This window comes from Nelumbo lutea, chromosome 1 (assembly GCF_056320005.1).
Source record: "Nelumbo lutea isolate HS-2025 chromosome 1, American lotus-T2T, whole genome shotgun sequence".
Taxonomy (NCBI): Eukaryota; Viridiplantae; Streptophyta; class Magnoliopsida; order Proteales; family Nelumbonaceae; genus Nelumbo; species Nelumbo lutea.
In genome coordinates, this window is record NC_142684.1 from 127468052 (window position 1) to 127612230 (window position 144179).

A 144179-nucleotide genomic window follows, 5' to 3' on the forward strand; every position below is an offset into this window, starting at 1 on the left:
TTAAATCAAGTTGACAATTTTCAACTGTAGCTCTAAATAAATGTCTAACCTGAATATATATTTTTCTAGGTTGGGGCAGTTGATCATGAGTTAAGCCAACCCAAGTTACATCTTTGTACCTACATCAGCCAAGGGACAAACAAGTAATCCTTAGTACTATTCTTTGTAATGTTCATCCAGTTTGATAGGCCATGTCATCAAATTCAATATTTCATTTTTATCAATAGAAGTTGTATTTGAAAGCCAAGGAAAGATTCATATGATGATAATCATCATCATCATCTAAGCTTTGTTCCAACCATATGGGGTGGCTGCAAGTACATGAATCTTGTTTCCATTTTTTTCTTCATGATAATACAACTAGAAAGTTAAAATACTTTGAAATTGAAAATGAATAAAGCTACTTTTATAGGTAACATCATGATTAATTTTAAATAAATTATAATCTGTATATAGCTAATCAAATAGAAAAGTTTAATTTATAGGACAAATAAAGTAGCATTGTAATAGGGAAAAAAACTTTAAAGGAAGAACGTATTGGTTTAATTTCATTAAACCAATGAAACAAATAGCTTAGGAAATACTACATATCTTTGTTGACCCTTGGACTTACTAAAGGTAACAGAGTTTACAGATTCATACAGTACCCTAATGCCCACACTTTTTTAAATTTACTGCAATATCCTTATTATCTTCCATCCCCTAGGAAAACAAACAAACAAAGGTACAAACAAATTGTCATACAAGTTATTCAGTGAAGAACTTTCAGCCATGTCTTCAAAAAGTCTATGCTCAGTAACCATCTTAACTGATCAAAATTAAATTAGAGTTAATCATAGAATTAAATCGAATTAGAGTCTATGCTCACAAGTTTCACTCTCTTCTTACATAGAAACAATCATAATAATTGAGATCACTTTTTTTTGTTAAAAAAGAAAGAAATTAATTAGCAACAAACAAACCAAAACAAGGGTTCAAAAGGGCTAGTACAAACTGAAAAATAATTTCATTTAGAATCCCCCCTTGTTTTTAAAACTTACAACCCAGAAATTTAAAAGTTCCATTATTTTGATAGCTCCATTTATCTAGACCATTGGGAATATGTGATAAGTAGAATTCCATTATATTTTAAGCCAATGCAAACCAGATCTTTTTGGATGTTGGTTCCCTGTTAATTTAGTCTTACTTTTGGTTTGTACTGTAAAAAATTTGTTGAAGATACTAACTTAAAGAGTGAAAGGTATGCAAATCATATGTTAATAACTTACTAGTTACTTGCTTCTTGGTGTGGGTAATCTTCTTGGTGTCAGACTTCTTTTCAGTCCACACCTGGCATTTAATTCTCCTTACAGTCGGTTGTTCTACAAGGTAATACTGTGTTTAGTTCAAATTGAAGGAGCATATCAGAATTTTGATTTAATTCTCCTTGCAGTTTCTACTTTCTAGATAAAAATGCAGTAAAAATAGCAAATTCATCAATTTACAAGAGAGCTTTCCATGGAGTTTAGTTGATTTGATCATTTAACTCTGGTTACAATTCTGTTCAAAATGGAAGCAACTCAGTTAAATAAACATTAACATGCCACCAACCTACCACCAATATTTTGTTGATTGAATTGAGCACAAATAAATAAACATTAACAGGTTATCCTGGTGAGTCTGGTGTAGGAGGTGTGGTAGGGTACCAAGGTGGAGACATCATGTTGAGCTTCTCAGGTTGGATTAGTATATATAGCTCTTTGACAGCAGAGTTGATGGCCATGCTTCAAAACCTTAAGCTTCTTAAGTCAGACATGTGGCTCATTTACATACAGACACCTGTCATGCCAAAGATTTAAACAAAATGGACATGTGTCAAATTCTGATTAGTGGTAGTTCAAGAATACAGCCCACTAAACATGTGTCAAATTCTGATTAGTGGAAGTTCAAGAAAAAATCCCACTAACATGGAGAGTGGAGCTTACCACCATGCATAGTTGTGAGAAGTGGGAAGCTCCCACTTTCAATCCTTTCCTAAAAAAAAGGAAATTGTGTTATTAATTAATGTTAACTACTAAACTAATTAATAAATTCCAACTATTGATTACTCATAATAATTATTGTTAACTACTTCTAGTTAATTAATTACAACTATTAATTAAGGTCAGGGATGGGGATTGAGGTCCTTGCCTCACCCCGACCCTGATTATATATATTAAATGTTATTTATATTAAATATACTATTATATTATATATATCAAAACATATTTAAAATATTATTTATAATTTAAATTTTTATTTATTTTAAGTAAATTTATTTAAAAAAATATTGTTATTTGAAAACATTTTGGGGATTCAGGTCCCCACGGGGAACCCATCCCTATCGGGGATCGGGGATGGAGGACAAATTTTATCCCCAACAGGGATCAAGGATCGGTAGGAGTGTCCTTGAAAAACCAAAAACCAAATCGAACCAAGTATATCGAATTGCAAAATGCGGTTAATCGAACCGATTGGTTCGGTTTTGGTTCGGGATTTTTGAAAAATCGAAGGACCGGTTCAGTTTTCAGTTAACCTACAAAAAACTGACGATTAACCGAACCGACCGGTATATATATTTTTATGTATATTTTTAATATATGTCACATATTTTCTATGTATTATATATAAATATATATTCATTGTATATATAAATATATACTTATATGATCTATTTATAAATATATTATATATCATTTATTATTTATAATATAATATTATACATATTTGTATAATATATATTATAAATATAGAAAACTAAAAAACTGAAGAACCAAACCAGTCAAAAACCGAAACCGGTGGACTGGTTAACCGGTAGTACCGATTCGATTTCGGTTTGGAGAATTAAAAAAACTGGTACCACCGGTTCAGTTTACAAAAAATGCCATGGTTCAGTTAACCGAGCCGTGGACACCTGTAGGGATCGGGGATGGGGTTAATTTCAAAATCGAGGTCGGGGATGGGGATGGGGAATATGATCCCCGCCCCATTGCCATTCCTAGAATTGGAAGGGTATAGAAGAGCTAGTATGGCAATTTTTAGTTTCAATCAAACTTAGAAGGCTGACCAATGGCAAGGATTGGGCTTTGACAAATGTTTACGGTCCAAACTCCTATAAAGGTAGGGTCCATTTTTGGGAAGAGTTGAGTGCCATTAGAGGTTTGTGGGAGGGTGTTTGGTGCTTGGGTGGTGACTTCAACATAATCTTATTTACATTGGAAACAAATAATCCCAGCCAAAGAATCATAACAAGTATGAGGAAGTTTAATGTGTGCAAACTTATTTGAGCTGAAAGAGCTACCTTTGATACAAGCTGACTATACCTAGTCAAAGTTTCAAAATTCATCGATTTGCTCTAAACTAGACAGATTCCTATTTTAGTGGATTGGGAAGTTTTGTGGGAGAATCTAACTTTTCAAGCTTTAGTGAGATTGACTTTAGACCATTGCCCTATTTGTCTAGCTCATGAAAATTTGATAGGGGACCCTTCACCTTTTAGGTTTGAAAATATGTGGTTGGAAGATCCTAGCATTGCAGAAAGGGTCAAAGGTTGGTGACAAGAGGTAGGTAGTAGAGGTTTAAAGAAAGGGGTGAATTTTTTTAGGAAATTCAAGGGTTTAAAAGAGAAAAATAAAGGTGTGGAACAAGGACACTTATGGTAAAATGGAGGAGATCAAAGAAAGACTTGTTTCAAGGATTGAGGAGTTAGATAAGAAAGAAGCTTTCAAATCTATGAGTGGTGAGGAAAGAGAAAAAATATGGAATTTAAAATGTGACTTAGAATAAGTCATCAAGAAGGAAGAGATTTCATGGAGGCAAAAGTCTACATGCAGGTGGCTATTGGAGGGGGATGGAAACACTCAATTTTTTTACTCAGCAAATGGAGGAAGGAAAAGTTAAATCGTCAGGCTAGAAGTGTATGGACAAGAGATAATTAGGGAGGAGGAGATTATAAAGGTGTTTATGGATCACTTTAATAGGATTTTCCAAAGTTAATGTGAGAGAATTTCTTTTTCCCCAGATGCTTAATGGTTTCAAGTGCCTGGATATAGGGTTGCAACTTTAGAAATTGAGTTTTCTTTAGAAGAAATAAGAGTGGCATTATTCTCAATGGAGAAGTCTAAAACTCCTAGTCTGGATGGCTTCACTTTAGCGTTTTATCAAGAGTGTTGGGACCTTATTAAAAGATATTTGATGGAAGTCTTCAACGAGTTTTACACAGAAGGGGAAATCTCTAAAGGTATAAATTCAACTTTCATCGCCCTCATCCCCAAAAAGAATGAAGTAAAAGCTCTAAAGGACTTAAGGCCAATAAGCTTGGTGGGGAGCCTCTATAAGATAATTGTAAAGGTTCTTGTTGGGAGACTTAAAAAGGTACTACTTTTGGTGATCTCACAACAACAGCATGCCTTTGTTGAAGGGAGACAGATTATTAACCAAGTGTTAGTATCAAATGAATGTGTAATAGATAAGAGGAGGAGGAATAGGTGGGGTATGATTTGCAAGTGGGATTTAGAGAAGGCTTATTCAATCATAATCAATGGTGTGCCTAAAGACTACTTTCCAACAAAAAAAAGGATTGAGACAAGGGGATCTCCTTTTACTCTTTATGTTTATTTTAATTGTTGATGTTCTAAGTAGGATGATTATGGAGGTTGATCAGATAAATCTTTTTAAATGATGGAGAATAGGAAGAATTGAGGTGGCAACCACACATTTATAGTTTGCATATGGCATTCTATTTTGTGAGGGAGTAAATCATAATGGCATAAGAAATCTACGTAAGCTTATCACTTCATTTGAATCGCTCTCCAAATTAAAGGTAAATTTGGGAAGAAGTTGTATAACATGGATTAACTTGGAATATGAAAGTTTGAGAGGAATAGTGAAGATTTTTGGGTGTGAAGTCAAAATGGCCATTGGAGTACTTTGGGTTACATTGGGAGGGAATCCAAGATGAGAAGATTTTTTAAAGCCAATGGTAGAGAGGTTTACAAAGAAGTTAGCACTTGGAAGAAGAATTATTTATCCACAGGTGGGAGAATAACCTTGATTAGAGCAACCCTAGCAAACTTACTAGTTTATTTCCTTTAGACCTTTAGAATCCCTTCTAGAGTGGCAGGACATTTAGAAAACTCATGACAGATTTTCTTTGGGAGCTTGGGGAGGAAAAGATAGATCATATAATAAAGTGGGAGCAAGTTTGCAAAACAAAAGAAAATAGAGGATTAGGACTAGGGAACCTAGTGCGGAGGAATACTTTCGTGCTAGGAAAATGGCTTTGGAGGTTCCCATTGGAAAGAGACAGGTTGTGGTATAAGGTGATAGAAAGCATTCATTGGTTGATGACCAATGGCTGGGATGAAAAGTTAGACCCCATATCTTCCTTGAGCTCTTTGTGGAAAGCAATACAAGAGGTATATTCTATCTTTCTTAATTTCATTTGATTTGATGTGGGTTGTGGCTCTAGGGTGCTTTTTTGGGAACTTTGGCTAGGGGATACTCCATTTTCTCTAATCTATATTCAGTCTCTAACTACAAGTTAAAACACATCTCAAATTTTGTCACTTTTCTCACTATGGATTGAGTTGGGGTTTTGGTTTCAAAAGAGGTTTGAGGGACAATGAGTGTGAGTCTCTTATACGCTTGGTTAATGATCTCAAGTCAGTTTTCTTTGTTCAATCCTTGGTGGACACTATAGTATGGTCTACTTCTTTTGATGACACATTTATCTGTGCTTCTTTCTTTAATACCCTTGTCCAAACCATTGTTGAGGGTGATAATTTCTTAGTGAAAGAGATTTAGAACAAACCCATTCCACCAAAAATTCAAGCTCTGCATTGGGAAGTGTTTTTAGGGAAGGTAAATACTCGCGACATGCTTTAGAAAAGGAGGCCAAATAAATGCCTCTCCCCTTATATGTGTTATCTTTGCTTTGCATATGGTGAATCCCTACCCCATTTATTGATCCATTGTTCATTTGTACTATTTGTTTGGGAATCTCTTTGCTCTCTCTTTGGTTGCAATTGGAGTGCTCCCTAGAATGTAATAAGCCTCTTTGATCCAAATTTTCTAAGGCAACCAATAAAAAGAGGGAGGGTGATATGGAAATCAGCAAGGGCAGTAGTGGTGTAGACAATATAGGAGGAAAGAAATGCAAGAAATTTCAATAAAAAATATAGGCCAAAAGAGGCCATTGTGGAGGCCATAAAGATAAGAGTTGCACATTGGGTAAAATCACTCAAGCTCTACCAAAATATATCAATTACGGATATTGTAAGAGCATAGAATGAAGTGGCTCACACTAGGGCTGTTCACAACGACAATAAACCGACCAAATCGGTCTGGTCCAACCCGATTTGATTGGTTTTTAAAAGGTATTGGTTGGTTTCGGTTCTTAAACTAGAACAACCAAAGATTCCAATTCAATTTGCAGTTTTTACATGTGAAAACTGAAAACAACCCGATCCAACCCGAGCACATGCTTATCTCTCAGGTTTAGTTAACTCGTTTTTCTATTTATGAAAGCTATCTATATTATTTATAAAAGTTTTCAAGTTAAGTCTAAAACCATGCCCTAGCCCTTAGCTCTTAGGCATGATAGGATGTGCAATATGCTGGCAGAGCAATAATAACTATCTATATTATTTTTTTTATTACTTTTTCTTCCATAAATGTATGCTTTTAACAGTAACTCGATTTTGAACATATCACCTTTTTTTTATTTATTTTGGAATGCATTTATTATGCCTAGTATGAGGTTTCAGCTTTTGAGATGTATTTATGACAAAGAATGGATAAAAGTTTCATAAGTTATGGGCCCAAATCAAACCAAAACAAGAAGGTTTCAGCTCGGTTGAAACTAAAAAACCAACCACCTAATAATCGTTAGTATAAGTCGGTTTTATGTATATTTCGGTTGGTTTTGATTATCATAATAATCAACCTAAACTATTTGGCTTGTTTGACGAAATTGCATGCAACCAAACTGAACCGATTTGTGTACAACCCTAGCTCACACTGTAGAGTTGAAGGAAATAAAAGTAAATGGAGTGGAAGTTGTCAGGCCCCAATAAAGTAAAGCTGAACTTTGATGGGAGCTATATAGGAAATCCGGGTATGCTAGGTGATGAAGGGTGATTTGGCATGACCTAATAGGGAGGGAACACGTAGGCGTGATCTGATTGAAGGATGACAACTCAGCCAGGCAAGCCCAATTCACAACATTCGCAGTTCGGGCGTCCAACCACCTCGACCCAAAACCTGCCTCGGCGTAGAGGCACCTTGGCATCCAATTCAGTTCGGGACTGAAGAATCAAAGTTCCAGATCAGAATTAACGAAGTCGAAGCGTCGTATAACCAACTCCAAAAGCCTCCCCAATAGATCCCGAATCGCTTGGGGTCACGATGAGCCAACAGATCCCGAATCTCCCGATATCACAATAAGAACTCATCCCGGTTCCGCCTAAATCAGAGGTGGGTGATAAGCCTCATCCATGTACTGCCCTCCTTCAAAAACGAAGCCAACCTTATCTCTATAGCCTGGAGAACCCGGAGCTCTTTCGTAAAGCCCACGACTACTCCAAAATATTAAGACTCGAAATCTCAAGGCAAAGGTACACGTGATTATTCTACTCACTAGCATTCAAGCTCTCAAGTATTCAGCTCGCATTTACAGCATAATTAATGACTTAAGCATCGAAGTGACCTCGCCGACTTAGCTACCCCAGGTTCTTTGATACACTGTTTTCCATTTGAAGTTCGGATCGCCCTCCAGCTAGGAGTAGTCAGATCGTGCTACATCAATAGGCATTGATGGTGTGATCAAAGACTCCTCAAACGAAGTGTCGACTATGTACTCAGGACCTTTAGGGGAAGGTGACTCTTTAAAAGCTGAAATGTTAGCTATACTTCAAGGGTTTAAGATATCCAAACAAGCGGATTTTAAGAACTTGGAAATAGAAGGGGACTCAAAAAGTAGTGATATCTTTGACCAATTCAAGTAGTAATGTTCCTTGGTACTACAAACATTAGTTAAGGGAGAAAATAACCATAGCAAGGGAACTTAATGCCTCGTTTACATGGGTTAGGAGTATTGCGAATGGAATGGCCGACTTTCTTCCAAGGCAACAACTTTTTTGGACTTTATTGTAAAAATTCTTTGTTGAAATGCCTATGTTTTATATGCCATATCTCTATATTAATTCTCTTAATTGAATAAAATTCTCGTTTTCGCTGATAAAAAATAGTATAGATATATGGATAGATAGATGGATTTATTATTGGGTATCAGGAGTGGGTACCCACGTTATTATAATCGGGTTTGGATAATGGGTACCGTAAGGGCAAAACCTAAACCCATCCCAACCCTGTAAGATTTTAATATAAAATAGGGTTGTTCATAAGAAGGCCCAACCCGACCAAACCGACCAACCCAGACCAATCCAACTCGAGTCGGCTGGGTTTTCATCAGCACGGGTTGGTTTCAGGTTGTGCAAAATCCTAAACTAATTATTTAGGCCGGTTTCGGTTTTCACACAAGAAAATCGAAACCGTTCCGAACCAAACCGACTTAGTTCCTAGTTCAAACATGAAGTTCCAAAGCCCATTAGGCCACCTAGTTTTTGAATGGTTGCAAGAAACTTTGGATTAGTGAATAGTGATTAATGAAGAGCTTTTGTAATTAACTTTTCATATAAATTTTATCATAGGAGATGGTTGAAATGATGTCCAATTTATGATTGTTTTTAAAATTAGCAAGATTTTATCACAGGGATGAACTTAGAACCGAAGTCGATCCAACCCGACTCAAACCGATCAGGTCGGTTTCGATTTCTATGTCAGGTAACCCGACTAGGTCGGGTCGGTTGGAAAAACCGCAGTAAACCGACCCAACTCGACCCGTGAATAACCCTAATATAAAATCTCAAACCTGTCACAAATTCTAGGGTTTTAATAAATGAGTCATATTAACGTTGGAACGAGTCAAATACGCTAATATTCCCACAAAATTGCCATCCTAGTAATTAGACCTGTTCATGGGCTGGGCTTTTACTCTTCATGAATGGAAATTTGTTAGGCCCGAGCACGAGCCCGGCCTTGATAAAAAACCCGAAGCCCGAGTTCGCAATGACTGTAAGTTGCGATTTCAACAGTGATCAGTTCGCGTCACAGAGAGAGAGAGAGAGAGAGAGAGAGAGAGAGAGAGAGAACTCACCGCCGCCGCCGGTGCCTATATTCGCCGCCTCGCTGGTGACTGTAAGATGAGTTTGTGGTGTTTGAGATTTGTAAGCTGCAATTTCAATAGTGATCAGTTCGCGTATGAGAGAGAGAGAGAGAGAGAGAGAGAGAGAGAGAACTCACCGCCGCCGCCGGTGCCTATATTCGCCGCCTCGCTGGTGACTGTAAGATGAGTTTGTGATGTTTGAGATTTGTAAGCTGCAATTTCAATAGTGATCAGTTCGCGTATGAGAGAGAGAGAGAGAGAGAGAGAGAGAGAGAGAGAGAGAGAGAGAGAGAGAGAGAGAGAGAGAAGATGAACGGTGAATGTTCGCCGCCTCGCCGGTTGTGTGGCTGCTTAAGAGTGTGAGGACTGAGGACTGAGGAGGGTGTGAAGACTGAAGAGAAGAGAGGTTCGACTGGAAATAGGTGAAAGAGAAGAGGGGTTCGACTAGGGTTTTTTAACTTTAATTTATAGGTCAGGCCGGGCTATTTTGGCAAATCCTGAGCCCGACTCAAATTTATTGTGAGATGGGATTTTTGGCCCGGGGTTAAACCCGCGAGCTCTTTTGTGTGTTCAAACCCATCCGGGGACCGGGCCAGCCTGCCGGGCCACCCGGCCCATGAACAGGTCTACTAGTAATAAATGATTCAGTTTGGATTCGATTCCAAGCCCATCCTAATTCTAACTCCAACCCGAGGATTTTAAACCCTCTAAATCGGGTATTATCCTTTCAACCCTAACTAACCCGGCCCAAGTGACACCCATAAAAGATATAACGGCCCAAAGCAAACATCCCGCTCTTTTTCCACTTTCATTTTTTCGCTCCCCAGTTCCCACACCCCCACGCTCCCGGTCACAGTCCATAGTCCATACCATACACAGAAAGAGACCAAAACCAAACATTCTTGCCGCCGGGACCTTCTCCCCAGATATCCACAAATTTCTTTACCCCTGCAATCTCTGATCTTCAAGGCAGCTTCTGTAAAATTATCCGGTGACAACTCACCAAAATGAGAGAGGAAGAGGTGGAGAAGCTCCGAGGCGTGGTGAGAGACTGCGTTAGCAAGCATCTCTACTCCTCGGCCATCTTCTTCGCTGATAAGGTTGCTGCCTTTACATCCGACCCCGCCGACATCTACATGCAGGCACAGGCTCTCTACTTAGGTCGTCATTATCGCCGGGCCTTCCATCTCCTCAACGCTTCCCAGATCGTCCTCCGTGATCTCCGGTTTCGGTACCTTGCCGCCAAATGTCTGGTAGATTCTTCCCTCCATCACGCCCCAGATGCTAGGAGATTCGATTGAGCATTAGTTTTTTTACGGGTGCCCTTGGTTGTTTCGTTAATTGAGATAGTAGGGTTTTAAAATCGTTTCGGGTTAACAATCAAGGTTATTTCTTTCTCTGATCGATAGTGTTTCTTTTCCGTGTTGAAATAGTTGCATATTAGCGAATGATTGGTGATTTAGAATTGAAGACAGAATTATTAACAGGATTATTGTTACTCCTTTTTTTTTTTTGATGAAAAAGAACATGTGAAAACTAAAACAGGAAGGGATGTTTTGAGAAGAGCAATGCCAGATTGCCAGTATCACACATTCAATTCCATAGGATGCTTGGAATGTTCTGAAGATGTTTGTGAGGAATAATCTGTTAGTCTTGTCTATTGAAAATATTTAAGACTACAGAAATAGGCAGATTATGGAGAATATATAAACCTTTCTGATAGTTTCCCACGTTGCCAGTGTCAGAAGATAAGAAAGACCAGTCTGGTTTAGTGGCTTTCAGAAAGTTTGATGAAATGAAATACTTGGGAAGAAGATATTCTGAATGCTTTGGTTTAGTTGAAATGAAATACCGATTTTTATTTTTTATTTTTCCAAATAAATGGAAAGATTACTATGTAAAGAACAGTAATGTGGTCCCCACTGTGCTCGATAGTTTACGGTCATGGTTAGTTTCAGTTAAGAGTTAATTCAGTTGGTAGTTTTATTAGTTCTTTTTATTTCTTTTGTTTATTTCTTTTTGCCATGTAAGCAGTTAATTCAGCCCTTTCACCTTTTATTTGAGTATTAATATAAATTGTAGAGTGGGGTGACATGATAGTCAACACTCTCTTTTCTGAATTCTTCTCTTCGAGTTCTCTCTCTTGTTCTCTTCATCTCTTCATCTTCTTCTTTCCTTCTCAATCTTTTCTTTGTTCATTTCACATTGTACCTAGGACTGATTGCAGTCCTATTCGACTATACTACTTCAGCAAGCATTATACGCTGACAGCATCATGGAGGTGCTGACCATTTTTCACACAGCTATTTTTTTCCCTCTTCAAGCTTACTCATTTGGTATGATTTTTCGGACATTACACATGTTATCTGATTATATATCCATTCATTCCCAGATCACATGACTTGGATGTAAATGAGTGAGTTATGGTAAAAGTAAAAACAACATGGGAGTTTTTCACGGGATTCACCATTTTTTAGTTTATTCTAATTCTTAGGGCAGGAGTTTTAATGGGTCAAAAGCCAATTGCCGAAGATTAGAAGTTCAGGGAGTGTTTGTTTCAAAGTTTACTGATCTATATGTAATTAAGTATGGTGTTGGTAGTCTTTAGATTAGGAAAATATATATACGTAAAGACATAAAGTTCATAATATAGCTATAAGATTTATTATGGATTTTGGAGTCATGGTTTTACTTTTGGTTTTGCCTTGTTTGGTTCTATCTCTAAACACTTTAACGTTTTTGAATCCTTCAGAATTTTCCCAGGAATTGATTCTCTTGACAGTGTAGCCGGCCAGAGATAGGTGAAAGAGGAGAGAAGAGAAGAGAAGAGAAGAGAGGAGAAAAGAGAGGGTTTGCAATGCAACAGTACTGGCGGCGCCAGTGTTTATTTAATATATATAGGGCGACATAAAAATAACAAGGGAAAAGATCCTTGTGCCCCTGGGTACAATAACAGACGTAACAGAAATAAAAAACGAAATAAATAACACTTTAATTTGGACAAACAGGCCCTAACAACTGCAACTAAGTTATTCTAACATTATTCCAACACTCCCCCTCAAGTTGGAGCATAGATGTCAATCATGCCCAACTTGTCACACAAATCTTTGTGCCGCACATGATGAAGACCTTTGGTGAAGATATCTGCAAGTTGCTCTTCCGAGTTGACATATGGTGTGCACACTTCTCCACTTTCAAGTTTCTCTCTGATAAAATGCTTGTCCACTTCAATGTGTTTCGTCCTATCATGCAGAACTGGATTAGCAGCAATATTGATGGCTGCTTTATTGTCACAGTAGAGTGAAGTAGGATTGTTTACTACAAAACCCAGTTCACCTAACAAATTTCTTATCCACATGATTTCTACAACCCCATGAGCCATCGCTCTATACTCTGCTTCAGCACTGGATCTAGCCACCACACTTTGTTTTTTGCTTCTCCACGTGGCAAGGTTTCTTCTTACAAAGGCACAATAACCACTGGTGGACTTTCGGTCATTGACTGCTCCTGCCCAATCTGCATCAGTATATACTTCCACTTTTAAGTGACTGTGTTTCTGGAACAACAAACCAGCTCCAGGAAACTTCTTGAGATATCTCAAGATCCTCTCTGCAGCCTCAAAGCGAGTTGTCATCGGGCTGTGCATGAATTGACTAAGGACACCCACTGCATAGGCAATATCAGGCCTGGTCATAGACAAATACAGAAGTCTCCCCACGAGTCTCTGGAACATCTTTACATCTTTCAAAAACTCTCCCTGACTGTCTCCCAGATGGTGATTAGGTTCAATAGGTGAATCAGATGGTTTTACCCCCAACTTGCCTGTATCTTCTAGTAGATCTAGTACATACTTTCGTTGGGAAATAAAGATGCCCTTGTGAGAGCGGGCAACTTCAATTCCAAGGAAGTATCGTAAGGGGCCTAAATCCTTCACCTCAAATTTAGTGGCTAATAATTTTTTTAGTCTTTGGATTTCAACCTCCCAATCTCCTGTGATCACTATGTCATCCACATACATAATAAGACCTGCAATTTTACCTTCACCTCTTTTTACAAACAAAGTATGATTTGATTGGCATTGTTTGAATCCCATTTGTTGGACTGCTACATGGAACTTACTAAACCAAGCCCGAGGTGATTGTTTCAATCCATATAGGGACTTTTTCAACCCGCACACCTTTTGTTCACTGCCTCTGGCACAGAACCCTGGGGGTTGGGTCATGTAAACCTCCTCTTCCAAGTCACCATTCAGGAAGGCATTCTTGATGTCCAATTGGTGAAGATCCCAGTCAAGATTTGTTGCCAAGGAAAGGAGAATCCGGATGGAGTTCATCTTCGCTATAGGGGCAAAAGTCTCTACATAGTCCACTCCATATACCTGTGTGAAGCCTCTTGCTACCAGTCTAGCCTTGTACTTTTCAACAGTTCCATCAGCTTTGTGTTTCACTGTGAACACCCACTTGCACCCCACTGGTTCCTTCCCTTCAGGAAGATCTACCAACTCCCACGTACCATTTTTATGTAAGGCATCAATTTCTTCCTTCATTGCATCTGTCCATTCAAGTTTTGACAAAGCTTCTGCCACGGTCTTAGGGATGGGAACACTATCCACAAAGGAGAGGAAGGCATGGTACGAGGGTGAAACATGCTCATAGGACACAAAGTTAGAGATAGGATGATTAGTGGTACAAGATCTAACACCCTTTCTCTTAGCAATAGGAATATTAAGATCATTGGGGACATGTGAATCAACATTTAAAGGAGCAATGGGAGCAAGTGTACCTGGCTGATGAGACGGATCTGCCTCGGGTGAATCCGATGATGTTGGTTGCATAGTGTCCGGCTCCACGGCTCTTGAACTCTACTGGCTCTTATGACGACGATGGAAAACCCGGAACGGAGGGGGATCGAGTAAAGGGGGTAGTTGAATCTGAGTCATCGCTGTTTCTCCTCAACCCTACTCTCCCCCTGAGGAGAAACCGAGAAGAACAGTTGACTCTCAAAGAATGAGACATCAATGGAAACATAGTACTTGCGGACAATGAGATCATAGCAACGATACCCCTTTTGAGATGAGGGGTAGCCAAGAAAAACACAAGGAATAGCCCGAGGGTCAAGTTTACCACGAGTAGGTGAGAGGTTGTGGACAAAACAACGACACCCAAAAACATGCATCGGAATGGTGGACAACGGGGCTGTAGGGAATAGGAGCTGATGTGAGGCCTTATACTCTAGTAGCCGAGAGGGCATGCGATTGATGATATATGCCGCACACAATACTGCATCCATCCAGAACTGTTTTGGCACATTCATATGAATCAGCAAGCCACGAGCAACTTCGAGTAGATGACGATTTTTTCGTTCAGCCACACCATTTTGTTGGGGTGTCCTGGCACAAGAGCTTTGCTGAAGTGACCCACTCGAATTAAAGAACTTCGTGAGATCACTATGGAAATATTCCTTTGCATTGTCCGACTGGAAAATATGAATTTCCGTTTGGAACTGAGTGAACACCATGCGTTGGAAGTCTTTCACAATTTGTGGCACTTCATCTTGAGATCGCATAGGATAAACCCAAGTGTATCGAGAATAATCATCAATCAGCGTAACAAAATACTTATAGCCAGCCGCAGTAGGTAGAGTAACAGGGCCCCAAACATCAGAATAAACAATATGAAAGGGAAATTCAGATCTTTTATTTCTTAAAGGTAAAGAGCTTCTACAATGCTTACTCAACTGACAAGTTTGACACTGTAACTGACTCACTGATAAGGATTCAAACAACTTTGGGAACATAACTTTTAACGACTCAAAAGAAAGATGACCTAAACGACTATGCCCTAAACAGGCCTGACTCTCACTCGACGAACTTGTGGACTCAGTCGCCACTAGACCAGCATTATTCTCCAACACGTCGAGACCATCCCCATGCTTCCTCTACCAATCGTCTTCCCCGAGGTCAAATCCTGAAACACACATGAAGACGGAAAAAAAGGTGACTGAGCAGTTCAAAGAGTGAGTAATACTACCAATGGACAACAAATTAATAGGTAATTTCGGAACATGTAGGACATTTGGAAGAGTAAGGCCAAGTGGGAGAGATATGGTGCCTCGACCAGCTATGGTAGAAAAAGAACCATTAGCCAGTCTTACCTTATCTCTCCCAGAGAGAAGGTTATATGTCTGGAACAAATTTGACTTACCGGTCATGTGATTTGAGGCTTCGGAGTCAATAATCCAAGGTGAATCAGTAGTATGAGATGACACATGGAAGGCTGTGGCATTACCTGATGTAGACGCAAATGAGGTAGAAGGAGTAGGCCCAGAATCCACCTGGCGGAGAGTCCTACCATACAATTCCAAATGTTCACGGAAGGAATTGATAATATCTTCCTTAGGGTCAGAACTGGGATGTCTCTCCTGAGTTACGAAAGGACTAGTCTCTGTCGATGCCAGATTAGCTGAGTTATACCTTCTTTGATTCTGCTGGCCTGGTTTCTTGCCCTGATCCGGTGCTGATTTCTTACCCAAATCTTGTGCCCATTTAGGTTTTCCATGGAGATCCTAGCATGTATCTTTAGTGTGTCGTGTCTTCTGGCAGTGAGTGCACCAAAGCTTGCTTTTATCTTCTGTTTTTTTCTGAGTGTCACCCCTTTTAAAACCACCTCCGACATTTGTATCTGAATTTCCCCGGACTGCTAGGGCAACTGACTCCCCTTCTACACCATTCATCACACTTCTTCTGCTTTCTTCTGACTGCACCAAGGCATACACCTCCTGAACTGATGGCAAGTCTTTACTACCCAAGATCTGTACCCTGATGGACTCATATGACTGATTCAGCCCTAGGAGAAAGGCAAACACGCGTTGCTGTGATACAAGTGACTTATAGGCTTTTGCATCTTCATCACACTTCCAATTCACGTTCTGATAGTGATCAAGTTCTTTCCATATTGATGTCAAATTAGAATAGTACATCGAGAGACTCCTCTCCCCCTGCTTGCAAGTAGAAGATTCAGCTTGTAGTTGATATATCTTGGCATAGTGTCTCTGTTTTGAATAAGTGGACTTCGCTTGTTCCCATATCTCACAAGCAGTTTCAGCCCACATAAAGGTCTTCCTTATTTGTGGCAGCATTGAAACCAAGAGCCAAGACATCACCATACTGTTCTCTTGGTCCCACCTATCATGCTCAGCACTTCCATACTTCGGTTCCTTTACTCTCCCATTGATGTATCCTATTCGCCCCCTAACAATGATGTAGAGTTTTATCCCCCTAGACCACTCAAGGTAATTCGGACCATCAAAGGGAATGGCAGCCATGGGAAAGCTCATATCCATTCCCCCACTCACTCCATTGTGGCTCCCTGAGATTTCTGAAGTAGCAGAATTCTCAGTCGACATGGTCAAGCAGTTACTCAGTCCCACACACTGGATTTAGGACCCCTCCTTACTCCACAAAGCAATGCTCCACTCAGTTCACACCCACACACTAGGGTTTACCAACCAGATTGTGCACAAACCGTACCAAATTCTGGACAAAACTGAGGTAATATTCGGCAGTTTCAGACCTGCCTATCAGAATTCTAGAATGGCTAACAGCCACTAATCAGCAGGAGAGATCCTTCTTGCTTATGGTCAACTCAAACCATTGAGAAGACAGGTCAGCATTGACCTACAGGTGTCTTAACACACCAACAGGATCACACGATCCAAGACAACTAGGGTTACACAGGTTCGATAGCATTCAGCCGCCCCAGATTCATAGGGTTTTCACTCGGCCCATGATCAAGGAGAGTAAAGAGGAGAAAATTAGAGGGAGAACTGTACCAGTCGTAGCTATTCTGTAGTCCAGAATCAGATTTCCTTTCTGCTAGTCTGTTCGACCTATTCTTTGGGTTGATCGATTTTCTCTTGACAGTAGGGTTGATCGGTTTGCTCTCTTTTAATCAGTATTCCTGCTCTGATACCATCTTGACAGTGTAGCTGGCTAGAGATAGGTGAAAGAGGAGAGAAGAGAAGAGAAGAGAAGAGAGGAGAAAAGAGAGGGTTTGCAATGCAACAGTACTGGCGGCACCAGTGTTTATTTAATATATATAGGGCGACAGAAAAATAACAAGGGAAAAGACCCTTGTGCCCCTGAGTACAATAACAGACATAACAGAAATAAAAAACGAAATAAAAAACACTTTAATTTGGATAAACAGGCCCTAACAACTGCAACTAAGTTAGTCTCACATTATTCCAACAGATTCCTTCTAGATCCTCTAAGTATGTAGGCTTAAATGAACAATATGAGTTACTTAATTCCTAGTTTTTCTTCATTCTTCATGTCTTTCCTGAATTTAGAGTTCTTTTGTTCTTGATTTTAGTAAGAAGTAATTTAAATCCTCATAATTTAACAATGGACATAGCTTTAAACAGAATTGAATGACGAAACAGGATTCATGTAGCCAACCCCATATAGTTGGGATAAGGCTTGGATGATGATGATGACTTGCTTCAATTTGTTCTCTACTTTTCACATCATAAGAGTGTCTGTGTATTCCCTTTTAAGTCATTTTTGATCTTCCTCATGGACATTATGGCAGTTCACTCTGTTTATGAGATAGCCCTAAATCAATTATATAAATAGAACACGTAGTTAAAAACTGTACAAGGGGCTGTAGTACAATAGGTGTCCGCCATATCTGAAAACTTTTATGTATGAAATATCCCTTCATGCCCTTAACTAGCAAGCTCATCAGTCAAGGAATTGGCCTTTACACATTGGAACAAGATATTCAATAGAAATGTCTGCTTTTAATTTCTTGTGCAATGTAAGTCAACTGCCAACATTCTCTAGTCTTCCACTTCCAGTGTGAAAGCATTTCTAGTATTTCCCCTTGCCATGTCAGAATGGATAGAAAGAATTTTTGGTGGATTTTAGACCAAGGAGAAAACCAAGAGGTTCTGCTATTTTAGAGTTTGCAATTCTGCATCACCTATGGGTCTTGAGGGAGAAAAAAGTCCCAAACAACGATAAGAAGTTCATCTACACATGATGGAACTAAGTTAGATTGCTAAGTTAGCTCTTCTACAAAAAAGGTCTTTGTTTTGCTTTTAGTGCTTCCTCTCTAAGGACTAAGGTTCCTTAATTGGTTAGATTTTGATCCAGGTAATTGGCTTTGCTTCCTTACCATGGTTAGAAAAATGTTAGATGGTGCGACTTTAGTTTTGGCATGAGGTATTCACACGATAGACTTACAATGTTAGTGTATAGCTCTAGCATTGCATCATAGACTTATGTTATTAGTTCGTAGATATAAGGTTGCCACACTTTGCTTCATTACTCTATGCTAGTGAATGTAGTGGTAAAGGATTTCTTTCCAGGCTACAGAGGGTTGAGATAGGATGATCCTCTTTCTTCTTTTCTTTCTACTTTGGTGGCGGATGTGTTCAGTAGGTTGATATCAAAAAACAGATAGGGAGGGAGTAATAGATGGTTGGAAAATAGGAAGGAATAATGTCTCTATAACTCATCTCCAGTTTGCAGATGACATTATCATTTTTTGTGAGGGAAATGAGCCGAGAAGAGTGAAAAATCTTAAGGATCTAATATTAGGCTTTGAGAGAGTTTCCAATCTAGAGATCAATTTTGAAAAGAGTTGTGTAGTAGGGGTCAATCTGGTTGACAATGAAGTTGAGTCTACTGCAAACTGTTTGGATTGCTCTATTTCTTCTTGGCCCTTGACTTATTTGGGTTTACCTTTGGGTGGGAATCCTTGGGAAAGCAGATTTTGGTACCTAGTTGTTGAGAAATTTAAAAGAAAATTGGCAGCTTGGTAAAGGAATTATATCACTATGGGGGGAAGGATAACCTTGATTAAGGCTATGCTTGCTAATTTACCAGTCTATTATCTCTTTGTGTTTAGGATCCCCCGTAGGGAGGGTAGGAAATTAGAGAAATTGATGAGAGGTTTTCTTTGGGAACCGGGGAAGGAGAAAAATGATCACTTAGTTAATTGGGAGACAGTTTGTCGGAGTAAAGCGGGTCTGGGATTAGGGAATTTGATCCTAAAAAATGAAGTTTTATTGGGGAAGTGGCTTTGGAAGGAGAAAGTTTGTGGCACATGGTTGTTCTTAGTATTCATGGCTGTTCCATCTCTGGTTGGGATGCTAGGGTATCTCATCGGGCTATCCAACAACACCTTTTGGGATAGACATCCTCCCCAATTTCCTTTAGTTTGTAAGGTATGACACTTGCTCTGGATATTTGGTTCTCTTTTGGGGAGACACTTGGGTGGGTAATCAACTTCTAAAAGACCTATTTCCTTTTTTGTATATGCTCTTTCCCTATAAAAAGGAGGTTATCTTTGTCTTTCTTCCCCCTCCGGTTTTACCTTTATCCTTGAATTAGGACTTTGGTTTTCGTGGGGGCTTAAGGGAGGATGAGCTTGCTTGTGTTACCGAACTTCTCTTGATAAAAGGGTGTGGACCCCTATCCCAAAAGGTTCCTTCACTTATGCATCATTCTTCAAATCCCTTTGTTTGAGTATTTCACTTGAGCCTTTCCTAGTGAATGAAGTGTGGACAAAGCCTATGCCCCCCAAAATTGTTGCATTTTGGTGGGAAGTGTACTTTGGAAGATTAATGCTTTGGAGAACTTACAAAAAAAAAAGCCTTTCATTTGTTTATCCCCAAACTGGTGTGGGTTGTGCAAATCTCATAGTGAGAACTGTTACTACTTACTGGGTTTTTGTTCCTTTGCTGCAACTCTCTGAGACTAGATGTTTGTTTTGTTTGGATGTAGGTGGAATCAACCGGTAGAGGTAAAATTATTATTGTAACCAACTACCTTTGCTTGCTCAACAAAAAGAGGGAGGAGTATGTGGAGATATTTCGGAGCAGCCACCTTATGGACAATTTAGGAAGAAAGAAATGCTAGAATCTTCCAAGATAAAGAGAGGTCTTTTATAGAAGTGAAGGAATGTATCTTAACTAGGGCTATCCATTGGCTGAAATCCTTGGCTACTTTCAATTCCTTTTCATTTGAAGACATTTGGAGGAATTGGGCCATGGTTGCACACACTTTGGTTAGGAAAACCAGAGCCACTACAGTTTGGGTAACTCCTCTAGAAGGGTTTTTTAAACTGAATTTTGATGGAAGCAGTCAGGGTAACCCAGGGCCGTCTGGCATTGGAGGAGTATTGAGGAATGAAAATGGCAACATCATATCCTTATTCTCAGGTCTGGTAGGTATGGGGGACTCTACAAGAGCTGAGATATTGGCTGCAGTACAAGGAATTCAGATTGCTAATCAACTAGGAGTGGAGAACCTATTAATTGAAGGGGATTCTAAGGTGATTGTGGGCTGGTTGTCAAATCCATACTCAGTTGTTTGGAGTTATAGGAATCTCATAAAAAAGTTAAATGTTTAACAAGGCACATAACATGTAGATAATGGTGGGTGGGTAGGGAGGCAAATGCCTTGGCTGATCATATTGCTAAACGTGGATCTACTAGGGATCGTTTATTTTAGGCAGCATTGTAATCTTTATTCTGATCTCTTGTAATGTTTAGGGGAGGCTGCATGTCATGCCTCTCCAAAGGATTCTTGTAAAGTTTTATATCTCTTGACTAATGAAATCTTTTTCAATTATCAAAAAAAAAAAATCAAACACAACACCATGTCATAATGAGTATTTAGTGGAGCAATTGCATGTTAAAAAAATTATTAGTAACTAAAGAAGGTTACAATTTCATACTAATAAAAGAATTTAAGAAAGAGTGATGAAAAGGGAAAAAGACCTAGGGACAAACCCTTAATTGATGATGTATTGGGTTAAAGATTGAAATTTTGGAATTTATGGCAATCACTGTTTGCAAATGTTGACATTATATGATGCCATTAAAATATCTTGTTTTAATTTTTATAGCTTGATGTGAAGCAAAGGCAAGTATGGGCATTATAAAGATACACATAATATATCATATGGTGTATTAACAATAGACATAGCAATGATTTAAAAGGCTTGCCTAAGCGCACAGGCGAGGCGCATTTTAGGGTATGCGCCTTGCCTAGGTACTAGGTGCAACCCTTTCAAAAATGATGTGCCTTGCTCCTCAGGCTAGGCGTGCGGCTTTTGAAATTTTCATGTTTTTTTGCTTTTTTTGAACCTAGCGGCTGGGTCGGGCCCCCAGACCCCCAACCATGCCCCTTGAGGCAAGCCCAAACAAGTCCATGTTAGGGTCAAACCCCTATTCAATAATGTTTTTCGTTCATTCATTCTAATAAAATATCTTCTTAAAAGGCAATTAAAGTTATAAAATCATTATTTTTATGTGAAAATTAAGAATTTGAGACCTTAACATGGACTTGTTTGGGCTTGCCTCGATGGGCGTGGTACAAAGGCGACTTGTAGAATCAGGAATGCAATATGTTTTACATCACATTAGCCACTTGAAGTAATGCAATTGAGGAAAAAAGAGATTGTGGGGTTTACATGCTTGAAAATGCTTTATATGTTTGATTTTATTTTTAAATTTTCATTTGAATATGCTTTACATGTTATGCTTATTGTTCTAATTTTAGATAATAGGTTTTTTAAAACATTTATTTTAAAATTTAAGTTCATATTTTTTATTAATATTATGCTTAATATTTTTTTTATTTTGTTTTGCATTTTTTAAAAATTTTCTGACTTTTTTTTTGATTTTTTAAAAAAATTTTTGCGCCTTGCTTCAAAAAGGCGCGCACCTCGCCTTGCGCTTTTAAAACACTAAGACATAGTATTAATATGTAGCCATGGCAATCGTGTTATTATAAGGAACTTGTCTTATGATTTTTGTCACCTATCTGGGCACCTAGTCACCTAGATGGGTGCCTTTTTTATTTAAACCATGGCACTCAGGCAAGGCGCCCTTGCCCCTAGTAACCAAGGCGATGCCTTGACAACCATGACTTGTTTGTCATGTCTGTTGTGTTGAGTTCTCTCAGTTAATATATTACCTAATTGGTGCTCATTTTCCATTGCCAAGTTATCCATATTCCACTAGTTGTATTTTCTTTTTCATGGGAGTTTGGGACCCACTTCTCTTTGAGCTGCAAGAGACAAACAGTTCTTGGTCTCCTTTGGCCTTTATCATTATAGAATTTTTGTGGTAACTTTTCTTGTCTGGGCTGTTCATTATCCTCCAATACCATGATGATGCCAGTTTTGGCTTTCTTATTTCACCCGTGTCTTTGTTGTATGTAGTAAATTGGATTATTCGATCATTCAATCATGACAGGAGTGAGTTCATGGGGACCACTTTTCTGGGATGACTTGTTTTTCTTGTCTGTCCTAGCTGGATGCCTCTTTTAGGTCTTCTGTTGGAATCACTATTCCTCTTTTGGGGATGCTGGTACTTGTATTCCACATTTTTTATATTTCCGGTCTGCTTTCCTTGTTATCAATCAGAAAAGGCAAAAAGAGGGAAAAGGAAAAAAACGAAAGTTAGCAAACAAGCTATTCTTCCATCAACAATCAATGTTTAAATGCGAAGTTGTAGCATAAATGCTAATTTTCCTACTCAAAATGGGCTATATATATATATAATCTTGTTTGTTTTTCTTTTTGAGAAAAAAAGCTAGAATCAAATGGAAACATTCTTTTTTCATTTCTCTATTACTCTTCTATTTCATATTTATATTTCCATTTGAATGCTTTGCTAAATTCCTGGCTATCTTTTGTTCTGGAATGCATCCAAATCCTTTTTTCTTGATCAGCAACAATTCATCTTTTTTGTATCATTGATTAAAGAATTGATAATATGTAGCATTGATTAAAGTTTATCCTTCAAAAAATTATTGATTAAAGAATGGTGAATGCGTAGAACAGTATGCAAAGCATGCCTTATATGGTCAAATATAAAGGTTGGGGTTAGGTAGTGAAGGCTAGCCTAACGAAGGAAGCCAAGTCCATTGTACATAACGTTCTTTTATCGTAACCAATAAAGTCCATTGTTAACAATCAGAAAATAAAAAGGCATCCCTTATACGACTAGCATCTGCTACCCATCCCTAAAATCTGTTGTTTTTTGTCTACAAGCTTCCCCCTTGGGAAGTCACCTCCTAATGGAAATGATTTCTGCTCTTGTCTTGCTGATGAATCATTTATGTTGTTGGATGATCTTTGTATCCACTCAAATGCCACTCCCAGTTTCCCTAATACATTCAAACCCATTTTAACAACAATTGTTTTCCTTCTAAACAATTGCCGTTAAAATTTTCGAAGAGTTGTTCTAGTACTTTGTTTTTTCTTGGATGGTAACTTGTTTGTGCTTTGGTAAATTATAATCTAATTATTGTTTTCTCTACTTGGTATCAGGAGGAGCTGAAAGAATGGGATCAGTGTTTGTCTATGCTTGGTGATGCTAAAATAGATGAACACGGAAATGTACATGACTTAAAAGATTGTAATGTCATGTACTTGGAGAAGGATGGGGAAGATCATGAAATAAATGTAAGCATTTAGTCTCTCTTTCTCTATATGTTGTTTGTGATCTGTACAATGTCTAAAAAGAAAAAAAGGGGTCATTACTCAATATTGGTCCTGTCTTCAGTGTTTTCTTACCTGAAGCGTTCAGTCCTAGATTCAAATCTGCATTCTCATGCTGTTAGCTTGAGATTTTCTTATGCTCTTTGGATTTATATTTTCTTCTTTCTGCCATTTACCATATTCTGTCATGAATGATGAAAACAAATGGATCCCAACCTATGGTCTTTGAGAGACCTTAAGATTTCTGTTTTTGGACTTGGTGACAAATCCTCAATAGCACAATACAAAGTTTTTTCAGAAGGGCCTTGCATCACTGTATACTTTGTTGTATTTGTAAGAGTGGATTACATGGTAATCAGACTGGGTATGTCTAGTCTGAGGGGTCACAGTAATGATCTGCAGATGTTCCCATATTATGGATGTTGCGCCTTTTCTATGTTTTCATTCTATGTGCCTTGCAGAAAATTAATGGATGTACTTGTTCCTAGATAAGATGAAATGATGCTCTAATAGGCATATCTCAAGAAAAAGCAATGGAGGTGGAGGTGAATGTTGACGTTAGGAGTGTTGGTAATATGTGGGAATGAATGAGGGTTTTGTACGCTAGCTTGGTTGGCAGAGTAGTTGGGAGAGAGATGGAGGTAGAGAAAGTTGAAGCTTAGGTGGGCTTAGAATGGGGAAGAGGGAGGGTTATGAGGATGGGGGTGAGGAAGTTGAACGGAGGTCTGATGCTTTTCATGTTCACAATAGGCGGGCAATGGAGTGGGTTTTGGAATTTTAGTGATAAAAATAGAGGAGTCTTGACCTACGGCTCGATTAGTGGTTCCTAGCGGCAGGAGAAGTGTCCAGAGGTAGATGGAGACGAGCAATGTGGATTGAGGTGATCGACATACCTTCACACGCGTGGAGTATTCTAACGTTTGAAGAGATAGGCAACAGGTGTGGAATATTCTTGAAGTACAACGACAGAAGTAGGTCTTGGAAGAAATTAGACATGGCTAGAATCTTGATTGAGGTTGAGAATGCCTTTGTTATGCTATATTGGATGGTTCTTATGTTTGCAGGTGAAAGCTATGGCCTTAGAGTAAAAGTTGAAGGGGAAGACTAAATGTTTTTAAGAGTGGAGGAGTGATTGATGGAAGAGCAGAAGAACATAGAAGAGGAAGGAAATGGGGGGGGGGGGGAGATAGAGGCATAGAGGCCTCAGGTAGCAGGGTAGAGGAGGATACAGAGGAAGATGTCCACGTGGAGAACTTGAGTTTAAGTGGACGGGCAGGAGATGTCCACGTGGAGGAGAATTTTAAGATGATAGAAGATCAAGGCTCGGGTGAAAGAAGGGGGGGGGGGGAGATAAAACACAGGCTGTAGGAAGTTTTAACACAAAGGAAATTAGGTGTAGGGACCACTGCTTCAAGAAAATTAGTATGGGGTTTAAAAAGCGAACCAACACAAATGGTAGCAGGAGTAAGGGTATTTTTGGGAAAGAAAGGTCAGGACAGATTGGTTGTTTGGAGAGAGGGAGCTCAATGGATGAATGGGTCTGGGTGGTTGCGAGATTTGAGGGAGGTAAGTCGGTGCTTGAAGAGGAGGTGTTTGCTCAAGATTGCAGTGTAAACCAAGAATAAGATGGCATCTCTTCCATCCAGATCATGTCGTTGACTGCAGTTAGTGTCTGGAACCTGTTATTGATAGTTGGAGAGGAGTTTCGAGGAACACAGAAACTGAAGATAGGGCGAGAGGTAGTGCACCAGTGCTAACCAGGTGGACTTTTCAGTGATGACATGAAGAAGGGAGAATGTTGTGACTGGGTCAAGATCTTTAGTGATTGTTGCCCGTGTGAATGCTGAGGTGAGTTCGTATTCCTTATTTATTTCAAAGACATTGGAAGAAGTCAATAAGATATAGAAAGAGGAGGGAATTGGAACTGAAGAGGAGGGTGAAAGGGGAAATAAAAGAAAGACAAAGGTTCCTAATTTGGAAAGAAGTTGTTGGCAGCCGAAAAGAGTACACAGCAGAAAAAAGAACAAATTATCAAGGAAATGATGAAGATGGGGGTGGAAGGGGGGAAGTGAGAGAACAGGAGGTCTTGGGAGAGGGGATAAAGGAGGGGGATGACTGGATGAGGTGCTTGAGGGTCTCGAGGGGTAGAAGGTTTCAAAAGAGGGAGGTTTAGGGGAGAAAAAGGTGGAAATTGAGAAGCTAGTGGATTGACATGTGGAAATGGGTAAATCTCTTGGTTTATTTTTTGTGGGAGGGGAGAGAGTGGTTAGAAGGGCAATTGACCAGTTTAGATGTGCAAAAGAGAAGAAAAATAAGAAAAGAGTCTTAGGGGAGGGGGGAGAGGTCTGAGAGGAGTGGGAAGAGGATTTGGTAGAAGAAGAGTGAAGGGGTTGTTTGAAGAAAAAGATAGGAAAGGTAGTGGAGGTTGAGATTGAAATTAAATTGTTGTCCTGGAATTTTAATGGTTGCTGGAATTTATGGAAGAAAAGGGATAGAAGATCTTTTGAAGACAAGGAATGGAAGTTAGACAAGTTGGTGGCTGCTGTCGGCAAATCTGTTGTAGATTGGGTTTTGATGTTGCCTGAATTTTCACAAGTCAAGAGAGAGGACTTAGGGGAAAGTTAATGGGAGGTGGTGGGTTACAAAATTGTAATATGGATAATTGAGGATGCTTAGTTTAAAGATGACTGGAAGACACCCGAAAGAAGAAACAAACAACCCAACAACTGCCCCAAACCTACTCCAAACCCTTCTATCAAAGTATTAAACAAAATGCAACCAATCAACCAAAACCTCAGCTTCAGCCCTTGATTCAATTGACAGACCACCTGACCAACTCAACAATAAATTGGTTAAGTCCCCTAACCAATGATAACAACTGAACACTAGACTCCAGGCCTCAGTATCAATCAGAACTTTGCTCCATTATAGTTTTGTTGAGTTGATTCCTGTTTTGCTGTCTCTATCTCTGCTGCTTCCCTAGCTTTATTGGTGGATGATAGTAGATTTGACAACTGAATTGATTTCACCTTTGCAATAGTCCATGGCGGAGACTCTGAGATCATCGTGAATTTGATGAAAGGAAAAACACTTGGTTCTTGGTGGTATAGACACAACATTAGGGAGGCAAACTTTCTGAACACAATATGAATATAAAAAGATTTTTTCTATAAATAAAATAAACTTTAAAAACACCTAGGGTTGATATTAAAAAGAATATACATACATAAATTTGCTACAAAATCAAATGTACTCCAACATACATAAAATTATAATAAATTATAAATACATGCGTTGTATATCATGTGTGTGTGTTGTTATGTTTATGGATAATACATATAACTCATACTTTGAGGCTTATATTGCCTTGAGTCTTACACATAGCTCCTCCAACACCCAACCATGTCGCTTCTTCCTTTGGTCTTTGAGGGCTAGTTTCAGTGGAAATGTCAATCAATTAAAAATAAAAAATGTTAGAAATGTTAGAAGTTTTGTATATGATTTATTGTAAAAATTCTTTATCATTGTAAATATTAATCTATAAAAATTTACTAAAATGTTTTATTTAATTTCTGAAATTATAAAAGGACATGCTATTTTAAATAATTGTATTTATATTAAGGGTCAAAATTGATGTTTTTAAAATGATAACTATTTCAAGATAACCTCTTTCTCCATTTAGACTAAATTTAAGGGTTTAAAAGATTATTATATAATACATGTAGTTGATATTTTAGTTGTAATGATTTTATTATATGCATTTAATCTTAAAGTAATGATTTAAGCCTTTTCCCAACTATACAGGATCGACTACATGAATCCTGCTTCTTTATTCCGTTCTGTTTAGTGCCATATCCGTTAAATTATGAGTGCTTAAATTCTTACTACTTGAACCATGCCCATTTCGGTTCGTTGGTCGTCCTCTTGAGGTTGCGGCTAAGATACAGACACGGGAAGGTTGGGCCTTGCTGTAGAGTTGGTTTCCGTCCTGCAATGAGTCTGTTGGAGGAAGAGGAGGCTATTTCATTCAATCTTTGGAAGTAGGAGGTTTTCTCCAAAGTTATAGATCTCTGTGGAGGGTCGCTCATTGCAGTGAACCTTTCTTCCCTTCAAGCCACTAAGATCAAGATTCAGGGTTCTCATTCGTAGAGAGTTCTGAGGTTCGTTGAGATTTCTTCAGGTGGACGATGGTGGAGAGTCTGGTTAGCATTGGAAGTTGAAACGATGCTATGGGAGAAAGGCAAGGAGGTAGGAGACGATGGTGACGTATCCATAGTGATGCCAGGAGGACAAGAGTTTATGGAAAATCAGCAATGTAATGTCGGTTCTGCTTTAGAAGGCGGACCGTTGGGCTTTAAGTCATTAAAGATGGGCTCTTTAAATGTTTTTGAATTTCATCGTTCAATTAGATCGATGGCTAAAGGAGGGGGTAAAAAGGATGGTCCACCCGCTGATCCTGGGTCAAACTGGCAAGCCAAACCACTTGTTATGACTAGGCAACATGATAACTTAAAGAGCACGTGCGAGGCTTTTAATAGGGTGATGGGGGACAATATTTATGATCTATCATCGTCCCCATCGATCGAATTGGTTCGAAGCTCTCGCAGTTGCAGTGGAAATGTTGCAATAGGCCTAATCCTTGATATGAAAGGTCGAAGGCGGATTGGAAGGATGAGGACGACGACATAGAGGATCTTTGGGTTCATTGTGAAAACTCAGATGATGGTCTCTCCTCTGAGGATGATTCTAGTAGCAGAAACTCGGTCGACGGAGATACTGTTCAGGTCAGTGTAGAGAGTGGGGATGATTTTCATATTGGTTCACTCTTTGATGAAAAGGAGGTAGCAATAAATAAGGGGAAATCACAAGTTGAAGACGTACTTCTCTCGACTATGAACATAGATGTTGTCTTACGGCCGTCACCGATTAGTGGTGTGAAGGATCGTCCAATCATTCAAGAAGGGATTAGAGGTGCCCAAGGGGGTAAGGAACTAATCCTAGATGAGAGACAGGAGCACAGTGATAAATTGGTGTTTCGACAGGAGAACCAGGAGATTACAGAAATTACTTTGGGAGGGGGTACAGGTTTTGGTTTGGCCAAGTCCAATAATCCTCCGAGGCCTTCCCAACTAGTTAGAACTGAAGTCGGGGGTTTGGAGAGGTTCCAAAAGGAAAAGGGCACCAGAACTCCTGTGTCTAAGACGCTTGTCATTCTTTCTTCTCAGCATTCTGGTAACTTCGATAACACTGTTGGTTTAATTTTTGATGCTAACTTATGTCATGTTGATCCTACAGTATATCCAGATCCCATCCAAGGCAGTGATTTGCTCATGAATCTACCTGAAGAAGGAGAGAATGCGATAGAGATAATAGGAGAGGAAGGAGGGGAGGGTGTGAGTGAGGCTTGGGGTGGAAGGGGGCAGAAGGACAAGGAAGGAGCAGGGACTGATAAAGGGATGGGTACAAAGGGGGACAAAGAAACCACCAAACTGATTCATTCACAAGAAGATGAGAATGACGGGGGGGGGGGGGGAGGGGGGTTGGAAGGGTCTTAACTAAAGGGAAGAAAGAAAAGGAGGCTGGAGAAAGTGAAAGCAATCAAGAAGATCAGTGTTATGGATCTTGTGGTGGTTATGGCTGAAAAAATGGGGTTGAGAGTGGAAAAAATCAAAGAAAAGGAATCTCAAATGGAGGCAAGCAAAGAAAAGGGGGGCAAGAGGAGAAGGAAGTTAAATGAAGTTGAAAAACTCATTAGTGATGTGGAAAGGGATAAAGAGTTCAGTGCTAGGGGAGGGAGGAGGAGAGGAGGTCTATAGGATTTAAGGGGGCTGGGTTTAGAATTGTTATGATCATGAAGATTGATAGTTGGAATGTAAGGGGGTTAGGCAGTGCCATAAAAATAGTAGTAGTCAACGAGGTATTGAGGAAGGAGAGACCTGATTTTGCTCTAATTCAAGAATCCAAAATTCGGGAAGTTGATAAGAAGTGTGTGGGGAGAGATTAATATTAATTGGAGCTTTGCTCCCTCTTGGGGTGGCTCGGGGGGTATCATAACAATGTGGAGGGAAGAAACAATTCAATGCTTGGAAGAGTCGGTAGGCAAATACTCAGTTTCTATTAAGTTGAAGGATGTGCAAGACGGATTTGAATGGGTTCTCACGAATGTCTATGGGCCAAACTCATATAAAGAAAGGAAGAATTTGTGGGAGGAGCTTGGAGATGTTAGGGGTCTCTGGGATGGACCTTGGTGTCTAGGGGGAGATTTTAATGTAGTTAGGTATGTGAGTGAGACAACAAGAGGTAGGCAAAGAACCACATTGAGTATGAGAAAGTTCAACTCCTTTATTGAAGCTTTTGAGTTAAGAGATATTACTTTTGGGTAATCCTGTTATACTTGGTCAAACCTTCAAACTTCCCCAATCCTATCCAAGCTTGATAGGTTTTTAGTCTCACCTGACTGGGAAGAGCATTGACCAAGTTTAGTCGAAAGAAATCTACTTAGGGTCACCTCAGACCTTTGGTCCATTTATTTGTTTGAGAGAACTGGTGATGGTGGCCCAATCCCTTTCAGATTTGAAAATATGTGGCTCACTCACTTGGATTTTAAAGAGAAAGTCAAGGCTTGGTGGAATAGTTTGGTAACACCTACAATGTGGGAAGGCCAGAAGTTCCTTAAGAAGCTTCAATTGTTGAAAAAGGAGATCAAGAAATGGAATAGGGTGAAGTTTGGGAGATTGGAGGAGAAGAAGGTGGAGTTGATTTCTCAGATAGAGGCAATATATAGCAAAGAGGTGGAAGGAATTTTAGATGTTGGTGATAAGGACTTGAGGTGGAATTTGAGGAAAGAACTAGGGGAGACCTTATTGAGAGGAAATTTGTTGGAAGCAAAAGTAAAGAGAAAGATGGATCAAAGAAGGTGACGGAAATACAAAATTTTTCCATACCATTGTAAACGGAAGGAGAAGGAAGTGCATGATTAACTCTTTAGTGGTGGGGGAAAATGAGATCATGAATCAAGATGAGATTGCTAAAACTTTTGCAGATCCGGGCTCTATTAATCATGATTTAGTATCAGATCCGGGCTCTATTAATCATGATTTTGATGAAAAATATCTGGATTTTGATTGTATGCAAGTCAAAACGTTGGAATCTTTGGGGTTGGCAGCAAAGGCAAGTCTATGTATGACTAGCCGACTAGGGGTGCATGGCACATTGTCCTTGTATCATACCATATTATTTAATCCTTGTAATAAAATCTGAAAATTATAAATAAAAAGAAAGAAAGGAAAGAAAGAATTGACAGAATGAATCTGTTTCTCCATGGGTTTCAAGATCATCCAATTAAATTGTTGCTGGTCTGGCTGGAGATGGTGTTGTGAGGGATTATCTCTTCCTGTCTCCTTGTTTATTTATGTAGGGGTGTCTTTTGTACAATTTTCTGTTTTCTATCATCTCCTACGAATTCCCATTGTACATTTGTACTATGCGTGCTGGATGTATCGTCTTTTGCAAACAACCCTTTTTTTGGTAGGTGAATTTTTGGTCATAGTACAATTTTGTCATATGATGAAGTTAATATTAATTCATAACTTTGTTGCCATGTCTAGGTTTTAAATATGAGACTTTCTTTCTTATATCCTGTGGCAGATTACTTCGGCAATATGCTTTCTACGAGGAAAGGCATATGAGGCTCTAGAAAACCGTGCTCAGGCTCGGCAATGGTGAGCTATTATTGTTTGTTCTAAATTTATATCGGCTTTTGAGGTCTGATGATCATTTAGTGGCACCATTTTGGTTTAAGACATGTGGTCATCCTTGTTTTTCAAATTTGTTTTTCTTTTCATTTTTTTTTCTAAATAATGCATTCATTTTTAATTGTTTCTTTTAAACTGAACTGTATATTGGTTGGAAGAGATCATACATTCACCTCCTTTGTGGTGCTTCAAGGTACAAGGCTGCAATCAAAGCTGATCCATTATGCTATGAGGTACAAACTTTTAGTAAAAAATAGTAGGAACATAATCTTTTTTCTTTATTTATATCTTTTAAAAAATGTTTGTAAACTGAAGCCAATGAATTTACTGTAACTAGACTTCCTAAAACCCATTACATATACCTGAATTTTATTAAATGTGCTCTTCCATTTTATAAGAAAAGAAAATTATTATATATTATATGGCAGGAAAGGAGGTTTTGCATGGGGGATAGAGAAGAAAAAGAATTTGGGTAGATAACGGTCACCATACAAAGAAACCCTCCCAACTCTCCCATACATTTCACACCCTTATTTTTCCATTTTTAGGTTATTCTTGTCATGTAACCAATAATATGGCATTTTACATTCTTTCTTTTTTTCAAATTATTCATTTTTTTGTAATTTGTGTAATGGTTATGTCTCTCAACATTTTGTAGGCTTTGGAATGTCTTATTGACAATCACATGCTAACTTGTGAAGAAGGTAAGAGGCTTTTAGAATTCACTTTTTTTTTTTTTTTTTTTTTTTAAGTTTCCTTCATATTCATTTATGCATGTGAGCATGTCCATGTAAAAATTAGGAATTTCTAAGTCTTCTTTCCCATGGGTACTTGCTTCCAAGTTGTAACTTAGATATTTTCTCTCATATCCTTGGGAATGTCTTTTAAATTGTTGAGCACGCATTCTGTCTATTCTACAGAACCTACTTGCTCTCTTTTAGTATGTAGTCCTTCAAATTTTTTTGGTTGTCTGGAAGATTGAATATTTAACATATTTTAGTTTTATGTTAATATATTTTAGAAACCAGTCTCCTGTCATCGTTGCAATTTGGTCCTGAAGATGGATGGCTCTCGTCATTTTATTCATGTCTAATAAAGAAGGTAAAAACTCAGACAACTTAAAAATGTATCCATTTTCAAGCAAAAAATGTGAATGACCATCGACATTTGTGCCCCTTTAATCAGTTCATAGTTTACACTAGACTCTTCCGTATTTTCAGTTTGTTGTCATTATGATGACCTATTAATCAACACTTTGTTTACTTTTCAACTATCTATCATCTAGTACGACAAAGAAAATGTTGTTGAAGCAAAATTCACAGAACTGGAGAAAGGAAATTGTGGCATTAATTCTTCAGATCCCTCCTTTACAAACACATTGAAAAACAACACTGATCTGCTGGCATGCAAAGCGGAATATTATCATCAGTGTGGAGAATATCAGAAATGCTTTGACTTAACTTCTGTGTAAGTTGGCAAGGAATTGGGAACAGAGCGCAACTAGATTTTGTACTTGATGTACTATGTATGATTCTAACTAATGTATATATATTTTTTTCTCTCCATGTTTATTTTAGACTACTTGAGAGAGACCCATTCCATTTGAAATGCACTTTGGTGCATTTAGCAGCAGCGATGGAGCTTGGCCATTCAAATGAGCTTTATCTCATGGCATGCAATTTAGTGAAGGACTATCCTCAGAAGTGAGTATAAGTTTGGTTTCATTTGCATAGTCTGTTTAACATACTTGTGGGTTGTAGATTCATTTGTTTCTGAATGTTTGGTGGCTGCAGCTGATTTTTCTGATTTATTATTTATTTTTGTGTGCTTTTTTATGTTTAGGGTTATTGTTGTCATTTTACTATGTAAGATCTGGCTGTGAGTGGTTAGTGTTTGTAGTTTATATATATATATATATATTTTGCATCTTGAGCCATTTGAGTTGATGGCTCAGTTTTTAACTGGTTCCTGTCTCTTTTATCATTGCAATTCAGGCCAATCATGTTTGCATCTTAAAATGTTGTATAAAAGCAAATTGGAATGTTCTAATGGGCCTAAAATTGTAAGTTAGTCAAACTAGATTTAAACTTCCATCTCCTCATTTTTGGTAATCCTTATCTTCTTTGTTCCCCTTGATCTTTCTTTTTTGATGACTGAATGGTGGTTTTATTAATTAAAGTAAGAAAGAGTACAATCTCTGTAAAAAGAGGCACAAGATGTTACCTCCTCTTGGGAAAGAGATCAAACCAAATTCTTATCAGAATCCAATTATAAGGTAGTCCAATACAAAGAAACCCAAGAAGCCCCTTGTTTAGCCAAAGAATCTGTCAAGGCATTTGCCGATCTGCTAACCCACTGAAACCTGACTGACATATTCCTTGTAAGCCATAGCCATTTATTTATTTTTTTAAGAAGATCCATGTAGCCCTGAATAACTGTATCTGAATCAAACAACCTATTCACTACCACCTTAGAATGCCCCTCAACTTTCAAATTCTCCACTCCAAGTTGGTTGGCAATTTGTAATCCTTGTACAGCAGCTAGTATCTCAGCCCTTGTAGAGTTTCCAATTCCCACTGGATCTTTAAGAAAATACTTTTTTGTTTGTCTATACATGAAAATAGAAAATTAACTTCCATGCTCATGCTGGTGCACTGTATTGCTTGCCTTTAAGTTGCTTGGTACATGTAAATGATGTCCCTCTTATTGTAGTTGTTAAGTTTCATGATCAGAGTGAAAAACTTAAAGAAGTGTGTCTTTCCGATTGATGCAATATTAACTCAATTGAGGAATTATTAAAGGGGTGAGATTGGAAGGTTTGAGCAAAAGAGGAAGAATTTGATGGAACACATAGAAACCACTGATGTGGTCCCCACCTCTTTCTATTGTACTCGTATACAACTACTAGTTATTTAAGTGTCAGTCCACAATTAGTTAGTCTTTTGTGAGGATTTTAATTTTGCCATGTAAGCAGTCTTATCCTTACTTCAGAATTAATATAAATAGAAAGAGGGGGGCGGCAGATTAAGCATTCTCTTCTTTTCTGAAATCCTTCCTTCGAAATCTTCTTCTCTTCTTTTCTCTTTCTCCTCTCATTCTCTCCTCTCATCGTCTTAATTTCTTGTTGATTATACACCACAGCTTGGGCTGTTAGTAGTCTCATATGACTACATGGTATTAGAGCCAACCTAGGAAATCTTATGATAGTCTGACATGGCCGGCTGCATAAGAATTGTAGAGAACACTGATGTGGGCCCCACTGCAGTGGTCCCCACTGTGTTCGTAGGACAGCATGTGTAGTTATTTGTTTCAGTTATAGTAGTGTCAGTTTTGAGTCAGTTTGTTAATTCAGTTGTTATTTATTTCAGTTTTATTTACTTTATTTATCATGTAAGTACTAAGGGCAGATGTGTCCTTTCCATTATGTACTGAACATAACCTATAAATAATAAGAGAGTGGCGGCGGCAGATCTGTTAGAATCTGTCCCTCCTTTCAACCCCTTGTGTTCTCCTGTTTCTCTTCTATTCCTTCTCCTTTCTCTCATTTTTCTTCTGTTTTGTAAACCTAAAACCTATTAGGATTCAAGACTGATTACAGTCTTGATCTTCTAGTTGGTATCAGAGCCTATCTAGGGCTTCTCATGTGTGTCTAGTCCAGCCGACCACATGAGGACTAGCTAGGGCTGGAAGCTTATGAAGAAGTATTTGGTGGCTGAATCTTGGAGATTACCAGAAGAGGTTCGCAGCAGTTGAAGACTTGCCACGACTTGCAGAGAGCTGGTAATCAGGAAGCAGCAGCGAAGGTTAGGGTTCAGGTAACCCTGGAAGGCAGTAAATCGAAATCCATAAGTAAGTTTTTTTTTATTATTGAGTTTCAGAGACTGCAATCAGTCGAGATAGGTTGGACCTATCTAGAAGGAGAGGCCGAACTATTTTTAAGTTTGTTTCTAGGGTTTGACTGTTGGGCCGAACCCCCCCCCCCCTCTTAGAGGTGATCAGTTTTTAGGGTTTCATATTGCCCTACGACAAGTCCCACTTGTGCAGATTGCTTGGAGAGTGCAGCTGAGCACTTATTTCAGACCTACAGTTGAAACCCTAATTTTTCTCTCGCAGCAGTGGGCCCCACAATAGTGATTTCAGAAAAATAGCATCTCAGATTGACAGGCTGCCTGGTACTGTGCATGCCGATTGATTTCAGATCAGATTTGAGTTGATTTCTTGCATATACTGTGATAGGCGATTGATTTTAGATCAGGTTTGGGTTGATTTCAGATCAGATTTCGAATCAGATAAGATTTCAGATCAGATCAGATTTCAGATCCGATTTGTGTTGGTTTCAGTTCAGATTTCAGACCTGCTTGTTTTACTCTGTTTTCTGGTTTAGTGGCTCTACTAGTTTGTAGCCACTGATTCTTGATCAAAGATGGAGTTTAAGGGTCAGGGAGAAAGTAGTTTTGGAAACAACAATTATGGTAGTGTATCTGAAACCGGGTTTCAGATTACAACTATGAGATTTGATGGGTCAAATTACTTGGAGTGGGCTCAATCAACCATGATGGCTATTGGAGGAAGGGGAAAACTGGATTACCTCTTGGGAGATGTGAAAGAACCTTCCAAGGAGGACCCAACATACACAAAGTGGGTTCAAGAGGACTATTTGGTTATAGCATGGCTGTGTAATTCTATGCAGCCACATATCGGCCGAAATTACTTGTGGGAAAAGACAGCCAAAGAGATATGGGATGCTGTGAAAGAAACCTATTCCCAACCCCTTAATGTTGCTAGAGCCTATGAACTGAAGTGTGAGGTGAACAACCTTAAACAAGGAGAGAAGCCAGTTTCGGTCTACTTCTCTACCTTGAAATTCTTGTGGCATGAGATTGACCATCTAGAGACCCTTGAGTGGGAGAGTCCCAAAGATGCACAGACTCATAGAAAGCAAGTCGAGACGAATAGGGTATTTGAGTTTCTGGCTGGTTTGAATCCAGAATATGACGTTGTGCGACAACAGATATTGACAAGAGATAGTGTGGCCCTTTCTCAAACATACTCCCTGGTGCATAGTGAAGAGACCGGGAGGAAAGTCATAATGCAGCCTCAGCCCCCTTTCCCAGCCTTAACAGCTATTAAACCTAAGCCAGGGGGTGATCCAGAAAGGGACCGGAAGAAGGAAGATAAACGGGATCTGGTATGTGAACATTGCAAGAAACCCAAGCACACAAAAGATACTTGTTGGAAGTTACATCCTTACTTGGTCTTAGTAAAACTGAGAAATAAGAAGGGTAATGCTCATGTGGCCGTGAACACTGATTCAGTATCCTCATCAGGCACATCCCTAGAGACTTTAGCTGCTGTTTGGGCTGCCCTCATACAATTGGAAAAAGAAGTTGGGAGTTCAGCTCAGCCATCTCAGTCACCATCAGCACCTGCCACATCTGCATTTGCACATTCAGGTACTCGAGCCTCAGCTTACCATGCTTCAGCTCCAGGTAATACTGACCACTGCTGGGTAATAGATTTAGGTGCATCCGACCATATGACTAGCTTGCCATCATTGTTCACCTCTTATCACTTGTCCTCTGGCCGAGATAGAGTATCCATTGCTGATGGTTCTCTTGTTCCCATTTCGGGCAAGGGGGACATCAAGCTCTTGGATACTATCTCTTTATCTTCTGTCTTGCATGTTCCTAAGCTTGATACTAACCTGTTTTCAGTTAGTAGTATTACCAAACACATGAACTGTTCAGTAACCTTTTTCCCTGACCGATGTGTTTTTCAAGATTTGGAGACGAGGAAGGTGATTGGGATTGGCCGTGAGACGAATGGGATCTATCTGCTTGGAGAGAGTTTTCGTCGGGAGGAGTCAATGGATAAGAAGTCTTTTGTTTCCCAGTCTATGAGTTCGGTTATGCCAAAGCATAACCGATTAGGTCATTTGTCTTTTAAGTCTTTGAAGAGTCTGTTTCCTGCTTTATTCGAGTCTGTTGAGTTATCAAAGTTGAGGTGTGAGAGTTGTGAGTTTGCCAAACATTGTAGAACCTCTTATTCTTTAAGTAATAAAAGGAGTAATTCCTCTTTTGATATTGTGCATACTGATGTTTGGGGGCCATATCATATCTCTTCTATGGGTGGGTACTGATATTTTCTACTGTTTGTTGATGACCATACCCGCTTTTCTTGGGTCTATCTTATGCGTTCTCGGGATGAGGTTCCTGCTCTAACCCAAAACTTCCATCAGATGATTCTCACTCAGTTTGGGGCCAAAATCAAAGTCCTTAGATCTGATAATGCAAAGGAATACTTTGCTCAGCCATTGACCTCCTACCTTCTTAGCCATGGAGTTATTCACCAGAACACTTGCCCTTATACACCACAGCAGAACGGCGTTGCCGAAAGGAAGAATAGGCATATCTTGGAGGTGGCTAGAAGCATTATGTTTACCTCCAATGTACCTATTCGCTTCTGGGGTGATGCTATCCTCACGGCAGTTTATCTCATTAATTGAGTTCCTTCCCGGGTTCTTGATATGAAAATCCCTTTTTCCCTTCTATACCCAGACGAGGAGTTGTTCATTGTTCCCCTTAAAACCTTTGATTGTACTTGTTTCGTTCAGCTTCTCGGGCCTCATCATTCCAAGTTTGAACCTAAGGCCTCCAAATGCATTTTCCTCGGTTATGCACAAACTCAAAAGGGTTATTGCTGCTATGATCCGATTTCAGGGAAAATGTTGGTCTCCATGGATGTCACCTTCTTTGAGGAGACACCCTATTATCCTAGGGTTTCTCCTTAGGGGGAGAGTAGTGAGAGTGAGGCTGTTTTGAGTTTCTTGCCTCAGGGGGAGAGTAGTGAGAGTGGGGCTGTTTTGAGTTTCTTTCCTCAAGGGGAGAGCAATGAGAGTGGAAGTGGGGCTGGCTTGAGTGGGGTTGTTCCTTTACCTATTCCACTGGGTAATGAAGGCTGTAGTGGTGAGGGTGGTCAGAGGGAGCCGGAGTTGAGAGTCTATCACAAGCGATGCAGGCAGGTTGATCCTAGTCATTGGCAGTCCCGACCAGCTCCAGTTCCTTCTACGGCTCCAGATCCAAAGCCTACTGAGACACCCCCCACTGTTGCCACTTCCCCTTTTGTGGATGACCTTGATCTCCCTATTGCCATTCGCAAAGGGAAGCGACATTGCACCACTTCTACAGCTCACAACATCTCACAGTTCTTATCCTATGATCGTCTATCTCCATCTTACTGGTCCTATCTTTCCATTGCTGATGTCTCTATCCCAAGAACAATGCAAGAAGCCTTATTAGTTCCAGAATGGAAAGATGCAATGCAAGTCGATTTGGATGCCCTGTTGAAGAATAATACTTGGGCACTGGTTGACCCACCAAAAGGAAAGAAACCAGTGGGATGCAGATGGGTGTTCACTGTGAAGCATAATGCTGATGGCTCTATTGAAAAGTACAAAGTCCGACTGGTTGCAAAGGGGTTCACTCAGACTTATGTTTTAGACTACTTGGAGACCTTTGCCCCAGTAGCCAAGATGACCACAATCCGAGTTTTGTTATCCCTTGCAGCAAATCATTCTTGGCCCTTGTTTCAATTGGATGTTAAAAATGCCTTTCTGATTGGAGACTTATAGGAAGAGGTCTACATGCAGTTGCCTTTTGGATTCTATGATACAGAGACAGGTAAGAAGGTTTGCTGACTAAACAAGACATTGTATGGTTTGAAGAATTCACCTAGAGCCTGGTTTGATAGGTTTAGATTAGCCCTTGGAAAGTTTGGCTATGTACAGGCCCAGTCAGATCATACACTATTCATCAAGAGGGTGGAGTCCTCTCTGACACTACTTGCAGTATATGTTGATGATATTGTGGTGATAGGAAATGCCAGCCATGAGATTGAGTCCCTCAAACAGCTCATTCATCAAGAGTTTGAGGTGAAAGATCTTGGTGCACTACGGTACTTTTTGGGATTGAGGTTGCTAGATCCAAGCAGGGGATTTTTATCTTTTAGAGAAAATATATTCTAGATTTGTTGGTGGAAACTGGAAAGTTGGGTGTTAAGTCGGCTGATAAACCCATCGAACAAAATCATAAGATTAGTGTAGAGGGTGGGGAGCCTCTTGAAGACAAAGTTATGTTCTAACGGTTGGTTGGAAAGCTCCTATATCTCTGCCTCACCCGACCAGATATCAGATATGCAGTTAGTGTTGTTAGCCAGTACATGCACTCCCCTAGAACTTCTCATCTTCTTACGACAAAGAGAATATTAGCATACATGAAGAGATGCCCGGGTAGAGGTATACTGCTCAAGAACAATAATCACATGAGGGTGGAAGTCTATATAGATGCCGATTGAGTTGGGAGTGTTGATGACAGAAGGTCTACCTCTGGATATTGTGCCGTTTTGGGAACCTTGTCTCTTGTAGGAGTAAGAAGCAGAGTGTTGTTTTCCGCTCTAGTGCTGAAGCGGAGTACAGGTCAATGGCTAACGGAGTGGCTGAAATCTTATGGCTGAGATCACTACTTGAAGAGTTGGGTATTGACTATGAAAAGCCCTTAATGCTGTATTGTGATAATCAGGCAACTATTAGTATAACCCACAACCCAGTGCAGCATGACAGAACTAAACATATTGAAGTTGATCGACATTTTGTGCGAGAGAGGGTCACATCACAAGAAGTGTCTTTTGTACATCACATCTAATATGCAACTCACGTATATCCTCACCAAGGCTGTACCAAGGAAGAAGTTAGAGATAGACCTATCCAAGTTGGGAATGATAGATATCTACTCCCAACTTGAGGGGGAGTGTAGAGAACACTAATGTGGGCCCCACTGCAGTGGTCCCCACTACAGTGGTCCCCACTGTGTTCGTAGGACATGTGTAGTTATTTGTTTCAGTTATAGTAGTGTCAGTTTTGAGTCAGTTTATTAATTCAGTTGTTATTTATTTCAGTTTTATTTACTTATTTATCATGTAAGTACCAAGGGCAGATGTGTCATTTCCATTATGTACTGAAGATAACCTATAAATAATAAGAGAGTGGCGGCGACTGATCTATTAGAATCTGTCCCTCCTTTCAACCCCTTGTGTTCTCCTGTTTCTCTTCTATTCCTTCTCCTTTCTCTCATTTTTCTTCTGTTTTGTAAACCTAAAACCTGTTAGGATTCAAGACTGATTACAGTCTTGATCTTTTACTAGAATTTCCTAGGGTTGGAAAATTTCCAACAAAAAGGATCATCGGCTGATCTTGGAGATTGTTGGTGAAGCATCAAAGGATGACCAACAATTAGGAAGAGTCAGAAGGAAGAACCCTCAAGATTAGGGTTCAGACTTGTTTTTGAAGGTTGTGGCCAGAAAGTTAGAAGGAAGAACCCTCAAGATTAGGGTTCAGACTTATCTTTGAAGGTTGTGGCCAGAGTTTTGCTAAAGTAAGTCAATCTTGTCTATTAAAAGGATTACCTTTTCTGGTTATTTCAAAGGTTCGACTGAAAGTTTTTTCCTCCTGAACTGTTCTTGATACCTTAAAAGAATAGTTTTCTGGTTACTTTAAGAGGTGTGGCTGAATTGGTTGTGTTCTTGGCTTGTTTCTTGACTTTTGATTGGTTCTAGGTTCAAGATTCTAGTTTCTTGACTGTCGCCAATTCTAGGGCTGCAGTTAGTTTCAGCCTTGCACTCTCAACCCTGCACTCTAAGTTGTATTTGGAAGGTTATCTTTTTTGGGTGGATTTCCGACCTAGAAGGATAAAGTAGGTTCGGCTGATAGCAACTTCTGGGTGTAATTACCTAGTCTCGGTGATACAAAAGGCATTTGTTAATCTTTTCTTGACAAAGAATGGAGTTTAAGGGCTAAGGGGAAAACTATTTAGGGGCTGGTGGTGCTGGTAGCATACCTGAGAACAATTTTCAGATTACCACTGTAAAATTTGATGGGTTAAACTACCTAGAGTGGGCCCAATCAGCCATGATGGCTATTGGGGTAGAGGAAAGCTAAGTTATTTACTGGGAGATGTCAAGGAACCAACCAAGGAGGACCAAATATATACCAAATGGGTTCAGGAGAATTATTTGGTTATGACATGGTTGTGTAACTCTACGCAAGCACATATCAGCCGAAATTATTTATGGGCAAAAACAGCTAAAGGAAATTTGGGATATCATGAAAGAAACCTACTCCCAACCCTTCAATGTTTCCAGGGCCTATGAGTTAAAATGTAAGGTGAATAACCTTAAGCAAGGAGAGAATATGAAGAAGGAAGACAAGAAGGACCTAATATGTGAACATTGCAAGAAACTTAAGCATACCAAAGAAACCTGTTGGAAGCTACATCCTCATCTAGTTCCCGCAAAACTCAGGAACAAAAAGGGGAATGCTAATACAACTGTTACTATTGATTGTGCAACCTTATTAGGCACAAGAGCAGCACCACTAGGCACTCTAGTTGCTATTCGAGCTGCCTTGACTCAGTTGGAAAAGAAGGTTGGTAATTCAGCATCATTATCTCAGCCAGTCACAACATCAATTCCTCCCACCTCAACACTTGCTCATTCAGGTATACGAGCCTCAGCTTATCATGCTTTAACTCCAGGTAACACTGAACATTGTTGGGTAATAGACTTAGGTGCATTCGATCATATGACTGGTTTGCCTTCACTATTTACTACCTATCACTTATCCTTTGGTAAAGACAAGGTGTCTATTGCTGATGGATCACTTGTTCCAATTTCTGGCAAGGGAGACATCAAGTTGTCTAGTGCCATTTCCCTGTCTTCCGTTCTGCATGTTCCCAAACTTAGCACCAATTTACTTTCAGTTAGCATTACTACTAAAAACCAGAATTGCTCAGTAGCCTTTTTTCTTGATCGATGTGTTTTTCAGGACTTGGAGACAAGGAAGGTGATTGGGACTGGCCGTGAGACAAATGGAATCTATCTACTTGGAGAAAGTTCACAGTGGGACGGTAGTGAAGTTAGAGGGTCTTTTGTTTCTCAGTCTATTGGTCAAGTCATGCTTTGGCATAACCGATTGGGTCATTTATCCTTTAGGTCTTTGAAAAGCTTGTTTCCTAGTTTATTTGAATATATCCAGATGTCCAATTTAAAGAGTGAAAGTTGTGAGCTTGCAAAGCATTGTAGAACAACCTATTAATTAAATAATAAGAGAAGTAGTGTTCCTTCTGACATTGTGCATACCGATGTTCGGGAACCATATCACATCACTGCTATGAGGGGGTACAAATACTTCTTGCTATTTGTTGATGACTACACCCGGTTTTCTTGGGTCTACTTGATGCGTTCTCAAGATGAGGTCCCTACCCTAACCCAAACCTTTCATAAGATGGTTTTAACCCAGTTTGGGGTAAAAATCAAAATTTTCAGATCTGATAATGTGAGAGAATACTTTAAAACATCACTAGCCTCTTATTTTCTTGACCATGGGATTATCCATCAGAGTACCTGCCCTCATACCCCTCGGTAGAATGGGGTGGCTGAGAGAAAGAATAGGCACATATTGGAAGTAGCTAGAAGTATCATATTCAACTCCAATGTGCCTATACATTTTTCGGGAGATGCCATTCTCACAGCTGTGTATCTCATCAACCGAATTCCTTCACGGGTTCTTGACATGAACTCCCATTCACTCTTTTATATCCTGATAAAGAGTTGTTTTCTGTCTCTCTTAAAACCTTTGGTTGTACTTGCTTCGTGCAAACTCTTGGCCCTCATTGTTCCAAATTCGACCCTAAAGCCTCAAAGTGTATTTTCCTTGGTTATGCACAAACTCAAAAGGGATACTGTTGCTACGAACCTGCTTCAGGAAAGAGATTTGTATCCATGGATGTTACTTTCTTTGAGGATGTACCTTTTTACTCTAAGGTTTCTTCTCAGGGGGAGAGTAGTACGGTTGGGGTTAATACATCAGAAGTCCCTTTACTTGTTCCATTGAGTGAAGAGGGGTGTAATGGGGAGGGTTGTCAAAAATGTCGAGATTTGAGAGTTTATCATAGACGATGGAGGCAGGTTGATTTCAGTCATCAGCAGTCCAGGCCAACCCCAATTCCTTCTGAAGATCCAGATCCAGGTACTACATCTCTTCCAGCTCCCATTACAGATGAGCCTTCTGCTGTTGAGCCTTCTCCATCTTCTGAGCCCTCACTTCCAATGAATGACCTTGACCTTCCCATTGCAGTCCGTAAAGGCAAACACCGTTGCACCTCGTCCACAACCCACTGTATCTCACAATTCTTGTCCTATGATCACCTGCCTCCCTCTTACAAGTCCTTTCTTACATCCATTGCTGATATTCCCATTCCCAGAACAGTACAAGAAGCCCTGACCGAGTGGAAAGATGCAATGAAGGTAGAAATGGATGCCCTTTTGGGAAGCAATACCTGGGAGCTAGTTAATCGACCCAAAGGGAAGAAACTAGTTGGATGCAGATGGGTGTTTACTGTGAAACATAATGTTGATGGTTCCATTGAAAGGTATAAGGCCCGGTTAGTTGCAAAGGGATTTACTCAAACTTATAGTATAGATTACTTGAAGACTTTTGCACCAGTAGCAAAAATGACCACTATCGGAATGTTATTATCTCTTGTAGCCAGTTATTCTTGGCTCTTGTTCCAAATGGGTGTTAAAAATGCCTTCCTCAATGGAGACTTGCAATAAGTGTACATGCAGTTACCGCCTGGTTTTTATAGTACAGAAACAGGTAAGAAGGTTTGTCGGTTGAATAAAGCTTTGTATGGACTAAAACAGTCCCCCAGAGCTTGGTTTGATAGATTTAGACAAGCCCTTGAAGTTTGGCTATGTGTAGGCTCAATCTGATCACACTTTGTTGATTAAGAAAGTGAATACTTCCTTGACTCTACTTGCTATATATGTGGATGACATTGTAGTAATAGGGTGTGATAACAACGAAATTGAGTCTCTTAAGAAACTTCTCCATCAAGAATTTGAGGTAAAGGACTTGGGAGAGCTACGATATTTCTTGGGTATTGAGGTAGCTCAGTCCAAGCATGGAATCTTTGTTTCTCAAAGGAAGTATGTCCTTGATTTGTTAAAAGAAACAGGAAAGTTGGGTGTTAAGCCAACTGGTACACCTATTGAACAGAATCACAAGATTAGTGCAGAAGGTGGAGAGCCTCTTGAAGATAAATATATGTTCCAAAGATTAGTTGGTAAATTACTGTATCTTTGTCTTACACGACCAAGCATCAACTATGCAGTCAGTGTTGTCAGTCAGTATATGCACTTTCCCAGAACTACCCACCTACTTGCTGTTGAGAGGATATTGGCATATTTAAAGAGGTGTCCAGGTACAGGTGTAGTATTTAAGGATAATAATCACATGAAGATAGAAGTTTACATAGATGCAGATTGGGCCGGTTGTGCTGATGATAGAAGGTCTACCTCTGGATATTGTGCCTTTGTAGGAGGTAACCTTGTTTCTTGGAGGAGTAAGAAACAAAATGTTGTTTCTCGTTCCAGTGCCGAAGCTGAATGACGGTCTATGGAAAATGGTGTGGCTGAAATACTATGGTTGAAATCACTGTTTGATGAATTGGGTATTAACTATGAGATACCTCTAATGTTGTACTGTGATAATCAGGCTACTATTAATATAGCTCATAACCCGGTACAACATGACAGAACCAAGCACATTGAAGTCGATCGACATTTTATTAGGGAAAGGGTTGCATCTCAAGAAGTCTGTCTTCTATATTTCAGCTCCAACATGCAGCTTGTTGATCTTCTCACCGAGGCAGTTTCAAAGAAGAAGTTAGAAGCAGATCTATGCAAGTTGGGAATGACAAACATCTATTCCCAACTTGAGGGGGAGTGTAGAAACCATTGATGTGGTCCCGGCCTCTTTCTATTGTACTCGTATACAACTACTATGTGGTCCCCACCTCTTCTATTGTACTCGTATACAGCTACTAGTTATTTAAGTGTCAGTCCACAATTAGTTGTTAGCCTTTTATTAGGAGTTTAATTTTGCCATGTAAGCAGTCTTATCCTTACTTCAGAATTAATATAAATAGAAAGAGGGGGGTGGAAGATTAAGCATCCTCTTCTTTTCTAAAATCCTTCCTTCGAAATCTTCTTCTCTTCTTTTCTCTTTCTATCATTCTCTCCTCCCATCCTCTTAATTTCCTGTTGTTATACACCACAGCTTGGGCTGTTAGTAGTCTCATACGACTACTGAACACACAGTTCCAGCAGCAGTTAGTGGATGATACAGCAAGAGAGGAACAATTGTCTTTATTAGGAAGCATAGTTTTCAAGGCGCCTAGGTGAGGCTAGGCGACCACAGGGTGCCCAGGCACCTAGGTGTTGGAATTTTAAAATGTTTGTCTTATTGAGTTTTTACTTTATATATGCTTTTCTAAGTCATTTTATTGGTTTTGTGTGCTAACTAGCAATCATGTACACTAACTATTAACACTATAAATCATTAAAATGAGTATAAATTTCATATAAAAATCTAAAAATCTAAAATATTATCAATAAAAAGGAGTCTAAACCAACTATATATATAATCAGTGAATCAAGTTTCAGACATGTAATTCAGCCATAAAAAAACTTTTGAAGAAGAGAATCCAATTCAGCCATATAATCACTGAATCAAGTTTCAGCCATGTAGTTCATCCATATAAAAAAAAGCAGCCATATAATCATATATTTTAATGATATAAAAAAATTTGAATGAGAAGAAGAAGAATTAAAGAAGAGATTAGAGAAGAATTGAAGAAGAATAGGTTCGACAGCTTAGGCTGTTAAAAACTGAGATGATTCAAGTCTGAATCATGACTGAAATACTGATTGGGTAGGGCAGAGCCCCTGTTTTTTTCAAAAATAAAAACAAAAACAAAAAAAAGGCCTCATGGGGCAGACTGACGACTGAGAGAGGAAGAAGAAGAAGTGGAGAAAGGGAGGACTGAGGAGTATAGGGGCGGAGCCCCTGTTTTTTCGAAAAAAAAAAGAAAAGGAGGACTGGAAAGCCCCTGTTTTTTCGAAGAAGAACTGAAGTTATCAACTTTCCTGCTCGAACTAAGGTGTGATGGAGCTGGGCTACTCGAGCTTGCAGTGTTTGCCTGTTCAGTTTTCCTCCCTCGTCAGTCGAACCAAAACCCTTGTGATACAAGGGTTCAGAAAAGAAAATAGCGATAATAAAATGATACAATGTATAGTTCTCTTTATACTAAAATGATACAATGTATAGTTCTCTTAATACTAAAATGACACAATGTAACAGGTTTATTTTAAAAGAATACAACAACCAGTGAAATATCAAATTAATAAATTTAAAAAAAAATTTTTTTAGATGCATGTAGGTGCCCGCTTAAGTCTCTGGGTGGGCGTCTAGTGCGCAAAATATATGGCATTTGGGCGAGGCGCTCTTTGAAATGCACCTAGTTGCCTAGGCGTCGCCTTGACAACTATGTCAGGAAGATAGTTCAATTGAGTCAGTATATTTAAAGATATAGGAAAATTGTATTCTTGGGTGGCAGTACACAGAATTTATAGGAAAAGGTTACAAGTCTTTTTTTGTATTAAAAAATCATTTTGCCAATAGTAAGGGGGTGATGGTATAGGGTTCAGAGATGTATGTTTGTACATTCCCATTGTACAGCCTCTTGTTGTACAGGGGCTTTCTTTTTGCTTATTAATGAAATTTTACTTTACCTTCTTTGAAAAATCACTGAGCAGCCTTGGCACCAAATCTCAACTGGTTGCCAATGTTCCAAAGATACTGAACATAGAGATTAAATTTGGCTCTCTATAAAACATCAGTTGCAGCATTTGGTTGAGTTGGTGATATTTAAATTACAGTGATAAGTGGTGCTATATTGTTTTACTGACTTTTTGACTTCTAATTTGTGTAGCCATCTCAGCACTATGAAGCTGTCTTTTGATTAATTCTTGTCATTCTCTTTGTTTTAGAGCTTTGTCATGGTTTGCTGTTGGTTGCTACTATTATTGTATCAAGAAATATGACCAATCACGACGATATTTCAGGTAATAGTCAAGATTCTACCAGGATGAATTGGATTAGACCATATTTTTGTATTTTCATTCTAGATGTACCTTTTGTACTCGAAATCTTTTGTTATTTGGTTGTTTTTACATGACTATGCATATTCTTGCGTTATTTGGTTGATCTGCGAAAAAAAGGGATGCTAGAGTCTTCCGTGGAAAAAGTAAGGAAGTGAGGTGCTAATAGATCTCATCACCATTTGGTGGCCAACTGGATGTGTACTTTGGATGAGTTTAGAGATTTCAATGCTGATAGCATTGTTACAGAGTGGACTCATCACTTTTTCTTCCTCATTGTCTTACAGAGTCCCTGTTCAGTCCTGAGTTCCCCTTCCTTATTTCCTACCAAGATGAACTTTGGTGATTTTTTTGATGGGAAATCTAGGGTTATCATACATTAGAGGAATATTTAGGAGTTATAAAGGAAGACCCTTCAGGTCTACTCAGGACTGGAGGGGACAATATTCATCTAGAGAGTAACTATTTGTATCTACTAAAGGGTCTAAGGCTGATATATGCTGTAGCTTACTGCCTTACTCTGTGGTGGATGTTGAGAGGTATTTTGGATGGGCAAGATTGATTACCTTGGATATATTAACATTGTGTCAGAGAGGCTAGTTCTTTGACAGTTCATGTGAACATTTTGTTCTGCTGTATTTGGAGATCTGCTGATGATCTAGCTGGCCCTTTTCCAAAGAAAGGGATAGAAATTACAAAGTTGGGGATTAGCCCTCCATTCTAGTCTTTCTTATTAGTAAGTGCTTTTATCTAGTTACTGAACAAGAAAAAAAAGGTAAGAACGAAAAAGGAACTTCAAATGGACCTTGTATCCTGAGATTGATGTTCCTTCTGCTCTTGATCTCATTACTAGATGATTTGAAAAACAAAACATTTTATTTATAACTTGATTATTCTTCAAAATCTATGTATTCTTCAAGTTTCTGTTTTCGTAGGTCCATCTCTGAAGTTATACAAGTTGGTGCTTAAGAACTAAAGTTTTGGCTCAACTTTTGCTTCTGCAGCAAGGCTACACAGCTGGATGGAACATTTGCACCTGCATGGATAGGTTATGGAAATGCTTATGCTGCTCAAGAAGAGGGTGATCAGGCAATGTTTGCTTATCGTACTGGTGCTCGTTTGTTTCCTGGGTAATTTGTTGGGTTAGAACTCATTTTTGAGTGATGCATATTGAAGATGTATATTTTATTAGTATCACTACATAATCAGAGCTCATTTATTTTCTTGCTGATAAAAAATCCATGTATATTTTGTTAATGTCATTATATAACTGCTTGTGGCAAAAAAGAAACGAAAGCATATTTTCAAGTTGAAGGGGCTAGAAAGGCTAGGGGTAGACTAAAAAGGAAATGGGTTGAAGTAGTAAGAAATGAGCCTAGTGCCGGTAATTTAACAATTGATATGGCATTAAACAGAATGGAATGGCAAAACAGGATTCATGTAAATGACACCATATAGCTGGGATTAGGGGTGCTCACGGTTCTGTTGGGGCATATTTTGTAACCGAACCGGTAGTACCGGTTTTTGGAAAACCGGTAACCGAGACCTATCGGTTAACCGTCGGTTCGGTTTGTCGGTTTTTAAATTTTTATAATATATATTATAAAAATATATAAATATATAATAAAAAATTATAATTATATATTTATATCTAATGCATATTTATTAATTTATAATATATAAAAAATATAAAAAAATATATAAAAATACATAAAAATATATAATATACATAAATATATAAAATATATGTATATCGGTCAGTTCGGTTAACCGCCATTTTTCTATATTGGTTAACCGAAACCGAACCGGTACCTTTGTTTTTTTAAAAGCACCAAACCGACCGGTTTGGTTAACCGATTTTTCAGTTCGGTTTTGGTTGGTTCGGTTTTTCGGTTTTTCACCCCTAGCTGGGATAAGGCTTCAGTGATGATGAGTTAATTTGAGAACAAGTAACATATGTAATGATTGAATTCATTTGAGACTTAGGAATCATTTTTTTGATATGTCTGAGATAAGTATACTATCATTGCATAAATAAAAAACCTGCAGACGAGCTGATGCAGGCCCGCTATATAAAAGAAATGACTATGAATTAAGCTCCATATTGATGGTTGATAGGTGGATGGTCCTAGAACTTTCAGATCTGTTGTGAGCAGTGATTTAAAAAGCGCACCTAGGCACTCAGCCAAGGCGCATTTTAAGGTATGCGCCTTGCCTAGGTCCTACGCACAGTACTTTCAAAAGCACACGCCTAGTGTGTCTAGGCGTTTGCCTGATGCTTCTTGTGCTACAGCCCAGCTGCCCAGGTGTGCACCTTTTAAAATTTTTTGCCTTTTGTTCTTTTTTGAACCTAATGGCTGGGCTGGGGGCTCTGCCTCCGAACTCCTGACCAAGCCCCTTGAGGCAAGCCCAAGAAAATCCATGTTAGGGTCTTAAATTCGCTCGCTCACCGAAGCTCTGAGAACCCTCTATTTGGTAATGTTGTTCATTCATTCGTCCTAGTAAAATATCTTCTTAAAAGGCAATTAACATTATAAGATCATGATGAGGCCAAAAAAAGAAATAAAAAATGAATATATTATGCTTTGCATGTGTTTTTTTGTAGTAGGATCCCAAATTGTTGTTTTTGGGTAGCTTTGTTGACAGTTTGAGTCCAAGGGTATTTTCGTCGTTTTATAATTCAGATTCTGGTCAGGGGCAGTTGGGTGCACATCTGTTGGGTTTTGGTCTCTTGGGTATTTTTGTAACAAAAGTTATCTTTTTTTGGGGGGGTTGTTTGAAGTTAGTTTTGTTCTTATGGAGTTGTTTGTGAAAGAAAACATTCTAGGGGTTTATGTTGTAAATATTTTAGTTGGCTTGTCCAGCAAGCTAGTGAGTCTTATAAAAGAGAAGGGGGCTGTTTCTGTAGGTGGTCTTTTTGGTTCTTTCTCTCTTGTTTGAGCTATAACTCGGCCCCAACTAGGGACTTCAAGCATTGGGAGCTTGGGTTTTGAGGAGTCAACCCATTTTGGCACCTTCCAATCCCTCTATCACTATGTGTCCGCACAGGAGGCCAGCTTGCTGCCATTGTTATATAGCGGAACTGTTCCAGGAGTTGTACTTCAGGTTCAGGTCTGAAATCCCTAAAAATCCAACTTGTTTTGTTGCTTTCAGCTTGGTATTTCTTGTGCTTATTGCTGAATACTTGAAATGCTGCATGTAATTTGTTTTTCTGTCCACATCAAATCATTTATTTTTGTGTAAGGATTAAGAATTTAAGACTCTTAACATGGATTTATTTAGGCTTGCTTCGAGGGCTTTGGTACAAAGGTGGCTTGTAGAGCCAAGAATGAGACGTTTTTTGTAAGGTGCCAACCAGTTGGTTGGTACGGTCTCTTGCTGGTTGTAGCGGAGACTTGGGATCGAATCCCACCCGCACCTGGGTTGGAGGGGTTATGGGTTGGGGGATGGGCTACCCCCTGTTGTGTAGTTCTTCAAAAGAAATAACAACAAAAGAATGCAAGATGTTTTACATCACACTAGCTATTTAAACTAATGCAATTGAGGAAAAAAAATAAATTGTGGGTTTTACATGCTTGAAAACGTTTTATTTGTTTAATTTCATTTTTTAAAATTTCATTTGAATAAGCTTTACATTTTACATTTATGTATTTTAATTTTAGATAATAGGTTTTTTAAAATATTTCTTTTGAAATTAAAGTTTATATTTTATTTATATTATGATTACTATTTTTTAATTTTTGCATTTGTTTTTAAAATTTTTGGCATTTTTTGATTTCTTCTTTGTATTTTTGCTCCTTGCTTCGAAAAGGTGTGCGCCTTGTGCCTTGGGCGCAAATTGCTCCATGCACTTCTTTTGCGCCTTGCACTTTTAACACACTGGTTGTGAGCTTTCTGGGTTGATGTTGGGTAATTAATGATCATTAATAGAGGTGAGAAGCAAGTAGACAGCTTGCTGTCTGCTTAAGAATACTTGGGAAATTGGATTCCAACAATGAAGCAGTACCAAATTTGGAAGAAGGGAAGAAATCTTGTTTTTGGAACTTTGAGTAGAGAGATAAACCACTTGGTCTTATCAACTGTAAAGTGACTTGTGGAATTGGCAGTTCTTTCTTGATCTCTGTTTGAAAGGCAGCTATTGGGCCCCTCCAAATAAAAATTGTGATTTCATTCACCAGTTGAAGTGAAGTTCAAGCAGGAATTGGAGGGATTATCCTGAATTCAAATGACATTCTGGTTGGACCTTTAGTGGGGCCTGTTACGGCAAAGAAGGGTGGCTTCTGAAGCAGAGGCTAGGGCCTTCCTTGTAGGCCTCAGATCTGTTAAAGCTATACAAGCTGTTCCCTTGCTGGTTGAGGGTGACTCAAAGAATGTGATCGGCTGGGAAGTAAACCTAGGACTGGGCCTTGGAGGCTGGCCCACCTCCTTCTATAAATTTCAGAGCTGGCTACTCATCTTGGCTGCTTTTTTAGATGGATCCCAAGAGAACTGAACCATAAGGCTGATCACTGAGCTATGTCAGGATTGGAGAGGAACTTTTTCTATTGTGCAAATAAACTACCTGATAGTTGATGGGTGGTTTTTGTGTTTTTTGTTGCTTAGCCTTTCATGCTGTACATCTCAATCCTTTTACTTGAATGAAATAGTTTTTTTTTTTTTTTTTTTTTTTTTTTTAATATGTAATGAAGAACATTATTAATTTGGAGATTCAAACTGATACAAGCATTCCTTGGAGAGGCGTAAGCTGCGGCCTCTCCCAAACAAATTACAGAAGAGGTAAATATCAAGTTACAACTGAGCCCAAAACAATTTTTCCCTACTTGCTCCTTGCTTGGCTAGACCTTCAGCCAATGCCTTTGCCGATCTCCCCACCCACTGTATTCTCACAGACATGTTACATGTAAGCCATTTAAATTTCTTGATTTCATTCTTATACCACCACACAACTTGCTCTGGGTTCTTCAACCACCCGACCACCACCTTGGAGTCCCCTTCAATCAAAAGCTGCTCCACACGTAATTGACTTTCAAATTGGACCCCTTGTAAGGCAGCTAATAATTCTGCCCTAGTAGAGTCCCCAATCTCCAAAGGACCTGAGTAAAGAAATACGACCTCTCCAAATTCATTTCTCAAGGCACCTCCTTGAATGAAATAGTTAACTTTTCTAAGAAAAACCACCTAGCCTTAGAGGAGGGAATAATTGAATAAATGGAGAGATTCGTGGATATAACCAGAACTCCCTAAATCAAACTTTTATTTAGTAGTTCTAAAATTTCAGTTGCAATGACTCTATTTGTAGACTTAACGATCTTCCTTTAGAAATCCTAATTCTAGCTTTAAAGTGACCAGAAACAACTCTTATCAAGGTAGACGTGAAAAGGCTATTTTCTCAATTGAAAGTTATCGAATGTGACCAGAAACAACTCAAGAGTATGTACTCCATGAGTAGTTTTGTCAATTCATCATAGGTTAGAAAAATTTAGTAAAAGTTCAAAGACATAGATTTATGTCTTAAGATGCATAAACTTTGTCTGCGGTTTGCATTTTGCGTATAGCAAGGATGCAGGATCCTAGAAGCATTAGATTATAAATAAAAATAAGAAAATCACAGTACACAATTTTGCTCAAGACAGTGATTCTACTTACCCAAACTCCGTCATTATCTGGAAAATTGGAAACCAAGCTTTACCACATTGTTATTAAGGGATTATGCCCGACAAAGAGATCTGATTTTTTGTTGTTTAACTGTTTAGAATATCAAAATATTGGGATATAGGATTTGGTCTGATTTCCTTATTCTGACAATTGTTCAATTCATTTGTTTTTGTTTTGATTCTTTCATATGTGTAATATGATTATTTATTATTTCCACAAGCTATGCATGGTTGATGCCATCTTATAAATTATGAATTTTTCTATTTACGGGTTGGATTTTATTATTGTCTTAAACCAGATGCCATTTACCAACATTGTATATTGGGATGGAATACATGCGAACACACAGCTTTAAACTTGCAGAACAGGTGAAGCTTCATTCTTCTAAAGTCTAAACATTTCCAACCACAATATGGTATCCATGCATATGATTTATCAGTCCTAGTGTTAATATATATTTGTTCCTTATAGATGTTTTACCTACTGACAGTTGTTGCAAGGACCTAATTTTGATACATAAATAAATCTCATTACAAAATCTTTATCAAGTTAATGTTACAATAACACAACTTTAAGAATTTTGGATCTCTAATCAGAACAACAAAATATTCAGGCATGGCATGGTATTGTGCAATGGTATAAGGGTCCATACTTTTAGATATGGCACCGAACTGAGTGGAATGTTGGAACATGTACCTGATCCCAAATAGTTGGGGCAAATGCTTAGTTGAGTTGTGGACTATTAAGATAGCTACATTCTATAAGCACTAATGATGAATGGTTTTCTTCTTTTTTTTTTTCTATTTGTTGGGGGTGGTTGAATTAGTTGAATTAATGGATAATTTAAATATTATATTATAGGGATGTATCAGCATTATTAGGAGGCTGTCATATGATCAATTGGGTTCTGCTATGCTTAATTAATCAGTTACTTTAAATCTCCATTTCTAGATTCTTTGCATCAACATTTTCTCTTTATTAGTTTTTAAGAAAACATATTAAATGTAATGCCACAAGGACAAAGCCCAAGGTGGTAGTGTAAAATGGCCAAAAAAGATTCAGGTAAGTGTGGTTCTAGAGAGGAAATATGGAGTAAGCTTAACACTTGTGACAACCTGCAAGAGAAGAAGGGAAAGCTGTACATTTATCGGTATCCTCATGTTTGTGTCGTGCTATAATGTCGGGGAGTCAGTTGGTCACTTGCTTATCAATTGCATGGTAGCTAGAAGCCTAGAAGCCTCTGGCTGTTCTTCCTTGACCAAGTCTTTGAGGGCCTGGTTTGGGCTTCTAGTGCTCGGACTTCAACTTCAGATGCAGCTAGTGCTGGAATCCATTCTCTCCTTGAGGGGTTCTGGATTGCTACTCAGCAGCAGGTCAGAAATCTGGTGATAGAAGGAGATTCCAGAAACACTATAAATTGGGCTAAGTTCAGGGACTCAAGCCCTTGGAAGTGTGGTCACCTTATTCTTGAGATCCATCATCCATGACATTTCCTCTTCTTTAAATTGGAGTTGCAGATGGATTCCAAGAGAATCGAACCAGTTGGCAGATAGTTTAGCTAAATCTGAATTGGTTTGGATTGGTAAGGGATCTTTTTTTTAATAGTGCAAATGCGTTGCCATTTTAATTGTATGGGCTCATGTGCTTTTGTTTCTTCATGGCCCTACATTGTACATCTTCTCATGTACACTCTTTCCCTTTTTGATTAATACAAATTGTCTTTTCCTCAAAAAAAAAAAAGGAAGTGTACAGGTAAATGGATTAAGAAATTCAAGCAAAAAAAGGACAGTTGGCTGAGTTGCATACCTTAGTAAGTTGATTATTAAGAGTCTTTACTTTCGATCTCTAGTTCAATATTGTAGTTGCACATATATCAGAGGAGCTACAAAACTGAAAAAGGTTTTATGGAATTAAACTGCCTGATGTTCAATTTAATAACACCCCATGTCTCTGCGATACAAGAACATAGAAGGATTGATTTATGAACAAAAAGAAACCCTTGCATGTGACATGTGCACATTTTTCTCATATTTGTAATGAGAAGTGGGTAGACAGATACACTCTGTTATATATTAGCAAGTATGTTCAAACCAAATCTCAATAGGACTGAAAAATGGAACTAGCAGAAGTACTAGTACATGATGAAATGGTTTGCATTCGAGACGTTGTTTTCTTTGATTTAGTAGTGATCAAGTTTTATGAGTAGATGTAAAGCATTTGGGTCAAGGTACCAAACAAATTTGTATGGTTGCTCCATTCTATCTTCTTTTGTGGTTCAATACCTTCTGAAAGGAAGAAAGGTTCCAACCAGCTGGTCGGTAAGGTCTCCTGCTGGTCGTAGCAGAGACTTGGGATTGAATCCTGGCTGCACCTGGGTTGGGGGAGGGGTTATGGGTTGGGTGATGGGCTACCTTTCGTTGTGTGGCCCTTCAAAAAGTTATTAAAAAAAACCTTCTGAAAGGAACAAATTTGTTCTGCCCACAATTTCATCATTCCATGGTTCTTTATTGGCATTAAAATTCATTGTTTTTCATATCACTGGCTTCTTATATATACTGTGAATTGTTTTCTGTTGTTGGTTATCTAGAGTTGTATCTTAATGCATGTGACTTGAGAACCGTTTGAGGAATTATGGAAGGAAGTACATTTTAATCATGAATGAAATATCAAAATCTTATTGGGCTTTTCTGTGGTCAGTTTTTCCTGCAGGCAAAGACAATTTGCCCTTCAGATCCACTTGTATATAATGAACTTGGTGTTGTTGCTTATCATATGAAGGAGTAAGGAATTCAAGGCTCATGACATGTACTGCTCTAGTTTCTTTTTGTCATGCATCAATCTCGTCATACTTATATACACTGTACTATTCCATACACAGTTGACATTGTTTAGGTTATATTAGATTGTTGTCATTTAATGCTAGCTTCATATATTAAAAGAAAGTGATTGGGGTTACGAGTCCAGACTATTTGGTCAATAACTTTACCTTAAGTTGACAAAAATCTTCTTTCACTGCTTCTAGCACTTGGTGTCCTGCTACTGTCTACTATCCTTGCTAATTTTGACAAGTGCTTCTGCCAAGAGTGAAGAATCCATAAACTTTATATCCTTTCCATTTCCTACAAGGATGATCATGAGTTCTTTTATATTTAAACTTTGCTTCTAGGTCTATAAGGTTTCAAGTTTTTTTTTTTTTAGAAAAGAAATCCAACTCATTCATAGTTTTAGAATTTGGCACCTGCAGAAACAATTCAACCAGAATATGCATTCGTAACCTGTTTCTGTATCAATGTTCTTGTTAGTTTCTGTATCTGGGCATTATAGGTTGAGAAATGGTTTTATGTGCTGATTAAAACATTGGTGATCTAACCTTTTAATTAATGACAAAGTTACTATTTAGTCTATCATTCAAAGTCACCAACTACTAGATAACCTTTTCCACATGGGTTAAAACAATGAGAAAAGCAGCTAAGACTACAATTTGTTGCTTCTACCTTGTAGTCTTGTTGACTGTTTTTTTTGCAATTCCTTCTAGTTTTCATTGAGAACTCTTAGATTGTTTTGTAGTAGTATTTATTATTTTGATAATTTTAGTATTTTATTCTAGTCATTTGTATTCAGTACTCTGATTTTGTACCTCATTGTCTGTTGGATGCGCTTTAGGTATAAAAAGGCAGTCTGGTGGTTTGAGAAAACATTGGCACACATTCCTTCATCTTTAAGTGAAATGTGGGAGCCAACGGTGGTGAATCTTGCTCATGCCTTAAGGAAGTTAAAGTATGTTCTATGCGGAAATGTGTAAAATTGTTGTAGTAGTTTTTTTTTTTTTTTTTCTGGTTTTCATATTGTGTGTTGGAAAGCTAGTTATATATTAATGCATGAAAGTTACTCTTCCAAATTGAACGTGATGAAATGGAACGGCTGGCTCTTATTGTTGCTTGATATCTTGGTTACCTCTCTCTTTTAAATGCATTTTACTGGACAAGTTATTGGGGAATAATTTAATTATTGTTATTATTTCTTTCTTCATAGAATCGATATGTGCAGTATTTATTGACAAAATTCTATAAATGTCATAATTGTGGTAAAACTTAATAAACAAGTAATTTCATTCTAAACAAACATCTCTTGTTCCCAATTAAATGGCACAGGTTATGTTTTCAACTGACCAAAAAAAGAAATTATGTTCAAGCACAGTTATGTGTGTTCTGTTGCTGCTGTTTACTGATAATTACTGCCCATTGGTGAACCTATTGTGCTTTTGTTTCCATTGCCATGATGGGAGTTCTTGCAAATCCTAGTTCTTCAGGAATTTTTGCCTTCAAAGGCATATCATGCACTATTTTGTTTTGTATTCCATAGATGTTGACGTATCAAGGCAATTTACTTGTGGTTTTGGATTTTGTAGGTGATACGTTGACTAGTTGGCTAAAAATGTGTAATAGCTAAATTTAAATAACTATGTAACCTCATATGCGTGTTCATAAAGACTGCAAGTATACCATAAAAAATATGATAAATATTTAACACAGCCCATATTTTGGAAAAATAGAAAGGAAACCTGTATGGGCTGATGTCATACTTTGATCAAACAGATTTAAGAGGGAAGGTCATAACTCTGAAGTGACATGCTTAGGAATTAAAAGAACTTTGAGATATGTCAGACCAAGATATGATGATAGTGTACAATTTTAGCAAAACCTGAGTGAAGAGGAGGAACCACTAAAGTTGATTGTCCTATGGGAGTTTTTGAGGAATTCCATGAGAGAGGAAGAATAAATTCAGGAGCAAATGCCACTTTCATAGCTCTAATCCCTAAAAAGGTGGATGCGAGGCATCCTAAGGATTTTAGTCCCATTAGTTTGGTGGGCAACATGTACAAGATCATTGCGAAGGTTTTGGCTTTGAGGAAAAAAAGTTCTCCTTTCTCTAATCTCTCCCAGTAACAGCATATTTATGAGTTGTGGTTGGTAGACAAGTCATAGATCAAATCCTTGTGGCAAATGAATATATTGATTACAATAAGAAGAAGGGAAACATGAATTGGTTTGTAAGTTGGACTTGGAAAAGGCTTATGATATGGTTGATTGGGAATTTCTACTGGAAGTCTTGAGGAGAAGGGGATTTGATGATAGATGGTGCAAATGGATAAAGGATTGTATCTCTTCTTGTCACTATATGTTGGTTAATGGTGTGGCTAGGGATTGCTTTCCAGCTAAAATGGGACTTAGACAAGGTGATCAAATATCACCCTCTCTTCACTATGGTAACAGATGTCTTGAGTAGTTTGATTTCCGAGCTGATGTATTGAATCATGTCAAGGGTTGGAGAGTAGGGAGGAAGTGGTCGTGTCTCATCTACAATTTGTGGATGATTTGATGTATTGAATTGTCTAATCTTGGAACTCTAGTTAATTACTTTGAAAGGGTGTCTAATCTCAAGGTGAACTGGGGAATAAAGTTGTGTGGCAGGTATAAATATAGCTAGTTTAAGGACGTAGACTTGCTGCAATCTTAGGGTGTGAGGTGAGAGAATGGCTTTTGTTCTATTTGGGTTTGATGTTGCAGGGGGGGGGGGACCCTTTCTTTGAGAGGTTTTGATACCTAGTAGTGGAAAAGGAACTACATTTTGTTAGGAGGCAGGATAATCCTAATTAAGTCCAGCTTAGCAAATTTACTGGTCTATTTTTATCCACTTTTAGCGTTCCAATGGGGGTTGCTAGTAAACTTGAGAAATTCATCAGAGATTTCTTGTGGGAGCTGGGGGATTCAAAGAAGAGTCTTTTGGTAAAGTGGGAGTTGGAGACTAGATGTAGGGAGCAAAGGGGTCTTCGAATAGGTAATATCAAAAAGAGGAATATAGCTTTGTTAGGTAAGTAGATTTAGAGATTGCCTCTTGAGTAGGATAGGTTGTGGCACATGAATGTAAGCATTCATGGTCATTCAGTAAATGGTTGGGATGCTGGTCTTGACCTGAGGGCATCCCACTCCTCCCCTTGGAAAGAAATTCATGGTATTCTTCCTTTATTCCTTCCTTTTGTAAGGTATGATGCTTGCACTGGTGCTAAAGTTCTTTTTTCTGGGAGGACATCTGTTAGGGAAGAGCTTTCTCATGGATAGATTCCCTTTTATCTATTCCATTTCCTTACAAAAATTTAAACCAGTCTCTGAATTCCACTGTGATGGGGGTGCTTGGGATCTATGCCTGAGAAGAGGGTTAAGAGAGTCTGAAATGGAGGCTCTTGACGAGTTGGTCAGCCTCTCCTTCTGGGTTCTTTTAATGTGCCTTTTTATTTTATGCCCTTCTTTCTTCTAGTCAGGCTGATGTAGGATCAGCTCAGTTCTAGTCCTTAAAGAGTGTTGAATGGTCTTCTTGGTCAGAAATTTATTGCTGTTGATGGCTGTAATAGCTTCTTGAAGGAATAAGAGAGAAAATAAGGAGAGAAAGAAGAGAAAATACCTGGAATCACTCACAGGGTGCCTAGAATCACTCTAGGGCATGTGAATCACTCACCATAGCTAGCATAAGCTGAAGAAAACTCTATAAATTACATTGCCTTTGTGTAAAACGCCCATACATATTTATAGACTCTAAACTCATAATAATCCTAGGAGTCAAACTGTTAGACTCATAATAGTCTTAGGAGTCAAACTGTTTGACTTGATAATCCTAGTAGGACTCAAACTAAGCTGTCATATCATATTTCAATTCAAAGAAGACTCAATAATTCTAATCCTACTTATGCAATGACTCTGAATTTAAACATAAACAAACTATAAATAGGCAATTTAAACCCTATCATTGGACCCCGCTGAAAATTGCAAAAATGACAAAAATACCCCTACTGTCCAAAAATACAGAAATACATAAAATATCATAAAATTCCAATTTTGACTCTTCAGCTCCTGCATCACAGGCCATGTCCTTTCAGCTAAAGAAGTTTGATGTATTCCAGTATCACCCAGAGTTAAGGTTTTCTGTTGGGAAGTGGTTCAGAATAAGATAAACACTTGTGATTTGCTGCAGAAAAGGAAGTGGTGCTGACTTTCTCTGTTATCAAGTGTGGAATCCTAGTTCTCCCCCTAAGTCCAACTTCCTTGTGTGGACAATGGTGCTGAACAAATGCCGCTCTAAAATTTGGATAGGAGAAATCTTCATCTCTCTTACTTGCTGTGTGGTCTATTTTCTGAATCCACAGACCACCTGTGTATCCACTGCCCTATCTCCTCCACAGTACGGGATCATTTTCTTAGGGCTATTGATCTTTGCTGGGTCATGCCAAATTCAGTCAAAGGCCTGCTGTTCTGTTGGGAGATTCCAGGCCTGAAGAAAAAAGGAAAATTAATATGGAAGACAGTTCCTGCGGCTGTTCTTTGGGTAATCTTGTTAGAAAGGAACAGGAGAGTCTTATGCAACAAGACAAAGAGCACTGATGAGGTAGTGCAGCAGGCGGTTAGCAAGCTGATCTCTTTCGTGTCTGTAACTCCTGACTTTAAGAACCTGAATGTACCTGAGTTGTTTAGATCTAAGTCCATTTGGAATCTGTAACTTGGCCTTGTGCTCTGTCTAGTCCTTAAGTGGCTATCTCCTGTTGTAATTTGTTCAATTTGAATTAATGAAATCTTACTTTACCTTTCAAAAAAAAGCTGCAGAAAAGGAGGCTTAATTGATTTCTCTCTTAGTGTCTAATTGTCTATTCCCCAATTGATTCTGGAAAGTTGGGTTCCTCTAGTGAACCAAAGGTGTAAACTAAACCTTGATAAAAGCTCCTTTGGTAATCTGGGTCCTTCAGGGATAGGAGGTGTGATAAGAGATGGAGAAGGAAAGATTGTGGCTGTGTAAATAGGAATGGGAGACTCCCTAATGACTGAAGTATTAACTCTCCTTCAAGGGCAGTGACTAGTGAAACAGTTGGGTGTACAACATATTGAAGTGGAAGGGGACTCAAAATTGGTGATAGGGCGGATGCTGTAGAGAACACTTATGTGGGCCCCACAGCTGTGGTCCCCACTGTGTTCGTAGGACAGTATGTGTAATTATTTGTTTCAGTCATGGTAGTGTCAGTTGGTGTTCAGTTTGTTATTTCAGTTTCTTATTTGCTTTATTTGTCATGTAAGTACTAATGGCAGATCTGTCCTTTTCCCTATGTACTGAACATAACCTATAAATACTAAGAGAGTGGCGGCGGCAGATCATTCTGAATCTGTCCCTTCTTTTAACCTTTGTTTCTCCAGTTCTTCTCTCTTTTTTCCTTTCTCTTTCTTTTCTTCAACTTTTCCTAATCTGAAATCTATTAGGGTTCAAGGCTGATTGTAGTCTTGATCGTCTACTTGGTATCAGAGCCTATCTATCTAGGGTTTCTCATGTGAGTCTAGTCCAGCCGACCACACGAGAATTATCTAGGGCTGGAAGCTTATGAAGAAGTATACGTTGGCTGATTCTTGGAGGTTACCAGAAGAGGTTTGCAACTGTTGAAGACTGCCACGACTTGCAGAGTGTTGGTAATTAGGAAGAATTAGAGAAGGCTAGGGTTCAGGCAACCTTGGAAGGTAGCGAACAGCATTCTCTGGGTAAGTCTTATTTATTTTCTAGAGACTGCTATCAGTCAAGATAGGTTGGACCTATCTAGAAGGAGCGGCCGAACTGTTTTAGGGTTGTCTCTCTGTTCTAGGGTTTGACATTAACCTTGCGGCAAACCACAATATATGCATGAAACCAGTATAAATCTGATCTGAAACCAATCAACAATCATAGTACCAAGCACTCCGTACAAGTTTTCACCTCCTAAAAGAGCTTGAAACCAAAAATAGGTCTGAAACCAGCTTAGAGAGCAATTTGAGATGCTGAAACAGAATTAGGGTTTCAATCGTAGGTCTGAAATAAGTGCTCAGCCGCACTTTCCAAGCAGTCCGTCCAGTTAGGTTTTGTCGTAGGGTCAATGTGAAACCCTAAAACTGATCACCTCTGGGAGAAAACCCTAAAACAAGCACTTTCCAAGAGGATAACAAGAGTTCGGCCCAACAGATCTAGAACATATTTTCTCTGAGAGATAAAGATCCCTTGTTTAGATCTAGCAACCTCAATACCCAAAAAGTACCGTAGTGTACCAAGATCTTTCACCTCAAACTCTTGATGGAGCTGTTTGAGGGACTCAATCTCACTACTATTATTTCTTGTCACTTGCCCTCATACACCACAGCAGAACGGAGTTGCTGAAAGGCCTCCAAGTTTCTCGGGCCCCATCGTTCCAAGTTTGAGGTGCCCCATCATTCCAAGTTTCTCGGGCCTTTGGTTGTACTTGTTTCGTTCAGCTTCTCGGGCCCCATCATTCCAAGTTTGACCCTAAGGCCTCCAAATGCATTTTCCTCGGCTATGCACAAACTCAAAAGGTTATTGTTGCTATGATCCTGTTTCGGTGAAGAAGTTTGTCTCCATGGATGTCACCTTCTTTGAGGAGACACCCTTTTATCCTAGGGTTTCTCCTCAGGGGGAGAGCAGTGAAAGTGGGGATTTGGGTCTTTTTCCTCAGGGGGAGCGCAGTGGGAGTGGGGCTGTTTCTTTACCTATTCCATTGGGTGATGAAGGCTGTAATGGTGAGGGTGGTAAGAGGGATTAGGAGTTGGGAGTCTATTACAGGCGATGCAGGCATGTTGATCCCAGTCATCGGCAGTCTAGGCCAACTCCAGTTCCTTTTGCGGCTCCAGATCCAGGTATTACAGTCCCAGAGCCCACTGATACACCTTCCACTGTTCCTTTACCTCCTGCGGATGACCTTGACCTCCCTATTGCTGTCCGCAAAGGGAAATGACATTGCACCACATCTACAACTCACTGCATTTCCCAGTTTTTATCCTATGGTCGCCTATCTCCCTCTTACCGGTCCTATCTCACTTCCATTGCCAATGTCCCTATTCCAAGAATAGTGCAAGAAGCCTTATTAGTTCCATAGTGGAAAGATGCAATGCAAGTTGAAATGGATGCCCTGTTGAAAAATAATACTTGGGTGCTAGTTGACCTACCCAAAGGAAAGAAACCGGTTGGATATAGATGGGTATTTACTGTGAAGCATAATTCTGATGGCTCTGTTGAAAGGTACAAAGCCCGGTTGGTTGCAAAGGGGTTCACCCAAACTTATGGTATAGACTATTTGGAGACCTTTGCCCCAGTAGCCAAGATGACCACCATTCGAGTTTTGTTATCCCTTGCAGCAAGTCATTCTTGGCCCCTGTTCCAGATGGATGTTAAAAATGCTTTTCTGAATGGAGACTTACAAGAAGAGGTCTACATGTAGTTGCCTTCTGGATTCTATGATACAGAGACAGGTAAGAAGGTTTGCCGACTGAACAAGGCATTGTATGGTTTGAAACAGTCACCTAGGGCCTGGTTTGATAGATTCAGACTAACCCTTGGAAAATTCGGTTATGTATAGGCCCAGTCAAATCATACACTGTTCATTAAGAGGGTGGACTCCTCTCTGACCCTGCTTGTTGTGTATGTGGATGATATTGTAGTGATCGAAAATAATAGTAGTGAGGTTGAGTCTCTCAAACAACTCCTTCGTCAAGAGTTTGAGGTGAAAGATCTTGGTACACTATGGTACTTTTTGAGTATTGAGGTTGCTAGATCTAAATAAGGGATCTTTTATCTCTCAAAGAAAATATGTTCTAGATTTATTGGCGGAAACTAGAAAGTTAGGTGTTAAGCCTGCTGATACACCCATTGAACAGAATCACAAGATTAGTGCAGAGAGCGGGGAGCCTCTTGAAGACAAAGTTATGCTCCAACGGTTGGTTGGAAAGCTCCTATATCTCTACCTCACTCGGCCAGATATCAGTTATGCAGTTAGTGTTATCAGCCAATACATGCATTCCCCTAGATGGAAAGTTACACCCGACCCCTAGACTCGATTATGTTACTGCACTAGGAGTCGGATTGGGCTGTCTTTGATGTACCAATCAGTGAGATCCTTAGCGGGGATCAAAACCTGGGTATATTGGGACAGTCTGAGAATTCATCTGAGTGGGTGATCCTAGTGACAGGATTAACCCCTTTGTCGGACAAAAGTAATGATCGGGGGTGTACTCTCACTGATGGAAACCAAGACTGCCGACAGTCGATTTCAATCGTTGAGATTTGTTTTGCAAAGTATATTTTATATGAGATATAAAGTATATATTATGGTTTCTAAAATGTTTGCAAAAGGTTTTAATTCCCGGGATCCATATAAGTAGAGAGTGCAACACTATTACTTGCAGCCGAGGGAGAGGTCCTCTCTTGTTGGTCAGTGTATGATCATTATGGGCTGAGAGGTTAAGTGTAAGACCATTGAGGATAATACCTGATGGGCTAATCTTGCATCTGCCCACAATCCCTGGGTGTTACAAGGTGGCTTGGCCCAGGGGCCACTTAGGGTAAGTGTTGGGCCCATAGAGCCCATTTGATGGGTTTCAGGGGGTGCACTGTCCATAACAGTGTATTCGGCCAGGCCTTGTAACAAAGGCTGGGCCGAACCCGTGTGGCTGATGTGTACATCAATGCTTGGGTCCCATGCCATACAAGGAAGCCCAACTGGGCAGCAATTAGGAAGGTTAAGTGAGCACATAAGCTTAATGGGCCTAAAGCCCATTTCGAACTGGACTTATTTAATAAGTTAAATATGGGCGAATTTTGAGATGGATCAGCAGATAGGATAGGGTCTTAACCCTATCCACTCAGAGAGTCCAGATCTGAATATGATTTAGATCTAGAAACCTCCTAATGAGATTAGGAGAAGGCTGATCTAATCTACAGATAAGGTAAGGGTTTATCCTTATCACCTAAAGAGAGGTCTGATCCAAATATGATTTGGATAAGCAACTCCTAATTGGATTAGAAGCTGATCTTTTAGGGTTACAAAGGAGGGGGCGGCAACCTTTAGAGAAAACACATAATCAGATTCTCTTCAGAGTTGAAATCAGAGAAGAAAGATTTCTGCAATCCCTGCAAAGATCTTTCTTGCCGCCTCCTTCCTGTAGCCGCCAGACATCCAGTTTGATCTCCAGTTGTGGGAGAAGTCAATATTCGATCTTGACATCAGTTCTTTGAGAAAGAATTGATAGGAAGCTGTGCTCACGTGCCATTCGCTGTTTCTTGCGAAGGACGGAATTCTTGGAGAAGAATACTGCTGATTCTGCTCCATCCTGCACTGTGCCATCTTCAGTGGGAGCAGTCTTTGGATCCTTCCTAGGGCGTAAACACCTTCGTTGGGAGATACTTTTTCTCCGTATCAGGTATAATCCTCTCCTCCTTTTGGTTTAGATCTGGCTTAGTTAATGTTCAATATTGATCATTGAAAATTTGATTTTCTAAATAGGGAATGTGATTCCAAGTTGAAAGGGAGAGAAATTTTTGAAATTCACCCCTTTATTCTGCAAGATTTGCGTGCCCATACGATGGATCTCTCATCCCTTCAGTGGTATCAGAGCCATGGTTCAAATCTTGAACCAATTTGTTTCAGATTTGAACCTGCGTAAATGGGCAGAAGGCGTTCTACCCAATTTGCGCAGATATGGGTTTTGGGAAATTTGTTCCCAAAATTATGGGCGAATAATCTGAAATTAAATTTTACATAAATCTGATTATTATTTAGAATTGTTCTTTATGATTTTCTTGATTTATGGGCAGTTCGTACAAGAGGAGATCGAGTTCTTGATTTGTGCAGGGAACCTGCGATTTTGCAGATTATGGATTATTTTATTACATTTGGTCTGTAAAATATATATATATTTTTTAATTTTAGACTGAATGTATAGGTATTCGATTTGATGTAATTATTAATAGAAATTAGGATTTCTATTTATTTTATTTTGGATCGAAGTTGGCTGCGCAGAGAATGAGAACTCGTAGAGGAGGAGATTTCGCAGATGGGAGAATCGCTATCTGCGATTTGCAGTTTGTGAAACTGCAACCTGTGATCTAACCTCTGTTTTGCAGGAAGGATTGTACGAACAACCCTGATAGACTGATTAAAGATCAAACCCTAGACCCATTTGAACCAAGATTGGTTCAAATTGTTTGGACCAAATCTAGGGTTCGGTCAAGGCTGAAAGTCAACTCTATTTTTCCCACTAATGGGTCTGAGGATTGGTATTTGATTAAATGGTTAATTCAGCCCAACCTATAAAGGCCCAGTTTTAAATGGTTAAAACTGCTAAAAGCCCACTCTGCGGATAAAGCTATATGTGCTGAACCCATCAACCCTGATTCGGCCCATATACGTAGATGATATTAATGGTTAATATTATGGATTTAAAATGGGTTTTACAAATAATTAATTGATTTGATCAATTTATCTTTGCATATGATGTATGGATGCGTGATGTGCTACGTACATGGGCCATAAGTACTTGGCCCATGCTCAATCGACAATGGCTCTTGCGCACTCCATGGCTGAATGCACATCATTGGCATGGTGTCCCTTTTGGTCATTAGATGACCTCCCAAAGTGGTGGGCCCCACACCTCATGGAGAGGTTACGTATGGGACCCTAGCCGATTTGAGCCCACCGAAATCTGACTTTATGAAAGTCAGTGGGAGCCACTTGGGTTTGACCTAGATCTAACTAGGGCGTAATTAACTGTTCCCTCCAGCTAATATGAGTGCATGTGATAGGGAGATTCATATGATGAACTCTCTAAAGGCCTTCCATCATTAGCATGAGGATGGGTCCTTCAGTAATGAGGAAACGCACTAGAAAATAGGCTATCCATTTGCTGTTGGGCTTGTCTGAATGTTTCATAAGATGATAAGGGCGTCATAGACCGATGTGGGAGGGGCTTCACCAAAAAATGGGAACTCTCTCACGGTACCTTGGCGTTCACGAACATGATGGGTAAGCACTCACTGGACAGAAAGGTTTACCTGAAAATGGCTCTGAACCTTGTCTGACAGAGGCCAAAGGGAAAGCTCATATGATGAGTGGATATGATCCTTCACAGAAAGGTGGTGGGGTTATGCAGCTGAAACAGTTGGCTCCATGCACCCTATGTGATTTCCCACATTTTTAGAGACAACTCGTAGTCTCCGTCACTGAGAAATGAGGGAAATCTCGGAGATGAATAAATGAAAATGGAACGTAGATTAAAATTCATATTTATGTAATGAACATGAGTCAAATTAGGTTGTGGACTGATGTTTGCTCTTCTATCAGAAAATGGCAAACGGACAATTTGCAAAACTGCTTGATGACAACAAGCTGAAGGGCCCAAACTATGCTGACTGGTACAGGAAACTTATGTTGGTCTTAACCTCTGAGAAATTGGACAAGGTAGCCAAGAATCCTGCCCCAGATTGTTCAAGAGATAGGGCTTCTGAGGCCCGGAGAAGAGAATACCAAGAATGGGAGGAGAAAAACTCCCTTGCGGACAACCCAATTCAGAGGCAGTTCGATCAGATCAAATTTGTCAAGGACGTATTGGACAGTCTCAAGACAATGTACGAAGAGCAGAATCGTTCTACTCGGTAGAAGGTCTTGAAACAGTTCATGACCGTGCAGATGTCCAATGGCCAACAAGTTCACGACCATTGTCTCCGGATGATGGGTTATATCAACGAACTGGAGGCTCTTGGATCAGGGCTGGATCTGGTAACACAGATCAATGCTATTCTCAACTCTCTGTCTCCATCTTTTAATCCATTCATCATGAATTACAACATGAACAAGCTGAACGTCAGCTTGCAGGAACTCTGCAATATGTTGCAGAGGGCCGAAGAATTGATTAAAAAGTATGAGCCCATTGCCATGCTTGTTGAAACTAGCAAATCGGGCAAGAAAAAGAAGGCAAAGAGAAAGCCCCAGAAGAAGGCTGCCAAACCCAAGAAGCTGAGGAAGGACAAGGCATCAGATTCCTGTCACTTCTGCAAGAAGACTGGCCACTGGAAAAGGAACTATCCTACCTACCTGGAATCCAAGAAAGGCAATCTCAAAACTTGTGTTATAGAAACCAACTTGTTGGTAGCTTCTGCATCCTGGTGTATTGACTCTAGGGCTTCAACTCATGCGTATAACTCACTGCTGGGGTTCAAGGTAAGCAGAAGGCTGAGTGAAGGAGAAGTCATGCTCTACTTGGGGACTACTGCAACTGTTGCAGCCGCGGCCATAGGAATCGTGGAGTTACATTTTAGAGAAGGAACTATTGTACTAAAAGATTGCCTTTATGTACAAAATTTAATGAGAAATTTGATTTCTGTATCAAAATTGTGTGTAGATGGTTATTCTGTCGTCTTTAGTAATGCGATTACTATTAAAAGAAATAACAGATTCATTGCATACGGGGAACTGGTGAACGGTCTCTATGTTCTACATCCTTCTCTAGAAACTAACTTAACCGAAACTACGTCGGCTGAAATCCCCAAGAAGAGAGCCCGTGATACAGTTAATCCCACGTGCCTGTGGCATTACCGACTTGGCCATATCGGTGTTGACCGAATCACAAGGTTGGTAAAGGATGGTCCTTTGAATTTTCTAATTGTAGAAGATCTTCCCACTTGTGAGCCTTGCCTGCAAGGCAAGATGACAAAACAGCCATTTAACGGTAAGCCTAAAAGATGTACAAGCACACTTGACCTTATACATAGTGATGTGTGTGGTCCCCTGAGTGTTAGGACATGGAATCAACACGTGTATTTCATCACCTTCACCGATGATTTTTCACGATATGGTTATGTGTACCTAATGAGACAAGTTTGAATCCTTTGAAAAATTTAAAGAGTTCAGACAAGAGGTCGAGAAACAGTTAGGGAGAGAAATTAAAGCCCTTCGATCAGATCGAGGTTGCGAGTATCTCTCTGACGAATTCAGGGACTACTTAAAGGACAATGGGATAGTATCACAGTTAGCTCATCCTGCTACACCACAACATAACGGTGTTTCAGAGAGGAGGAATAGGACCTTATTGGATATGGTCCGGTCACTTCTCATACACTCAGAGTTGCCCACATCCTTTTGGGGTTACGCATTAGAGACTGCGATATACGTGCTGAATCGGGTTCCAACCAAATCGGTTTCGAACACTCTATATGAACTTTGGACCGGAAAGAAACCATGTGTCAGACACTTGAAGATTTGGGGTTGTCCAGCACATGTTAAAAGAACGAGTGCAGACAAGTTGGAATCCAAGACCAGTCGTTGCCTATTTGTAGGCTATCCAAAAGGCTCTGTGGGTTACCTATTCTATGACCCAAGTGAGCAGAAAGTGTTCTGCAGCCGAAATCCACAATTCTTGGAAACCGATTACATCCTAGACACCCATCGTCAGGAAATAGTTCTTGATGAGGAGAGCTCAGGAGCAGTGGGAGATGTCCCACAAGTTCCAGGTAGTGACCAACGTAGAAGATCCACTCGGGTATCCAGGCCACCAGTCTGTTATGGTTATGACCAGGATAGTTACCTGGTGGAAACCTTGACTAGTGAGGAGGATCCTGTGACTTACGCGGAAGCTATGTTGGACATAGATTCTTAGAAGTTGGTGGAGGCCATGAGAGCAGAGGTGGACTCAATGAAGACCAATGGAGTCTGGACTCTGGTAGATCCGCTCTCTGGTGTAAAAGCAATCGGTTGCAAATGGATTTACAAGAGGAAGAAGGGCCCCGATGGTAAGGTTGAGACCTTCAAAGCTCGTCTGGTGGCGAAAGGGTTCACTCAGAAAGAGGGCATCGATTATGAGGAGACCTTTTCGCCTGTGGCCATGCTTAAATCCATTAGGATCCTACTAGCTGTAGCATCATACCATGATTATGAGATTTGGCAGATGGATGTCAAAATTGCATTCCTAAATGGAGGTCTTACTGAAGATATCTATATGCAGCAGCCGCAAGGCTTCATTGCTGCAGCTCAGGAAAAATGGTATGTAAACTTAATAGAACCATTTATGGACTTAAGCAAACTTCTAGAAGTTGGAACATCCGTTTTGAAAGGAACATTTCCTTTCTTGGAGTTTTCCATGTTGTATCTTTTGACTATTTTGTCAATGTAAGCAGATTGGAATAATCCTATTATCCGCTTCGATCTATCTCTATAGAGTTGAAGACCCAATATATAGGAGGCTTCTCCAAAGTCTTTCATGGAGAATTGCTGTGAAAGCCATACTTTCACCGTAGTTAACATTTCTACATCATTTCCAATGAGTAGAATGTCATCTACATACAGAACCAAGAAGGTAACCTTATCTCCATTGTACTTGTAAACACAGGGTTCATCCGGATTCTGCTTGATGTCAAACGATTTGACAGCAGAGTCAAAACGACATCATGGAAAACTCCAAGAAAGGAAATGTTCCTTTCAGGCATGGAATCACTCTCTCCAAGAAGATGTCTCCCAAGACTTCTGAGGAGATTGATGGCATGAAAGACGCTCCCTATGCCTCTGACATAGGGAGCATCGCCGTGCTGTGCACTCGTCTTGACATTGCTCAGGTAGTGAGTGTAGTAAGCAGATTTCAGGCCAACCAAGGGTAAAGAGCACTGGACTGCTGTGAAAAACATACTTAAGTACCTTCGAAGGACAAAAGAGTTTTGTCTAGTATTCGACGGTAGCTCACTACAGATCCAAGGGTATACAGATGTCGATTTCCAGTCGGATCCAGTTGATAGAAAGTCTACATCTGGATATGTTTTCACGATAGGATCGTGTGCTGTTTGCTGGAAAAGCAGCAAACAGGCGTCCACTGCAGACTCCAAGACTGAGGCCGAGTACATTGCCGCAAGTGTGGCTGCCAAAGAAGTCGTGTGGATGAAGTTCGTTCACGAGTTGGGAGTAGTTCCGTCAAGCACATCACTCATCCCATTGTTGTGTGACAACAATGGAGCCATTGCTCAGGCTAAGGAGCCATTAGCCCATTCGAAGTCGAAGCACATCGAGAGGAAGTACCACGTACTGCGGGAGATTGTTGGTAGAGGGGACGTCCTGATTTAGAAGATAGCGTTAGCGGAAAATGTAGCAGACCCATTGACGAAGCCACTATCACAGAAAGTGTTCAAGAAACATGTGGAAAGCATGGGACTCCGGCTTGTACCTAATCGGACCTAAGTGCAAGTGGGAGCTGTTGGACAGTTTTGTATGCCCTTAGCTTCATTCAGAATGATGAATTTTATGAGTTTATTGTAAATGAATAAAAGTGCATATTTGATTCATGTTCCCTTGGTATGTTTTTGTGTAATACCCTTAAACTGGACACTTAATGAGACTTGTGTTAGTTTAGAATGTTCATAGCCAGTGGGTCGGTCTGGGGAGACCTATCCTGATAAGGCTGACACTGTTGTTCCACCAAGTCGGTTGGGGTGGCCTGTCTCAGCTGCCAGGGTGAGACCCTAGTTACATACAGTATAGGATTAATTGAATCTTTGAACTGGACCAGATTTCCAGTTTTGCCCTGGACTTTGGAGATTGATGGGCGAAACTGAGAAGTTACACCCGACCCCTAGACTCGATTATGATACTGCACTAAGAGTCGGATTGGGCCGTCTTTGATGTACCAATCAGTGAGATCCTTAGCGGGGGTCAAAACCTGGGTATGTTGGGACAGTCTGAGAATTCATCTGAGTGGGTGATCATAGTGATAGGATCAGCCCCTTTGTCGGACAAAGGTAGTGATCGGGGATGCACTCTCACTGATGGAAACCAAGACAGCTGGCAACTGATTTCAATCATTGAGATTTGTTTTGCTATGTATATGTTATGGTTTCTAAAATGTTTGCAAAAGGTTTTAATTCCCGGGATCCATATAAGTAGAGAGTGGAACACTGTTCCTTGCAGCCGAGGGAGAGGTCCTCTCTTGTCGGGTAGTGTATGATCATTATGGGCTGAGAGGTTAAGTGTAAGACCATTGAGGATAATACCTGATGGGCTAATCTTGCATTTGCCCACAGTCCCTGGGTGTTACAAGGTGGCTTGGCCCAGAGACCACTTAGGGTAAGTGTTGGGTCCATAGAGCCCATTTGATGGGTTTCAGGGGGTGCATTGTCCATAACAGTGTATTCGGCCAGGCCTTGTAACAAAGGTTGGGTCGAACCCATGTGGCTGATGTGTAGATCAATGCTTGGATCCCACGCCAAACAAGGAAGCCCAACTGGGCAGCAGTTAGGAAGGTTAAGTGAGCACATAAGCTTAATGGGCCTAAAGCCCATTTCGAACTGGACTTATTTAATAAGTTAAATATGGGCGAATTCTGAGATGGATCAGCAGATAGGATAGGGCCTTATCCACTCAGAGAGTCCAGATCTGAATATGATTTAGATCTAGAAACCTCCTAATGAGATTAGGAGAAGGCTGATCTAATCTACAGATAAGATAAGGGTTTATCCTTATCACCTAAAGAGAGGTTTGATCAAAATATGATTTGGATAAGCAACTCCTAATTGGATTAGAAGTTGATCTTTTAGGGTTACAAAGGAGGGGGCGGCAACCTTTAGAGGAAACACATTATCAAATCCTCCTCAGAGTTGAAATCAGAGAAGAAAGATTTCTGCAATCCCTGCAAAGATCTTTCTTGCCGCCTCCTTCCTGCAGCCGCCAGACATCCAGTTCGATCTCCAGTTGTGGGAGAAGTCAAGATTCGATCTTGACATCAGTTCTTTGAGAAAGAATTGATAGGAAGCTGTGCTCACGTGCCATTCTGTTGTTTCTTGTGAATGACAGAATTCTTAGAGAAGAATACTACCGATTCTGCTCCATCCTACACTACGCCATCTTCAGTGGGAGCAGTCATTGGATCATTCCTTGGGCGTGAACACCTTCGTTGGGAGATACTTTTTCTCCGTATCAGGTGTAATCCTCTCCTACTCTTTTTGGTTCAGATCTGACTCTGTTTATGGTTCAAGATTGATCATTGAAAATATGATTTTCTAAATAGGGAATGCGATTCCCAGTTGAAAGGGAGAGAAAAGTTTTTGAAATTCGCCCCTTTATTCCGCAAAATTTGGGCGCCCATACGATGGATCTCTCATTCCTTCACTTGAACCTCCTCACTCATAATTAGATGCCATTATATTTAACAGAATTGGTGAAAAGATATTTTTATCCCTCATTATGCTTCAAATTTTCAAAGAAAACCAGAGCTATAGTTTTTGTGATCAGTGTGACGTCTTGTTGGAAGACATAGATTAAAGGGGCCTCAGCCTGAAATTGACAAGAAATTTGGGGCAGATTAAAGGACCTCAGTGTTTTGGAAGACCAAAAAACAGAAACTGGAAGCATGATGACATGGCTTTTTTGGTTTGTAAAGAGTGAGGATTTTTGGATAGTTGGATACAATCATCCAAAAACATGTTGAAGGTATTTATTTTCCTCACCTGCAACAAAATGGTTTGAAGTTTGAAATGGCAACAAACCAAAGTCTTGGATGTTCCATCCAGTTATCAAGCTAAACCTAGGAGTAGAGTATCGGAATAACCACATTTTTTTTGCTACAAGGAGTACAAGCTAAAAATCATGATGTGGTAAACATAGGGGTAGTGAGAGATGGTACGAATAATGGTTAACACTCAGAAACACATTGTTTATGTTAAATGAATCAATCATGGCAATTCAAGGAACTAGTAGATGGAGAACCATATACTATGTGATCGAACTACCCCTAAATTTTACAATAACTACACATCCATCTGAATTCTTTTGCTAAATAGAAAATTCTAGTATATTTGTAACAACTACTTCTGAATCCTAGAAAAACCATACTGAAACATAGCTTCTAATTATGTCATTCAAATAGATAGGAATCACTTGTCTTTCAATTCCTTCCAATGCTGTATATGCACTCTCGATCTATAACATTGAGGAAAAAAAGTCAAAAGAATAAAGGGTGAAAGACTCAACAACCCTTCTGATGGTAGGCTGATTCTGCAGTTCTTTGGTTTGTGTCAATAGTCCTGTGTCTTGCTACAAGATTCCATCGTACAGTTCCATTCCAGGGATTCCCATTATGAACTGTTCTTCAACCTACTTACAGTTTTCTTGTTTGTGTGAACAATGCTACTAGGATTGTTGGATGTAAGTGTTGCTGTTTGTGAGAAATCACACCATGGATTCCATCTTGTAGTTTGATAGAAGAAATTCATGGGATGTATACAACTACTTTCTTCAACCTCCCAAACTGTTTCTAGAGATTATGTCTTGCAGTTGTCAAAAAGAGGGGCAATATTGGGTTTCTTGAAAAATTTTAATAACATTCAATAGTTTATATAACGGGGTCTTAATGGATTGCTAACAGAAGGGAGGTATATGTCTGATGATTTCATGTCACAAGGGAGGTCTTATTTGGGGCTGAGTTGTAATCGTAAAATTTTTGGGGGTCAAAATCCCTTGTTAAAAGGATTGGACCATTGTATCAATAAAACACTTTTCAAAGTTAATAGAAGTTATTGTTTCCTATCCGCCGCCGCCGCCACCCCCCGCCCCGAAAAAAAAAAAAATTATAAAATAAAATAAAGTTGATTGTTAAAGAGATAGCCTACCCTAAGGGATCCTTTTAATACATTACCTGTTCTGCAGTACTGAAAACCCAGTTATTCAAATAGGGAATTGCCCAATCTTCATAGAATTGACTGCAATGCTTGTAAGATTGATGTTTGGCAAGGTTCTAATCCCATCAGAGTCTCAGTTGAAGTACCAGATCATTGGACTACCAATTTCAGGCAATTGTTTTGGCAGGATCAGGGTCAGAGATCTTTTTTAGATCTCACCCTGAGATTTTTTTTCTTCCCTTCGGTTGATCTTTCTTTTCAATTACTTCAGAAATTGAACCTTATAAATAATACCATGAAGGCTTCCTGGTACACTTCTTTCATTTTTTCCTTAACTTTTTTTAGAAAAAATTAATTATTCCTTTTTGTTTTTTCCTTAATATTTAGTTACTTTTTGTACTTTAATTAAAAAATAAATTAATAGTAAGATCCGTATACTTCTTTCTTTTGCGACCTATGTTCCTATTGTGGGGTAAATTACATAGACCCCCCCGGTACTAATGGGTCAGTGGCAATTACCCCCTGAACTTTTCATTTGCAACAAAGACCGCCTGAACTTACACTCTATGACAAATATCCTCTGCTAGATTTCTGTCAGTTAACTTTGAAAAGATTATCGTTCAACTGTTTAAAATTTTTTAAATCCCCAAACTACTCTTCTTATTTATTGAACGATTTATGAGCCGATTTGTTTTCTAAATATAATATTGAAGTCCTCTCGGTTACTCCCAATAGATTCTTGCAGATTTCTGGCTGGATTCAATTTTCAGATGAAATGGTAGAGGTTTCTTTCTGATAGATATGAATTTAAGGTATCATTTGGTTTTTCTTGATTTATTGGAGAAAGAAGTGGATAATTTTTATATTTTAAGATAAAGAGAGATTGGTGTCAGTGAAATGAAACCAGAAGTTAAAGAGAAAAGGGTAGGGAAAAGAAAATAAGAAAAGTTCAGGTGGGTATTTTGGTAATTTAACATATTCTGTCATCTGACTTAACGGCCGGGGGGTATTTGTCACAAATTAAAGTTTAGGGGGTAATTGTCACTGACCCCATAGTACCCGGGGGGTCTTTGTAATTTGCCCTTTTTATACTTGTTAACTTGGTCCATTTGGCATTAATTCTGCTGAGTTTCAATTTAAATTGAATTGCAAGTCACCAAAGCTTTTTTGAGTTTCCTGGCTTTAAAGCAATGCTGCTTGGAGGATAAATTAAACAGAACTATCAGAAGGAACATGTAGGACTGGGTGTGGCAAGCATATATTAATTTATTTTGTAAAGTGTCTCAAAATTATTATGCCTATTTTTAGTTAGGTATAAAATTTTGGTTTTTGTGGCAATGTTGGTCTCCCAAATATAGGAAACATGTTGAAGATGTTGGAATTGTCAAATAGAAATGTTGTAAAAATTATAAACATGGAAATATTAGTAGAAATATAAAATGATATTTTATGAAATAATAAAAGAAGCATACAAAAATTCCTTTAGATAATTATCTTGTTCCAAGCCATTAGACAAAGCCATGGAACTAAGGTTAATAGATAAAACAATACTCTATAAAGTTGTCCTGTAGACTTTAAGAGTTAAAACTACATAGTAGTGTAAGGTGAAGCAGAGAAGACTACATCAGCCCTTGACCAACTTGGCTCCAAATCAACTTATCCCTTGATGCCCCTTACTTTGCTAATTCTTGCCTTCCAGTCTGCTAACAGCCATGGAACCCATATAACTTTTGCTTGTAGCTCCTTATTAGTCTTTGTATGCTTGTAGATCTCTTAAAACATTTTTATAATTCCAGGCTACATCCTGTTTTCACATTTTTTTGGCAAGTAACTAGAAACAGGTGATTTTTTACTCAATTATGAATTTAAACTGTAAACTTTATGTATATCAGGATGTACCATGAGGCAATCTCATATTATGAGAAAGCACTTGCCTTATCAACCAGAAGTTTGAGCACTTATGCAGGTCTGGCATACACTTACCATCTACAGGTACTTGAAATGTTCCAGTCATTTCTGGTTTATTATTTAGCAGAAAGTAACATTTCTACTGTGGTGGTATTATGCATGAGAAGATTTTAGATTGAAGTATAGACAATTTCATACCCAGTGCAGTAGATTATTTTTCTTTCATTTTAAAGCATTTTCTATACGGCTCTTTAATGAAAGGGGGTTTGTGAAGGAATTGATCAGAATATTATTAATACTTTGGGTTTTGGAAAAATTCATTACAATATGATGTGGTAGTGATACTTCATTTTGTACACAAATGGTAAAGATACATACAGGGGAAATTAGTATGTAACAAATATTTTAAAATTTTTGTATGCAACTTGAAGTTTCAGCTACTCTGTTTCTCTAAGTTACATATTATAAATCTCCTATGGGAGGTGGCTGTTAACATGCCATTCGGGAACAGTGCAGTAGTTTGTGGCTGTTAACATGCTTGTGATGTAGGAGCATCTGAAGGGAGCTACAACCATGCAATAATAAATCATATCTCTACAGGAATATTAAGAAATGCTACATTAATGCTTCACCAAATTATAATTATATTGTCAAGGGAAAAATGCAAGAAAATTTCTTCAGAAACTTGTAAGTTCCTTAGCTAGCAAGAAGTGGTTAGGAGCATTAGTTGCAAGAGAATTCCTTGGGAAGATTCTACAATTCTTAGGGAGGGGGGAGAGGGGGGGGGGAGTGAGTTGGGTGGCATATAAAGCTTGATTGGTTGGGTGACATTGTGGTTTATTGAGGAGCTTTGAGCTTTCTCTTTATTCACCTCTCTAGCTTGGTTTTACGCAAACCACAGTTAGTTTGAGACTTTGAGTTGAATTTTGCTACCTAAGGGCTAGGCCTGGGCTCAGCCCGAAATGAAAAAGCCAAAACTTTTGGGTCCAAGCCCAGCCTGAGGACTGAAAACCTAAGCCCCAGCCTGTGTAAAATTGCTGGCTGGGTTGGTGCAGGTTGGGTCGTGCCCGCCCAAGTTGCACCCCTAGAAGAAACTGATTTTTTAGATTCCTTCACTAGGGGTACTTTCTGAACTTTTGGGTGATTTGGATTTTGGTCAATATGACTTTTCCGAAAGTTATTTTGGTTTATTTTTTATAAATTATAAGTAGTTATTTTAGTTTATTAATGTCATAGGGATAGGATTAATCATGTTAAATGATCAAAGTAGTTAAAAAATCTTCTAAAACTTTGAAGAGTTTGGTTACAATCACATTAGTTTTCCTTGGGCTGTTTTCTAGGGGTAAAGGTTGTCCATTTTGTGTGATTTTGGTCTCATTGGTTAGGTTATTTAATCCTATGAGACCATGTTCTTGTAAACATAATGCATTTTTAGAGTTATTGCCATTTTATTCTTAGGATGTTAGTGTTGTAGTAGGATTAAAAGTGGATTACAAAGTTATTTTTGGAGTTTTAAGTCCTAATTTGACTGTCTTTATGAGATATTATGTGTTAAATCTGAAGTCTGAGAAAGCAAAAAGGATTTGAGTGTAGCTATTCTCTAAATTGCTATAGTCTGTTTCTTGCTTTCTGTCCTTTAAATGCAGTTGAATTGTTTGAATATCTGATTCAAGGATTGAAGTATCAATACGATACATCCGATAAGGGGCGTATTGTATTGGTATCGATTACAAGGGATACATGATATGCTATGATTAGGTCCTTGTCCATTGAATTGGGCGTATCAGACTGATAAACACCTGTATTGACTCGTATCGTGTGTATCAGCCAATACAAACTGATACAGGGTGATACCGACTGCTACACTGACTGCATTGCATATGCATCTCTATTAAAAAAAGGCACAAGTGGCATGATTTGGTCTTGGTCGTCTAGTGCCCAAGCCTTAAATACATCTTCTAACCACTGAGCTATCTTTTATCTTTTGATAATAGATGAAATAAAATAACTTTTGGATGGGGATGAAGAAGGTATAGGTGGAGTGTTCAGGGATGAAGAAGGTTGACCATGTATTCGGGTCCTATTGGATGGGAGAATTCTCTGAGAGCAGAAATATTGGCAGTCTTGGAAGGGATTAAAAGAGCCCAACAGCTGAATATCAGAAAACTGTTGGTGGAAGGTGACTCTAGGCTGGCTATTAGTTGGTTGCAGAAGGAAGATTTCAGTTTGTGGAGATACTTAAATGAGAAAAAGAAAATTAAACAGCTGTCTCAAAAATATGGAAATTCATTTTCAGTGTACTAAGAGGAGTGCCAATTCTTTGTCAGACTTTTTGGCCAAACAAGGGGTGGGAAGAACTAATCTTTTTTGGGTAATGTTGTAATCTGAAGTCTACTTTTAGGGAGGGTTAAGAGATTTTACCCCTCCCATCTGTTGTATCTTTCTTTTTTACTCTTATTGTTAATAAAAGTTTCTGTTATTTATAAAAAAATGAAATAAAATTACTTTTGTTAACTTCAATGTCCACAGGGTGAAAGATGAAAAACTGTTTTTCACTATGAAAGAAAATGAGAAACAGTATATAGTACCTTGTGATTTGTAATCCAAACCAACCCTTAACTATTGCAGAGCTGTTCTTCCTTCTCTGAACTCAAAGAACAAAACAAGAGAAGAGAATCCACCCTACCAATAGCATCTTTCTTCTTTCTAACCTCTTTTTTTTCATCTCTAACAACAACAGAAAAAAAGAAAAACTTCCTCCCTACATACAAAAGAAACCTTTTATATGTAAAACCCGCCTTAACTTAAAGCAGAGACTGCATGAACCATTAGATTAACCTAATCTGATGGTTGAAAAATAAGACAATCCCAGCATCAACCACAGAGGTATGAACATCATTGGTAACACTGCATATCGTTAATATTTTTCCCTTGCTGAAAAAAGGTTATGCATTAGCCTTTAGGAACACACTGATCAAGTAACCTAAGATTTTTTTGGTAATACTTACTGCCATTTCTAAATCTTAATTTAGTCTTCTACATCCAGAATTAGTTTTCTTTGTTTATGCTTGAACCTCCTATGCTGATATTTATATTTTTAGATCAATATTAATGGTCATAATTCTTTTTTTTGCAGGATAATTTCAATGCCGCAATTACATATTACCACAAGGTAAAGTACTGGCGACTATTGTGAGGATTATTTAATTGTTATTTTATAGTTGCTGTAAGTGGGTTGTCCTCTTAAGATGCTGTCAGATAGTTATTTTCTTTCTTTCTTTTTAGCTTATTTCTAGGGAGTGCCCCTAGGGGCATACTTGTAATTTCCATTCATTTTATATTAAGTTAATATAAATAATGAACTGGCAGCAGCCAGGAGAAGGTTTTCTTTTTCTCTCAATCGTATCTTCCTCTTCTTCTCTTTCTCTCTCTCGTCTCTCTCTCTCTCTCTCTCTCCATGAATGATTACATGGTATCAAAGCAAGGTTCTGGACTATAAAAGAATTTCAGTCTCTCCTATTTGAACCTACTTCGTCCTCTTTTCCTTCTTTGATTTCTTGGACGTGGAAGGCAGAGAAACCCTAGCAGACTACTTGCGGCTCTTCCTTTGGGTTTTTCCTTGGTCGTAATATCAAGAAACCCTAGTTGAAGAAGGGCGATGTAGAAAAACACTCCCCTTCTTTTCTGTTCGATGCTGTGAAGTCAGTTTCTAGTTGGCACCTTCATACAGGTGCTGGACAGGGTATGTGTTCTTGTTTTTTTGTTTTTGGCCAATGGTGTGAAGGCCTTATTCCTTGGTTCTATACATTCATTTGGATGTTGGATTGTTAGACTATATGGGCTGTAGTCGGACTGATAGTATACTATTCTAACGTCTGCCTTGGCTGGTGTTGGATTGATTACCGGGTTGGTTTAATGACTGAACCATCACAGAGTTGATTTCAGCAGTTTTTTGTTGTCTTTTCCACATCCAAGAAGTAAATTTCTTGAGGCTTGGTATTTTGTTTGTGGTTGTTGTGTAGTTGTGTGGGATTTAGACTGATTTCAGCAGTAATCTATGGCAAACTATGATTTAACCTCATTGGGGGTTACACCGACCCGCATCACAACTGGTATGGGAGGTGAAAACATGATGTTTCCCATGACCATTACCCCTTTAAATGGTCTAAACTACTTGGAGTGGGCTAAAAGTGTAAAACTTTATGTAATGGCAAGGGGAAAAGCTGGTTACATAAATGGAAGGGTGAAAGAACCCAAGAATAAGACAGTTGAACATGATAGGTGGGACCAAGAAAACAGTATGGTGATGTCTTGGCTCCTTGCAGCCATGGAACCTGATGTGAAGAAGAACTTTATGTGGGCAGACATCGCTAGTGAGATCTGGGAATAGGCCAAAATTACCTATTTTGAGCAAATGCATTATGCCAAGGTTTACCAGTTGCAAGCTGAATCCTCAACTTGTAAACAGGGAAATCGTAGTTTGTCTTCCTATTATTCAGCCTTTACTTCTATATGGAAAGAATTGGATCATTATCAGGCTATAGAGTGGAAACATGATGACAATGCTAAGGCCTACAGGAAGCTGGTTTCTCAGCAGTGTGTGTTTGCCTTCTTGTTGGGATTGAACCCTGCCTATGAACCTTTGAGAGTTCAGATCCTAGGAAGCAAAGAGTTGTCGCCGGTTCATGAGGTATACTCCCTTGTTCAATCGGAAGAAAGTAGGCGGAGTGTGATGGTTACAGCTGAGGGGGAGCAACAAGTTGCTTTGGCTGCGATGAGTAATAACATGGGGAAGAAAAGTGACACCAAGAAGGCTAATGATAAAGACAAGTTGTTTTGTACCCATTGTCGGCACTCACGGCATACATGTGACACATGTTGGGACATTCATGGGAAACCCAAGTGGGCAGTGAAGAACCAAGAACGGGGTAAAGGGCAAGGTCAGAAGAAGATGAACACAGCACATAATGCAGTACATGTGGCAACCCAAGATACTTAGGTTGCCAATACTAATCGGGACCATCTTAATAATTTTGACCCCAAGGAAGATTTAATGAATTCCTTCAGAGACCACTTGGAGTCTTATGGTAGGGCTTTCCGACAGATGGATAGCTCAGTCACTAGTACTCCCTCTACTTCATTTGCATCTACATTAGGTAATACGGCTTCTGCATTCCATGTCACTCCCATTGGTTTCCCTTGGATCATTGACTCAGGGGCCTCTAACCACATGACCAGTAAGCTGAACTTGTTTCAGACTTACAACCTTTTGTCAGGAAGGGATAAAGTGAGGATTGCAGATGGTTCATTCTCCTCCATTGCAGGCCAAGGATCAATATCTCTTCCCCATGGCCTTAACTTGAATTGTGTGTTGCATGTCCCTCAACTTCCTATAAATTTGTTTTCAATTAGTAGTTTCACAAGCTCCTTAAACTGTAGTGTAACCTTTTTTCTTGGCTCATATGTTTTTCAAGACCTAACTTCTGGGAGGACGATTGGTAGAGGGAGCCTAGTGGATGGTCTCTACATTCTCGACAACAAAGCTGGTCTCTCGGTGTCATCCTCAGATTTACATATTCAGTCAAATAAGAGTCAATTTTTTTTGTGGCATAGTCGGTTAGGTCATGTTTCTTTTGAAATAGTAAAGTTTTTGTTTCCGGTTTTATTTAAGTCATGTTCAGTGTTAGAGTTCCAGTGTCAAACATGTCAGTTGAGCAAACAATGTAGAACAACTTTTCACTCAAATTATAAAAGATCAAGTGTTCATTTTCATGTTGTATATTCTGATGTATGGGGGCCTACTATTGTAATCTCTGAGGGTGGATATAAGTACTTTATCACATTGATTGATGACTACTCTCACTATACATGGGTATTCCCTATGCGTAGTAGAAACGAAGCTCCAAAGATTGTGAAAGACTTCCAGAGGATGGTATTTACGCAGTTCCATGTTGAAATACAGATCTTCCAATCTGACAATGCAAAATAATACTTCCATGGTGAGCTCAATGAGTTATTTGTCTCCCACAGATCTATTCATAGGAGCTCATGTGCCAGAACATCACAACAAAATGGTGTTGTAGAAAGAAAAAACAGACACCTCCTTGAGGTAGCTCGTGGGATGATGTTACACATGAATGTTCCAAAAAGGTTTTGGATGGATGCTAGCTGCTTATGTCATCAATTGCATGCCCTCCAAAGTGCTGAACTACAGGGCCCCTCATCAGTTGTTGTTCCCTCAGTCCCCTTTATTTTCCATTACCATGAGAGTTTTTGGTTGTCGTGCCTTTGTCCATGATTTGTCTCTGTCTCGAGGTAAGTTAGACCCTCGGTCCATTCCTTGTATCTTTCTAGGGTATCCCTCCTCTCAAAAAGGGTATTGGTGCTTTGATCCCGTTAGTCATAAGTTTTTTGAGTCTATGGATGTGTCATTCTTTGAGTCTGAGCCATTCTTCCCTGCTTCTCCTCAGGGGGAGAGTAGTAGTGTGGAAGAGGATAAGTAGGTTCAGGTCCGCCAAGTCTTTCTTCCTTCTATTCTGGACCTTGCTCCCTTTCGTGTCTTCCAACGTACACGTCGTAAAGATCAACAATGTGATAGAGATGTGGAGTGGCCAAACATTGAGCAACCGACACCGTTAGACTCCCAGGAGGTAAGTCCAATACCTGTTGCACCTATTGATACCCCTACTCCTACTGTGGATGACCTTGACATTCCTATTGCTCAAAGAAAGGGAGTCAGGTCATGCACTACCAAACACCCCATTACCCAGTTTGTCTGCTATGATCACATTTTCCCCTCATACCGAGCCTTTCTATCTGTAGTTGATTGCATCCTTGTTCCCAGAAATGTTGTAGAAGCCTTAAAATGCTCCGAATGGATATATGCCATGAAGGAAGAGATTAATGCTCTTCATAAAAATCAAACTTGGGAATTGGTGGATCTTCCAAAGGGGAAAGACCCTGTGAGGTGTAAGTGGGTGTTTACAGTTAAACACAAGGCAGACGGAGCAGTTGAAAGGTACAAAGCAAGATTAGTAGCAAAGGGTACACTCAAGTGTATGGGGTTGACTATGATGAGACTTTTGCTCCAGTAGCTAAGATGAACTTAATTAGGGTTCTCTTGTCATTAGCTACTAATTTTGATTGGGAATTGCTTCAACTGGACATAAGGAATGCTTTTTTGAATGGTGACTTAGAAGAGGAAGTATACATGGTTCAACCCCCCGGATTCTGTGCCAAGGGAAGTGAAAATAAGGGGTGCAAGTTGAGAAAGTCAATTTATGGTTTAAAACAATCTCACAGAGCTTGGTTTAGTAAGTTTCACATGGCAGTTCAGTAGATGGGCTTCAAACAATGTTAGTCTGATCATACACTCTTTGTGAAGAGATGTCAAGAACATGTTGCTATATTGATAGTGTATGTGGATGATATCATCATTACAGGAAGTTGGAGTTCAGAAATACAAAAATTGAAACAATTCATTGCATCTAAATTTGAAGTGAAAGATTTAGGTTCCCTGAAGTATTTCCTTGGAATTGAAGTCGCCCGCTCAGAAAAGGGTATCTTCATTTCTCAAAGGAAATACACCCTTGATCTATTACAGGACACAGGCAAATTAGGTGCAAGGCCAGTAGATACTCCCATGGATGTTGACCACAAGTTGGGTGACTTTGATGGTGAACCTCTGAAAAATGTGAAACAGTTTCAAAGGTTAGTGGGAAAACTGATTTATTTGTCCATGACTCATCCAGACATTGCCTATTCAGTGGGGGTTCTAAGCCAATTCATGCACTCTCCTAAGAAACCACACATGGAGGCCGTAGAGAGAGTTCTTAGATACTTGAAAAAGTATCCCGGAACAAGTCTACTATTCAGTAAAATAATCACCTAAAGGTTGAAGTCTTTACAAATGCTGATTGGGCAGGTGCTGTGGATGACAGAAAGTCCACAAGTGGGTATTGCACATTTGTGGGAGGAAACCTAGTGACCTGGAAAAGCAAGAAACAAAGTGTGGTAGCAAGATCACGTGCTGAAGCTGAATATAGAGCTATGGCACATGGGGTGACTGAAGTCCTTTGGCTAAATAATCTTCTAGGGGAGCTTGGAGTTGTTCATAATCCTATGTCTCTTTACTATGACAACAAGGCAGCCATAAACATCGCCAGCAACCCTGTCCTACATGAGAGGACCAAGCACATTGAGGTGGAAAGGGAAATCTGCATCCCTTATTTCAACTCCAAGGAACAACTCACTGATGTCCTCACAAAAGGGCTTCCATACTCGTGGCACAATGAGTTATGTGACAAGCTGGGCATGATAGACATATTCAACCCAACTTGAGGGGGAGTGTTGTGAGGATTATTTAATTATTATTTTATAGTTGCTGTTAGTGGGTTGTCCTCTTAAGACGTTGTCAATTAGTTATTTTATTTCTTTCTTATTAGTTTGTTTCTAGGGAGTGCTGCCAGGGGCATACTTGTAATTTCCATTCTTTTTATATTAAGTTAATATAAATAATGAACCGGCGGCAGCCAGGAGAAGGTTTTTTTTTTTTCTCTCAATCGTATCTTCCTCTTCTTCTCTCTCTCTCTCTCGTCTCTCTCTCTCTCCATGAATGATTACAGCGACCTTACGTCTGCTGTTAATGAAAACATGATATGGTCTTCTTTTGATGGAATTTCAACATTTTTTGATCAGCTATGGAATTTCATCACTGCCTGCACTGAACTGAACCAACATTTCTTTCTTATGTAGAAAACTATAAGCAGTAGCCATCTGCATCTTATAGCTTACAAAATAAAGAGTAGTACTGTGGTAGCTAAAAATTTTGGATCCTATGTTTATGGAATTGGAACTTTGTATTTTAGGTTTTGTGGTTATGTACAAGATTGGTTTAACATGTCCTGCAACTGTTGTTTCCCAGCAGGCATTGTGGCTAAAACCGGATGATCAGTTTTGCACAGAGATGTTGACACTGGCTCTAGTGGATGAGTGCCGGCGTGGTTCGGATCACAAAACTGAATCTCGAAGAAGCGATGTCCATGCTTTGTAATCAAGAATTTTAATATATATTCAAACATACTGTAGTTAATCTGTCAAATAAGTAAGGTATGCGATGGTCTAGTGGTTTTATTCATTGTTATTACTACTATATTTTGAAGTTGTACTGTTGTAGAAAGCTCTTCTTCTGTATCTCCTGTTTGTAATTTCATTTTGACATGTGTTATGCCATTTAACTTATTTTTTTTCTCCTTGACTAGTTGAAAGAATGTGTGGGAAAATTGTGAGAGTTCATTCAATGAGACAGCCACAAGGTGGTGGCAAATAATGCCTGAGAGGGGAGTACTTTACACGCCGAGGGTGGTTGTTGGGACGGGCCAACTGTATGGGAGATCGATAAGAGGTCAATGACTTGATGGGCTCCGAAATGGTGGTAAGGTAACTCCCATTAATGCTGATAGATTACAAGAGGATACATGTGATGTGGATGGTGTTGGACTTATTGTTTTTTTTTGGCGTCCATCAGGTGATTGACATTCCACATTGTTATTGTAACCTAACCACCATAAATATCGTATGTCGGACTAATCTTAAAATAAAGCTCAGACCCGAAGGCGTCATACAAGTGGTTATACATCTTCTCAAGAAATAGTTTCTAGAAAGTGGTGTTTTCCACAATCCACACCGTGGTCCTTGAAAAAAGCGGGCCTAATTAATCTCTCTCTAAAAAAATACCACTTTTTTCAATACATGGTCATCTATTAAGAAACCCATTTCCAATGATGTGGGAATCTTATTAACCTTTCTAATATACTTTTCTGATTCCAATATGAGACCCACTTTTGAAAATGAAACAGGTGGTAATCAATTACAGATAAAACCTGATTCAATTTAGTAAATTAAATAAGAAATCAAGTGGAATTTCACGGTTTTACCAAATACGCGTAAACGGTGAATCTTAACAGAAGTAATAAACGGTGTGGGTAGGGTTGCAAATGGGTCGGATTCCATCTGATTTGCATATGGTTCGATCTCAAAAGAGCTGGATTTGGATATCCTTCTAAGTTAAATGCATTGATTGGGGGAAATTTGATCTATTAAGTTGCCTGGTTGAACTAAGATGTATTCCGAGTCGATATAATCAGATTCATTGTTTATATGTATGATGTAAAATATTTAGTTGTATCTTTTCATACTTAATTGCTATTTATTTATTTGTGATTCTTTATTTTACAATGTCTAAATATGTAAAATCATTTGTGCTAGTTGTCCTAATTGTATCTTCCCCATTTGCTTGACGATCAAAAGTTTAATCATCAAAAATTCAAAACCCTAATCCAGACTACTCATCGTGCAAGCTTGGATGGAAACTCCTTATTCGCTATTGGCGGCTCACTACGGCCCTCTGCTACCCGTTCCAACCTGACCTCTAAGAGAAACCTCAAGTGACAATCACTATTTATTTTGTTTATTTTTTGAGATAAGAACATTGATTAGTCTCTCTTGTAAGAACCAGATGCTAATTGAGATTAAGGACATGTTCGTTTCCTCTTAATTCTTATCTCTTAAAATGAATCTTTTAGTTTTAAGAGAAAATTGATTGTTCGTTTCCTCTTATCTCTTATCTCTTAAAGTGTAATCATACAACTTATTGTTTTTTAATGATACCCTCAAAAAGACAAACAAAAACTCTCATATATAGGGTCAAAATAGATATTTGATAGCTTTTAGAATTTAGAACAACATTCTTTGCATTTAGAGTTCAAAAGAAAGAAATTTTCACCAATACCAATATGCCTTTTTATGTAATTATTACATTTTCAAATGTTAGACTTTAGAGCAAACGAACAAGCCCTAATATAGAATGTCCTTGTTAGGGTTGCAAGTAAGTTGGGTTAGGTTGGGTTGAGTTCAACCCTGGCCCAACTAGAGTTGTTAAACTCCAACCCTAACTTCGACACAACCTAAAGTTTTTAGGTTGGGTTAGGATCTGGTTGGGCTTGGGTTGGTCTGACCGTCTGAGTTCTCTACTTACTGCTGCCAAATGTATTTGTTTTCTAGACCGTGTTCATGTTAATTCAATATTGGCATTATTAGTGTAAAAAAGAACATAGTTATCATTTTTGAAAAAAAAAAAAAGACTTTAAACTAAAAATTTTTTGGCATGTAGTATGCCTGTATGCGTATATCGATAATAAATATTATATACATACATACTTAAATACTTGTAAAAAAAACCATAAATATATAGATATATACATTTACGAATGCATACTTACATATACATACCTCCATGAATAAGGAATGTGTATATATAAGTACTTACAATGTTATATGCATAAATATATATTTATATAATATTTATACATGCAAATATGGAGTTAAGTTGGTTTCAGGCTAAGCTGACCCAAGTTGTAGGCCTACTTGCAATCTTGCTCACGGTTCACAACCAACCTGCCACTGTCCAGTGCAACCTGACTTGTAATGTAACTGAATACTTCTCTCTCTCTCTTTGGAACCCTAAGCCACTATTATTTATTTATTTTTTTGAGTTTAGATCTTACAACTATCAGGTGCAAATCGAATTTGAATTGGATATTTGTTAAGATGGAATAGATTGAATTTGAATCACATTGTATAAATCTAACAGATTCTTATTGAATTTAAAATTTCCAGATTTTTTAGCAAATTGAATCAGATATACCACAATTCGAATTCGACCCGATCCGATCTGTTTGTAGCCCTAGGTGTGGTGGATCTATTCTACTAGATAAAGTGGGCTTTCAATTAAAAATAATACCTGATTTAATCTCTTTAAATCAAATAAGAAACCTATCTATCAAAAAATCATTTACCAAGCTTGACCAACCATTCTATTAAAAAAAAAAACTATCTATATTAAAAACAAGAGTTGTTAGTTACTTCCACTTTTTTTAATACATGGTGTGGGATTCAAAGTAACACTAGCCAACCATTCTAATTTAATTTTCTATTTCAAATGCAAACAATCAACATACTAATTACAAAGTATTGGAAATGCAAATTTAAGAAATATATGAAGATACACTTAGTATACAAAAAAAAAGGATACACTATGGAAACTTCAATAAAATCTCAAAAGAATACATAAATAATACTAAATCCAAGTCTATATCATTATAAATAAGTCATATATACATAAGAAACATATTTAAATATGTGGAGTGAACTATTAGGACACATTTGGAAAATATTTAAAAAGTATAAAAGGACTAAATAAATATATATATTTTAATTCTTGGGACACCAATACAGTTTTAATCAATATTTTTAAATATATAAATTTTAATAATCAACACTTTTTTTAAAAAATTAATTAATATGCACTACAAAGAGAAAATAGCTAAGGTGATATTTAGCACATGGTGTTATGTATTTGTTGATGTTGCAAGTACGAAATGCAATGCAACAATTGACTATTGTGTTTTATTACACATAAGCACCACTAGGCATCACACAGGTGAAATGGAAACACAACAATGGGAATATCAAAATGATGTTTCCACTAAGAATAGTGAATTTTATATAACCCAAGATAATAAAAAAATATAAACGCTTGTACTTGATCAATTTAGCACCGCACAAGAACCATTCCTATACTTATCATCGGAAGATATTCGCAATACACAATTAGATGTGCTGTGAGGCTCCGATGTGAATTGTATATGGTAATTTCACCAAAATGGATCGCACTATACACGACACCACGGTACCAAACACTCGTTAAAATATTAATATTAAAATCTAAAACAGATCTATTCAATTATAACAAACAAGTAGGTGTGGTGGCAAATAAAATAACATGTGTAGTTGCCCCGTAATTGCATTAACGGGGTTATTTCACCATAGATAGACATTGAGATTGTCAGTAATTTGTTATTTCAAAATTTTGAAAGGCCACAAGTAGAGTTTTCCTGCAAAAAGCCAAAACGTCATTAATTTCTTCCCTATGAAAGTGTTAGGATTAGGAGTCCGTTCAGTATTATCTTATTTGTATATATCTTCTTATTCTTTCCTTATCATGAATAGTTCAGATAGGATAGGAAAGATATATTTGACACCCCGTAAACTTAGGAGTTCTAGTAGCCATAAGTTTAGGAGATTCGGTGGTTGTATTCATGTATATATATATATTTCAATACTCAATGAATAAAATACAGAAAAGTATACACCAGAAAAGATCTGGTTTTACATGGTATCAAAGCCACAAAATAAGAACAAGAGGTCTGCGTTCCAAGACCTCTGGAGATCAGTGGCGGCAGCAACGATTGTTAGGCGCTAGCAAAGGACAAGCTTTGCACTCCAGAATTTTGCGGGCTAACCTCTGGCCCTACTTCTTTCTTGGTTGATTCTTCTTCATTTGAGGCCTGCGGGGCATTTAATTGCAGAATTGGTGGTGCCTTGCTTAACATACACTGGTGAATCTCATCAATCAATTTCTGACGTTCTGGAGTTCCAAATCTGGGGTCTGCTTCACAAAATTTGATGGCTAATGCACGTCTTTCTTCCTTCTTGTAATCCAATGAGCCCAGTACACCATCTGGGTTGGTGGGCATGAATGCAGTCAATGCTACCAAAGCAGTTCTCACGCTCCAAGATGGCTGCCAATGCTCCGGATGATGACTGGATATGCTTAGACAAATCTTCGTTTGTGTTTCAAAACGACCATTAGGAGTTAACCACATAAATGCAGGAGGTTGGAATGGATATTCTGCTGGCAATTGGATCCGTTCGTGATAGATTCCTCCCTCGAACCCTGTGTCACGGGGACCTCTGATCGCGAACTGCCACTCAAATATATGGGAAGGGTTTGATTGCATCTCCTTCACCTCCTGAAGGATCCTCTTCACCGCTGGGTTCTTCAGGTTGTATTTCTCTTCCGCCATGGCGTAAGATAGAGCACACCCTTCGATTTGGCCGTGGAAGGGAGGACGACGGACGTCGGCGATAAAGCCTGTAACAAAGGGACTCGGGGCGCTTGAAGGTATTGCTATGTTCCTTTCCTCTGCTTTAGCTAGACGAACCCGACTTTCCTGTTGTAGCCCACCTCCTCCATGACGTCCAGTGGCAACAGACCCTTGGGCAGTGATATCTCCTCTAGAAGCTGTAGTGATTTCTTCTTGCAGAGAGCGTCTCCATGGTAGATCTCCGCCTTCTCTCTGTAATTCTCAATCACTTGACTCGCCATTGCTGTTGTCTGTGCTGGTCGCTAAGGCTTAGTTGGGGGCAGGTAAAAACAGAATTGACTGAAGAAGAAGAAAGCAAGAAAGGAATACGGGTCTGAGCCTGAACCCTTGGAACAGAAGTTCGGTCTCCTTCTACAGAAGTTCTGACCTTTGACTTCGGTCTTCTCTTGGACGGTTCTTCTTGTGCGAGTAACAGAGAACTCGGGTGTCCGTTCTCGAATGCACTGATTTTTGACAAGTCTCCAGCGAGTCAACGTTCTGCGACAGGTTTTAGGGAGATCCTGAGGTCGGTTCTTTGTCTCCTGTAGCACCGATCGTGGGCTTTCAGACACAATAGTCGGCATGAATGAAAACAGAGAAAAAGGAGCAGGGGTAGGAGGAAAAGGTCGTGGCGGCCAAGTCAAGGCCCATACAGCCAAAGCCTCTTCGCAAGGCAATGCGTCTCAAGGAGAATCAATTGATGCAGCCAAGACTGGGGTTAAATGGACTGAGTAGTGAACAGTGGAACATGCTACTCAACCTTTTGAACATACAGAAAGAGGGGAGTCAACGATTAAGTGGTAAGCAAAAATTGATAGAATGGATTGACAGGAAGCCTCAAGTCGATGAGAGACATAAAGAATGTCATTCCATGCTTTGTCGGGCTACCAGACGAGAAAGCGACAATAGCAGAGAAAGAAGGCACAGTTACACTAGACGATAATCTAAAACTGACTAGTGTTTTATATGTGCCTAGTTTGAATTGCAATTTACTTTCCGTATCGCAATTGATTGAGGAATCGAATTGTATTGTCTAGTTCACTAATAAATTCTGTGTGATACAGGACCGCACTACGAGGATGCTGATTGGAGCGGCTGAACAGCGAGAGGGACTCTATTATTTCCGGAGCATTGCATCAACAAGAGCAATGAAGACTACAGAAAGCAGGACGAATGGTGATATTTGGCATCAAAAGGTTAGGGCATCCTTATTATAGAATTGTTAAGTTGCTGCTTTTTATTAGTACTAAGAATAATAATGATGACAATATTAAGGGTTGTGATGCATGTTTTTGAGCTAAACAATGTCGAGAAGAGTTTGTTTCTAGTAATAATAAAGCATCCAACATTTTTTATTAATTCATTGTGATTTGTGGGATCCTTATAGAACTGCAGCTTCTTGTGGGGCTCATTATTTCTTGACCATATTAGACGATTTTTCTAGAGGCGTTTGGATTTATCTTCTGGGTGATAAGACGGAAGTGGGACGGGTTATTCGAAATTTTTTTTTCTATGGTTGAAAGGAATTTAACAAACTTCTGAAGGTGATCCGTACTGATAATGGGACTGGGTTTGTATACTTGGCTAGTTATTTTGCTGAAAGTGGTATTATTCATCAAACCACTTGTGTCGGGACCTCTCAACAAAACGGGAGGGTTGAACGCAAGCACCGCCACATACTCAATGTTGTCCGAGCTTTGCGCTTTCAAGCCAGCTTGCCTATTGTTTTTTTGGGGAATATGTCCTGATTGCATGTTATTTAATCAATCGGATACCGTTCATTCTGTTGAAGGGAAAGACTCCCTATGAAATGTTATTTGGGCGACCTCCTTCTTATGATAATGAGCGCGTTTTTGGTTGCTTACCATATGCACACAATCATGGACATGGAGGGGATAAATTTGTCAGTCGAAGCAGACGGTGTGTTTTGTTGGGTATCCTTTTGGAAAGAAAGGATCGAGCCTGTATGATTTAGAATCCAACATGTTCTTTGCATTAAGAGATGTTACATTTTTAGAGCATGACTTCCCGTATGCACACAGGGAAAATGCACAGCCGAACAAAGCACAATGCCAATTTAATTGTGGAATAGGTGGGACAGATGAGGTGTTGGTGCCATCCACTTATTTACCTGGACTAGCAAATGGCGAGATGGAGGTTAACCAGCGAGGTGAACTCGCTGAAGAAGGAACCCACGTAGACCCGAATGCAAATGCTGGTGAACCCATGCATTCTTGTGATGCCACCACAAAAAATGCAAGCGAAGACGATCCTGATGTCAGGGGGTGGCGATGTTGAGCAACAACAACACTCTGAATTTCAATAGCAGCACTCTGAATTTCATTTGGGGTGTGGGCATCGACAAAAACAACAGTCCACAATGTTGAGAGATTATGTGCTTCACACTACACAACGCTTGAGTCCCTTTCCGTGTCCCTTTGCAAGTTCACTCGGCCAATCACATTCAGCAGGTAGTCCTTATCCCACAGATAACTATGTGAACTGTAACAATTTTTCTTGTCGACATCATGCTTTCTTGGTAGCTATTACTGTAGGAGTTGAACCTACTTCTTTTGCTAATGCCGTAAAGGATGAAAAATGGAGGGATGCAATGCAAAAAGAAATACAAACACTTGAAAATAATCAGACATGGATTGTTGAATCTTTGCCATCCGGAAAATGAGACATAGGATGCAAATGGGTGTATCGAATCAAGTATAACGCTGATGGGACAGTGGAAAGATACAAAGCCAGTCTCATGATTTTTGGGAACAAGTAGGTTGAAGGAATTGATTATAATGAAACTTTTGCCCCAGTTGCAAAAATGGTTATTGTTCGTACTTTCCTTACAGTCGTAGTAGCTAGAAATTGAGAGCTTCATCAAATGGACGTACATAATGCATTCTTGCGTGGTGACCTTCATGAGGAAGTCTACATGCGAATGCCTCCTGGTTTTCAGTCAGATAAACTAGGTATGGTGTGTCGGTTGCAAAAATCTCTGTATGGCTTGAAACAAGCGCTGAGATGTTGGTTTGCTAAATTAACCGCAACCTTGAAGACATATGGGTTTCAGCAATCATGTTCAGATTACTCCCTCTTCACCTTTCGTCGAGACAGGGTGCATGTGCTTGTTCTCGTGTATGTGGACGACATTATCGTGTCAAGTAATGATCGTATGTCAATTCATGTCTTCAAGAAATATTTGAGTGACTGCTTCCATATGAAAGACTTGGGACCATTGAAATATTTTTTGGGCATTGAAGTTGCCCGAAACTCAACAGGAATCTTTTTGTCTCAACGTAAGTATGCTTTGGATATTATTTCTGAAGTTGGATTACTTGGTGCAAAACTTGCTCCTTTTCCTCTAGAGCTGAATCACAATCTCGCCTTGACAGATGGGCCTCTCTTATCTGATCATGAGCGATACAGGCGCTTGGTAGCAGGCTTATTTATCTTTCAGCAACTCGTCCAAAGTTGTCTTATTGTGTGCATGTTTTGTCCCAATTTATGCAACAACTGCAAGAAAGACATTGGGAGGCTGCATTGCGAGTGGTGCGCTACTTGAAAGGAAATCCCGGTCAAGGAATTCTCTTGCGTTCAAATTGTGACTTACATTTATATGCATGGTGCGATTTAGACTGAGCGAGCTGTCCTTTGTCCCGACGTTCTCTGTCTGGATGGTTTATTCTGCTTGGGAAATTGCCTATTTCCTGAAAAACTAAGAAGCAACACACTGTGGTTTGTTCTTCAGCGGAAGCAGAGTATCGTTCTATCGCCACGGCCGCGTGTAAATTAAAATGGCTAAAGGGATTGTTATTGGCTATTGGAGTTACACATTCAAACCCAATGCGATTATATTGCGATAGTCAGGCAGCCTTGCATATTGTAGCAAACCCAGTGTTTCATGAGCATACAAAATATATTGAAGTTGATTGCCATTTTGTACGTGATGAGATTCAAAATGGTTGCATTCGTCCTGCTTATGTGTCGACTACCGTTCAGCTGGCTGACATTTTTGCAAAGGCAATGGGTCACAGAGAATTTGAGTATTTTCTTCGCAAGTTGGGCATTCACAATCTGCATGCTCCAACTTGAGGGGGGTATTAGCATTAGGAGTCCGTTCCGTGTTATCTTATTTGTATATATCTTCTTATCCTTTCCTTATCATGAATAGTTTAGATAGGATAGGAAAGATATATTTGAGTCCCTGTAAACTTAGGAATTCTAATTACCATAAGCTTAGGAGGTTCGGTGGTTGTATTCATATATATATATATATATATATATATATATATATATATATATATATACTTAAATTCTCAATGAATAAAATACAGAAAAGTATACACCACTCGTTTTACAGAAAGGGGGAAATTTTGGTCCTCTCTGCTTGACACGTTTATTAATGCTTTAAGCATCGTTACTATTGCATTGAATTCATGGTCTAATGTGTTGAAAATCCATGAGCTGTGTAATCAAGAAATAAATAGAGACTGTTGACCATATCTTTTTTTTTGTACTTTTGCCTCCTGTTCGTGGTTGGTTTGGCTCTCCGTGGCCGTGGGGTATATGGTTAATTAATAATGGTAGATGGAGTGAATCCTTCTGTTTCTGTGGCTAAGGTTGTATTTCGTTGCTTGTATTGATGCAACAGTGCAAATTTTGATATATTTTTGTTTCAAATTTTAATTTATTTTATTTGATTGCAGTACAAATAAAATAAAATTAAGATATGAAACAGATTAAAGTAAAACCTAAAACAAAATTAAACAAGAATTTGTATTTCTTTTTATTTGCACTCCTATTCATTTATACTAGTACAAATAAAATTGCACTACAACCAAGTGAAGTTCATGAGGTCTAGAAGGTAGGTAGGGCCAATTACTTGCGATGCTCAAGTTGTGAGTCCGGTGTCCTCAGATAGAGTGAGATTTATTGCTTCTCCAACAGTCCATGATTCTTGCATCTCTGAGGTTGGTGGAGTTGGGGCAGGTGGCAAGTCTTGTTGCAATTGAGGAAGGGAAATAAAGTTTCTTGGAGTAGTGACTCTGGTACTTGGGGGTATAGACAAGATGAGAGATTGGTTATGAGCTAGCTAGAGAGTTAATGAATGAACCAAACACAAGCAGAACATCCAATTTCCCCACGAGTGGTGATGGTTTTGAATGGTCCTTTATTGATATATAGTTTAGAATATGATCTTCTTGGCTGCCGAAAATTGAAGAAAGGTAGTGGATCTATATGATGATGTGGTAGTGAAGCGTCAGAGCCGAGGGGTGGTATCCTAGCTCGGACCTTTAGTGGTTCGGTGGGTGTTTTGTTGTGGCTTGGACTATCTAGTCCGTTTTTTTTTTTTTTGAGCTCCTTTTATTGATTTTTCTTTGTTTAGCTTTTTCGAAGAAAATATCTATTCTATTATTAAAAATGGGAATGAGGTTTAGGTTCTTGACTTTTTTTATTAACTAAAATTTTGAATTTCGTCCTTTTTTATTATGATGCTAAGAAAAGGTTATTTGAACTACTGCTTTTATTAAATTCATTATTTTCTCCATCATTAAGTCCTATATTTCAATTATTAATTCTTATTCCCTTTCATTAAATCTTATATTTAAAGTATACTAATTAAATGAGATTTGTGGATTTTTTCTTGATTAAAACACCTATGCTTTTGAGTTTGATCCCTCTCCAACAGCATGTAATTTAATGTACTATTAATTTTTCACTTTATTTAATTCCCTTTTATTAAGGTGTTAACCATAAGGACAGAAAATTAGTTTAAATTATTATTACTTTTCATGTCATTCAATTCCTTTCTATTAAGTTTTTAATTTCCATTTTCTCTCCTTAGGTCCTTTATTAGAAGTATTAGTAATTGTTCACATGCTTTGCATGTGGCGATTTTTTATGATGATGATAGTAAATAATATGTTTTCAAATTGTCTACACTTTTTAATATTTCTATGTCTATAAAAGTTATTCTTGTTTTGTTTAATATGCTGAATATACGATATTAGAGATGCACCCAAATGTTTTCTACAAATTTATATATATCTTTTGCATATTTTTCTGTTTTTATATTTTCAAATTTTTTATTTAATTATGACTTCACAGGTTGACACATTTGACTTGAAAGGTATAATTGTGGATCTACTACAAATAGGAAAATAATTTGACTTTTGAGTTAGTTAATTTTAAAATTGTACTTTATCTTCATCATTAACAAAAGTTAAAAAAATCTTGTTTATTGTTTTAAATTTTAATATGATTAATATAAAATATAAGAGATGTTTCCAAATGTTTTCTATAGAGTTTATATGCTTTTTTTTTGTATTTTTATATTTTTCTTTTACTTTTTATTATTTTATTAGAAGATCAAGGGTTGATACATGACCCGAAAGCTTGAATTGTTGATCTGCCACCAAGAGAGCACTTTTATTTTTGGGTTGGTTTTAAAATTTATAATTTATTTCTAGCATCAAAAAAATTAGTGTGATAAATAATAGTTGTTTTTATTTATGTCATTTTTAGGCACACCTCTAATATTATATATTTATCGTACTAAAAAAATAGTATGATAAGAAGTAAATGATGTAAATGAAAAAATCAAATTAAAACTGACCTAGAAATGAAACCATTTTCCTATTCAAGTGGTGGGTCAATGGTTCAACCTTTTAGGTCAAATGGGTCAATCTTGATGTCATAATTAAATAACCAAAGTTTTAGAAAAGACAAAGCAAAAATAATTATTAAAAAATATTGAACTTTTATAGAAGACACTTGGTTTCATCTCTAATATTATGTATTCAACTTATTAAACAAAAATAAGTGTGATAGTGGAAAAAATTATTTTTCTATCTAATTGGTGGTCAATGGTCCATAAGGGAGCAAATTGGATAGGTTAACCCGAGTATGGACTGGCTCAACTCACAATTTTAGACAAGTTATCTTGGACTTTTGGTTGTTGGGTTGGGCCTACGCCTAGCCCAAGTTGCCCAAGCCTAACCTAACAATTGAGGCAGAGCTATGAGTTTTTCTTGGGAGGTGGGGGGCAAGAACTAATAAACATGGATTGCGGGGGTTAAAAGTTAATAAACATTCAGGGGGGGGGGGGCAAAAATATAAGTGGGATATAAATGGAGATTGTGGTAATTTTCAAGGCAAGGGGGGCGTGGCTCTCTCCACCGTCCCTGGCTCCTCTCCTATTGACAATATTCAAAATACATAAATACACATACATATACAGAAACATATTTATTTGCTTACATGCATACATATACATTTATGTCAAAAGTTAGCATGGTGTTGATTGACAAAATCAAGTTTAGATCCAATTTGAATGCAAGTTCGGCCTAGGTTATAGGTCAGGCCTACCAATATTGGGTCTGAATTGAGCTTAAACTCGGTTTAGCCTGTCCGACTTGCACCATAACAGTCCAATTGTTTGGATAAAATGGGTCAACCAATGATGCTATAATTAAACAATAGAAATTTAAAAATAGTACAAATACAAAAAATATATAGAAAATTGGTATATCTAAAATATTGTATTTATTTGTTCCATATATCTAAAATATTTTAAGTTTATCATATTAGACAAAGATAAGTGGGATAAACAAGAATTATTTTTAGAATTAATTATGTAAATGGAAAAGAAAATTTAAAGTTATCAAGAAATGAGATTCTTTTTTCTTTCAAGTTAAATAGGTCAACATATGATGTCATAATTATATAGTAAAAACTAAAATAAATAGAAATAAAAAATTATAGAGAATAAAAACAATTGTACACATCTCTAACATTATATATATATATATATATATATATATATCATATTAAACAAAAATAAATGAGATAAATAAAAAATAATATTAATATTAATGATTCTTATCTAAAAATAGTTAAAAACCCCAAAATAATGCATGCATGGTTTGTGCTAAGTTTGGTTTAGTCTAATTACAAATATCACATTGCTCTTAGGGGTGTAACTTAGGGGGTTGGGTCAGGTCGAGGATCAACCAAATTCCAACCCGAAGTCTTAAACCTCGAGCTCAGTCTTAGATTAATCTAATTATGACTAAAAAAGGTTAATCTATAGATTAATTTAATTATGACTACAACCTAACTTTATATATTTACTAATATTTAAGTAACATTTACAAAAAATTATAACATTAAATCATTAATAAAGTAAAACAAATAAAATGGAACATTAATAGATAATATGGAAAAATAATTATTTTATCAAGTAATTTAAAATAATTTATTATTTTTGTTAAAAAATATTAATATAATTAGTCCAAATGACTAAATTAATAAATTATTAAAACAAAGATAAATTATTATTTTTAACAACATTACATTCCCTTCCTTATAATAGTTATCAGTTTTTATTTTAAAACCACCATCACACAATGCTTTCATTACTATCTTTTCTAATGAATTGTAATAAAGATATTGAAATTATTGTTGTATCATGTGGAATGCACATGCATATTTAATTAATAGTATCTCTAAATTTCATTACGTTGAAAGATGGTCCCATAAGCCTATATTTTATTGCGTGGTCTAAAATTACTCCCATGTAGCTCGACCCTTGCAACAACCTTAATTTACCTTGTTGCCCTCTTCATAGTGGTTGCTGTTACAATTTCTAATCTAGTCCAAGTCTGATGTATATTCTCCAGCTAATTATTTATGGTGCATTTCTCTTGCTCTCTCTCCTTTATTTGTTGATTGTTTCTTTTTTTAAATCGCATCTACTCACAGAGTGCGTGTCACACTGACCTCACAGCATGTGTCAGCTAGAATATCTTCCTATGATTTATAAAAGAACTGAAATAATTGGAGAGAAAACTTACTAGGGCTTCCGCCTTTCATTGTACTTATATAATACAAGAGTTTTGGTTATAATCTAACTGTACACTTGGCAGAGATTAGATTACAATAATGATAAGGATAACAGTGGTGATAATCATAATGATAAAGACTGAGTTAAAGCGGGAAACTTGATAAAGAGATAAGGTTCGATGGCTGGGTTATGTGTCATGTGGGCTTGGGCCCGGTCTCCTCAACAATTTAAACATTTACATATACGAAATATTCTGGTTTTCTATGCAGAGGCAGCTGTATTTTTTTTTTGGCACTCCGTATGTTTTCTGTTGGTTAAAGTCTTAATTCATCCAAATTACACCTGAATTTCACTCTCCATCACTTATCGGGATTTGAGCACTCCGAGGGCCCTATTTGGGACCAATCCAATTGTGGGTCCTGAACTTCTGAAGGCCCAACTTATGAGTCTATTCTGTACTTCATGGTTAATTCATTTGCTTTTATAACATAAAAAAAAGAGAAGAAAAGGAAAAAATAGAATATATATTATCACACAAAACAAGAAATTAATTATTTAGTTGGATACAACATCTGATGGACAATCTGTTTGAATAGAGGAAACATAAACCACCAAATGAGGGGAGTCTATATATATATATATATATATCTGACAATGCTATTATTAATTAAGTATGACAACATACATGCCATTAGAGAAACGTTTACGTACGTGAATGATCAATTACGTATACCCTTTGAGAAAGGGCAGCCTTGAGAGGAGGAGGAATTCAAGGGAGGGTGGTTGTGTTGTGGTTCTTGTGAACCCGAGGCCACTGGTCTTTTCATCAGACCTCCAAACAGCTCTCCCGGGTCGTAATAGATCTCAACCTCTTCAGCTCTGAGAGTCTCATCAACCTGTGTGTAGCAGATACGGAAGTAGTTTTAAGTATTAACACCAATAAAGTCAATACCAATTGGTTCATATTGACCTGGACTCTTCAAGTTCCGAATCACTGGATTACCTCTCTTTGGGAAAGATCGAAATTACTTGTATCAGTAGGCAAGTTCTGGTCTGGGTTCCCCATGAGGCCATGACTTGCCATCTATCGCAGATCAGGACCCACAATTCATGGGTCCCACTAAAGATTAACTTTGCCAAGAATCATCTCGAAGCCTCGCTCACAAGTCACATCTAGAAGCTTGGGTTTTGGAAGCAAATACGTTGAAGAATTGAAATTAACCATCTTACCATGATAGGTTTTGGCGTAATTCTACTCTTAGCTAGGTTGGACCCAACCAATGGTGGTCCTAATTTTCTGAACATATGCCACGTGGCAAGTTAAAGGCCCCAGACTGCAACTAGCGGTCATGTCATGTGCCACCAGACTCGAGTCATCCTCTTCTAGCAGTTAAATTCATTTGAGTTGTGTGAATAATCAGGCTCCCATCTCGGGCAGGTTGAGTTTTCAGGTGCTATACACCCGAAGTACTTCCAAATGCCAACGAATCTTTGCACAAACCGATCCGCTTGGTTATGGGTTAGATCACACAAACCTAAACTCCAAATCCAAGCTCGTGGGTAGGTCAAGATTCAAGATGCTCAGAGCCAACCCAGAAAATGCCTGAGTCAAGCATGCATTAAAATGAACCAAGGAGGCATGGTTAACATTTTAAGAGTTGTTTAGTGCTTGTACGTACCTTGAGAACTCCCATCCCATAAAACTCAACCTTGTTTCCAGTTGGAGCATATCCTCTGAAAGGGCCTTCCATGAATCCCCAGTGTCTGAACTTGAAAGCTATCACAGGCGGTCCGGAGTAGACGTTCAGCACCTCCCACGCAAACCCACGAGGAAAAGCCGTCCGGAAGACGTCGTGAGACGACTCAAAGCTCTCCACATCCGCCTTGTAATATTGGAGTTCCTCTGGAAGAGAAGTCTTCAACAGTGCGTTGTAGCTCCCAAGTCTTAGAGTTTCTTCCCCCGATATTCCTTCTCTCCCTGCGACAGGTTTCAAAAGCTTTGTTAATTAATTTGAAATGCTTATTGAGAAGAAGAAGAAGAAGAAGAAGAAGAAGAAGAAGAAGAAGAAGAAGAAGAAGAAGAAGAAGAAGAAGAAGAAGAAGAAAAACTTAGCAGCTTGGGTTCTCTCACCGTTGACGAACAACTTGAACTTCTCTGGATTTATGGTTTTGAAGTCTTGCAGTTGTGTCTTATGAGAGAGCTCCATCTCCCATGTCTTAATAGCATTTTGTACAGTTTCCTCTAGTGATCCTTTAGGCCATTCCTGTAAAACCAGAGTAGATGATTACAAGGGAAGGGGAATGACTAATAATGGGTTTATCTTTATCTTTTATCTCCCCCCAAAAACAGATGAGATTGAGGGGCAAAGAATTAAAAACTGTAGCAAATCCTTAACTAAAATGCATAAATTAACGATGCAAACATTAGAACAGACAAGTGAAATTATATGATCGATCCACATGCAACAAGAAGAACAAGAACAAGCAATAGATGGAAACTTTTATGGGGTGCACTTAGGCCACCTTGGTTCGGCCTTGTTCGAAGACTTGGTTAACCAGATCATAGGTAGGAGGGCTACCATGTCTCCATTTTGTTTTCTTTTCTGCTTCCCCATGCATGTGAGATCGGTACTTATCTGCAATAGTGCTACCTGAAATTTCCTCTGAGGAAGACATGATAACAGACAGAGAGAGAGAGAGAGAGAGGGGGAGATGAAAACAAGGCCTAGGAGAGGCATTTATAGGAAAGGTAATGGAGCAGGAATGGACCAGCTTTGGTTTTCTTATCCGAACCATGGGTGGGTAGCATTAGCATTAGAAATTGAAAATACCCTCTTCAAGAGAGAGAGAGAACAAGAAAATCAAAGTGGTATCGATTAAGATAAAGCGACATCTTGATGCCGTCACATCAATAAATCTAAGGCTATGCTTCCACGTAACCAGATGCAGTTGGGTAGAAGAGGATGACATGTAGTGTTGTATCCTCCTGCAGTTCATGAGATACATCCTATTCATTTTTTCAACGTCTGGTATTGTGAGAAATCACAGTTCAAGTTGTGTGAAAAGAGGGGTAACATTCGGTTTTCTGAAAAGAAGAAAAAAAAAACTTAACAATTTTTACTCATATATGAGTGGGATCTTGATGGATTAATTGTTGACGGATTGGAGGTATTTATCTAATAATATCATATATGTATATGACGGGAGGTCTGGTCTAGTCCAATTTTAGTCTTAAAAAAAAAAAAAAAGAAGTTTCACTATTTTGGACATTGGAGAAAAGTAAGGGAGGTTTAAGTCTTTTACTAAGGCATCGTTTGTTTTTACTTATCAAGTGAGTTTATTGAGAAAGTGTTTTCCTGGTAAAATTTGTGGGAGGGAAAGAGCATTATTAGTGCACAACCTTCAAGAAGGTATTAATTATCTAAATAACAAATACTAGATTTCTATATTTGAGCTTATCATGTTACATCAAAATTTCAATCAATCACGTTAAAAGCATTTACATTTTAAAGATGTAATTGTTATGCATTAAAGGCTTTAACATGGTTTGGTCATGTATTTCAAGGATAGGTTGGGGGTATTTCAAGGGATAGGTGTCAAAAATTTAAAAGTGTTTATCTAATGTGCTTACAACTGGGTGCCTACCTATTCGTCTGATCTTCCCTTCACCTTATTCTCTTTTCTCCTTAATTTTCTCTCTCTCTCTTCTCCCCGTTCCCCTATTCAAGCTTCTCATTAGGCCAAGTAAGCAAGGCTATCAACCATCCCTAATTAGCCATGACATCCTTTATAGCAAGGATTCAAAATCTTGATATAAATGGGAACTTACTAAACAGTACCTACGTACAGCTAAAGGAAACCTACCAAAATAGTTTCCTTCTCCTTACCTTCTTCCCTAATAGAAATGAGATTCTGTGAAAATCGTTCTTCCCCAAATCTTTACTCCCCTACTTTGGATCGGTTATCATTTGTTTCCGCTCCTGTTTTGAATCGGATTCTCTTATACTGAAGATACTATGCCAAGATAGGTTTTGATTTACGTTTTCAGCTTTCTCTTTTTGCTACAAAAACTTTAAGTTTAGAAACTATTTCTGTTAGTTTTAATCAAGCACTAGTAGAATGGCCAGTGCAATGCACGAGATATTTGAATAGGACTCAAATTAAGAAAATCTCAACAAACTACCATATGGATGAAAGGATCATGGCTGCTATATTTGTAGATAATTCCAGTAAGCGAAATCCTTGCAGAAGAACTTTTGTGAACAATGTGAATGTTCAGGTTGTATCTGCAAAACAAAATGAAAACTGGGACAATTGTGTGATATGTTTCCTTTAAAAAAACATATCGATTGTGTGATATGTTTCTTCAAAGCATTTGACACAGTTCTAAGATTTTCAAAATTCATTTTCTATGATATTTTAGTTCGTTCTAATTCAAAGGATACAAACAATAATTCTAACATGTTATAACTAAAAAATACAAAATAAGAAAAAAAACCATGAACCTTACTCATGTAGAGGTAATATCTTAATGCAAAAAATTAAGAAGCGCCCACTAACAATTATGGCAGTGATAGCAACAATTGCCTTAACAGCTGCCAATCCAAGAGCTTCTGTTATATCTTGAAAACCAATATGTACACAGAAGACAATATTGTCCCACAAATGCCACAAAATAATCAGAAGATGCTTACCATTAAAATGAAGATGTGTCATAAAAATCATAAAGATATAATTATGTACCTAAAAGTTGAAAAGAATTGTAAGATGCCATACAAAATCTAAACTATGGGTTGGATTTATGACATCAGAAAAAAAATGAAAAAAATCTAAGGAATGGAAGTAAAGTTATCAACATAATGGAAGATTTGATAAACGGAACTAAGCAGTTTAGGTATTCAAAAGATAAATAGAAGAAAGTGTAACTAATTGTGATGCCAACCAAAATGAACAAATAGTAAAAAGATAATATCTTCATGATACCCGAGGTCTTGATTAAATAAATAGAGCATCTTTGGTGTTATCTAATATTTGAACAAGTTCAGCACTTTTGATGTTAACATGGCAAAACATATCTTAATACCATATATTTTAGGGACATTATAGCATATTCTCTGGGAATGGAACACATTCTATGCTTATCTTTTACCCTAAAACCATACCATCAGATAACACTTCTTTTTTTTTTTTGGATTTTGAGAGGGTGGAAAGTTATTTTCCTAGGTATTATTTATCAGGTAAGTGATATCCATCTCCTAGGTGGGTAAATAAGTTTTTCACTTGGGGAAAAGTTGACAATACTTGAATGGGATAAAATTGCCCTTTTAATATTGGATTTTTATGGCTAAAATGGTCATTGTCTTATTTACATGGGAAATAAAAACATATGGGTAAATGCACTTACTCGGGTAAGCCTTTCCTGGGAAACACTTGGGTAAATGCATTTACCCGGATAAATAACTTACCTAAAAGCAAATGGAGCCTTCAAAGAGAGGATCTTCAATCCCCTGCTAAACCAAGATACAATGTTCAACACAAGATTTTTTTTTTTTGTATTATAAATATTCAACTTATTGTCTCGTATCTATCTCTGAAGTTATAAGTTTTAATCCAACAATTTTAACTTGAAAAGCACAACCTTTGTTAGTCATGTGTACCTTATATTTACTCCATATCCATTTTGGGTTACTACCAAAAAAAAAAAAAAAAGAAGAAGAAGAAGAAGAAAAAGAAAAATTGAGCACTTTTAGGCTAAGTTCCATGACTAACAAATAGATTAGTGATTCATTTCCTATATCAAGGCAAGATTTGATAATTTTAATTGAGTTCAAGTTATGTGACCTCGTTACAATCTTTTCAAGAAAATTCTGTTTCACAACTTTGTCCAGAACTTTAACTAGTTCAAGATTCCCGGGTCATGTAGACAATTTGACTCAATCTTAATCACAACTATTGGGGTTAGCTACACAAATCCTATCACTCCATCGTGCTCCATCAAGAGCCATGTTTTCTGTCAAATAGCAAGTCCTTAACATTTCAGGACTTGTCTTCATATTGTATATTTGGACTACACTTGGTATCTTAGATCTTTGGGTTCTGTATTAATTATTATTTATTTTAATATTTTTGTTAACATTAATTACTTTTTATTAATTTTACTTGAGTTATTTATTAATTATTAATTATTTTTATTAACTAGTAATTTTTAATTATTTCATTAATTTTTAAAAAATATTTTTAATTTTTATTTGTGTAAATTATTAATTATTTTAATAATTTTATAGCCATTAATTATTTTTTAAATTTTAATCATTTCATTTATTAATTAGTAGTTTTTAATTTTTAATTTATTATTTTTATTTGTATTGTTTCAATATTATTTGATGTTGAAAATTATTTTTTATGAGATAATGCAAATTGAACTCAACATTTTCAAATAGTATGTTGTAGGGGTAAAATAGTAAAATTTGTGAATTCCAAATAATAAAGGGTTGATGGAAAAACACAAACTTATGAATTCAGATCCTCTAGAAAGTAAAAAACCACATATACTTTTTTTTTTTTTTCAGATTTGGACAATATATATCTTTCTAACATACTTTTCAGATCTAAAATTTCAGATTTATCAAACACCACCTAAAAGTCCCACTACAGATTCTAGTGTGTGGGAATGGTGGTATAGCTTAAATGGGGACCAAGTCTGTATTAAGAATTAAGTTCTCAAAAAAAATGCCTTTATTCTATTGCCGGACTATTTGGCTTACTTTTAACTTTTAAAATGGGCGTCTATCAAGTCATTGATTGGATCTATGATCTAATGACTTCGGTATCATGTCACCGACCATTGATTGGATCTGTGCACATCCTCAAATTCTACAAATGAGGCATACACATAATCATTACCGTAAAATGAAGAGGCATGCAATCACTTAATTGTCTAAATGAGGGCCAGCTTTTATTGGGTTTGTGTATCCAATTTTTGTTCATTACTGTATTAACAGTAAATATATATTAAGAATAAATTAATCAATAATCATTAAAATATTCAGATTTTCCGTTAGTTGCAAACAGTAATTAATAGAAATGAATATGAATATTAGTTAACAAAAATTAAATTTTCAATAGAATCTTTTGACTGTCAACAATAATTAATTAACAGAAATTTAATTATTATATATTATTATATATATATATATTAATTTGGTGTTAATTTAGTAGATTTTATTGTTTTAACTGTTTGGTTTTTTGTTAATTTAGTATTAACAGTAATTAATTAACAAAAAATTAATTTTAGTATATATTTTTTGTTAATTTGGTATTAATTTAGTAGAAACTTTCCTATTTTTACTGATAACATTTACAGAGAAATAGATAACATTTACAAAATTGCGATCCCAAATCCTAGTAACATTAATTTAAAGTCCATTTGAATTTAGAAATAATTACATCAATAAATTTTTAAAATTAATTGATAAAAAATTAAAATGCATAAACAAAAATTGGATTGAACTTAAACTTGCCCAAACTAATTGAGTATTAATTTGAATTTAGACAAATGGATAACATTTTGTATTTTGCAATCTTAAATCCTAATTATATTAATTTAAAATTCAGTTAAATTTAATAATAATTATGCCAATAAAATTTTAAAATTAACTAATAAAAATATAAATTTCATAAACAAGTAACTCACCTAAAAGTATTGCTTACTTGAACCTAACCAGATCCCCAAACTTGTGAGTTAACCATAGGCCATGGAGTTCCTCCTGACTTCTACTTAATTAATTTCTTTTAATATATTGTCTGTTATAAATTATTTTATATAATATATTATATCATACCACATATTTTATTTCCCACATATATATAACCCATTCCAAACCCTATAGGTTTTGATAAATAGATCCTATTAGAGTCAGAACGGATTGAATATCCAAAAATTCCCATAAAATTTTCATCCCTAAGACAAAAACAGTTCGGCCTCCAAATCAGTTTTTAAAATATTCATTATTATTTTCATTTATTTTGGTACTTTTTATCATCAAATTAGACATTGGGTTTACACTATTCATCCCATGTCTATTCGTATCAAAATCATATTTTCTTTTTTTTTTTTTGGAATTCAAATATAAGTGCTTATTAATTGTACCATCTAGCCCATTAATTCCCATGTGCCTTTTCTCATTTTTATGCCCCATTAATTGTGGTCCTTTAGCTTTCAAATTTCAAATTGCCCATCAGTTGCCACTTACCACCATTAATGTCGTTAATCGTGGATTTTTAAATCTTGCCATTTATTCCCCTGTTATTATAATACAAATTAAAAAATGTTAATCCACAAGCTATTAGAAGGACTTGAACCCATGCCTTCCAAATTAGAGATATAATTATTCATCACTAGACTATCTTCAATATTATGCTAGTTGTTAAAATTAGGGGTGCAACTTGGGCGGCCCTAGCCCAACCGACCCAATTCAAAATTTTATACAGGTTATACTTGAATTTTCGGACCTCGGGCTGGGCTCAGGCCTAAAAAGTTTTTTTTTGGGCTAGGCCCAGGCCTAACATGCAGGTAGCTCAAATCCAACCCAACTATACATACACACACGTAAATTTTGCATATATATTTACCTATATACATATATAGTTGCATACGTATTTACATATATATATATACATGTATACAAATTTACATAAATGCATATATACACATAATTTTAGAGTGGGTTCATTGGCCAACTCGAGCTTGGTCTAGGCCCAAGCCCAACCTGAGTGCATAGTGCGGGCTAGGCTCGGGTTGAGAAGACCGGTCTCGATTTGATAGGCTGGAGCATGTTTAAGGTCAATCCAGGCCCAACCGACCCAATTCAAAATTTTATACAGGTTATACTTGAATTTTCGGACCTCGGGCTGGGCTCAGGCCTAAAAAGTTTTTTTTTGGGCTAGGCCCAGGCCTAACATGCAGGTAGCTCAAATCCAACCCAACTATACATACACACACGTAAATTTTGCATATATATTTACCTATATACATATATAGTTGCATACGTATTTACATATATATATATACATGTATACAAATTTACATAAATGCATATATACACATAATTTTAGAGTGGGTTCATTGGCCAACTCGAGCTTGGTCTAGGCCCAAGCCCAACCTGAGTGCATAATGCGGGCTAGGCTCGGGTTGAGAAGACCGGTCTCGATTTGATAGGCTGGAGCATGTTTAAGGTCAATCCAGGCCCAACCCTAAAAATTAGGAGTAAGGCCCAAGCTTGAGGTCAAGCCCGAATAGTCCAACCTAGGCTTAGCCTGCATTAAAATTTGATGCACTTGGAATTGGGCTCAGGCCTAGGTCAGGCTTAGGTTGGTTAATCAACCCACACTAAAATTTGATATAAATGTATGCCTATATAGTCTATATGTATGAAAACATGTATGGTGTACAAAATAAAAAAAAAATGCATGTATGCACTTATGCATGCAAGTATGTGTCTATATATACATATAAAACTAAAAATCTAAGCCTAACCCATATAAAATTACAGGTTGGATTGATATGGGATTGGGTTTGGCCTGCCAAAGTTGCATCCCTACTCATTTTTTTTTTATGCATAGAATTCCCCCAAAAAAATAACAGAAACTAATAAAACTTAATTAATTTGCCCTATTGTCTTTTCATTAAATATATATCTGTATTAAAATCACCCACAGTCAAGGCTTACACCTTTATGCCTCATGCCTCGAGGTTTGAGGCATATGCCTCTTTTTGACAAGGGCCTAGGCATTACATCAAAGTTGTGAGGGTAGTGTGCCTTAAGGCTTAAACAATTTAAAACAATGATTAAAATAATATAAATTTCATTTAGGCCATGTTCGTTTTTCATAAAGTGAAGGGGGAAAATTGGTCAATCCCATTGACCAATTTAATTTTACTGGGTATCAGTTTCGCGGGTAATCGATACCCTTGCGACACTCGGGTATATTGGTTTTCCAAGTGGAGGGTAAATAGATAAAAAGGAAAATCTCAAAATTGCCCCCACAAGATAGAGTTTGTCTTTGACTTTTTTTCCCAGATCTCGGCTCTGCGTTTCTCCTCTCTCACCTCTCGGCTCTGCATTTCTCCTCCTCTTCGGCTCGTATTCTCTTCACCGACGCCCAACGTCTTCCTCTCTTCATGGAAAGAGAGAAGGCGAAGGACGCACTAATTCTTTTAGATTCATGGCGATTTTTCTCCGAAGAAGCAAGGTACTTGGTTTTTTGGGCTAGTTCAGCAGATCTTGCAATACAATGTTGTCTAATTTCATCTTTGTCAGCTAGATCATGCTGAGATTCTCAGTGCTTGAGTTTTAGCTATTCATGTTTGTTTTATTGGTTCTGAGCTGAAGATCTTAGGGTTTTCTCACTTATTAGACGAAGAGGTCGAAATCTTATAGTTGCATGGGATCCTGAGGCGGATCTAGTGTAGTTCGGTGTGTTTCATTCGTGTTCTGTAGTAGCTTTATTTCTTTTAGCTGGAGAAGGTGTATAATGTGCTCTCTTTTATGTTTGTGTGGACTATACCAACTTTTCTGGTTTTTTTTTTCGGCCCTGTATGTGTTAATGGCGGGGATATGATGTAGATCTAGACTGATTCGATTCGCTTCAGCTAGTTCTTGTTTTGAATATCCTTTTTTTTGGAGTCAAAAGGAGTTCTCTACATTGTTAAGTGTGAGCTAACCTTTTATATTCGGTGTTTTAGTGATCTCGTGTAATTTGTAATTATATAGTTATTTGAAGTTTTCCCATTTTGCAATTCTTGTCTTAGTATCAGTGAGAAGGTCAAAAGGGAACAAATTAGGCTATCTGTTCCTTATTTGGGTTTGTATCTGAATTTGATATTTATTTGGGTTCGTTCAAAGGCTTTATTATTTTTTGAAATGGTAATAATTGCAGTACACTGATCATTGCTAACAGGCATGAGTTGTATATGCTAACCAACATACTGTAATTATAAATGTTTCAGAAGCTTTTGGACTCTGGTTTAAAAATGTTGACTCAAAAGGCATGATGATTATAGTATTTGGTCAGTTTCATGGATAAACATTCTTAAGCTTAGCAGTTCATTGTAATGGCCATGGGTGTTTGGACAATGTTATCTTCTTAGGGATTTTTGCCAATCCATTGTAAGATACACCTTCTTTGTTCCCAATCTAAGAAGCGTCTTCTCAGGAATTTTTGCCTACGTAAGGCAAAAAGAGAAAAAAAGAACTTTGTTTTTAGCCAAAGTATATGGCTTCAGTTGAAATATCTTCAATTTCCAGTTCATAAATTTCCTAACATCTTCAGTTACTGATAAAAAGAAAATTCCTAACATCTTTGCGGTATATCCTAAAGCTTTAACATTAGGATGTTAGATTTCTGTGAACTATGATAAATGGTTAAGGATGTTTATTTGTTGGGCACATCACTTATTTATCCCATTTTCTTCAGACACCAACAAACTATCAAGGGTTAGATTTCCATACACGTGCACTACAACAAAGTAAAGTCCATCTTTCTTGGGATGAGGATGAGCCTCAGCGTTTGAAGACCTTAAGATGGAAATTAAATGATGATCAGGTATGTGAATTCATACACTTTTTTTTTTCTTTAGCCATCTATGCTACCAATTGTTCTATTCTATGGACTATAATCTAGGTCTGTGGTTTCACCATTTTGTGTACTGAGTTTATGGGGAGAATAACAAGTTATTTTGGAAATACTAAACATGCTTATACCACCTTAGGGATTTAGTAGAAGGTTAAAAGCATTTTGTCAAGCTACTTAAATGGTGCAACTGCTATTACCTTAAAAATTTTGTTTCCTTTATTTTTTTTCGTTGTCTTTCTCTTCCCAAACCCTGGGACTTTGAGCAGATTATCCAATTTGAAAATGAAAAGAAAAGTCATAGTAATATGGGTTGGGTGGCTTGCCTTGTATTGGGCATGCTCCTTGTTCACAACTACTTGTTGTATCTTCTACTTTAAATCATTAATGAATTTTTCTTGTTGATTGTTGTTTGATGATAAAATGATAAGAAAGTCAAAATTATTATAAAATTAAAGTACAGAAGGAGAATTTGTTACTATTAGCCAAAGTTAAGGAGAGACAACAGAATTTTCCCTAACATGTATTGTAGTTTGAGCTGGTAAAAAAATTTTCTGGTTTCAATTTACATTCTGCTTTAGCCCCACGTGAGGTTTGCAGATAGGTGATTGTCTGGTTCTGATAAGTTAGGAGCAAGAAATCTCCATCTTTATGTAAACATCTAGGTTCTTGTCTCATAAGGAACAAGGAATGCTGCTAAAGATAATTGTAGTTTATCTTTATCATTTGAACTTAAATTCCCTTATTTTTTTTTAATGAAAAGGAAATGATTCAGTTGAGTTTGTTCATGCAGAAAAGCTTGTGGCAGAGAGAAGCTCAGAACATAAAAATGGGGGTTAACAGAGCCTGTGCCATTGGATGAGGGTGGTTCAGTCGAGGCAGTTCTTGGAAAGAATCCTGAGGTCCATTATATTTTTATGTTTGTACCAAGGTCTGCGATTCTAATTTATTGTAAATTCTGTGATTTATTTTTGGCCCTGCTCTTAACCTTGGCAATTCGTTTTTTCCTACCTGGCTTGGGAGGCTGTAAATTTTTTCACCAAAATGACCTGCCTTGAAACAATGATTAGCTATGGGCTAAGCGGGGATTCTTTAACCATGCGTCTAAGGCCTATTAGGCCTGTGTCTTGTGCATTTACAGGATAAGCGCACAACCGGGATTGGAGCATGATAGCGACTGTTGATAGAAGAAAGTGAAGAATGCCTTTGTGAGTTGCTGTTGAGATTTTTATCCTCCATACTTGGGTATTCCAAAAGCGTGCTGTTTGTTTTCTTTTTATAGATAGAGTGTGTTGTTGTTAGAACTTGAAACGTTTGATACCAATGTATTATTTATTACCTTACCGTACTCTTGAATTTGTATTTTAACTTACCGGAAAAACCGGGAACCACAAATCTTCACTTCTTTCATTACAGGAAGTAGCAGAGAAACTTATGTTGCAAGTGCTTCGTGTCCTCACATTATTTTTTTCTTCATTTGTTGTATATGCCCATTTGTGAATTTCATAACTGTGATTTTGAAGGTCAAAGGATTGGCATGATCTTATAAGCATTGACATTTTAAACTCTCCTTTGCTATTTGTTATTTTTGAACCTTCAATGGTTCATTAAATAACCAGAACTAGTATGATTTTTATAAAGAAAACCAGAAATTATGACAAGTCTTAAATGCCCAAAAGTTGAGCCCAAAATAACGGTAGATGGTGTTTTCTTTTATCGTTCTAGAGGAAAATTTTGAATTAGCTCAAATTAGGTTTAAAAGAAGAGGCAGCATGGTTTATTTCCAAAAATTTTAGGGGCATTTAAGACTTTGTGACATGGTTTTCAAGTTCATGTCCAAAAAAACATGGATTTGGGCCAAAGGGTAAAATTGGAAAGAGATGCAAAAATAATAATTTACCCAGTAAAGTGGGTGTTGCAAAAGAACATGGGAAAATAAAGTACTTCATTTACATAGGTAAATCAAACAAAAAAAAAACATGGGTAAATGCACCTACCCAGGTAAGTGGTAAGTGCATTTACCCAGGTAAATATGTTTCCGAAAAAAGAACATGGCCTTTAACTTGGGGGTTACATGTATTCAACAAAATAATTTTATATATAAATATTCAACAAAAAATTAGAAAGATTATCATTAAAATCAGTATTTTATAAAAAAATTCATACTGCTAGCTGATTAGCATTGCAATATAAAGCAGTAATTGAAACAACGAACCAAATTTTGGAAGCCTTATTTCCATCTTTTTTTAGACGTTTTCAGTATTGAAATTAAATTTTACGATGGGAATTAATAGAACAGATGGTCTCATACTGGATTCTTCCAGCACTGGGATACTGAATGTATCATGTATGGAAACATTTTTCTCCAGATTAAATTGGATTTTGTATCACTCAAGCCCAATTTGGAACAGAGTTCCTCTTTTAAAGAACACTTAGGTTGCAAATTCTAGGGGGGGGGGGGGCAAGACCCAGATGTTAAGACTTAAGGTATACGGATAGGACAGATACAAACATACTCATTCATCACATGTAATGTCTAGAACCTGAACCTGATAACCAAACCAAACAGTTGTCTAGGCCATAGGTTGAATGGTTCGATGGCTGGATTTAATGATCAAAACCATAAAAAAAACCGGGATCCAGTCAGTTGTCCTGGTCACTAGGTCACAAAGGATCATGGGGCCTGTTATTCTCTGTTGAATTAGCCAGCAATAAGTTGGTACAACTTCAGTCGAACAAATGCCTTGAAGTGAAAGAACAGCCAAAAGAGAGCACTAAATCCAATGGAAGTATAAAACAGTATGTTGACTTCAAAATGTACAAATAGGAACACTCAAACAATCAATGACAGAGGGAAGTAGTTCCTAGTATCCTGAAATCTAACCAATTCTAATCCGACTTGTGTGATAAAGATTCAAACACCTAGACAAATCTAAAAGCACCATTGCTTGTATTCACTGCAGCCAAAGCAATGATAGTTTGCAAAAAGTTCACGTTAATAATATGAGTTGTTATAAAAAAATATATGAATTGCTATCTGGGGTTGTAACAGTTAATGAAATCAATTCTAAATTCTTAGAGGCCAGGATCAGGATCCACTACATCCCTTGAAATGTTGGGGCTGAATAACAGCATACCATACTGAACCACACACTGTACAGTGCAATCATGCACAATATTCAAATTTGCATATTGATGATGCATGACAAGCTCCAATGTCTTCTTCACAGTAGTATCAGAACATACTACCAGGCATGTCATCAGGATGTTACAAAGTGGCTGTCCCCGCCAGCATCCCCTCCTACCAGAGTAGTTTGTACTTCTAGCCCCCAATCTCCTCTCATTCCATTCCCACATGAATTTGTTGTCCCCCACACCTGTGATAATTTTGGCAGTCTCTCCACAAATTTCACAACATCTACATGAAAAAAAAAGTAAGATATTAATATAGTATGTGTTAGAGAATATCAACCTATTCAAGGACCTCACCTAATAGCTTAAGCTTTTAGGTTAAATGGTTCTTTGAGATGGTATCAAAGCCATTTTGACTAAGTGGTCTAGTGTTCGATCCTCATTACCCCCATTATAATTAATTAAGTTTCAGCACAAGGTATGGGTGGGCCTGTGCTTGTTCACACTTCAAGCCCAATGGGCTTTCGTGTGAGGGGGCGTGTTAGAGAATACCAATCTATTCAAGGACCTCACCTAATAGCTTAAGCTTTTAGGTTGAATGGTTCTTTGAGAGTATGTAATACTATGCAAACCTTTGAAGAGACAATCAAGTAAGCTTGAAGTCCTGATGTTGTGGATTTGCAAAAGACATTTCTAATTTATTACAAATAATAAACCAGGCACCATTACTTTTAGTGTTGTTCTCCTTCTGACCTATTCCCAACAATTTAGATGTGAATAGGTATTCTGTCCTGCATTTCCAGTCTATCTATAGCTTCCAGCCCGAAAGATCAGTTTTGTACAAAGGCATGATAGTGATCTCAAGTAAGGCATGTGCAAATTTCTGATCCAGATAAGCAATAACATTGTAATGATTTGGGCTCTGTAAGAAATCTAGTTTGAATTGTGGTAGCAAAGAATCGACATTGCCTAACTAGTATTAAAATTTAGAAGAGACTTATTAAGTATCCAATTTTATGCTGAGAATATTGTAATAGCATTTCCGTTCAATGTTTAAAATGCAGACACCGGGGGGGGGGTAGGATTGAAGAAGAAACAGCTACTTGTGCTAAGGTGGAATTTGCTGGTGGCAGCATGAGGCAGCATTTTCTTGTAAGATTTGTCATGGAAAAGGAGTTTATCTCCATGTGCCATGACTAATAAAGTGTAATATGGGAAAATAGGACGACAGAGTAAGCAGAATATGTATAGTAAAAGGAAAGGAAAAGTAATGGACAAGGAGAAAAAACAAGTACTCAACAGCTGGCAAGTAGATAGTTTAGCAAAAACAGTTGGCACCTAAGTACACAATTTAAATAATACTAATTAATTTCTCCGAGGTGAGTCTACAAAAGCACTTATTTAACCCTGTGAATGATTTGCTATTTGATGAAAAGTACATTATTTTGACCTTGATATTGTGTAAGTAAATTCAACAATCAGTGTTCTTTTTTCACTAGGTCATACTAAAGTTTTTAATTGAATTCTTTTAACCAATAACATTTTCAGGATATTCTAAAGGTGCAGAACATTCATACAAATATAGATTGATTACCAATTAAAATACTAACCTTAGTTCTCAAAAGAGCATCCAAACATTTCCCATTTTTTCGATTGATATCCAAACATTTCTCCATGCCATATACCTTTGCAATTTTGGAAACTGAAATATGTTGTATTTGTAGTAGCTATCCAAATTATGCTTGACAAAAGCCTTCATAAATATGATTAATAGAAAAGGTGTGTATTATATGGTTCATAGAATACAGAAATCCTGCAAATTAGCATATGATTTTCATGAAAATGAAAATGACAGGTCAATCTCAACATACAGAAACAAAAAGCATTATTATCCAATAATGATCCTGGCTATCCCAGTGCTTTAGGATTCGATAAAAGAGACAGAAAATGTTAATTACATCTATGAAGGGTTTTCTGGGTACTCAAGTTCAACATTATTTTTTTATCATTAACAAGAAAACTCCATCAGAAAACAATAAAAAGCAAGAATAAGATACAAGAAGAAAAGGGAAAAATATAAAGAGCCCAAAATAAAAAAGAAAGAGCCACAACACAAAATTTTGGTTCAAAGCCATCCTTATAACGACATACAACCCCCTACCCCAACCTGAGAAATAACAACAATTAAAAAAAATATAACCACCTTTACAGATCAGTATCACTGCAGTGGAGCATGACCCTATTTAGATCTGATCTAAAAAGGATTTCTACGGATGAAGAAGATTTTCACTCTAGTATTTGTCAAAGATCTAGTCTCACAATTGTGGTTCCATGAATGCCCTCAACATTCCTCATCCAACCTGAATTTAAATTGGAAGGCATGACCTTGGTGAACTATGCCTTGTTAAAGGCACTGAAATTATTGATATAACACAGAAGATCGATCAGATATCCACATGGTCTTCAGATGGAACTTCATGCCTATGGAAGCATAAGAGATAATCTCCATATCTTCTATGAACCCTTGAAATATTGAATGATGACAAATCATTCACATTGGTGCATGAAGCATGTTTCAATGCCAATTCCCCCTTTTCTACATTTCATTCTAATGCCAAGAGCAAACTAGGAGTAGGTCAGTGAGGCATCCATAACTCATACAACAATTGTTCTACATGATATAGCACATCTTTTTAGGGGTGTCAATTGGACTGGATTTGGTCCAATTCGATCCAGTCCAATGCGAGTCCATTACAAATGGACCAGGTCCAATCCAATCCAGTGAATTTTTTGAACTGGTCCAATTCAATGTCTGGACTGTCCAATCTCTTCAAATTTGTTTTAATTTAGATTAATTCTAATCCAAAGTCCAAACTTGGTCCATTGACACTTATCTTCTATCAATGGACCAGATATTGGCTCAATCCAACCCAATCCAATATGAATTCATTATGGATGGACCAGGTCCAATCCAATCCAATAAATGCTTTCGACCATTAAGTCTGGACTGGTCCAATTCAGTATGTCTTGTTGGTCCGTCCAATCCATCCAAATTGATTTTGGTTTGGACAGGGTCCGGTCCAACACTGGTCCATTGACACCCCTACATCTATCTCTTAGGTTATGGGCATATTCACTCAAATATCCAACTTCATGTGTTCCATTAGATTGTCCTAAATGTTTGAGCACTATATAATCTCATTCAGGAAGTTTGTTCTAGTGTATAATAAGGTAAATTCCCAGAAAATGGGAAACTGGATTCAGTCAGTGCAAGCCCCATTCAAACAGTCTTTATAGCCTTGCATTGGGAATATCTCCCCAAGAAATAAAGCACAGAAGTGCGGAAATGTTCCCAATGCAAGGCTGTAAAGGCTGTTCGAACGGAGTTTGCACTGACTGAAGCCGATCTCAGAAAAATCGCCTCATAGACGCTCAAACAGTTTGCCTTCACCAGAAAAGCTGAATTGCTGGTAACTGCTATTCTTGTATGGTATTCCGGGTTAGTGACATGGTAATCATAATAAGGTAGAGAGGTGAAACTATAATTGTTTCTAGCACCTCAAAACAAATATATGTAGACATGATCATCATCATCCAAGCCTTATCCTAACTATATGGGGTAGGCTACATGATCACCTTATATTATTTAGATGGTCCTAGAGTAAGAGATTAGTAAGATATGTGCAAGTGCTCCATTCCCACTGGGAACAAAACATCTATATATAATCATAATATTAGAAAACATTTCTAGTCCTACAGTAAGTAGAGTACCCATTGAGAGATTAATGTGAGCTTCAGGCCCAAATCAACATTCCTATACCCTCTTTTCCCCCATTCAGGGGTTTGAATTTTAGGATGATTATAGAAAGTGAGAGCTCTGAGAAACTCCAGAAGAAGAATGGTTAATCTTCCAAAAACAAATATCAATACTATTCAATAAAAATCCAAAATCAAGTACTGATCAACTAAAGAAATTCTTTAGATTACATTAGAATCTCATAGAAAGCAGATTACAGATAGGGTCAAATAGTATTAAGCTAATGCAGAATTGCAGATAGACTGTTTTTCACAAGTGTCATCCTTGTGCCTCTAATCTGTTAATGTAGGACCAAATAGTTCTAAGCTTCTAAACTGCTTTGAGGACAATTGAATAACAAAGATGTCAAGAATGAAAAAGAAAATCTTCCTTAATTATTTTCAGAAATCGCTCAACTGATCTAGCCAGTTCCCTTTTGCATTCCACATTCCCAAATAACATGCAATTCAGGAATTAGGATAACAACATGCATAACTAACACGGAAAAACCCAATCAGAAGTAAATACAGCTATCCATACTATTACTAGATGTACCAGCAACTGATGCGCTTTGATTGGGTGTCATGACCTGTATTACACATTTGTTTCTAGTATATCCAATGCTAGAGTTAAAAACCTTAAATTGATATCTTCTTGGTAATGTATTTTAAAAACAGAAAAATTAACACATGAATTGTACTCTCAGAACTTGTCAAGTTTTTAGTAACTAAAATTTGTAGATGTCATCCACAATGTGTTTCCTACATGCACCAACACACCCAAATAAATGGGGGAAAATATGCATAAATTGTGCGTAACATCATACTACAACTCAACAAAAACTGATCCTTTTCTTTCTGCTTGCACAATCCTGAGACACGAGCACAACCATCTATTCAATGGAACCCTGTCCTCTTGCCCACATAATGGGGACAAGGTATCAACATCTATATGACTAAATCTAACCGCGGTTCTACCCATTTTGATAAGATCGGCTTTCCAAATATGATTACTTTTGAGGACCTGTGTTATTCTTGCATGCCCAAGAACCTTTTCAAATTTTGTAGTTATTAGTGGTATGAGTTATAAAATCTACATCTTTAGTACATTTCAGTGATTTTAGGATCTAACGATCTAAATGTTTTCTTGAGGTCAAGAAAGTTTTTCCTTTTATTCGTAAAGTTGATTTCATGTCCGCCATGATTGTCCAGGCACCATATGAGTCGAGCAGTAATGAATCCAAGGTGGATATAAACCACCCATATTCAGAAACAAGCAAAAAATAAATACCTGTTGCCTCTTAACTTAAACCAGGCCTCAGCACATTGACGATGTGCAATGCCCAGTTCGCCTTTGCAACCGCAACCGAGCGTGATAAGATCGGAAGGAACCTCGGACGGGTAATCTGAGACAGAACTCAAATGACAGATCCTACAAGCCTTCTCTCCCTCCCAACTTTCACCGCTGAATTCTCCACCACATTTAACACCGATGACACATGTATGCTTCTCCAGTTCAAGAGACACCTTACTCGTCTCCAGCACGTTGTCCTTAGCTTTCGAACCCTCACCTTCTCCACTTGCACTTTCATCCTCTGCAGGTGCTATCACAATTACAGTCTGAGGAGCTGGATCAGTCTGACTCGACGAAGAATTCTCAACGACCCCCTGCCGATCACATATCTCTTTATCCATTACTTTCTCACTCACCTGAACATCTTCCAGCTACCTCCCTTATTCAGAAATCAGAACCTCCCCAGATGCAATGTTCTTGTTCTTCCGTGCGTCCGAATTGATCTCTAAACCCCTCAATCGACAGACAACCCCCTCGGCCCCTCCCCCCAACACAAACACCTCCTTTGCAAATCCAAGCATCTCCCAACTGTCAATTCCTTAATAAATTCCAATGGTTGGGATCAAAGACGGGCACAACCAAGACTCCTAAAATAAAATGTCCCAGCTCTTTGAAGCTCTATCTCAGAAAAAAAAATCTAACAAAAGACTAAATTAATAGATAAGATCATCAAAGAAATAAAAAAAAAGGTTAAAAACCATTTTCAGAGTTAAAACACGCTATAGTCCGTGATATATGGATTAGGGTTTCAAACTCATCAGAAAAAACATTTTGAGCTCCAAGCTTCTTCTTAGCCACCCCGCTGTTTCTCTCTCTAGTCCCCACCATTTCAGATTAGGTGAAGCAAAATAATGGAGAATAAGATTAAAAAATTGGATAAATTATTTTTCGTTAAAGAAGCAGACAGATCGAATTGCTCTCTCATTGGAAGACTTCGGGAAAAGCAAGTAGATGATTCCCCACTCTACCTGCCGTTTTCAACGGGTTAACTTCCGTGCCCGAGTGTAAGCTTGAATCTCGCATTTTTTACCTAAACGCATCCCCGTGTTTCCTTGATATTTACAAGAATTACCTCCAAAACTTGCAATCAAGTGAGGGGTAAACATTTTGGTGAACCAAGAAGAGGCCAGTTGGGCTGGTTTCCTCTTTATATTGTTCTTATCCATGGTCTTTGTTATCATAATGACGGTCGGTCTATAAGCGTTTTTGTCAGATGGGCCCACAATTAGATGACGGAGATCCGACAAATGATCCCTCACCCAATCATCACAACTAGTTGAAACCAATCATCAATGACGACATGCCTAAACCACTTGTAGCAGGAATTTAAGGTCAGGTTGGGCTTGGCCCACCAGCCCACTTGGACGGAATATTTAGTTGACCTAGGCTGCCACTTGGCCGTCGTCATTGAGTAAACCTCCCCGAATGGGCCGCGGGCTTAACCTCGGGCCAAAAAGCCCAGCCCGCATAAAATTCAAGCTGGGCTCGGGCTTTGCCAAAATAGCCCGGCCCGACCTATAGTTAAACCTAAGTAAATCTGGCTCGACCTATAGTTAAACCTAAGTAAAAACACTATGTGATGTCCATTTGAATAAATTTTTTAATTTGAGAATGTTGCTGATTCACTTGTAGGCCCATTGTTCTTTTAAATAGGGGAAAAAAACATCTAAATTAAAATAGAAAATGTCCATTTGAATAGTGAAAATTTTGAAATTCTTTTATTAGGTTGGGCTTCGGGCTTTTTATTAGGGCCGGGTTCGGGCCCAAGTTGTAGGCCCGTTGGTCGAGTCGGGCTTGGCCTCGGGCCTAACATTTTTCTGTTAATAAAGAGTCAAAGCCCGGCCGGCCCGGCCCATGAACAGGTCTATCATTGAGGGTGGTTTAGGCCAAGCAAATCTGCTCTCCACAACGTCCCACAACACATTCAAGCCTTGTATTGGGAACATCTCGTGATGATGATACGAGAAGTGATGATGTCATCATCGGGAGATGTTTCCAATACACGGTGGGATGTACTGTGGGACGTTGTGGGGGGCAATTTGGTGGGAGGCAGATTTGAACTCCGGTTGAACCGACAGTCGGGAATTTGGTTATGTTTTCGAAATGGCAAGTATGGAAATGGAACTGCACACAATAATTAGAGTATGGCTATGTTTGGGAGTCTTATGTCGAGCATTGCTAATTGGGCTTGGTCAGTTAATCCTTATTACTAGCCACATAGGCACCCTATCAGCAAATGCCTCATTAATTGCATCCCTACCTATTTTGCAAACATCGATTTCTGTGCATCTCTTTCGTTTTAGGAAGTTTAATTTTAGAGCTTCCTGTTTATTGACACTTTGCTGATGTGATGCCTAATGGTGCCTATGTGTTATAAGTGCCTTCATTAATTGCTTTTCTTGGTTTACGGCTACACAAGTACAAAACATTTACTCAATAAATATAAACGGAACCAAACACCCTAAAAAAAGTCCAAATCAATGTTGGATAAAAAATTTCTCAAAAAATGCTTTTTCACTCCAAAAAGCCCATTTAAAAAGCCAAACATTACATTTTTAAAAACCCTTTTATAAAGAAAAAAGCCATTTGAAACATCACATTAAAACCAAATGCTTAAATATGCTTATTTAAATAAGTGCCTTATGCAAAAAATGCTTATTTAAAAGCCCGTTTAATAAAGAAAAAACATTTTAAAATTAAACACAACCTTAAACTTCTAAAGAATAGATAGGGCGTAAAGTAGGACTGAAAGTCAAGGGTCAGATTGGATTGAGGCCAAACCTAACCCAACTCAAGTTGTTAAACCCCAACCTTAGCCCTAATCAATCTGACTTTTCTGATTGGATTGGGATTAGATCAGGCTTACGTTGAGCTTGGATTGGATTTGGGCTGGCCCAATTTCCTCATTTTGTATTATCATTTTTTGGTATTCAGTAATATACACCACACTAACAACCCCCAAAAGAGATGGTTGCGGTGCTGAACCAAATTAGTTAATATACCAACTGACCCACCCCTCAGTTGGTGTTAAAGTATTATCATTTCTTAGATCTATGATCAATAGATTAAGATTCATTTTATCATTATTGTATGTACAAATAAAAATAAAGCTACGGTGTTTTAGGAGTAATATATTCTTTTGACCAAAAACCAAAGGAGTAATCTATTCTTTATCTATTATCCTTTTCTTAATTCTTCTTCTCTCTCTATCCTTTCTCCCTTATACCGTCCCAGCTCTCTCTCATTCACTCTTTCCCGTTTCTCTTTTCACCCTATCCATGTTTCTCAATAGGCCATGTGGCAAGTTAGAATTAAAAACGGTATTATTTATAGAAACCCAAGCAATAAAGTACGTGTATAGGAAACTTAACTAAATAGTCTCATTCTCTTCCCTTCTTCCCTATTTCATACTCTTACATTCTTTTTGCTTCCAATATTTTGAACTATTAGACCACAGTTTTTCCGTTCCAAATAAGTAATCGCCCCTGTTTTGGACACAGTTAGAGTTAACAATTGAGGCAGCAATAGGAACACGGTTACATAGATTAAGTATGTGTTTGGAACTGTAGACATTTATTTATTAAACATTTTTTTACTTGATTTGTTTGGAAAATTGAGAAAAACAATGACGAATCCATTTATTGACACTTAGGCGTCATATCAACAAAACAGTGAATAAACTTTTATCCATTGGGAGAAGCACTAAAATGAAGGCCGCATTTGGCAAGTCTTTCTGTGCGGTCTTCCGTCTGTTTAGAATCTCGTAAGACCGAAAATCGGTCTATTCTCGTTTGGTTTGCATCAGATCTCACTGCCAAAAGATATTGCATCGAAAAGCTCAGAGAAGCCCAATTTGGGCTGATTTTGGGAAGTTACGGTCATAGCTTTCGGGCTTTTATGCTCTCTCAAAGCTTCCCCATATGTGTGCGACTTCTCACATGCATACAAAATTGAACAATAACCCCCGATGCTACCCCCCCTCCCCCCCCAAACCCCTCTCATTTGCACACTCAACACTTTTCCTCTTACTTCTCATGGGTTCATTTCCTCCACTCCCTTCATCCTCCTCTTCCTCCTCCTCTAATCTTCTTCTTCTTCTTCCGCCGTCGCCATCCTCCTCTTCGTCTCTATTTCGTGGTTCCACTAAAATATTTTTCCCCTCTTTTGTAGGAGATTACAAAGCATTTAGTGCTCGTGAATCTCGTGGTGGTGGTAGTCTGTTATTCGGGTGGTGGTTTGTGCAAGTACAATCCCCATCCCAATATGTACTATTAGGGTTTTTTTGGAACATCGATTGTCTTATTAGGTTTAAACTTCTATATGTTTATTCCTTTTTTTTAATGCAATTAAAAATTGTTAGGTTTAAACTTCTAATGTTAGGTTTGCACATGTACAACCCCCATCCCAATATGCACTATTAGGGTTTTTTTTGAACATCCATTGTTCTTGTATCTGCACATCTTAGGTTTAAACTTCCATATGTTTACTCCTTTTTTTTATTCTTCCGTATGATATCGTTGCTTATTATACTTTTTTTTTTAATTTTCATTGCTTTTATTTTTAATCTGAAAGTATCAGATTTTGATATCGTATGATGCTTGCTTTTATTTTTAATTTGAAAGTATCAAATTAACTCCATCTATATCATCCACATCAAAATCAACTTCATGCATTGCTTGGCCTTGATCTAATTTAGGAAGCCATTATTAACTCCAAATATCCAAATAAGTAGAAAATGAACTTCCTTTAAAAAAGAGTAGAAAATGAACTTTTAACTTTAAAATAAGTGAAAACTATGACTTCAGTAAAGCTAAAACCAAGTTAAACTTCCAATGTTTTCTTTTTATATTCATCTTTTTCAGCAACAAAGAGATTTGTAAAAACAAGCAGATCAAAAAGAGAGAAGTAATACAAGGCTCAAGATCCATTAGAAACATGATCCAATCCCAGACCTCAAAGAGGTAAAACCAATCCACCAAAAAATAAAAGCAAAGCAACAAATGAGAAAAAAATTGCTACCCTAAGGGTGAAATCCCCCAATACAATTCAGGTCTCCCAAAGCTACACAGACCGTCAGATTTCTTGCCTCCCTAGAATGCCTCAACCTCCAAAGAGCAGCAGAAAGATTTCTTATCCAGTTAATAATAACCTCAGCCTTCCTCTACCTGAATCATTTCAAATCCCAAAGATTACACAAGTCTATGCCCCAATAACTTGCAATTTTCTCTTTTACACTCAAGATAGTATATAACCAAAAGATCGAAGTTTCTCAGCATGGCTCATAATCTTTATTATTAATAGTTAATGTTGTCCTTTTTTTATCAATAGCAGGAAACTTTCATTAAATTATAAAATGATTAAAATACAAAGGTGGGGGGGGGGGGGAGGTAAACCCTCTTACCACCCCCCAACTTTCTATTGCAACGCCTATCATCAACAACACTAACCCTTACTTACTCTTTAAAAATCAACATATAGTATAACCTCTCTCAACTCACCATGGCATGCAAACATCACTAACATATCATTTTCACTTGTTAACTCTCCTATCTTCTCTTCCAACTCCCTACCAAGAATCTTGTAACCAATATGAAAATATATGATCATGCAAACCAATATGAAAGTGTACTCACTATATAAATGAGGTACATAAGCATGTAAAAACAGTCACTATATATCTGATCATATTAACCAAGTCAATTTTAAATGCCCTATTAGGGGCCATAATTGGGATTTTTTCAAAATGTACCATTATGTTTGATTATGCTAGCTGCTACATACATTATGTGGCACCATGCATAACAAAGTATGATCCTTCTCCAACTTGCCATAGCCATAAACATGGCTGATTCAATTATCAAATCACTAGAGAAAAATTCCAATCAAAAGCATTGACTTAAAAATTATCAACTTGCCATAGCCATGAACTCCATGGAGATGAATGCAATACTTAGATGGTTTAGCTTCTTGTGGATATCGATCTTATGGTTGGGGCTCATAATAATCTTAATGTTTAGGATTTAGATAGCAAGTAGTAAGGATTTACAAGTGCAGATTTTTATGTCAAAGGGGTTACTTTGTGATGGACAAATATAGTAAGAACCAAGGTTGCACTTGCAATGGATTTTTTCTTTCATGTATGACTATCTGATGATCCAACATTGTTTTCTTTCATGGATTTTAGCATTGTTTTCTTGCATGATCCACCTTAATATGCATTGTTTTCTCTCATGGAGTCCAGATTCTAGTAGGAGGACACCAAAACTATAGACAACACATTTATCATTTAAGAAAAAATTTGCTTAACCCATACATTACCCGCAAGCAATATCTATCAAGCTAAGCTTCTCTTTGACAGCCTTTGCTTTTTGTTATTGCTTTGTATTTGAACACTTACCGCTTTATTATCACTTGGAAGAAAACATTCACACAAGCTTCTTTGCTTTGTTATTCGGTGCATTGGTGGTACATATTGGTTGATGTGGGTTGTACCGGCAATTTGCTGAAGCTATCATACCCTTGTTATTGCTTGCAGGATTCTATCCACTTACGAACATTCAAAGGGAATAGCTAATTCAAGTGACTCATACAACCATAAAACTTTTTTTTTAGTTGATTGGAAAAAAATATGATTATTTTATAAATTTTCAACCATATTGTGTCAGTAACCCAAAGTTTCATGATGATTAGATGGCGACTAGTGTATCTAACACATCTTTTGAAAATGTCCCCGTCACAAATGCAAACTGGAGACCTACACAAGAGACTTTTTTCATAGATTTACTTGTACAACAAGTCCAGAGTGGGGGAATGGTAGCTTGTTGTTTGAAACCAGTTGCTTGGAAAGAGGTGAAATAGAGTTTTTTCACACAATTTGGCCTGAAGTTCAATACGAAATCGTTTAGTAACAAGATATAAGACTTAAAGAGTAGATACAATGTGTTTACAAAACTGAGATATGGGCAAACCGGATTTGGTTGGGATGAAGAGAAGCATATGGTTGTAGCCTCACCAGAGACATGGGACAAGTGTTTGATGGTATTTGTTATAACATATATGATTTTTTATTTGAAATCAATACATTACATACAAGTTGATTGGTGTCCCAATGTCTTTTTTTTATAGGCTAATCCCAATTCCAAAAAGTTCCGTACTGTGGGTTGTCCGGAGTATAACAACCTATATGTCATATTTGGGAGAACAATACCCACTGAAAGGTTTTCAGCATCATTGGCACGAGGCATAGAGTCCCCACCCCAAGGTGAGGGAAACATCTCAATTGGCCCAACCTATTGATGAGACCCAACATACATCAGTAGGAGTTGATGAACCAATCAATGGTGATACTGGCCAGGTCTTAGTTACAAGCATCAAAACTCCATGTAGGAAGAGGCCATCCGAATTTTGTGATACAATGGTTGATTAGTCTACATTAACTGAGAAGATGTTTGATAGGCTAGTTGAGGCAATAAGTGGATTGTGAATAAGGACGGATAATCCAACATCCATGTCTTCTATGCTAGCAGAGGTGAACACCATTGAAGGGCTTGATCTTTTTGACTATGATAGGATATATGAAGTTTTCCATGACCCAACAACAAGAGAGTTTTACTTGAACCTACCCCTAACCATTAGGAAGAGTTGGTTGATGGGTCGCATAGGTCATTGAACATGGTGGATATTTGACTTTGATTCAAATGTTGTCTAGTATTTTGCCTTTTGGGCTTTTTTTTTTTCTTTATGAGATGATTAACCTTGAAACACATATGACTTGATGGGTGGCTTTTTATTTATTTTTAATGGTGAATGGATGATTTGATAGATACTTATTATGATTTATGAAGATAGTTTATATATTTTTGCTACTTTTTTATGGTTATAATTACATGGATGGATGTAGATGCTAGTGAATGCATGCTTTAGTTACTTCCATTTGTTGTTAATGGTATATAGATACATGGTGAATGGATGGATTTGGGGATAGATGCATGATGAATGCAATTTTATCTACACTTATTTGTATGATTTTTTCCTTGTTGTCTACACTTGACATATGTCCATGGTGTATGTATGAATTGGGCTTGAGGCAGGTGGGTGATTAATGAATAGCAGGTGGATGATTGTCATGGTGTAGGTGTCAATGTATGCTTATGGGTCACTACCATAAGCATTTTCCATTTGACATCGTGATTAAACCTTGATATGCATCTTATACTCATTCATTATTCATATGCTAGATCAAAATGGTTGATAGGCCTACTAGGATTGCAGTGCTTTTAGCAATTGCACTTGTTGTAGTTGATGATGAAGAGCAGTGGAGAAAAAAGAAATGTCAATCCCTAAGACACCGTACCCTGATGGCATATTGATAGTGCCAAAATATTTAAAGAATGTCATCTACAGTAGTAGCACTGGATGCTTAGATATGTTCAGACTCACACCAACAATGTTTCTTAGATTAGTAGCCTTGTTGAGATAGAGAGGGTTAGTGAAAACAATCGATTGATATGTATCAACTGATGATCAAATTGGGATTCTATTGCAAGTGATAGGGAACAGCAAATCAAATTGGGATACTGCACCATTTTTAGCATTCTAGTGAAACAATTTCATGACACTTTAACACTGCTTTGAAGGCCATATGTGAGTTTGGGAAAGAAATTGTGTGAACCGGTGATATGACAGTTGTGCCATCCTAGGTTCAAAATAATCCAAAATATTTTCCATGGTTTGAGGTAAATCATTATATTTGTTAGATGCTTGACTTCTCTTTGATCCATTACATACAAAGCTGTTGCATTTCTCCCTCTCTTTTTTGTAGAACTGTGTTGGTGCTATAAATGGTACACATGTCCATGCGTGTGTTCTAGCTAGTGAACAAATGCCATTTAGGGGACGCAAGTCAATCACCACCCAGAATGTGATGTGTGCATGTTCATTTGACATGCTATTCATTTTCGTTATAGCAGGATGTGAGGGTGTTGCTGATGATTCAAGGGTATTTTTGGAAATAATCCAAAACCCAGATAACATGTTTCCTACCAGAAGGTTAGCAAAACAACCATAAATAATTATATGAATGTATGAAAGTCATCAGTACACTGATAAATATGATTGCGTTTTTTGTGTGGGAAAGTATTATGTTGTTGATTTGGACTACACAGATATGCCGGGATTTCTATCTCTATGCCGTTCTGCGAGATACCACCTAAGAGACTTTTAAGGGAGATGTGGTTGTCCAAGGAATGGTGAAGAGTACTTTAATTATATGCATTCTTCACTTAAGAATGTTATAGAGTGGTGTTTTGGAGTTTTGAAAGCATGTTTCCCGATTCTGAAGTTGATGCCTCCCTACCCACTTCACAAGCAAATTAGGATTGTGTTTGCTTGTTGTGTGCTACACAATTTCATCTGAATGTCACGGATAGAGGATTCGTATTGGAATGGATTTCTACAAGAGGATGTTCCCGTCGAAGGAGAGGGAGGGATGTTTCATAGTGTAGCACCTACTCCTATTGACATTGGGTCACAGTTCACTAGACGGATGGAACAAGTTAGAGATGAAATTATATTCAACATGGCTGATCACTACAACTTACGTGTTAATTGTAATCGGCAGAGACATATGAGACAATCTACTTAGTTGTGTGGGTTATGATTTAATACTTGAACTGTTTATTTTCGCTTTGAACTTGTATGTGTACTTCCCATTGTTTGTTATAGTTTGAACTTATATATGTACTGTTGGTTATTACTTGTTTGTATTTCCTAATGTTCGATATTATGAGTTAATTATACTTGTTGAATGTTAGTTATGGCCACTATTCGTAAGGGACCTATTTGTGCATGCAGATGAAAACGTATGATGTTATTCATGGCAAAAAACGAAAAAAAAATTATGGAAAATGGTTTTATAAGTGCCCTAGTGGTGAGGTATGAAATCAACAAATCGATATTTGTGAGTCATACTAAATATGAAAATTGAGTAATGTTAAATAAGTTATTGTTGTTATTATATTTCAGCCACATGAATACGACTTCATGTGGGCTGATAATTATACATCAGCCGAACCTCAAGTGCAGATCATTGAACAACACAACAATGGTCATGACAGTGCAGACTATAAGAAGTATGTTATTGCTCTTAGAGTATGTGCATGCTGCTGTGGAATGATGTGTTTCATCATTTTCATGATGTTGTTAATTATCATTTTGTTAATATGGAAATGACTTATAAGGATACCCGTAGCAAACTCTTATGAACATGAATATATTTATGTTTTGTACACCTATTTAGATATAAATATCATATTATTAGTTGAACCAGTTAAAATTAAATTCGAGTGGACCCCACAAATGGTTTGTAGACCCACATTAAAGACATGAGGACCCTAGTTAAAATTAAATTTGATTTTTTGGGCCCCACAAATGGTTTGTGGACCCCACATTAAGGACATGAGGACCCCAGTCAAGCTAAATCAATACAAGGACCATATGGTGTTTATAATCAATGCAACATAGTACTAAGTATGTGTGGGGCCCACACATATACCCGAATCAATAAAAGGTAATTGGGACCCAGAATACCCCAATCCACTGTCTTGTGACCCAACCATGATGGATCAACTATTAAATTGTTAGTCAGACTAGTTAAAATTAATCCAAGTGGGCCCCACAAATGGTTTGTGGACCCCACATTAAGGACATGAGGACCCCTGACATGCTAAAGCAATATAGAGACCATATGGTGTTTATAATCAATGCAAGATAGTACTAAGTATGTGTGGGGCCCACACATATACCCGAATCAATTCATGGTAATTGGGACCTAGAATTCTCCATTCACTGTCTTGTGACCCAACCATGATGGGTCAATTATTACATTGTTAGTCAGACTAGTTAAAATTAAGGACATGAGGGTTCCACCAATGCTAAAGCCATATGGGATAATACACAATATATGTGGGGCCCACACATTGTTATTGTAGATGTGTTCTACAAGACCCGTGTCCACCATGGTTTTGGGCCACTGCTTTGGGCTGATAATGTCTTCCAAAAGATTAATTAATATGTGCACTTGCCAAACGGTCTTCGGGCTACCCAAATCTTATGTCAAAAGCTCAATGCGTCTATTGACTATAAGAGCTACAAGAAGATTTTCTCAAAAAGACTTGCCAAATGAGCCCGAAGTTTCCGCCAACGGTAGACACGCACATAAATCGAAGTCTACTTTTGCAAGTCCCTATGCGTATGGATTCACATAATGGGGGAAATGCTGAAGTGGCACCCATATGACAATGTTTATTCAATAAGCATCCACGGTTCCAAACATACACATACACACACACACACACACACACGCACACTAAGGTTGTATTTGGGTCTATGGGTGTTTATTGAAAAAATGCCACCACATCAACGCCACATACGCATTGACATTTATTGCATATGAAACAATCGTTTGGTTTCACCATTTATCAAATAAATGGTAGAAATTTGGAACGCTTTGATTTTTATGCATGGGACATTTGGGAAAACGTCAAATTCTTGATTCCCCCAATGCCCCAATGCTTTTTGAAACCAAATGCTGATCTGACACACTTTAATGGGTATTAATCTGATGTAGAAAGTAAAAAAGGTTTAAAGTAATGCCCAAACAAATAACAAAAACAAGAAACATTTAAAGTGAAAAAATACAAATAAACAACCCATCTATAAACGCCCATGAAACCAAACACATACTAAGTGTTTGGCATCAATGCCATTGCTCTAGAAAACAGTGACACTTTAGAGCCACGTTGGAAAAATGGTGCTTTAAAAAACGGTAACATGTTTGGAACTATTTTTCCACAAAAAAGGGTACTCCAAACCACACCTTAGAAATGGAGGAGGCGTGGTATTGGGAAACACTGAATTTATCAAATAGGAGTTCATTTCTGCCAAGAACATAATGTAGAAGTGATGTGAATTTCCTATAATATGTACTAGTGTTGGAAGCATGTATAGAGCACTGATACCAAAAGGTGTTGTTGCCCCAGAAAATGCTCTACTTGACAGCAACGTTTACAAAACAACAACAACAACATTTTCTAACAAAATGATGCGGTCAATGCTAATCATATACTAAATTGGCACCGACATTACCACCTAAAGTTTGTCCAGCCCTATCACCAACCAAGGTCTCATCTTCATCTGCTGCTCTGACAACCGTAACCACCAAATCGGCCTTTGCTCCTTCGGCTACTACTGCCACCGGAACCTCTCCAATTGCGCTAATATCAATTTCCCCAAGTTGCAGAGGTCAATCACGTTTAGACCAAGTGCTTCCGAACCTAAAAGAGTTGGTTTTCATGTTGACGTTTCTGGCCAACTCTAACCACACACACAGAGATTTCAGGAAATCTAGATTTTGTTCGTATTTCTCTCTGGCATGCGTTATCTTCAGAAGTAATGGAAATTCTTGACCGCGGGCGTCGGAGCTCGTTGATAAAGCGGGGCGGCGGGGAGATCATGAGAACGAGAGTCGAGAGTTCCCTGAACCCTCTGATCCAACTTTCTAAGCCTTTGAGGGCGCCTTTCCTATATACAAATAGGAAAAATCTATGATGCAAAAAAGATATATATTAAAAAAGTTTTGACCAATCAAAATCCACCCATAAATTTTGATAGCTATTTGATTGGTCAAAAATATTTCAGATATTATATCTTTTTTGTATCAGAGTCCACACAAATAACCCAAGAAGATGGTGTTTAGTGATAACATTTACTCTATAAGGTCATTTTAGTAATTGTATTCATTGAATTGCGAAACCCTCCAACGTCTTCTGTTGTGAATGGACGGTCGAGATTGAATCTGATATAGCTTTTTTCTCTTCTTTAATCTTTACGAGGTTTGACGATAGAGTGGTGACATCTATCTCATTTAGATGGTACATCAGACCAGATCAGATCAGATCAGATGGAACATCTATAGGATTAGGAAGAGTAAGACCTTTGGATTCAAAGGATCGAGAGATGTTCTCAATACACAGCGGGATGTGCTGTGAGACGTTGTGGGGCGTTGATTTGAACTCAAGGTTAGGGTCCATCCAGATATCTCACTTGATTTGGCAGTCCCCACCTTACAACAAAAATATCATAAAAGCACGTGGATTAAATTAAAGTATTATATAATTTTAACTATTAGCTAACTAAAAGTCTAAAACATTATTAAAAATTAACAATTCATTGTTAACTAATAGTCATTATTGAAAATTACCAAAAAATTTTGTAATTATTGAAATTTACCATAATTTAATAGTAAACTTTTGTTACTTTATTTTCAGTATTTAACAGTAAATTTTAATTAATTACTGAAAATTAGTGATAATTAAAATTTACCCAAATTTTATAGTAAATTGTTGCTATTCTCTCTTAATTATTTATCAATAAATTATCAGTAGATATTGAAAATACTAGAAATTCAGTAACTATTCAAATTTACCAGAATTTAATAGTAAATTATTATTATTTTAATTTTTTATTAACAGAAAATTATCAGTAATTATTGAAAATTCCAGAAATTATCAATAATTTATTTTATTTTCTTTTAATGATTTAATAGTACATGATTAGTAATTAATTCAAATTACTGGAAATTATCAGTAATTATTCAAATTTACCCAAAATAAACAGTAAACTATCAGAAATTTTCAGTAATTATTCAGTTTTACCTATAGTTAACAGTAAATTACCAATATTTCTTGAAAAATACCAGAAATTATCAGTAACTTTTCAAGTTTACTAGATTGTAGCAATAAATTAATTTTTATTTTATTTTTTTTATTTTATAATAAATTATCAATAATTATTGAAATTTATCAGAACATAACAATAATTTATTTTTATTTTTAAATTATTTAATGGTAAATAATCAGTAATTATTGAGAAATACCACAGATTATCAGTAATTATTCAAATTTACCAGAATTTAATTGTAAATTATTTTTATTTTATTTTCTTTATTGGGTAAATTACAAAGACCCATGTACTATAATAATAATAATAATAATAATAATAATAATAATAATAATAATAATAATAATAATAATAATAATAATAGTAATAATAATAATAAATTATTATTATTATTATTATTATTACTATTATAGTAATTATTATTATTATTATCATTTTTGCTTCGGACCTACTAATATTTTTATTTGTATGAAAATATAAACCAATAACTTGGTTTGGTTTAGATTATCGATTCGATTTCGGTTTTCATACATGAAAACCAAAACTAAACCGAACCGAACCGATCCTATTTGTTTAAGTAATTATTAATTAGTCCCTACCTTATATGTTAAATGTTGGTATATGTTATTTGTGTTTTGTTTGAGCTTTGAAAAAAATGGCTATTTATGATAAAAACTAAAAAGTAAAGCCAATACAAATATAATACATTGGTACAATATTTAATTCAGTTTTGCATAAAAAAATAATCGATTTAAATATATATTTTGATTTTGCATAAAAATTAAAAAATAAATAAACTTAAATATAAATAGATATTTTAGTTTAAAATATATATAAAAACTGACTAAATTGACCCTTCATGTTTGGGTTGGTTTTGTTTCAGGGTCGGTCGGTTTTGAGTTAGTCAATAAGTAAACCAACTAGGTTGAATCGGTTGAAGAAAATGACTCAAACCGACCCAACCCGACTGATGAACACCCCTAAGATGTAGGGGATTCCATTGGGCCGTGGTTTTCACATGACTTCCAAGCCCACAATAGGAATCTGGGTCTAACTATGTAGTAGGTTGTGGAATCAATGATAAAATACATGGGCCTTAGTAAGCCCCATCAAGGGATTGAATGTTTGTTGATTCAAATTGACATTGTATGTTGGTTAACCTATCTCATCTAGGAAACGCCAATCCAAACAGAATAGAAATATTTCATAAATCTTCACGTGTAGTTTTCTGTTTTGTTGTGTTTTGTGTTAATAGGGGGATGTTTGAAACCATGGCCGTTTTTCAAAAAAAGGGTGCTACGTCGGATCCACATAGGTGTTTCCACAAATGCCCATGTATCTCATTTTTTAGTTCAGCCGATTATTAAAAAATCAGGACCCCATTGATGCATGAAATGCCAAATTTTGGTATCCTATGTGGTGCTTACCTGTCAGCACATGAAAAATGGTGATGAAAATCACCTTACCAAATAACATAGTGTTGTTGCTCACTACCTATATGACAGAAGCATTTTTTTTGTAAAAAACGGGTCTTGGAAGTATGAATGTTTTTTCTTGAAAATCGGTCCCAAAAAGCGCCCACACTTCCAAACACCATGTAGATCGTCTGTTACCAACAAGAAAAAATTCCTTGTAAGTATCATGTACTTTGGGCTTAATACCACTTTGATCCCCGAACTCTAAAACACAATAATTCATTATCCAGACTTTCAAAACATGCCAATCCAATATATCATGTAACATTTTGAAAATATCAAAATTACTCTTCAAAATAAAATATTGTTTATTAAGAAGAAGAAGATGAAATAGAGTTCAACACTAAACTCTATTTCACCGTGCAGATATAAATTTTCTAAAATGAAGGATCGTGAGAAGAAAAGAACATACCATCTAATGCAAACAAAATATTCAATAAGTTGGGGAACAAAAGCTATCTAATAACGCATAAGCAATTAATCCTCACTTTACAAAAGAGAAAAGGGAGAAGAAGGCAATGGAACCAAGGCATCTAGAGGGATTTTGTATTTAGAAATAAAGATTAAACTAGTTAGAGTCTTATAATTTTAAAGTATAATTTGAGCATAGAGAGGAGGTAGAGATGCATCGATATTTGTAGAAGATAATTGGAAAACCGACAATGAAAGCATCATCCAAGATAACATAGAATGCTGAACAGTAAAGAGGAAAAGAAACACGTTAGTTCATTCATAAACGACTTATATGATTGCTGTTCTGGAGTAAAACTCAAAAGTGAGAAATTTTACTTAGATGTTTACTTAAAATTCCTAATCAAAACCACTCGGATTAAGAAAAGAGTATATACAAAAGAAGTAGAAAGGATATGCCAGGTAATGGAGATAAAATAGCTAGAATGAACCGTACCCAAGTAACCAATTCCTCCTCATAGAGGTTACCCGCAAGTAAGCGAGTTTGGGTTTCCTGCCCACGTCTACTCATAGAACATCGCAACCATTTCATCCTCTTGTATAGTATTATGTAGGGGAGATGTTCCAATTCACGGGAGTAATCCGTTGTGGATAGACGTGGGGAGGAGATTCGGAGTCCAAGTAAGTTACTCTTCAGCAACTCTAGCCTTGCAACTTCCCTTGGCGGAGGGAGAGTCTTTCCCCCTCTCATCATGCTCGCTACCGCTCTTTGTTGGAGACAACCAGCTTGAACTTGCAGGTGTCTGTTGTACTTGTTGCCCTCCAACAAGGACAGACAAAGTGTTCACCTCTGACTTGCTTCTCAGGCCTTGTTTGATTTTTGGTAAATTACTTATTTGGTTATGTTTTTCTTTAGAAACACTAATCTAAGTAAGTGTATTTATTCATACTCTTTTATTTCATAAATAAAAAAGGAAATGATCATTTTAATCATAAAAATCCATTATTAAATGGAGTATTTTTGTCGCATTCAAGAATCTTCCCCCTAGAAAGTTATTTATCCACCTAAGAGATGGGTATCACTTACTTACATAAATTATACCCCAAAAAATAAATTTTCCCTAATCCCCACATTAATATATATATAAAAAAAATGGGATTTTAGGTCAATAGGAACCAAAATCCGATTGACCAACTTTCCCCTCTCAAAATCCAAAAAAAGATCACCCTCTCAATGAAGTAATAGAATCACAATGGAGATATCCAAGAGGAGTTCTTATTTCCCACTTGGTTCATGGAGAAATAGGGTAATCTGCGCTAAATTCTGGAGAGAAATCTGCACGGTCTTCCAAGGTGAATATGGGCGGTGGAGGATCCGTGTCCCCAAAATTCTTCCGCCATAGAGCAGAAATGGAGTTGCCTGACCTGGAATCGTGAGTTTTCCTCTGTGAGAAGAAACCGGGGATGCTAAATCATGAAAAAAGAACGATTGCCCTTCCAATCTGCAAGTTCTTTGTACAGTAGTGCTCATTTTCCCCGTAAACTTAAACCACAAAAGTTATGCGAAGACAAGCTCAAGATGTTAAAACGAACTGAAACAACAATCGAGAAAACAATATATCAGAGAAACTAAAATTTTAAACAACAAAGAATATTATTGAAGTATGTTTTGATTTTGGCTTGACTCGAACACATATAGAGATGATTACAACAAAGATCATCAAGATGCCTCTATTTCTTCTTGAATGAGGTACAAACGCTTAGGGTTTTGAATCCCAAGAGGGTTTGTGACAGATAGTTTGGGCATTTGGAGTGTTGATAAAGAAAATTAGATGACACTGAAAATCATTTGTGTCTTTTTAAATGTCACTTAACAGGGCAGGTATTAGGTTGGCATGTAAGTGATACTAGGCCTAGGGATGACAATTTCGTGGGAATTTTCAGGTATCCGACCCGATACCCGGAATGCATAAATATGAATATATTAATCTATTATATTATATATCATGCACAAATTTATAAATTTTAAGTGTTAAAATAATTATTCTATTATTAATATTTTATTTGTATAAATTTCTTGGGATTAAAATCATCATTTTAATCTATTATATTATATATCATGCACAAATTTATAAATTTTAAGTGCTAAGATAATTATTCTATTATTAATATTTTATTTGTATAAATTTCTTGGGATTAAAATCATCATTTGATGTAAATTTGGATTTGATAAATTGTTTATTTCATTTAGTTACAAAATGCTAATTTAAAATATTATTTCTTTTAATTTTTAGTTGGAATTATTAATTATATACATGTATTGATTGTTTTGATGAACTCAAAATTTAATAAAATCTAAACATTTTTTAGTAGAAAACGTTTGGTCAATGGTTTTAATGGGTGGAACAAGTTTGGAAAATTGAGAGGAAAAGTTAGACGAATTTAAAATGGGTTTAGAATTAGGAATACATAAAAGGATTTAGGAATGAGTAGGGCAATTTGCACGAATACCCTACCCGTTGCTATTCATACTTAGGCCTAGAATACAAAATAGTAATAGGGAATTTTTCAAAAAAGAAAGATAAAATATAAAAACCTCTAAAATTTCTAAGAGTCATAAAAACTTCCCTTCTATCATTGACCGAACAGAAAACATTTACATTTGCGAAATTCCCCCCAAGGCGTCAATCTCCCTTGTCGTTTTCTTCCTCTTCTTTTAATTTCCCAACAATATATTCACATGGAAAAAATTCTCTCTCTTTCTTTTCTCTTGTTTCATGGCGGGTTATCCTTCCCCTGCACGAAGGTGTTGAGCAAGGAGACAGTGGGAAACACTAGACTCGGCTTCATTGGTACCGTTCCCGTATACCAACTATACAAGCGAGGGCCGGTGGTGGGAGTGAAAGCTGTGTGGTCGTTAAAGAAGATTTTGTTGACGGGGAATATTATATCAAAGCTGGGGGTTCGGAGCTACTATTTGTCCAAATGTAGCAGACCAAGCCCATGGACAAGCAAGCGAAGATTGCCTCCCCTGCAACACTTGCAGAGTTGGAGTTGGCTTTGTTGAGGCTACTGGTTCTGGTTCTGGAGTCATCTTCTGCCATATGATCGACCACCAGATCGGATTCGGATCCTAAGCACGCTTGGTTACAAGGGTCATACCCTGACATTCGGCTCATAAGACCGACGCAACTCCCCGTATAATAACTTTCTTTGCAACAACCCCTACCACCATAACTAACATAGTGTTGATGACTAAAAAGGTTTTGAGAAGGAATCATGGTCATATCGGAGAACCGAGGAAACAAAATAGCCGCGTCCATTTCTATCTTGTGTTTTGTCTTCAATCCCATCGATGGGAACAGGAAGGATTTTTCCAACGAAGAAAGGGGATTTCTCGTTGCCATGGTGATTATCACGCCTTGAATAATTTGAATCGGGAACAAGGGCTATAGAGGAGGTATCCATAAACGAAATATTCATCGGACATCGTTATTTCATCTCTCATTTATCTGATGAAGATAACAGATGAGAGAAGAAGAAACAAAGCAGAGGGGAAGGGCAAGAAGAGAGATCGGGGTGAGAGAGGGAGAGAGAGAAATGTGAAGGAACGGAAGGTCAGGGAAGATAAACAATGTTTTTCTCGTCTATATCACATCGGGGATTAAAAAATATTGCAATGGCTTTTTGGACGGAAGACTGAAGGAATGGGGTTTTTGTCTCACGGTCATATTACAGGAGAATCTTTGTCGCAAAACAAACTACAGAGGGGTCTTTATCACAGACCCCATACCACTGGGGATCTCTCTAATTTACCCTTTTCTTTTCGTCTTCTCCCTACTGAAATGGTGGTTTTGGGATTGAATTTCGTCCCGGTTATGAATTCTTGTGCGAGTAGCAGAGGTTCTGGCACAAGGGTGTCAACGGCAATAGGATGCTGACAAAACTAGCTCGTTTGAAGACAAAAGGCAAATAGGATATTTTTCTTTTATAGAAATGTGGGTTTTCCACCTGCGTTCGGATTAAGAGCTCTTTCATGGCACTTGTTCACTTTTTGCTGATGTTATGGTTGTTCTATGGATGTAATTTCAGGTGGCATGGCTTCTTTACTTGGTTTTGGTCGTTTTTCCAAGTTAGTTCTGGTTTTGAGAAAATTGTGACTGTATCTGTTGGAATTGTACAGTGGAAATAATGTAATCTGTACGTACACAGAAAGAAAATAAAAAGCAGATAGCAATAGAGAAAGAAAAAAGAAAGAGAAAACACCAGATTTATGTGGTTCGACCAAAATGCCTACGTCCACGGGCAGCAGCTCGGAGTTTTCTTCTTACTATAAACAGGAGAAAATACAAAGATGACCTCACCAAAATCACACCCGTACCCGACACTCAATACACCCAAACACAATACTCATCTCAACACACTACATACATTATACACTGAAATGAAATGGAGTATATTTTGAACTAACATAGGAGGGACCCCTATTTATACTTGAGCTTAGGGGTATAATGAGGTTTTTTAAAAATTTTCTTCATAATCAAGTAAACAATAAAATGGTGTGCCACCGTTCAATATGGTGGGCTCAGCTCGGTGGGCCACCGATTGTAAATTCGGTGAGCCACCCACTGGCCCACCCTTTTTTACTTTTCAACATTCTCCCACTTGAAGACAATTTTCATAGTGAAAAAACTTGCTCGAGAATAGCTGTCGATCATCTTTTGCTATGTGGCTTCAAGTCTCAGAATAGCTGACATATATTGCTTTGCATTTACTAAACCCCAAGCTTACAATGAAGGAATCAAATCGCTTATACCAATACCTTCGCGCTTGTTTTAGACCGTAAAGTGATTTGGTCAGCTGACAAACCAGATCCTTTTTGTCGTTCTCGACAAAGCCTTCAGGTTGAGTCATATAAATCTCTTCTTCAAAATTACCATGCAAGAATGTAGTTTTAACATCTAACTGCTCCAACTCCAAGTCAAGTACTGTAGCCATACTCAATAGAATACGAATAGTACTTAATCGAACAACAGGAGAAAATATTTCGTTGAAGTCGATATCTGATCTCTGAGCTTATCCTTTTACAACTAGTCGAGCTTTTTATATTTCAATATTCCCGCTAGTATCCTTTTTGAGTTTGTACACCCATCTACCAATGGCCTTTCGATTCTTAGGTAGTTTGACTAAGTCCCAAGTTTTATTTTTCTTTAGAGCTTCCATTTCTTCCTCCATTGTCATTTGCCAATGACGAGCATTTGGACATTTGCATGCTTCCTGGTATGAACAAGGCTCATGCTCTTTTGTAATGCAAGCATAAGCTGTTACATAATCCTGAAGCCAGACAGGAGGTCTTGTAGCTCTCCTTGATCGACATTGATCATCGTGAGTCTCTCATTCAAAATTTTCAATGTGCTCTTCAGGTACATCAACAGTTGTATCAATTTGTTGCTTTTGAATCTTTTGAAAAGATTCCACTTCAACTTTCTTTGTTGTCTTAGAGCTTGATTCTTTCTGCATCGAATCTTCATTGAAGACAACATCTCGGCTAACAACTATCTTGTGGGCAGTAGGATCCCATAATCTGTATCCCTTTGTACCTTCTGCATAGCCAAGAAAAATACACTTTTTGGACATTGCCTCTATCTTGATCCTTTGCTCTTTAGGAATCCAAACATAAGCATCACAACCAAATGTACGTAGGAAAGAATAATAAACAGAGTTTCCTGACCATACCTCTTCTGGAATTTTGCAATCAAGTGCCATAGTGGGAGAGTGATTTACTAGGTAAGATGCCATATTGACTGCTTCTGCCCAAAAGTATTGTTCTAGCCCAGCTGCATTCAACATGCTTCTAGCTCGATCCATAAGTGTACGATTCATCCGTTCAGCAACTTCGTTTTGTTGTGGAGTTCGTAGAACCGTATACTTTCTCAGAATGCCATGCTCATTTGAAAATCCTTCAAATTCTTTTGAGGTATATTCTTTCGCATTGTCAGTTCTTAAACACTTAATTATTTTTCCCTTTTGATTTTCAACTAAAGCTTTGAACTTCTTGAAATAGGAAAAAGTATCACTCTTCCGTTGGAGTAAATATACCTATACTCTCCTAGAGAAATCATCAATAAAAGAGACAGAGTATAATGAACCTCCAAGAGATTCCGTAGTAGCTTCCCACGTATCAGAGTGTATTAGATCTAATACCTCTCTACTCCTAGCTTTAGACTTGTGAAAACTAGTTCTATGGTGTTTCCTAAATAAACAATTTTCATAGAAATTCAAATAAGTATATTTTAAACCAGGAAGTAGATTTTGATCAAGAAGTACCTTAAGTCCTTGCTTGCTCATATGACCCAAACGTTTGTGCCAAATCATGACAGAATCGGTCACAACATTTGCAACGATGGCATCGCCGACCATGGTATCCCCAATCAAGTGGTATAACTTCTCTTGTAATTTGCCTTTTGCAATTACCATAACTCCTTTACTGATCTTCAATTGGCCCTTTTCTCCAGAAAACTTGTAACCGTATTCATCAAACTTTCCCAATGACAAGAGACTCTTTCGCAGTTTAAGAACATATCGTACACCAGAGATTGCACGAGTGATGCCGTCAAACATAGTAATTCTAACGTCTCCAATTCCCACTATTTTGCACGTGCTATTTATCGTCCATGTAAATAGTCCCACCATTGCACGATTGGTATGTGTAGAACCAATCTCTACATGGCGTCATATGGAAAGAAGCACCATAATCTAATATCCAGTTATGCTTTAAATTTTCACAAGAATCAATAGACAATACCTCACCATCTTCTGATGAATCACTTCCTTTTGCGATGTTTCCTTGGGAATTATTTGAAGCCAAACCTTTGTCAGAGTTGGGCCGATTGTGCTCTGCTTTGGGTTGCCAACAATCTTTTCGAAGGTGCCCCTTCTTACCACAATTCCAACACTTGATTCATTTCTTGTTGCCTCTTGACTTGGATCTCGTTTGATTTTTGATAGAGTCGTTTCTCTCATTCGATTTACCTCGTACCATCATTGCATCACCTGAAGAATTCTCACCAACTTTTCTCCGAGATTCTTCCGTAAGCAACATAGAAATAGTAGATTCTAATGACAGATCTTTAGTATTTCTCAAATTCATTATCAAACTACCCCAAGAGTCTGGCATAGAACAAAGCAAAAGAGCAACCTTTTCTTCGTCATCAATATGTACCTCTACAGCTGCTAATTTGCTTACTAGAGTATTGAACTCATTCAATTGTATTTGCAAAGAGGCTTCGTCTTTCATACTCAGATTGTAAAGTTGTCGTCGGAGAAAGATTTTGTTGGACATCGATTTTCCCTCGTAGAGATTCCACAACTTGTCTCATAAACCTTTGGCAGTGGTTTCCTCAGACATGTTGAATAAAACCGAATCTTCTAAAGCAAGAAGAATATCAGTCATGGCTATGTGGTTTTTCTTCTCAAAATCTTCGTCTTTCATATCAGCAGGCTTCTTCTCTTTTCCTTCTATGACAATTGCACAATCTTCTTTCACCAACACAGCATGCATCTTCAACTTCCGAATTGCATAGTTGGATCCGTTGAATTTTGGTATGTCGAATCGGATATAGCTCGAACTCGCCATATTCAACACGTGCAATATCAGAACAGCAAATACAGATTTCAGCAGAATCCTGGAACAAAACCATGTGGCTCTGATACCAATTGTTGGAATTGCATAGTGGAAATAATGTAATCTGTACGTGCACTGAAAGAAAATAAAAAGCAAATAGCAATAGAGAAAGAAAAAAGAAAGAGAGAACACCAGATTTATGTGATTCGGCCAAAATGCCTACATCCACGAGTAGTAGCTCGGAGCTTACTTCTTACTATAAACAGGAGAAAAATACAAAGATGACCTCACCGAAATCACACCCATACCCGACATTCAATACTCAAACACAATACTCCTCTCGACACACTGCATACACTATACACTGAAATGAAATGGAGTATATTTTAATCTAACATAGGAGGGATTCCTATTTATACTTGAGCTTAGGGATATAATGGGGTTTTTCAAAATTCTTTTTTACAATTAAGCAAACAATAAAATGGTGTACCACCGAACAGAACAGTGTTCCACCGATTGTAAATTCGGTGAGCCACCGACTGGCCCACCCTTTTTTTACTTTTCAACAGCTAAAAACAGAGCATGAAAAGAAATTTAGTTTTTTGAGGAATTGATTTAGTAGCCCTGGCATGGATGGATGGGTCCGTTGCTACTCTTTCTCCGTCTGGTGTAAACTACCAACGTGTATAGAGAATAACTACTAATATATATTAAAATTGGTTTGTGGATATCAACAGTCTTTTCTTTGCAAGAAATCCATTTTAATTTTTTGTTTTTTTTAATTTTTTAATCCACGTAATTATCCCACAACGATTGAAACTTTTGTGAAATAAATGGAGTCAGAGTTTGGACTTCCAAAGCGTCTCCCGCCCATATATACCATTAAATCTTATAGAAAGTGTAAGAACGTTTGAACTTCCAAGCTTTACAAGAGTTTGAAACCTTCGACTCCTATGCATGTTTTCTCTTTTCTTTCTTTCATTTGTGTTGAAATGTTTGCATTCTACAGTCTCCCGCCCATGTATGCCATCAGGTTTGTTTCATTTTTTTTTTCTGAAACTTTCGAAACTTTAATTTCTTTGAAACATTCACTTTTTCATTTGTTCACTGTTTCTCTTCAGTTTGACTTTACTCAGGTTCGACTTTATTTGAGCAGACGTGATTTAGCTTGCAAGAAGCATCTCAATATTTTTGCATTTCCCAATTTGCTTGCTCAGACCAGTTACGTATTAGGTGTTTATTTATTTTTTTTTTTGCGAAAAATAGATTTGGTTAGGTTTCTTTTTTGCATTATTGGGTGCATTATTAAGTGTTTTTTTTTTAATGCTGAAATGTTGAACAATAACAAAACCATTTCTCCTTCGTTTCTCTACATTTGTTTTAAAAAATGTTGAAAATAACCAAAAAATAAAATTCGACTCATTAATAACAAAAAAAAAGTAGAGAAAATAGCAAAAAAACAATAAAAAATGAAAAAGAAATAACCGGGTCATCGCAGAACCCGTTTTAACGATCGGGCGAAGAAGACGACAAAATGGGTTTTGCGCGACCCG

General features: G+C 37.7%; 2 protein-coding genes, 1 long non-coding RNA gene and 1 pseudogene across 6 annotated transcripts; 2 read left to right on the forward strand and 2 right to left on the reverse strand.

Moving 5' to 3' along the window:
- Window positions 1-10032: 10032 nt before the first annotated feature.
- APC6 (anaphase promoting complex 6) lies at window positions 10033-86257 on the forward strand. 3 transcript variants are annotated; one of them, XR_016094920.1, is made up of 18 exons: window positions 10033-10497; window positions 23596-23730; window positions 31414-31487; window positions 31714-31753; window positions 32179-32224; window positions 32542-32621; window positions 32806-32987; window positions 33098-33223; window positions 47466-47540; window positions 48581-48706; window positions 53530-53599; window positions 55929-56011; window positions 56895-57008; window positions 76619-76718; window positions 79771-79806; window positions 85561-85742; window positions 85895-86067; window positions 86161-86257. XR_016094920.1 is itself a non-coding variant. In XM_088941295.1 (16 exons), exons 1-16 carry the CDS (start codon window positions 10252-10254, stop codon window positions 85684-85686), a joined length of 1659 nt encoding a protein of 552 aa, XP_088797421.1. In that variant the 5' UTR covers window positions 10033-10251; the 3' UTR covers window positions 85687-85885. The 3 variants fall into 3 exon arrangements, 1 of the variants encoding a protein (XP_088797421.1); XR_016094916.1 differs by having other exon boundaries at window positions 85895-86257; XM_088941295.1 differs by lacking the exons at window positions 85895-86067; window positions 86161-86257 and having other exon boundaries at window positions 85561-85885.
- A 3597-nt stretch (window positions 86258-89854) lies between these two features.
- Window positions 89855-90559, reverse strand: LOC148877447 (ubiquitin-conjugating enzyme E2 32 pseudogene; annotated as a pseudogene). The gene has a single exon (XR_016101051.1). The product of XR_016101051.1 is annotated as a ubiquitin-conjugating enzyme E2 32 pseudogene (transcript).
- A 9435-nt stretch (window positions 90560-99994) lies between these two features.
- On the reverse strand, window positions 99995-102262 carry LOC148877448 (pathogen-related protein-like). The gene is made up of 4 exons (XM_088965583.1): window positions 101991-102262; window positions 101599-101731; window positions 101147-101445; window positions 99995-100363 (listed from the first exon to the last, which is right to left on the reverse strand). The coding sequence occupies exons 1-4, from the start codon at window positions 102141-102143 to the stop codon at window positions 100187-100189; spliced, it is 762 nt and encodes a 253-aa protein (XP_088821709.1). The 5' UTR covers window positions 102144-102262; the 3' UTR covers window positions 99995-100186.
- A 7160-nt stretch (window positions 102263-109422) lies between these two features.
- LOC148877449 (uncharacterized) lies at window positions 109423-112541 on the forward strand. The gene is made up of 4 exons (XR_016094929.1): window positions 109423-109718; window positions 110943-111071; window positions 111892-112029; window positions 112240-112541. It is a non-coding gene; the product is annotated as an uncharacterized LOC148877449 (long non-coding RNA).
- Window positions 112542-144179: the final 31638 nt, after the last annotated feature.

Bases quoted from the DNA above. Each gene is read 5' to 3' on its own strand.
- APC6 (XM_088941295.1), top strand. From the start codon at position 10,252: ATGAGAGAGGAAGAGGTGGAGAAGCTCCGAGGCGTGGTGAGAGACTGC. The intron at 32,622-32,805 runs GTAAAAACTCAG...TCTATCATCTAG, and splicing joins ATTCATGTCTAATAAAGAAG to TACGACAAAGAAAATGTTGT. The intron at 57,009-76,618 runs GTATGTTCTATG...TATGTATATCAG, and splicing joins CATGCCTTAAGGAAGTTAAA to GATGTACCATGAGGCAATCT.
- LOC148877448 (XM_088965583.1), bottom strand. From the start codon at position 102,143: ATGTCTTCCTCAGAGGAAATTTCAGGTAGCACTATTGCAGATAAGTAC. The intron at 101,446-101,598 runs GTGAGAGAACCC...AACCTGTCGCAG, and splicing joins GTTCAAGTTGTTCGTCAACG to GGAGAGAAGGAATATCGGGG. The intron at 100,364-101,146 runs GTACGTACAAGC...TGCTACACACAG, and splicing joins ATGGGATGGGAGTTCTCAAG to GTTGATGAGACTCTCAGAGC.